Consider the following 142,628-nt stretch of genomic DNA (forward strand, 5'->3'; position numbering starts at 1 on the left):
CCCACCAGTGGCACTGGGAGAGTGGATGGAGGTTGATCATAGAATCATTGAATGGTTTGGGTTGGAAATGACCTTAAGATCATCCAGTTCCAGCCACCCTGCCATGGGCAGGGATGCCTCATACTAAACATGAGGATGCAGGATGCCTCATCCAATACAAGGACCAGAGGGCATCAAATGAAACCAGTGCGTGACAGGCTCAGAACAGGCAAAAAGAGGTGTTCCTCTGCACAGCACATAGCTGAGGTGTGGGAGTTGTTGGATAGGAGGTCATGGATGCTAAAAGTTGACATCGGCCAAAGGGGAAGCAGGACAGCTTCATGATATATTAGTCCTCAAAACCATCTTCAGAGGTAATTTGGGATCACAGGCTGCTGGAAGGAAAAACGGACATTGGGGAACTCTTACTGCGTGCTGCCTTGTTCTTATAACCCTGCTGAGGCACAGGTTGGCAGCTGTGAGACAAGGCATGTTGGATTACCTGGATGTTGATCCTGACCCATTCTTGTGCTGCACTCAGTAGTGATGCCCCGGAGATGAGGACTGAGCTGAGGGCACTGTGGAAGCAGAGCCCAATCACAGGAGATGTGGCAGCATTCAGATACAACAATTTGATATCTGGAAATATTTCTATAATATCCTTTTCCCCCAGTGTTTTGTCTTTGTGTTCGCATCAGCCACACCAGTGAACTGGGAACTGCTGGGATTGCAGGGCAGCATTCCCACCTTCCCAGGTAACAACAGTTGGGAAAAGTCTGGGAATTGAGCTGTGGACACAAGCACGTGGATTTCCTCAACTGAAAAGGCCCCTCAGTGTGGAGCTGGGAGCCCCTTCTCCCATCTGGGCACAGAAGGAGACAGGAGTCTGAAGGCACTGAGACTCAATTACTTGCTTACTTGTGTTAAGCTCTGCGTGTGGTTACGTTAAGCTCTGTGTATGGCAATTGAGACTGCAGGATGGAGTTGCCCACTATGGTAGTAAAAAGCTCTGAACTTCAGAGCCTAAGGAAGCACCAGGGCCATGCAGAGCAGACAATGTGCTGAACAATGGGGTTCTGAAATCATCCAGCCTGGGCAAGCAGCCCCACTTGGTCTGTGGGTGGCCAAGATGATGATGAGAGTGTCTAACCATAGGATGGTTTGGGTTGGGCAAGACTTTAAAGGTCATCTAGTTCCAACCCCATACTTTGTGGACATGGCCTGTTGGGATTTAGCAGAGCTGCTTTCATTTTGGATTCCAGTTGCTTACCTGTCCTCTTTCTGCTCTTAGGATGCTTCTTTTTGTACCCCACTTCACTGATGATGCATTTCCATTCACAGGCAGGCTTTTAACTGCCATGAAGGACCTCAGCCAGCACTGCACGTTTATCCTCACCTTCAGGATTTCAGACACTTGTACTGGACTGTACCATGGGACAGTGATGGCACAGACATAGCCATGGGTGTGTGGATTTGTCTTGAAGGAAATGAAGCATAAGCATTCTTTTTGTTCTTCCTTCCTTAGACCTACAAGTCACGTGCATCAAAGTCATTATTTATTGCTTTTTCTTCTTGCCTCTCTTTCAGATTCTAGCAGTGGGAAGATGCTGATGAACAGAAATGATTCTTGGCTTTCTAATTCCTCCTCTGCTGACTCCTCCTTTGTGGAAGGAGGTGGCAACTTGGCAGGGATTGGCCTGCAGGAGGTAGTCATTGGCCTGATATTAACCCTCATTGACTTGGTCACGCTCCTGGGAAACACAATAGTGTTCATCTGCCCGGTGGTGGAAAAGAGGCTGCGCACCGTCACCTATATGTTCATCATGTCCTTGGCCATGGCAGACTTCCTTGTAGCTTGTCTGGTCATGCCCTTTAGGTAAGAAGTGCTTGCAAGGTAGGATCAGATGGTGGAGTTTGTGTGCGTGCAATGGCATTTCCCCTTGCTTAGTAGCTGCTCTTTGGGTAGAGCTGGATAGGAGTTCATGTGCTGTGCTTAGGGCTGGGCTTTCCAAAGAGCTTAATGGTGGTTGGCGTCTATATGTGCTTCTATACCTTAGTTTCTCTGTGTTTTACACTGGGTCTACTTATGGAGAGACTTCCCAAAGGTGGTCCTCCTGTTGGCTACATAGGGATGCTGGGCTTTCCAAAGAGCTTAATGGTGGTTGGGGTCTATATGTGCTTCTATGCCTTAGTTTCTCTATGCTTTATACTGGGTCTACTTATGGAGAGACTTCCCAAAGGTGTTCCTCCTGTTGGCTACATAGGGATGCTGGCTGCTGACCTGTACTATATATCCAGCCTTTGATGTGACTCCAATGCAATGGGTCCCATCTTCCAGGACTAGCTCTGCACTGCACATAGGGTCAACAGGGTTGCTAGAGGATTTTACATGCTCTGAGTGTTTGGGGAACGGGAGAAGAGGACTGTGACTGGTGTGTCAGCATTAAGTACAATGTGTTGTTCCTTCTAGAGTTTGAAAGGCAGAGCAGCAAATCACAGCATGTTTTCCCCTCATTTTTCTTATTCAAGAATGACTATTGAAATCCGTGCAGTTCAATTCTCTGCTTTCCATTTCACACTTCTTTAATCTTACCTTTTATTTTCTGGTAGTGGAAGGGAGAAGTAAAAATGTTCCTTGCTAGCATAAGAAAAGGGACAATTTGATATTACTGACTGTGAAAGGCTATTGCAGAGATGTTGTTCTTCATATTCTTGGTGAAACATGGAATTCTGATTGAACCAGAAGGAACAATGTACAGCAGGGTTTGTGGGGAAGACTGCTGTTGCAAATCAAACTGACTAGAAGAACCACAGTCTGCAGGGGGATAACAAATGGGACTGCTGCATGGGTTCTGATGCATGTTAGTGCATGCCAAAGAGAAGGGAAAGAAATGATCATAGGAGCCAGTTTGACCCAGGAAAACGTGACAGAAAGGGAAAACAAGTTTGTCGCTTGGTGCCTTAATTTCATAAGAATAAGACTGTTTTGTTCTGGTTTGGCTCGTGTGCAGGAGTGGTTCAGCTGTGCTTGGCTCTTGTCTGGGTACTCCAGGCAGCCCAGCCATTTCCAGGCTGAGTATTTCCAGCTACTCTTTTCTTTTGTGAGCATAAGTGAACCACAGCAGTGACTCATGCCCATGCTGTGTGCTTCTTTGGGCTTTTGTTGTTCCTTTTTCACCAGCATCGTGTCCAAGCTACAGAGACCTTTTACATCAAAGAGAGAGCAGGTACCACATCCTGGTGCCACTGATACCACATCCACAGGTACCCTGCGCTGTAAGAACATCTGCCAGGTCAAGTGCATCCCACCAGATGTGTGCTGATGGGAGACAGGGATTTGTGTGCGGGGATGTTCATGACAGCAGCGTGGTCTACTTCTGGAAGGCCATGGTGCTCACACCACAGGCTTTGAAGCATCTCTGGGGATAAGAGGGCTTCTGAGGAGTGGGAACAAGGCACCCAAGTCTATTATGGGACCCGTGCTTTGACTTCTATGGGACTCATCTGTAAAAAGAGCAATGAAACCTTTCTATGTGTGTGCTGCCCATGTGCAGGCTGGGTATGCTCCAGTGTACCCAGCTCTCTCTTTGCATTATGTCAGGTTTTCTCACTAACCCTTTCTCTGGTTAAACCTCAAAATCCTGCCTGAGATACATGGCTATCACTCCAGAAAACATCCTGAGTTGAAGAGATGGTGACATGGGTTAGTGTGAAGTGTCCCTGCCTATGGCAGGGGGGTTGGAACTGGATGACCTTAAGGTCCTTTCCAACCCTAACTATTCTATGATTCTATTCTACGATTCTAAGAGAAGGAAGACAACTGCTTCACGCAGTAACTGAGTCTCAGTGACTTCAGACTCATGGCCCCTTCTGTGCCCAGTGGGGAGAAGATGCTCCCAACTCCACAATGGGGGACTTCTCAGCTGGGGAAATCCACATGCATATGTCCACAGATCAGTTCCCAGAGTGGTGGGAAGGTGGGAATGCTGCGCTGCAATCCCAGCAGTTCACAGTTCACTGGTGTGGCCAATGGGAACACAAAGACACACCAGCATCCGCGCAGGGACAGGTTCTGCCATAGGCTGATGTTGCCTTGGATTGTTGTGTAGCATCCTACACAACAAAAAGCTCCTGGGGTCCTTCATCACCACTGTACCCAGTGTTGTGCTCTAGAACGACCTTCACAAGTCACTTAAATGAATCACTGCTGATCAGATGCAGAGCAGGCACTGGTTTCTAACTCCTCTGACACCAAGCTGACTCCTTGTGCCCTGCCAAGGCCCACCTGAATGCACTGCAGGGCAGCAGCACCACCTCCTCTGTATTTGCCCAGCAAGCTGTGAAGTTCCAGGATAATTAAAGCTTTGCAGGACCAAGTCATCACTCAGCCTTTCACATTGAATTCACACGCAACGCTTGTTTCAGCAGCACCCCAGGAGCTGCGGAAAGCAGGGGAAAGAAGGAGGAAGAGAATGGCATCTAATTGAATGCTATAGAAACGTGCACCAGCCTTCCTACAGCTGCTGTATGTTCCTTCCTTCACTGCTCACTTCTTAAAGATCCTTCCTGGCCTTGTTAGAAACGATTTTGGTGTAACGTCTGCTTTGTGGTGGTGTGCTCACCTTGCTGAGTCTTCCTCGTAGGGTTTAATGTTTTAACCAGGAGTTAGCTTTGACGCATGAGACCAGATGAAAACTGAGTTTCTTGGAGGAGAGAGCATCTTCCATGGCCCAGGAATTGGGTAGAGATCATAAAAGCCTGTTCTACACAGGAAAAGCTGTGATAGACAAAGCTGTGCAGATGCAGATTTGGGGAGCTCTGGGGAGCAAAAGACCTCCCTCAAGGCATCTGCTTGCAACAGGGTGCAGGTAAGAAGCATGGATTTGATCTTCTTTAGCCATGCCTCACCAAGGTGCTTTGTGTTGCGCTTTGAGGGTGAATCCCTGCTCTCTGAGCTGCAAGCCCAACTTTAGTACCTCAGTGTTAAATCGTGGTGTTACCACCACGTAGCCTTGAAGACACGCATGCAATGAGTCCTTCCAGCTGTGATTCCTAGCCGTTTTCTCCCGCAGCATCATTTACGAGGTGACGGGGATGTGGCTGTTTGGGAAGCTCTTCTGCAAAGTCTGGATCTCCTTCGATGTCATGTTCTGCACCGCATCCATCGTCACCTTGTGCTTCATCAGCCTGGACAGGTACTGCTCCGTCGTGACCCCGTACCACTATTCAAGAAGGATGTCCCGTGGCAGGTGAGTGGTGCTGCTCATCACTTTGGGTCCCTCCCTATATATCTATATTGGCCTATACTGACTCAAGACCAAATGAACTATCAACAGTTGCTGCCCAAAAGCAGAGTGATGTGGCAAAAAGATCTTTACACTACTTAAAGCTTTGCAGAAGATCTTCATGGGGTGCAAGAGAAAAGGGGAAATGCAGCGGAGTTGCTTTGGTGGAGCTTGTGGGAATGGACTTTTTTGAGCCAAGGATGGGTTGCAAAATGGGGTAGAAACAAGTGATGTGGCCTGACTTGTACCTGCAACTTGCAGGCATTTAATGGGACTAGGGGAAATGACACCCAGAAGAATGCATGTAGCAGTACTCCTCTGCCTCTTCAACTCATGATGCTTTCTGAAGTGATAGCCAAATATCTCAGGTAGGATTTTGAGGTTTAACTAGAGAAAGGGTGAGATAGAGAACTTGGAAACAAGGAGAGAAAACCTGACACCATGCAAACAAGAGGGAGCTGGAGTAAAGAGACTGCAGGAATCACAGCGTGCAAAGTAAATCCTGAGACATGACAACACTTCCCCATCCCTGGCAGTGTTTAAGGCCAGGTTGGATGGGGCTTGGAGCAACCTGGTCTAGTGGAAGGGGGTTGGAATTACATGAGCTTTAGGGCCCCTTCCAACACAAACCACTCTGATTCATGGAGGGAAATGCAGAGAAAAGAGGATGAGTTTTTCTAAGCTCCTGTCAAGGTTTTATGTGAAACATTGAAATTGGGACTGAAGAGGGGGAAAGTTGTCTAAGGGAGGACACTGGATCTGGAGTGCTTTACCAGGTGGGTTCAGGTTCTTTTGGGGAAGATTTTCCCCACTGTAACTCTTGCTGCGTGCTGTTTGGGAGCATAGGTCCCTAAGATGAGGAGGGGGCTGCACATCATGCTGTGTTGCAGAGCATGCACTGCAGTGGTTCTGAGGATCTTGCTGCTCAGAGGATAATGGCTAGAAACCCAAGCTGAAACCAAACAGGAAAGTTTACATGCAGTTGTTTGAAATATAAGCAGAAATCCTCTGCAAAACCTTTTCTCCTCATTTTTTTCAGCCATCCCTTACACTGACCCCAGTTCTGTAAAGCACAGACCCAGTTACCCCATTGTTACAGATATTCATGTCTGGACCTGTTGTACCCCATCTTTTTCCCTTCTCCAAGCCCTGTGGTACTGCAGAGCAGTGATATCCCACATGGGTTACCATGGGGATTGACTCGTATTGTGTGTTCTCGACTCAAAATGGCTCATACCCTCCCTCCCCTCCCTGTCTCTTTCCTTGCACAGATGCATCGCAATGACCTGCATGGTCTGGGTATACTCCTCCCTTATTTCCTTCCTTCCTGTCATGCAAGGCTGGAACGAGATCCCAGGGGTGGACTTCGATGCAGGCAGAGAATGCATCTTTGTCACCAACTGGATTTTTGCCATCGTGGCTTCTGCTCTGGCGTTTTTTGTTCCCTTCATGGTCATGTGCAGCATGTACTTCTTCATCTACCGTGCTTCGCGGCTCAAGGCCACTCGGGTCATGTCTCAGACCCTGGAGATCCACTACCACCCCAACAGCAAGCGGCAGAACCACCTGCAGCTGGAGAACAAGGCCACACGGACCATCAGCATCATCATTTCAGTCTTTGTGCTCTGCTGGCTGCCCTACTTTGTCCTCAACGTCTGGCTCGCAGCAAGAGGCACTGACTCCACCAGCACAGTCTTGGTTGAGGCATTCAAGATCATCACTTGGTTGGGGTATTGCAACTCCACCATCAATCCGATGCTTTATGCTTTCCTGAACAGGGACTTCCAACGGGCCCTGAAGAAGCTGCTCATCTGCAGGCACAGGTCTCAAGTGGACATTGGAGAAGACATGGTTTCCATAGCCACATTTTCCAAGACTGCTCCAGACATGGAATATAGCATTACGGTGCCAATGCCCAATGGTGCCCTGAAAGATAAACCCAAGTAACAGGGATTCAGAAACAGTTGCTGGAGGTGGTGGTACAGAAAGTGCCAGAGCACATCCTAATGGAAAAATAATGGGTAGGAAAATAGGGGAAGGAGGGGCTGGAATATTACAGCTGGGGACATAGGGCAAAAGTGCATTTCTTCATCTTGCACAGTTTTATAAACAAGGAACTTTGATATTTTAGGGCCAACTTGTTATAACTAATGGAGCTAATTCCTTCCTGCCTAATTACTTTTTAATGAGCATTTCCTAAGACAAATTCAGCCTTCATGCAGGGGAAAACAACATCAGTATGATAATGTGGACTTGTCTCCGTGTACATCCTGGTGATCTGCACTGTAAGGTGGGACAGTGTTTCTCATTTCTCAAGCCACTGCAGCTCTCACCTTGCAGCTTATATTACAGATTTCATAGAACCATAGAATGGTTTGGGCTGAAGGAAGCTTAAAGCTCATCCAGTCCCAACCCCCTGCCATGGGCAGGGACACCTTCCATTAGAGCAGGTTGCTCAGATTTGACAGGTTTTAGTAATTCTCTGTGTGATCAGCCTGTGTATGGGCATTAGGAGGGATGTGGTCAAGGAGAAGAGGTCACGTCTTTACAGAGGCACCACTCTGCAGTCCGGGCTGTTGCTCAGGGTTCAGCCCCCTTCCAAGAGGTTCAGTGCTTTCAGTGGCTTTCTGTGAACTACCTGTGAGTGTCCTTATGAATTCTGGAAGGGAATATCCTATGTAGCAGGCCCCAGGGGATGAGTAAGACTTGCTGAGAGCACTGAGTGCCCGTGGGGTTTAAAGGGGGCTGCAGGTGACCGACAGCAGCCAAAGAGAGGACATGAAGAGGAATTACTGTGTGTTCTGCACTGTGAGGTCTATGCCTTACTGCCATGGTAATACTGTAGAGTACTGCTGGACTATACAGCCATAAGAAAAGGACGATGAACGGGAATGATTACTTTTACCACTCCCAAGCGCTTGTCCGGACTTCAAACAGCATTAAACAGCACTGGCTGCCTGTGGGAGGACCATGAATTGCCTTACCAAAGGGTGACCCTGAAAAGACAGGCCTGCTCCCAAATGTCTGTGCAGCATCATAGCAGTGAGTAAAAGCAGGAGTTGAGCCCACAGGATCACAGACCACTCATACAACAGCCACTGCTTCCCGTGGCATGGTACTGATGGGGTCTCACACTGGTTTACATGGGAGTCATTGCACTCAGAGGCTGCTCTTAGACTGATCTTCCATGGACACAAAACACTTGGAAGGATGGTTTCTAAAACAGCTTCTTCTGAGTGCTCGCTCACCTACTTGGACTTGGGACAGGCAAGGTTTCTGCAGCCTGAGAAGCACAGGAAACAGCAGAAAGATATCCAGGTTAACATTTAATGCTAAAACTAACAGACTGAGGCTCTCAGAGGGGTGAAGAACATCACTTTGTTAATAAATAAAGGGGGATGTTAGTAAAAGCCCTGAGTGCTTCTGCTCTTCCAGCTCAAAGGTAGCAGAGGACTGTCCTCAGAAGTGTAGCAACAAGCAGGTAGCTACTGCCTGGAGCAGCTCAGCTACCGAAGATCCTGGTACAAACATCAGAAGTTCTCTTTCTCAAGAGCCTGGTGGAAGAAACAGCTCTGACCTGGGGTTGCAGCACTGGTACTCCTGTTGAAGGACTTTTCTTGGAGTGGGTCTCCCAGTTCCTACAACTCCAGTAACAACATGGAAGTGGTAAGGAGAATAACTACACAATCCTGCCCTTACTCTGGGGGGAAGCACCTAAATCCAGCGGGCACAAAGGTAGACAGGGGTGGATTTTGCTTCTGTTACCCAGTTCATATTGATAAAAATGGACAAAAACTGTTTCAGCTCCAGGAGCTTGGAGGGAAGGGAGATGAGGGACGGGCAACAACCTCTGCAAGAACAGGCTGGGACCCCACGGCTGTAGAATGCTGCAGAGCCTGAGACCAGAGCTCCCTCCTGCAGGGCTTTAAGCTGGCAGCTCCATGTTCAGGTGTCCCTCCACAAAAAGCGTTGGCAAGAAGGTACTCACTGATTTCCATGGCCACAGGAAGACCTGAGCCACTCTGGTTGTTGGTTTCTACATGTTAATTAACAGAAAGAAGGAAAATAAACCTGTCCATGAGATATCAGGGCTGCTATGTAAAGATTGGGGTCTAGTAGACAAGGTAGAAAGCGGCTGCTGTCACCCATACAGAGCTGAGAGAAGCCTGTCTTCATGGCTTTCCTGTTGGGATGTGAGCATAGAGCAAACACACATTAGATCAAGGCCTTCAGTCATGACTGACCATTCAGTCTGAGTTGACTGAAGAACATCCAGCAGGACAGGGATGGAACATGGAAGTATAGTGTAATTAAAACCTGACTTAGAGAAGGAAAACAACATGAGAGGTGCATCCTCCAGATAGCCTGGTTCTGAAAAGCTGGCAAAATGGAGCTGGTGGGGGTATTGAAGCTGAGCTGGACGTGTCCCAGCACAGAGAAGCATCCTCTCTCCCACTGATGGGGCAGAGGAAGTGGAGTTGCCAAAGGTGGGGATATGGGTACTTGCAGGCAAGACTTGAAGGAAAACTCAGGTTTTCCTCTGAGCTCAGAGGAAAACCTCTCTGGGTAGGTAAAAGACTTTCTGGAGCATAAAGGAGGAAAGACAGGGACAACCCACTCCAGCATTCAGTGCTAAGAAAGGCAAAGCCTCACTGACATGGGCAGTGAAGAGCTGAGTATGGCCAGGTGCTTTTGTGGCTGGGTATGCACAGCCCAGCGTGGGATTTGTACATGCCTTTGAGGGTAAGTGTAACATCCCAGAATACGTAGACATACCTAGTGTGAGCATGTATGGCATTTGGATACTGAAATGCTGCAGGGTCCTTGGAATAGGCAGCTGCTTACATCCAGCGCACATACACAGGGAGTTAAAAATACCATATTCTTCATTTCCTGTGCTCCATCTGTAATCAGTGAACCGGCAGAGAAGCTTCAGAGGTTTCAAACATTGGCATTTAACTGTGCATTTATAGCTGATGCTAACAGGGAAATTCAAAGGAAGAAGACACACTTAAAACTGCCTTCTGTTTTAACCTAGCTAAACTCCATAAAGTCCTGGTTTTGATCAGATACTGCAGCATTCTGGCTTCAACTGGACAAGCCAGTATCTAGATCCAAGAGCCTTTGTAATCCACTTCTGCCATATCATAAAGCTGCAGAGTATCAGCTGGTTTAATTGCTAGTCATAGTGTCACACCACAGTAGTGATCCATTGAATCCAACATCTATTTAAGAAACTGATTTCAGAGACTACAACTTTCAGGAGATTTAAGCCTGTAAAGCAAGAAAATGCATTGATAGAAAACCAGTTCTAACAGTGTAAGAACTATCCCTTCTTACCATAGAAGCACAGAATGGTTTGGGTTGGAAAGGACCTGAAGATCACCCAGTTCCAACCCCCTGCCATGGGCAGAGACACCGCACACTAGACCATGTCACCCAAGGCTCTGTCCAACCTGGCCTTGAACACTGCCAGGGATGAAGCATTCACCACTTCTTCGGGCAACTTGTGCCAGTGCCTCACCACCCACCCTCACAGGAAAGAGCTTCTTCCTTACATCTAACCTGGACTTCCCCTGTTTCAGTTTGAACCTGTTACCTCTTGTCCTATCACTACAATCCCTCTGTAACAGCTGAGAGCTTGCCTCTGTAATCCACTCAGTTTAGAGAGATCAATTTTCTTCTTTCTTCAGGAAGTATCTCACTTCCAAGCAGCATATTCTTCTTTGCAGCATCACATGCACTGTGGCAATTATGAGACAGGAAAGCAAAGCAAGTTAAGAGAGATGCAGCTCCCTTCCTTGTGTTCCAGCTACACTCGGCTGCCATCTGCAGCCTGCACTGAGCTGGCTCTGAACAGAAGCGACTACTAAAGTGGTTTCCTTTATAAATAAAAAAGTTTATTAAATCATTTAGACTTGAAAGAAGTCACAATAATTAAATGCACTCAACACCTGCAGCGAGTGCGTTCTGTACACCACCAACCCAAATGGATTGATTCTGGATTTTATAAATAAAAATTACCATATTTACAGGGAGAAATAAAAAGCATGGCATTAGGCAGTTAAATCAGCAGGTTACACAAATAGCCTACCAGTTGATTCCTTAAAAAGTACAAAATCTACAAGGTTACATACGACACGTATGACTTCATTAGGTTTAAGTCTGCAGAATCACAACATTTTCATACATCAGTTTTACTATGGCTCTCTCAACCACTGCCTAAAACCCCTCCTTTTCCGAATGGCCAAAAAGCTCCTTTTCCTTCTCTACAGGTTTATCTGTATAAAATGCATTCCCTAAGTTCTACTATAGTGCAGAAGTATGAAATGATTTTTTCTAATGACTGGCTATGGAGAGTGACAGTATGTACAACTGTGGTACTTTTTTTGCTTTAAAAATAGTGCAGCTTCCCAGTTTAGCCACCAGGAACAAAGAGTGGAGTCATAGTTCATTTCAAAATCCTCTTCATTTCACCAAAGAGCAAGTGATCCGGAGAGATACTCACTAGGCTTAGAGACTGTAATTTGCTCTATAAAAATACAGGATTTTCATTCTATTTACATGTTACAGATCTCTCAACTTACCCAGCAAGCTGATATATACAAGCTTCAAAAAACAACCCCCAGTAAACCCCCAAAAAAGGATAATGGAGCACACCATTGGCAAGCACAGTAGCTGGACCCATCCACCTAGGACAGTTAAGGTAAGAAGAATGGAATGTGAAAAGTGTGGTTACTGGTTTTCGTTGGCTTGTCAAAGGAAACCATAAATCTGTCCAACACGTCTTATATGTTAAACATGGCAAAACTCGAAAGTTGAAGTAAACTATTTCCAAAGATACACATTCTGCATCATAGGATCCTTCTGCTGAACAATCCCTGGAAAACCTGCCGCGTGGAAGAAGTGATCCTGAGGATAGTTATTTGCTTGGTTGTCTGGAATGTTTGTTTCCTGATAAACTCATTGTCCGTGACCTCTGCCTAAGCACTGGTTTTGGTGGGAGTTCCAAGTCTTCAAATACAGGGTTTTCTATGATTGCTGCAGCCTCTGGTCTTTCAGTGGGACTTGGAGAGAGCATGTCCTTCACCATGGTGTACTGAAAGAAAACACAGCATAAATGTTACATGCACCAATTCATGCATTCTTTCTTATTTAATGTTCTGTATGAACAAGAGGAAGATGTTCCCAGTTGCTATCTTGAGTAATTTGGGTATTAGTGCTTTGGCACAGTAGCTAGAAGTGCATTAAATAGATGAAAATGGACCACTGAGCACCTGTTAAACTGTCTTTGTTGTCAAGGACAACAATCAATTTGGCAAATCAAATCTGAACGAAGATTCAAGTTATAAAACCTTTCCACTATTTGCCATCAAAAAAAAAAAAACATTTAAAACACATGTAATATAACTTGTGAGTAATTGTTTGCTTCATAGAATCACACAATGGTTTTGGTTGGAAGAGATCTTCAAAATTATATAGTTCCAACACCTTTGCCACAAGCAGGGACACCTTCAAGTTTAAACTATCATGTTTTAAGGCATGCAGTAATTCTTCACAGTGAATTAGAGGTATTCCTTTAAATATACAGGCAGTCTGAATGTTTCTCTCCAATTTAACTAGAATCAGTGTCCTGCTCATCACATTCCACTAGGCAGCCTATAGCTATAAACCAAGAAAGGCTAGTCTCATTTAGCTGCTGGTCTGTCTGAAGCTACCATGAACCCAGAAAGCATCTCAGCTTCTTACTGGAGAGGTTTTGTATATCACCTCCTCTTTATGCACAACTGCATCACTTTAAAAAACCCACTAATAAGAACACATCACAATTTGCTCACATGATTTCCCACTTGAGAGATAAGTTCCTGGAGTGAGATCTCACACAGCCATGGTGCTACCTACAGTCTCCCCTTTACCTGTCTGGAACTCAGCACTTTGTGTGAATGTGGACTTGTTGCAAGGAACCATGTCAGGATGTATGTGAAATGAATGACAAAGGGAAGTCAGGTATAGTTACTGGAGGTAAATTGTGTGACAAAAGTATCATCATCCACATTATTGTAATGTTATAGCTTCAAAAAGGAGAAAAGTACAGGGATAGAGAGAGGAATCTTAATAACACGAAAGCTACTTTTTCCCATCCTTTTTTACCTGCAAAGCAATTGAAAAGCAAAGAAGAAAGCAACACTTTTAAACAAAAAGTTACCATTAACAGCATCAGATGCACTTACCTCTTGTGCATATTTCTGAATGAACAATGGTGGGAACTTCAAATTTCTAACATCACTTAAGGTCTGCAAGAATATTAGGAAAAACATGTAACTTTTCCAAAATACCATTCTCCACTACTATTACTCTATAATTTTTAAAAGATATGTAGACTATTCAAACAAATCAGCCTGATGGAAAAAAAAACCTTGTTTAAATCATATAGCATCACAGACTGGTTTGTGTTGGAAGGGACCTTAAAGCTCATCCAGTTCCAACCCCCTGCCACAGGCATGGGCGCCTTCCACTAGACCAGGTCGCTCCAAGCCTTGTCCAACCTGGCCTGGTTTAAAGGCTCGCTGCAGTGGTTAAAAATCACAACATATTTAAAACAGGCAAGTTCCTGCTTCCCTGGGTATGCAGCATGCATTAGGAATAGTGTTACAAGAATTCTGATCTCTGCAGTTTTAAATCAGATACACAAACTTGTCCTTTCTTGGGCTCAACGAATCTGTGCACTATCCATAATCCTCAAGATCATCTACACCAGTATGAAGACACATGACCAGATCTGTCTCAACAACGTAAGCACTAGTCTTTAACCTTTATGGACTAACGAGTTGATTTATGAGCAGTTTTGAAAGCAGAGCACGTTGTATTTCTGTGTCCTTTACAAGGCAGCTGGTCTCCTTCTGTGTTTCTTTCATAACCAGCACATCAGCTCCACCTAGTGACAGTATTTTTCCCATGTTCGGCCACACCATTAGCTGCACCTTACTCAGTTCAGCATGTTTTTATCACAGTGTGGTTTGGGTTGAAGGGACCTTAAAGCTTTTCCAGTTCCAACCCCCTGCCATGGGCAGGGACACCTTCCGCTTGAGCAGGTTGCTCCAAGCCCTGTCCAACCTGGCCTATCGAGGATAGCTCTTTATGGGGTATGTGTTTTAGCAAAACTGATTTTAAGGACATTGAAATCGGTTTCAGTGCAAGGGGTTCAAATTCAGCACTGCTATTCCTTGAGTAGACTAGACTCTTTTGTACCATAAAACCCCAGAGCATTTTAAGCAAGAGAATGCAATGCCAGCGTAGGTGAAGCATTTGGTCAGGCTGCATTCATGGTGTGGTTCAAGTTGCTTCTTACGTCTCTGCTGAAAGCAATCCATCTTCACATGAAAATTTACCCCCCTCCCAGGCACATATAAATTCTAAATACAAGTTATAGCGACTCTTTCTTTCTTGCATAGGCCACTGGTCATCACATACAAGAGGATAAACATTCTTGGCTGCAGCCCCTGCTCTCTGTGAACTTGCTCCTGAGCAAGATGGATCTCGCATCCATTTTAACAGCAAGCAAGAGTTGTAATGCACCATCAAACATCCCAAATTCACGTTTCATGCAATGAAGGTAACCAGCTACTGGAAAGATTGTGCTTGAAGCTGGGAGAGACTCACAGCTAAGACTCACTATAGGAAAAGGAACAGCAGTTTTTCACTATATGCTCTGAGTGGAAAAGCACTGCAGATGCAAATGAAGGAAGAAATAAAAATGCACAGCATGGTTCCAATTCTTGAATGCAAATCAAGCTGGTAGGCTTAAAGTCACAAGCTATATTTGTTGCTTGAATTCTTGGCTATCCTAGTTCAATAGTTTCTCTTACTTGGCTTGACAACAGAAGAGCTTTGTAAAGAAATTAAGGCCTCAATTCAACTGCACACATTAGGAAGACGGCAATTTATTTTCAGTGATTCAGGGGTCTGTACGAGGCTGATAAAGAAGTTGTGCTCCTGATTGCAAGACTTGTCAAAAGTGAAAAGAACCTCTTGCAAGTGTTTCACCAAGCGAATAGCTGCTTTAAACAAATATACATACCCTGACCCTCTCCATCTGTGTGCTGAAAGGGTAAAGCAGCTCAAAAAGAATCAGTCCCAAAGAAAAGATATCCACCTTGTGTGAATAGGTGTTCCCACAGATCTGGAAATTCAAAATGAGGGTTAGGTCAGTCAAGTCACTCACTGTATGTGATTATGTACAACACAAACAACCCCTTACAAGTTAACATATGGAAGTGATTAGCCCTATGCAGAGCTGAAAACTAGAGGACAGGCACATGAGTGAGCAAGGTCCTGATCACCAGCTCCTCTTTACAGCTGCAAAGCAAGATGTTCCAACTTATCTTGCACAATAGCGTGCCCTTGCTCAATTAAATTCAGTGTTATACATTTATCTAGTACATGAAAAACAAGATAACTGAATGCGTCCAAGTACAAATCATTACTCACTTTTTTCCCCTATAATAAATGCATATATTAAAATATTAATTTTGGGATTCAATTTAGTTCAAAACTCTACTTTGATGATGAAGAATTTAATTAACTTGATTGCAACAATTTACTGGAAGGAATTCCTGATCTTTTGAGCTCCCAGGAATTCAGGTGACTTCCAGGCACTGCCAGATATAACTTTAGAGCACAGAGTACAAACCTGTTCTGGGCTCATGTAGAGTTTGGTCCCTACTTGTCCTGTGTGCCTGGCATAAGCTGGCATTGGGGTGAGCACTGATTCTTCCTCCTCATCTTGGTCCATAGCAGTTACCAGTCCAAAATCCCCAACCTTTACTATGTCATCCATTGTGAAAAATATATTGGAAGGCTACAAAAGCAAACAGGTAAAAGGAGAAAAGAAAAAGTAAGTATTAAACAAGTCTCAGTGTTTCAGAAGATACAGCACTTTGTTCTAATTCAGATAAACCACGCTGTCAAGGCTAAAACCACTCATTCAACATCAGGTTAGCAGCACCAACTGATGATCTTAGCTATTCACAAGAAAGGGACTACTTGTGCATTAAACAGTCTCCCTTCCCAAAACTCAGACTGCTCATTTGTTGTCATCCCATATTGGTTTACTGGCACTACATGGGTCTGCTGAGTAACATACACAGAAGTCAACAGCTGTTGGGAACAGCACAGATAAGTTATCCAACTCTCCATCACATGGCAAATTCACACCAGATGCTGGGGTTCTAACTCCAAGTCTTTTTTATTGTAGTCTCTGAGCGCTAAACTCATTTGCCAGCACATAGCACATCATCTTAAAGTTAAGTTGTAGATACAGTGGAAATCTGGGAACAAGGTCTGCTTGTCAGTTGGTGCCATGCAGTTTAACTGTGGGAATATCTGTTTGCATAACCATTACAAGTTTATTTTTGATGGAAGCTCAAGAACTGTGCAATTCGTAAGAGCAGCAACAGTAAAGATGCGGCTTAACAGTGATGATGTGGCTGGTGGTACCAGCTTGTTTGCCAGGTACCACTACCTTTGGTTTAAGCTACTGATAAGAGAGCCTGGAACTGAGATGCCGCCTTGCTAATGGTGAGTATCAGAGATGGTTTTCCAAGAGATTTGCATCCTGGCTTATAAAATAGCACACACCAAATGAATGACTATTGCTTTGAGACATGACTGCTCCACCTCAGTTACAAATAAAGCCAGGCACACAAAGTTCTGGGAGAACAGACCGATCCTGCAGGAAGAAGCAGCAAGATTATTGCAGTCCTGGTGTCTTCAACTCAAGAAGGACATGGGAGCTGTTGGAACGAGTCCAGAGGAGGCCACGAGGATGATCAGGGGACTGGAGCACCTCCCGTATAAAGACAGGCTGAGGAAGTTGGGGCTGTTCAGCCTGGAGAAGGCTGCGTGGAGACCTCAGAGTATCTGAAGGGGGCTACAAGGATGCTGGGGAGGGACTCTTCATTAGGAACTGTAGTGATAGGACAAGGGGTGATAAGTTTAAACTTAAACAGGGGAAGTTTAGATTGGATATAAGGAGGAAATTCTTTACTTTGAGGGTGGTGAGGCACTGGAATGGGTTGCCCAAGGAAGTTGTGAATGCTCCATCCCTGGCAGTGTTCAAGGCTGGGCTGGACAGAGCTTTGGGTGACATGGTTTAGTGTGAGGTGTCCCTGGCCATGGCAGGGGGTTGGAACTGGATGATCTTGAGGTCCTTTCCAACTCTAACCATTCTATCATTCTATGTACAGGGGAAGGGCTGAGGTGTGGTAAAGAGGCAGGTGGTGCTGAGCATACTTCTCTTGGGGCTCCTGGACCTTTGAGGCTTGGTGAATATGGTCCATGCTTTGTTGACATAAACCCTCGAACAGGAGGAGGCAGACAGATAGAGGGCAATATTTTTCCACAAGATTAAAGGACTACAAAGCTGACCTATTTCAAAGTCCACCTGACTTCCTCAGTTAAAGACAAACACACACTGTGCCAGAGAGAATGGCATTAAAAAGGCTTCTTGGTGGGTTTTCTTTTCAAGCAACGGCCAGCTCTGAGATAAGCACTACAGAAATAATTAGATAAAACTTGTTAGTTCCACAGTGCCCACATCCTGCCTCTCAAACTGCCTTCTGAGGCAGGTTTTATCTCCTGCTGTAGTTTCCTGTAACAAATACCATGCCCTTCAGAGTCACAGCTCAGTGCACAAAAGCTACTACTCTGTGAATCCATAGCATCTCCAGGCTGTCTCTGAAGCATTTATATAGCACCCACCCTCTGACTGCACACCCACGTTGTTAAAAATCTTTATATCATAATGTTAATGCTCAAGGCACAAACGTCTCCATTAGGGAATTGTATCCCATTGCCTTGATCTCCATTTGCCGCCTCCTCCAACAAACACATCAGGAGTCAACAAGATCTGTCTTGCTTCAGAGTGGAAACTCTTTAACAGGAAGGTTTAATTCTCAGGCTTTTCTGGCTGAAAACAGACCCTGAATAGGCTAGCATATAGTTTCTACAAATTAAGGAGAGTGGATTATAGAATCATCACAGAATGGTTTGTGTTGGAAGGGACCTTAAAACTCATCCAGTTCCAATCCCTGACACGGGCAGGGACACCTTCCACTAGAGCAGCTTGCTCCAAGCTCCTGTGTCCAGCCTGACCTTGAACACTGCCAGGGATGGGGCAGCCCCAGCTTCCCTGGGCACCCTGTGCCAGCGCCTCAGCACCCTCACAGGGAAGAGCTGCTTCTTCAGATTTAAACAGAAGAGATTTAGTTTCTCTGCTCTTGCAAAGTGCCAGCAAAAATAAGCCATCAAGATCACATTGGGAAAAGGAAGTCTAGGGCAGGTGCATGCAATTCTGATTTAAATCGAAAGAATACAACTACCCTCTAATTTAGTTATCTGCATAAAGTTAGTTATCTCCTGATTCTTCAGTCGGAATTCCCATTTTTCCACAGACAGATGTGAGTTACCCATACATTTGGAACACCACTATTTAATTCAATTAAGGCTGCAAAATACATCTAAGACAGTTCTTGCAGCTCTATGAACCTCCTAGTTTCTTTTGAGCTGTCAAGCATGACCAAGAGCTTATTCTTGATTCACTTGACAGACAAGACTTCTGTTTCTGTACTTCAAAAGAATCTGAACTGTGACCTATTCGCTTGCCTAAACTCTTGCCCCGTTGTTCTTAATGGTACCTCTGATAAGCAGGAGCCCAATTAATGCACCTCAATGTGCACTGTTCATTTCAATATTTAAAAGATATTCCTAAAGCTTTTTATATGCGTGCATACAGATTTATTTTCACACAGACCAAGCAGGCTTTGTTCATGCCAATGAGAGCAAGATGAGACCTCTTCTATCAGCCAGCTCTGCCTCTAGCAAAGATAAAACAGCTTTGCAGGGTATCTGCCTGTTAGCGCTGGATTGGATGGATGACCAATCTCTTGGGCATATTACAAAATTAGGTGAGATCTGTTCCAAGTGGCTTCTGAAAACTACAGAAAACCCCTAAATATACTGTTGGTTTGACCAAATTCATACACAATGGACACTTGGGATCCAAGAATAACACATATACACGTATGGCAAGCTTTCTGAAGCAGGAAGTTGTTCATTCAGGGAAAGGATTTCAGAGTTGTTTATACCAAGTAAACAAAATAAAATCTCTTGTTCAAACTGATGCCAGCATTAAACTTTTAAGTTGTTCCAACAAAAGGCTACACAAGTGCTGATTGTACCACCACAGTTTTAAGTGAAGATCTACATAAGCGTTACTGAACAGTGATCGGAGGCAAGACTCCAGAGTCACAGCTGACAGTATTGTTAAGAAAGGTTATTTATGAACATGCCAAACAACATATTAGTATGAGGATTTAATTACTTTTCTGGTCAGTTTCTTAAGCACTAAAGATTTGACAGATAACTGCTTCCAGGGAATTGCTTAATGCTGATGGAGAAGAAAATACTTGGATGGGTTAGTGAGTTGTTTTAACTTTGAAGTATCCTTTCAGTGATCTCACACCTAAGATGGCATTATCTTTCATCTCTACCAATACAAAACGATTACCATCTGAGAAGCAGCAACAGCGGTTATAATAATTTCAGTATTAACTCCACTGAGGGAGGTACTAATTCCTCCTCAAAGCAGGAAGGAGAAACAGGAACTACCTCTCCACCATTTGGCAAAAGCAACCCATTTCTTAGAGCTAAGACTAACTTTAGCTGTGCTCTTCAATTCAATTGTGGTATTTGGTAACACATACTGATGCTTCCAGTGCTGGAAGTTCAGCAAGATTAGGCACTAACACAAGATCAGAAGCAAAATGAAAGGTACAACGTTACTCCTGACTTTGGTTATGTTAAATGCCAGAGGTAAAAAACCAGCTTTCCCAGTCTTAACTGTCTGGATGTTATCAGACATTAAGATTATGAATCCTTCAGAAACCCACACTGTGATAGTTGGCACTGACTCAGAATTCAACCCTAAGACAGTTTACACTTCAATCCTACAGCAGTAATACTTTATTACTTTCTCTAACATGCTGCTCTTCAGCAGTACTGCTATAGAAAGAAGACAGAAAATACCAGAATTAGTATCATAGAATCATTTAGGTTGGAAAAGACCTTTAAAGATCATCGAATCCAACTGCACTCAACACTGCCAAGTATCTGCTCCACTTGAAATGGTCGAACAGGATCCAAAATAGTTTTGCCACAGAGCTCAGAGATGAACAATCCTGTATAAAGAACCTGAATTAAAAGTGCCATAAACCAAATGCAACCGATCCGTGCCAGGTACAAGAAGTCTTGCTGTAAGAAAGACTTTAATTGCAATAAGGAATGATTAATGTTTATTTCCTCGAGCACTGCACCTCCACATTATGGTACAGATGTTAACTCAGCTTTTGTAACACTCAAGCTGAGGTCACTGATAAGAGTCAACTATCTTAGCAGGATTTGTCTTCAGTGCCATGTTAATCCCACACCCCAAAATCATGTTACCTGTATCCACAGCCTCATGATCTCTCAGTTTAAAGCAGACCGCAACATTGAGCTGAACAGCCTGGCACGGCTGTATCAAGAGCAGCCAAACTTGGAACTGCTGATGCTCAAGTCTGTAACGCAGTGGAGGGACAGCTACCCTATGATGCCATGTGAGTCAATCCATGTGCTTTGGGGAATTTTACAGCACTAGAGACCTTTGTATGATACTCCAGGCACACTTAATTCAATGACAGCTCCAAAGATAATCTCAGAGTACTAAACCTGAGAACGTTTGCCTACAGGACACAGGCAGTGAGATAACCAGTGACAACCAGAATTTGGGAGTTCAAGCATTCAGTGATGATCAAGCCAATAAATAAGTAAAATCCAACCCATTTCCTACAGTAACCTATGAATACAAACCTTGAGATCCCTGTGCATTAATCCTTTGCTATGCAGAAAGTCAACCGCTTCAGCTATCTGCAGAAATATCTGCAGACACTCTGTCCTTTCCCTCTCCTCTATCATGCACCTTCTGCTCATCCAGTCTTTAAGGTTCTCTTTCCGGCAGAGCTGCATCTGGATGTAAAGATACACCTTTGGAGAGGTGGGTTTGACTTTTTCTGCAATATTTTTAGAAAGGTCCAGGCTTAAACTTGTTGGCCTTGGTGGAGAAACAGAGAGGGGACTTCCTGAAGCAGATTTCTTGCTATCAGATTCCTCTGTACTTTTGGCCTTCTCCTCAGAAAGACCCTCACCGCGTGAAACATCGACTTTATCTTCCTTACTAGAAGCGTTTCCACAACCAGAATCCTCAAACACGATAGAAGAGGAGGTCCCCTCCTTCAGGTGTACAACAGGAACAGCCGAGGAACATGTTTCCAAGGAGTCACAGAGCTCGTTATTGTTGATAGTGCTGTCTTCTACATCACAGCCAGTAAGGACACTGTCCTGAAGGTTCAAGAGTGGATCTTCTGACTGGTGTAAGTCCCTGTTGTTTGTCTCAGAAAATTCCAGAGGAGAAAACTGGCTTCCAGATGAATCAAACTGACCACAGGGTATTCCCACAGACCCTACCCTCTCCCATGAAGTGGCAATAACTTCAACTTGCTCCTTTGTAGAAAATGGCTCTGTTCTGATCTTAAATGATGGGACATCCATTGGACTGGGAGAACTGAGTGGCCAGTCAGTGCTGGAAGAACAAAATCAAGAGGTCAATACTACAGAACTTCATTCCACTAAAGATGCATGTTCAGAAGCCCAGGTTTTAACAACTGCTACCTCTGAGAACCATGTCACACCCTAATGGCAAATGACTCCCAAGGGTGGGAATCACTAATAACCAGGATTTAGCATGCATTTTTCTTAGGAGGATAATTCTTTCTCATTGAGTGTTGATAAAGGAAGATCTGGCAAGCTCTGCTGCCTGGATTCCCAATGTGCAATCAGGCTTATCTTCAGCTGGAAAAAATTTAGTCCTATAGAACATGCATTGCAATGACTATTTAAAGTGCCTTGGCAGAATTACAGCTGCAAAATGTTAATTTGATGCCTGAAATATAAAGGTCACTGTATTCTAAAATCATTAGGCGTGTAAAGATGTTATTATGAGACCACTATTATTTGTATTAGGCCTCATTCTTTAACAGCTAAAATACACCCACTTTTTCCTTTCTCTTAACATCCTCCAACTCCTTTATCCAGTTTTCCATTTTTAACCTACTCCTACCAAGCTTTAGAAATAGTCACTCTGATTATCCCTCCTATTTCTGCTAAAATAAATTCACTGCAGCACTGGAGTACTGAATCAGATCCATCTAAACCAAGCCAATAAAAAGGAAGAAAGCAGTGCAAAGGAACAAAGAGGACAGAGATGCAGAAGTTCAAAACTTAATCACAGTAGCAATGCTTCAACCTTCCAACCACCCGAAGATTCAATGACAGAATTTAAATTAGGAACAAGATGCTTCCTAAGCTGAAAGAAGGACCTTAACACAACAGAGGACCCAAAAAGGTCCAGAGAGGGTGGTGAGGAACAGGAACAAGTAGCCCAAAGAAGTAGTAAAAGCTCCATCCCTGGCAGTGCTCAAGGTCAGGCTGCATGACAGCCTTGCGCGACATGGTCTAGTGGGAAGCATCCTTGCCCATGCCAGGGGGTTGGAACTTGATGATCTTAAGGCCCTTTCCAACCCTAACTATTCTATGGTTCTATGATAAATCAAGAGACACTATGCACAAGAGTGAAATATTTGTACCTTTTTCAACTGAAAGGTTGACACAATAAGTTAATAACCAGCTCTTTCCTACACAGTCTTTCCATCTTCCTGGATCATCTACCAGTTCTGCAATTCTGTCAATGCACCACCTCAAACTCAGTTGTTAAAAACCCCCATGAGTTACCTTTCATCTTTTAACCACTGTTCATCCATCTTTTCTTGCCATCTCTCCGGTGGAGCTTCCAGCCACGCATTGAAGTACCGCACAATACCTGGATGCTCAAGCTTAGCCAAGGCCTTGACTTCTCGCATCACCTTTTCACGAGCCAGTTCCCTACAATGTGGGGTGAGGAGAAAAATAGAGACGTGGTCACATAAAGCAACAGAAGAGTACAGAAACTTCTGCAAAGGAATTTAATCAAAGCTATGTCTTAAATTCCCCAGAGTAACTCCTTTAGTTAGAAGCATGGAGGAGCAGTGTGTGCTCATAATGGCTAAGTATTTAGTCATCCCTTTTCAAATTACAGGCAGCAAAACTGAGAAGAAAAGGTTCATCTTGCTCTTAGCTGTTTACAGGATAGAAAAAACACCACTAAACAGCAATAGCATACAGGGATGTAGAAGACACTGACACAAAAGAAGACAGACAGCAATACCTTAGTATTTCTTTTGTACTTGGCATAACATAAGGAGACTGCATAAAGACTATCTCCATTCTATGCACAGGAAAGCAAGTAGCCTGCTATTTATTGAGGTAAATAATCTCTCTTCTTAAGACTGAAACTGGATCAAATGAAGTCAGATGGTTTTATTTAACGGATTTGCATATGCTTGGAAAAGAATAATTTAGGCTACCTTAAATTTCTGAACAAAACCTTTAATCTTAAATAGTCACACTTATTTAATGCATTCAAAAAAGTAGTCATTCTAGATTTGATAGCTTTACCCCCTCCCTCTACTGGCCTGCCTGTTGCTGTTCTAACTTGAGATATCCAGAAGCAGTGTCTCCCATCTCCCACTAAAAGGAACTGCTGCAAGCTCTGTGTAGGGTAATTCAGCAGCTTGGCTTGACCACCTATGACTGAAAGAAAAGGTAGGGGTTGTGGGACCAGAAAATGAAACAAACGGACAAATGGAGTCAGAAAAGCTGGTGAGGGAGAGAGAAAAGAAAGAGAAGGTGAAGTAGGAAAGGTAAGGAGAGGAAGGAGAGAAGCAAATTAACAGTGCTACAAATAACTGGTCCTGTTATCAAAGGCTCTATTCATCAAGGAAATCAAAGGAGTTCCCATGTAGCCGCAGCATCCTCACAAGTGTCCTGCTATGCAAGTATTTTAGCCAGGCAGGTCACCCTTCTGCTGTGATTGCACATGCCAAATTCTCGGTGCCAAAATTAAGCCAGCCCCCCCCTTAAAAAGTATGTCATTCATCCTAATGAAATATCTGGGACATCAGTTCGGGAACAGATGGTTCAGTGTAGGGTGGGATCCCACCATTCATTCATTGCTTCTGTATCTCAACAAACTCATTCATTACCTGTTAGGTAAACGGATCCTTTTGATAGCATAGTTGCAGTCATCCACTTTATTTCTGGCTTCGAAAACAACTCCAAAGCCTCCACGACCCAGACACTGAATTGGTTCAAAATCTGTTAGATATCTGGGAGAAGGGAGGTGTGAAGAAGGGAGGATAGACAAGAAAAATGCATTAGTACAGATAGAAAAATAACTTACGACTAAGAGCGAAGTATTTTTGTACAGGCAAAACATGTTAATCCACTTGAAGCATTTCTTATCTTTTTTCCTGTTCACCCACTGAGGCAACCAGATGGTTACCTACGTAAGAAATGGACTGAGATGCTGGGTTGTGATAGACAGTGAATAAAGGCATAATCAACAAGTTCCTTTACGCATACACATGACAAACTGAAGAAGTTTTTCAGAGTATTAGGGACACACTGGATCATGGATCACAAGTATGTAGCCTAAGTTTCTATACCCAAAAGAAGTGGTGTCAGCTAAGTACTTTTTAAGTCACAATAACCCCAAAATACCCCACCCAAAATATTTCCTATTTCTGCTACTAGTCTTCTAAGCATCCCTTCTGAAACATCACTGTTCTTGAATCTCATTTTCTTTCTTATTCTTCCTCATTTTCTATACTCCAATTCTTACTTGCAGTAAGTTGCAGATGTTCAGATGGTCACATTTTAACCAGAGTATCTTAACATTTCCCTATATACCCTTCAGTCTTAACCAACTCCTTCACAGCAGGAGCAAAGGTGTGTTCCAAATATAGTCTGCCTACTCTGCAGAGCATTGTGTTTCCATCTGTAATTGCCTTTTTCTACTTTAATCCATGAATACAGAAACAGAGGGAGTAAACACTACTCATAACCTTCAAGAATCAATCATCCATTTTACGTATCAGTACGAAATAGGAGAGCAATATTCCTGATCACAGGTATCCCGTAGACTCCCCGGGGTTGCTTAGACTAATTGTAACTGCAATCTCCCATCAATAATGGGTGACAGGGTTCTTTATGCCTGTTGCCAATCATCCTGAGAAGTTGGAGGACCAGAGTACAAAAGTGAACACCTACTCTTCTCTCCACATAGACTACAAGCCGTGTACATGTTGCGTTGAACTGTGCTCACCTTGACACATATCCAGAGTTCTTGACATCGCTCCAGCTGCTCTCTTTAACATCTCCACAAGTGGGCTCATATTTGCTATCAGTCTGACACTGTGTTTCAGATTCCTTCCGCAGCTAGCAAGGATGGCCAAAACAAGAACAAAAACCAAACACATTCAATTCCTTAAGTACTTGACACCACTTTGTACTCTTAGAGATGGCACAGTGTAAATATCTCCAAAGACATCAGGCATGGCTGAAGCAGTCTAATATGCTTGCTGAAGCAGTTAAACAAATTATACATAGCAGCTGACAGCCTTCATGGATAGATTAAACAATAAATTTAGGCTTTTGATTCTGTCATCTCAGTAGTTATTAACTTACTGCTACTCACTGCAGACTCAAAACTGAAAGGAAAGGCTGCAGTAACACCTTTTGTACTTAGGATTCAGAAGCAAGCACTTACTCTGCCGTAGGGATGGGGATGGAAAAGTTTGCGCACAATAAAAGTTGTGGCCACAATGCAAAAGATAATGGTGCCAACAATTTCTTTCCACCAGTGAAGCAGCAGAACAGGATCTTTTTTACGAATGTTCTTGTAATTTGCATCCTCAAAAAACCCAACAGTGATTTGGGTACTACGTTTGTTTCTCTCTCTCTTGTAGTAGGGTAAGTAGTAACCGTTATCTGTGGATAAAAGACACAAGGAGGGCATAGATTTTTACTTGTAGGTAACTACAAAACATTTTTGTGCTCTCATTAACAGGTTTTCTCAATAGACACAGTGTATTTTTGCTTCTGTGCCCCATAACTTTAAATGGCGCATAGTAAATTCAGTTAATCAAGGTTGTGGATTCCGTGGCAAGTAGGTCTCACATCAAAAGTTTACCACATTGGAAGGCCTGACCACTCATAGCTTTAAACCAGAATATCTTCCATACGGAAAACTTTGTATTGCCAGGATGAGTCTCTATAGACTGTTATCAAATTCAAAAGCTTCTTCCATTTGGACCAGCCACCAGTGGCAATGGCAGTACACACAGTACCTCTGCAACAGCAATTTCCAGCACTCTGAAGTGCTTTGTGTGGCACTAATTGTACACACACCATTTCGCTGTCCTAGTTTAGGCAGTAATTTCCTAGTTCATTAAATGATAAAAAAGATACACATATTAAGATCAAACAAATGGCCATTTATTGAATTTCACAGATAATAAATGGGCAAATTAGGCTATTTGAAACACTTCAGCATTTGGAACTTCCACCTACCATATGGATACTGCAGAACTGAAAGTGCTCCATTACTGTACTCTTCATGAGAATACTTGTCATTGCTGAGACACTTATCAAACTCATCAGACCCCACCAACACTGGAGTCCTGGAAGGAGAATCTAAGCATAGAAAAGACAGTTTTCTGAGCTGAATACTTATATTATTTGATATTATTTTAATGAGAATTCCAATGGCATAATCTTAGAAAACATCTCTTGGACCAGATTGTCAGAATCAAAGCAAGGAAACATTAAGAAAGGGATTTTCAGTTAACAGCTACTTATCACCACTCCCCCTTGCCAAAATACTATTTTTGGACAAGTAATTCAATCATATTCACATCACTGTAAAAAACTTCTTCCTCTTTTAGAAGGCCCAATTATTCATTATTAAAAAAGATCCTGTCAAATCCATAGTACAAGAAAAAAAGACATTAAATATTAGATTAGAACAGGATAAACAATTAATAAAGCACAGAGTTCCTGAACTGGTTTGCAGCTGGAAACACTGGACTAGTTTGAAACATGCTGGAAATCAGAACAATGTCCTGTCTTTTCAGAGTTAAGACAGCAAACAAAACTCTCAATTGTTACGTACGGATTAAAGGTTTCCATTTGATTTTGGGAAGTGGAGTAATTGCGTTATCATTCCTGGACTCCAGAGCCTTTGGGTTTGTGGGGAATTTCTCAGAAATTCTGACAGATGACTGGAGATACAACTGGCCCCTGTACATACCTGAGTAATAAACCAGAGAGCACATTAGTCTTAAGGTTAAGTTCTCTTCATGCCTGGAATAAAACTGTCCAGTTAAAATACATGGTTGAACATATTTCTTTATATTCTGAGAACCTGAGATACTGACTCTTAATAGGGTGGGTGAATTCAAGCAGTATGTTCCCTCTACTCTCAAAAAGCAAGAGATAGGAACATCTACTTTTCACTGTTGGAGAGCTGGTGCTACAGAAGAATTCCAGCAATTTTAAGAGCTATAAAGCAGCTTGGGCTTTGCATAGGTAAGACTTCTTTCAAACTTCCCTTGTTAATGCTGGTACAGATTACTCCTCACAAGCCATTCCCAAGAAGGTTTCCACCTGGCTTCTTTGTGTAACCACTAAGAGGAAGGCTACAAGGTGTAAAGAATTATAGGAAAAGGCTAAGGCAAACACAGTATTAGCAAACCAAGGCACGTTTACGTCCCAGAGACGAAGGAGGACCTGGGGCCACTCTATTTCAAATTATCACAAACCACATCAAATGAATTCTGACAGCTGGATGAAAACTTAGTCACACAAAACCTTAACTGAAATTTCTTCATGCTAAGTTACTGTAATCAGCATACAGGGAAAAAATCAATGTGACAAATTAGTGGGCTGGAGGGAGATATTGCTTATTGCTTAAGAAGCAGCTAGAGTGTTAGCTATAACCCTATATTTAAAAGTTGCAAGACTTTCTATCATCTCCAATGTACTGAAAGTACAAAGCAGTGAACATTTTGGAATCCAAATGGAAAAGATTCATGGTTTTGAAATGTTTTTATTTTTAAAAAGAGGGGAAAATGGGAAAAAAGAAATCAATCTTTTAACTATCACTGTTGAGGCTAAACACTCAGATAGATATTAATTCTGCCATAGCCAAAGGTATACTGTACCTTCTAAAATGGGTACACAGAACTCTTGCCTTTGAATGACAACAGCAAAGATGACCAGAGCAGACTAGGAAGAGATGAAAACACATCTCTACTCTGTCAAAGTCTCTATATCAAGTCAAGGTGCCTTTCAGGGATATATATGTTAAATCTGGGGGCCTTATAAAGCAATGTGGGTTAAGTTAAAGGGCCTTCATTATACAGAGTATCAAACTGCACATGTTGCAGCTCCTCTTAACTGTAATCTACCAGTACAGAAAGATCTGCTTTACTACAACCTCAACAGAGAAAAGAGTAACCTTTTACTACAGACAATGCTGCAGTCTATGTCTCACCCAAATAGACACTGGATTCTGTGGCTCCCCTGGCAGCTTCCACAAGATCTTCTTCATCTTCCAGTACTTCATTGTTCGCAGTGTAACTTGTGTCATCAAACAGACTGATTGGAATTACTTTGCCATCCTTAACCAGCCATGCAGAAGCAATTGGAGTGCAAAACTGAAGAAGAGAGAGGGAACTGGAACATTAATGTTGTAATAACTAGATATTATATATAACTAATGATAACCAATGTGCTTAATTCCTTTTTTTAGATATAGCAGCTCAAAGTCAGATTTTCAGTTAAAAAAAGTGCAAGCAGACGTGTGTTCTTTACAAAGCACCTGAAACCCAACATAAAACACAACATCTATGATGCTGCACAAGGTCTGCTTTTATAACATTTAATACTCCGTCTTTTTCCCTACCTGGTATTCCCATTCCAGATGTCCTCCTCGTTTGTTAAAAGCCATCACCTTCCAGTCAGCTACTGAGACCTTTATCACTGTGTCTTTCATCATAGCTTCCTGCTCATCCACCTCTGAAATGATTTTTGTTTCTTCTTTGTTCATATTCGATTTAAAATTGCTCTCAATGTATCCCGCTCTGGTTTCAATATCTGGGACATAGCGCAGCTCAAAGTGACCAACACTGAAGTTCCACCTTACAGAAAGAGAGAAAAACTTTGTAGAAACAACTTATATATTCCAAGGCAGCCCCAAATCCCCCATTCAGAAGACTCAAACTGAATTACCTGTCTTTTACCCATATTTTCACAGTTAACTCTCAGATTGTCAGATGAACACAACTGTACCAGGAGGGGGAGTACTAATCCCGAATACAAACCAAACAAACAGAGAAATCTTGTCCAGCATGAAGGGGGAGTTGAGAAAGAGCAAGTGAAGTAGGTCCAGTGGCATTAAAAGCTTTGTATATACAGAGGGCAGTTTAAATCATGAAGCAGTACAGTTGGGTTTGTTTAGCAGGAAAACATGTAGCAACAAGAAGACATCCCTTCCGATGACAGGGGGCTGGAACTGGATGATCTTAAAGTCCTTTCCAACCCAAACCATTCTATGATTTAAGAAGCAGCATTCTACACAAGACATATTTCTCTTCATTACTAAAGCATATTTAATTTGGCATGTAAGGTTTTTCACTATGAGGGAGAGACAATGCTTCTTCTCTTATTTTAATCCCACACACAGCCTAACATAGGAGCTCTTTGACAAGCACTTCATGAAACCAGGACCGCTCATGCCCCATAGGTTGACACCAAAAAAGGACAACGGTATAAGGAACAGTTGTCTTGTGTAGCCAAAAGCTCTATAATTTTTCTAAACCAACAAATTAGGGCAGAAACTGAACATTATTCTCAAGAAGAATAATTATTTTCTCTTTTTTCCCCATGATATAGCCCAGCATTTTAGAGAGGATAAAGGTGGGAAAGGATGGCAAGTTTGTGTCTTGAACAGCTAGCAGGGGTAAAATACTTCATGAATAGTACGCTTGGGCACTCAAAGTTTCTTAGTACCAGTCTGGCAGGCACCAGGAGTCCAAATTGTCTCCTTAAGGAATTTATTTTAGATTCAGTTGATTTATCAGAAGTTGTTCTTTCTTTGGATTAAACCCCCTGTAAATCCTATAGTAGCCATACTGTGTCCACCAGGAAAGCATCTCTGTTCTTGGTGCACAAGATGTGTTTTGAAAGAGATGCACCAAGGAAAAGCACATTTTCATGACATGCCTTTCCCTGCCGATTTAAGTCTCCAAGAACCGCAGGACCCAGGATTTCTCTTTCCACACATTCAATCTGCTAATCTATTTGAGCTCTGATTAGGTTCTCACTGATAGATTACAGATGCACAACCTGTCAAATCCTGCTGCAAACAGAAGAGGGAGCAGGGGAACAGGGAATGACTATTTTTCCACTAAATCGTTGGGCTGTGATTGTATCTCTGTATGACAACCAGACTTTTAAACCTGTATTTGATGAAGTGGGTTTTGCTGGGTTTTTTTAGTAAGATACATGTCTGTGTTTTTATAGAAATCTTGATGTATTCAGACTTCCAAGTGACAGCACTGGGGAAGTCACAGACTGAATCACAAGTCTCCACAGCTTGTAAAGAACAGACCACCTACGTTGTGAAATGAACAAAGTGGATTTAAGAATGGGGCTAAAAAAAGTAAGAAGACTGAATACATGTTAAAATATCAACTTAAAATGAAAGCTAAAGGCATCAAGTATAGAAAAGTGAGAGTTACCATGAGTAGGTGAAGAATTTACAATTGAATCAGTAGGTCATAAGAAGACTTTTAAACTGTCTCCTTTTGTACAAAGAGTTAGAACAAACCTTAGTGACATTTGCCCTGTGCAGCAGAGCAGTGACAAGCTGCTTTAAGGGGTGCAAAGACAAGGAAAGCAAATTTTGATTTAGAGAAATAAATGTGCACCCGTCTTTTCTATTTAATCAGATAGAACACTGAAGTTCAAGGCAATTTACAAAAGCACTGAGAGCAAAGGGGTGAGGTAGTAGCCAACCATCTCATGCATTCCTTTGGTTAACAACCTAAACTCCCTTGTGCAATCCTAGTCTAAGGAGAGTAAAAAGAAGGTCAAGTCCTTAAAACATTATGTATTAAGAACTACTGGATTGTCTCTGGACAACTCTCACACTTACTTTTCATTGCCACTGCGTGGCCCAACAGCACGGACTGTTTTCTGGGTTCGGTGTAATAGAAGGGTCTCTTCCTGCTCGGTTTCATCATCATCCCACCGGCGACAGCCCATAGCTGAGCAGATGTACTTCACCTAAGAGACAGGGCAAGAGACTCACACTTGCTTCCAAGTTCTGAAGAACTTCAAGACAACCCAATGTAATCAACAGCAATATTCAAAGCTAACAATCCTGACAAAATGTTTTTGGTTCACAGGCAATTTAGAACCCTGTGATGTTAAACGCTTGACTTAAGGGATGTTGAAAAGCCTGGCTTAAGAGATAAGGGCTTTTAAAAAATAGGCTTTTCAAAAGATTACAGCACGTCTAAAGTTTGGGCTATTTTGAGTACCTATGGACTATACTTTGCACATATTTCTACTTCTAATAGCAAAAATTTTAGATCTCTCTTTCCCACTGTTTCTATGAGCATCAAAAGAACATGTCTGCAAGACCTACAGCACAATTCTGCTTTTGTGCCATGGCTGTCTCAGCATAGCTCTATTAGCTTCAAATGAAGTACTACTGATTTCTACAAAACAGTGCAGAACCTTCCCCCCCCTTTGCCTTGACAGCTATTAAAGGGGAAAGAAGAACTCATTTAACACTCACAGTCAAACAGACTTTTAAACAGTCCCAATCTCAAACACAATTTGGATTATATGGGCAACGGTGTTTTGAAAAGGGAGCTGAACACATTTGCAGGAAGTCTGAATCAACGTCATACTGCCAAAGAGAAAATGAACATGAGCCGGCTTCAGTGTGCGCTTGCAGCCCAGAAAGCCAACCGTATCCTGGGCTGCATCAAAAGCAGCGTGACCAGCAGGTCGAAGGAGGTGATCCTGCCCCTCTACTCTGCTCTTGTGAGACCTCACCTGGAGCATTGTGTGCAGTTCTGGTGTCCTCAGCATAAAAAGGACATGGAACTGTTGGAACAAGTCCAGAGGAGGCCACGAGGATGATCAGGGGACTGGAGCACCTCCTGTATGAAGATAGGCTGAGGAAGTTGGGGCTGTTCAGGCTGGAGAAGAGAAGGCTGCATGGAGACCTCATAGCAGCCTTCCAGTATCTGAAGGGGGGCTATAAGGATGCTGGGGAGGGACTCTTCATTAGGGACCAAAGCAATAGGACATGGGGTGATGGGCTCAAACTGAAACAGGAAAAGTTCAGGTTAGATCTAAGGAAGAAGTTTTTCCCTGTAAGGATGGTGAGGCACTGGAACAGGTTGCCCAGGGAGGATGTGAATGCTCCATCCCTGGCAGTGTTCAAGGCCAGGTTGGACAGGGCCTTGGGTGACATGGTATAGAACCATAGAATCATAGAATAGTTTGGGTTGGAAAGGACCTCAAGATCATCTAGCTCCAACCCCCCTGCCATGGGCAGGGACATCTCACACTAAACCATCCCACACAAGGCTTCATCCAACCTGGCCTTGAACTCTGCCAGGGATGGAGCATTCACAACCTCCCTGGGCAACCCATTTCAGTGCCTCACCACCATAACAGGAAAGAATTTCTTTTGTATATCAAATCTAATCTTCCCCTGTTTAAGTTCTAACCTGTTACCTCTTGTCCTGTCACTACAGTCCCTAATGAAGAGTGCCTCTCCAGCATTCCCATAGGCCCCCTTCAGGTACTGGAAGGCTGCTCTGAGGTCTCCACGCAGCCTTCTCTTCTCCAGCCTGAACAGCCCCAACTTCCTCAGCCTATCTTCACACGGGAGGTGCTCCAGTCCCCTGATCATCCTCGTGGCCTCCTCTGGACTTGTTCCAGCAGTTCCATGTCCTTTTTATGCTGAGGACACCAGAACTGCACACAATGCTCCAGGTGAGGTCTCACAAGAGCAGAGTAGAGGGGCAGGATCAGCTCCTTCGACCTGCTGGTCACGCTCCTTTTGATGCAGCCCAGGATACGGTTGGCTTTCTGGGCTGCGAGCGCACACTGCAGACGGCTCATGTTCATTTTCTCATCGACCAGCACCCCCAAGTCCTTCTCTGCAGGGCTGCTCTGAATCTCTTCTTTGCCCAGTCTGTAGCTGTGCCTGGGATTGCTCCGACCCAGGTGTAGGACCTTGCACTTGTCGTGGTTGAACTTCATAAGGTTGGCATCAGCCCACCTCACAAGCGTGTTGAGGTCCCTCTGGATGGCATCTCTTCCCTCCAGCATATCAACCAGACCACACAGCTTGGTGTCATCAGCAAACTTGCTGAGGGCGCACTCAATCCCACTGTCAAGTGTGAGTGTCTAGTGTGAGGTGTCCCTGCTCGTGGCAGGGGGTTGGAACTGGATGATGCTAAGGTCCTTTCCGACCCAAACCATTCTATGATCTCCAACTCACGGACAACAGACCGCCCAAACTTTTAACAAGTGCCCTCTGCTAGCAATGAACAAATGAAAATGATTTCATGAACTCTTGTTATGGATCTGTACTCTTTTACCATGAGTTATCACTCCACACCATGCCAGAGAAGTGTTCAACATTAAAAAGTATGGTCAAAATGAACCCCCCCCCCCCCAACCTGAGTTTGTGGAAAGCAAATATTGGAAGTTTAACATTTTTAAAGTTAATTTTTTTTTTAACTTGTTTTAAACTGCACCCACCTTTCTGATTTAGCAAATGTATGGTTTTTCACTGCAAAAAGCATCTACAAACATTTTAATGACATCTGACCTTAAGGTGGAGGGGGATGTCAGTTCTAGGACTTCGAGTAATGAAATTTATTCCTGTGTGTTTTCTAGCCAGTTTTGATTCTACATTTCTTCAAAATACACGACTTTTAACCAATGGATTTCAGAAGAAAAGTACTTTCTGATCTAGTCAGACAGCAAGTAATTTATAACTTCTGTGTATGACTTTAAAACATAAGGAGAACTTCTCCCAAGAGATAGTAAACTCGCTGACAATAACTACAAGTATTAAACTCTTGCACATGACGAATGTTTTTCTTGTTTTCTCTATTTGTGGAGAAATCTGAAATCAGTTGTGAAAAAGCGTGTCACTTAAAGCCTTCTTTGATACGCTGAACAGCAAAGTCTACTTCAAGCAGAGCTATATGACAAAGCTGAACTCTTCTTGCGGCTTGGTAGAAAGGAGTCATCCTTATTTGTTTTCCCCTCATTCACCTCTACTTACAAAACCCCTGTCCCTCCCCTTGTGCTGGCTGTGGCACTGCCCAACCCCTGGCTAAGCTACAGCTAACCCAGCAGAAAACTAATCCAATCAAAACTGAAGTTTTCTGTTGGGTTAGCAAGCTGAATCAGCTTAGCAAAGAGTGAGATGTGCTCAAGGCAGCACAGGGGATACAGCAGGAACTTGCAGGTTCAAACACATCATCTAATTGCACTGTTAAACTTCCTCCATCCCACTGCATTTGTTGCACAAGAAGCTCAGATTCTGCTCTTTCGTGCCATGCTGGAGCTGTGCTGCAGTTTAAATCTCAAGAGCAACCTATTTGCAAGACAATGCTTAGAACACACATACACAAGGCAACTTTCAGGCTCTTACCTTCCCTGAGTATGAGCTCAGGCCATAGGTTGTCAAAGACTTTCCCCCGACTAAGACAACGTCCTCACCAAATTTGTAGGATGACTCAAGAAGAGATTCAACTGTGAAAGGAACTGCTTCCATGCTCTCTCGGTCCCGATCCCACTGGAATAGGTCCCCATCCAAGGAAGGGATTATCATCTTATTTCCAAATACCTAAAACAGTTGAATGGATGGTTAGCTACCATTTAACCACAATTTTATCAAAACACACAGATCACAAATGGAAACAGAAACACTGTATAAGGAAGCAGAGTGCATTATATCCCAGTCTCTTTTGAGTTCCCTTCTGGAGCAATGGATTCAGCATGGTGCCTCAAACACAAGACAGACATGGATCTGCTCGAGCAAGTCCAGAGGCGGCCACAGAGATGCTGCGAGGATGAAAGCAGCTCTCATATAGAGCTAGACTGAGAAAGCTGGGCTGGTTCAGCCTGGAGAAGAGAAGGCTCCTTAAGGGGAGACCTTAGAGCAGCTCCAGCACCTGAAGGGGCTCCAGGAAACCTGGAGAAGGGCTTTGGACAAGGGCCTGTAGGGACAGGCCAAGGGGAATGGCTTGAACCTGCCCGAGGGGAGACTGAGATAAGCTCTTAGGCAGAAGCTCTTCCCTGTGAGAGTGCTGAGGCGCTGGCACAGGGTGCCCAGAGAAGCTGGGGCTGCCCCATCCCTGGCAGTGCTCAAGGCCAGGTTGGACACAGGGGCTTGGAGCAAGCTGCTCTAGTGGAAGGTGCCCCTGCCCGTGGCAGGGGCTTGGAACTGGATGATCTTTAAGGTCCCTTCCAACACAAACCAGTCTGTGATGATTCTATGATTTTATTTTATGGTTTCATAACCCAGAGTATTGTATTTCAAAATTATACTGAAGACAGAAAAGTTTCAGGCATTCAAATCAAATCCATATTTCACTCTTCTTAGTTAAAAAAAAAACCACCACAAAACCAAACAGTTCAGTATGTGACACTTCTTCCACTTTAAACAAAACATTTTCAAACTCAATCAGATGACAGATTAGCATTCATCCAACTGCTGAAAATATGTTACAGGGAGAAAAGCATTCTTGAAGAGACAGTCACTGGTTAAAGTGCAAGTTTGCAGAGTCTCTGTGATAGTTTCAAGACAGTTGCATTGGAGGTAAAGTTCTACTTCGTTGCTGCTTTTTCCCCAGGCTAGTTTACTGCTAAGCACAGAATTAGTTACTCTTGTTAGATTAGGAGACCAAATTTAGTTTTAAATGAAGATCTGAGGCTGTTTGTGAACTCTTTTGCCATTAAAGACTACTCCAGAATATCCTCCTGTAAAGCAGAAAGTGCAGTTACCATTGGGACCAGAGCTCACATTTCACCTTTGCCTTTCCAGACAGTCCAACCTATCTTCTCCCCAGAATTCCTTATGTTTAAATACACTGTTTCTTTAAAACCTGCCTGGCTTTTTCTTAAACACATAAGTCAAAAATCATCTTCCCCAGCATACAGCATCTCATCCATTACGCTGAGATTTTCAAGGAGATCCTAGTTCGGAAGCATGAGTCATTGTCAATGAGTACTAAGGGACTTATTAAGAAACTCATTATCAGCATGATAGACCATAACTAATACTGTGGAGCCACAGTGGCTGTGCCCCTCAACAGCAGTGAGGAACTGTAATCCACATGATCTTAGCTTTTGAGGATATGGATTAACATGGAAGATTTTAATGCTTTTGCAGAACCCCTGTTCATTTGGGCACTATCCTACAATGTAATTACATTAAATTCAGAGACTTTACACATTGGGACTTAAAGGCTACTTCTGGTACATGCATATTAGTCACTTCAAACAAAATACTCCTGCTCAGACTGCAAGGCACAGATGTGCATTACAAAGCCCTACAAAAGATCCAGAAGGTTTCTGGTTATTATTTCTGAACCACTGTGAGGATCTGAAACCACATCTGCATGATTAAAACTCTCTCTAACATGAAACTTTTTATTTCTCTAACTGGGTCACAGATGAGCAAATAGCATTAAGCAAAGTTGGGATTCACCTGAACAGGGAGGGAAAGACAGCTCTTGTACATGTGTGCATGTTGTGACTAATACCTCTTCTTGCACCTCATTCAGAGAGAAAAATTAGGCAAGTTACCTGACAGTGTTGATGGCTGTATTGAATATCCCTGAAGGATCCAACCCTGGCTTTGAGGAGCCTCATGAAGACTGACAATAAAATCTCCTCTCAGGAGCACAAAGTATAATTGAATAGATGATCAAAATAAACCCCTGAGAGCAGCTGCAAAGCTCTTCTCAAAGCAAAATGAGGTATGCCCTTTCCCACCCAAGTATTTACTTTATGGCAAAAAAAAGGCCAAACAACCATTGCATGAGATCTGCGATGCACAAGAAAAGTTGCATTATGGTCTACTGTTGGGGAGGAAAAATACACACACAGAGCTCTATACATCCACTTACAGAAATAAACCAACGAAAAAGGCAAGAACTTGTGTGGGGAGGGGTCATTTGTAGAAATCACCTGATCAGTGGAAAAATAAAGCAAACAAGTAAGGTTTACACAAACATTCCTACTCAAGAGCAGCCTTGTGATCCTGAGACACAAAGGCACGCGGATTTTGGAAAACACCCTTTGAAAAACAAAAGATGCCAGTGCCAAAGTTGCAGCTGTAACCATGGTGGAGTGTCTCGGTAAAACTTTCAACACACAGCAGTAATACCATAAATCCGTTTTGTAATATATTCTTTCAGAAATGCATCATTTTGATGACAACTTTTAGCCTGTGCAGCTGTTACTTTGCATTAATAGGTTGAAGGAGGTGATCCTGCCCCTCTACTCTGCTCTCGTGAGACCCCACTTGCAGCACTGTGTGCAGTTCTGGTGTCCTCAACATACAAAGGACATGGAACTGTTGGAGCAAGTCCAGAGGAGGCCACGAGGATGATCAGGGACTGGAGCACCTCCTGTATGAAGACAGGCTGAGAAAGTTGGGGCTGTTCAGCCTGGAGAAGAGAAGGCTGCGTGGAGACCTCAGAGCAGCCTTCCAGTATCTGAAGGATGCTGGAGAGGAACTCTTCATTAGGGACTGTAGTGACAGGACAAGGGGTAATGGGTTCAAACTTAAACAGAAGTTTAGATTGGATATAAGGAGGAAATTCTTTCCTGTTAGGGTGGTGAGGCACTGGAATGGGTTGCCCAAGGAAGTTGTGAATGCTCCATCCCTGGTGGTGTTCAAGGCCAGGTTGGACACAGCTTTGGACGACATGGTTTAGTGTGAGGTTTTCCTGACCATGGCAGGGGGGTTGGAACTGGATGATCTTAAGGTCCTTTCCAACCCTAACTATTCTATGATTCTAAACCCTCTGTAAAGTTTCTTCCTGTATGTGGTCCACACACCTGGAAGTAGTTTGGAGGCCCATGCTCACCCCCAGCAATATGAGATGCTCCATATAGAAATAAGAATTAACAGCAAAGGTTATTTTCATAAGCAGCTTTCCAAACATACAAAAGCTAAACCAGTTCTTGTATCAGTGATCGAGCACACAGAGCCCAAGCCTGGCAATCACAGCCACCAACTGACTTTAAGTCAGATCCTGAATAAATTCTACTGGCCATCAATTCCTACAGTGTGGTCAAACCAGACATGTGCCAATGGCAGACGGACAGCCACCCGCAAGTTCAGACTTTCAGATACACTTGCTGGAAGCTACAACTGCAATGGATCTGTAATGTGGTACGCCAAAAGAGCTAGACGACCCCATCAGTTTGTGAAGACAGGAGGCGCAAACTGCCCAGGAATCCCCGTTGAGCAAGGGAGACTCAGTGGGTAACTCTGCAAGCTCTGGGGACAACATGACACACATCACCTTAAGCATTTCCCTTGTCCCAGAGCTCTTGCTCCATGGCCTGAGTATGAGATTATCCACTAGAAACAACAGACAACATATTGACCATTTCTGGGAATCACACCCCCAAATTCCCGACACACATGAAGCTCACTCAGCAAAACACACTGTGTACTCCCAAGATATGGATCAAATGAGGTCATGGCTTGTATGCCTTCAAATGTTTCCAGACACTGGGCACTGCCTGCTCATCTGTTAAACCCTTGGTCCCCACAAGCTGCATAGGACAGACGAGACTGTTTCAGTCAGCTCTGCTGATTACCTGCTTGTGTTCCCAACCTTGAGGGTGCCCAAGGGAGCAGCACGTCCTGCACGACATTGGGAAAGAAAGGCTGAGAAAAGACACAACTGGTGTCAGTGAACACATTAGGAAAGAGAACACGGGCAGCAGAACGAGCTATTGCACTGAAAAGCAATGCCAGAGTACAAGCAGATGGGATTAAACTGGTTGTAAGTGCAAACTAGATTTTTGGGTTACTAACCATCACAAAGGTGGTATTTCACAACAGAAACAGAACAGTTGGGTGGGAAATCACCTTTTCAGATGAATCTATCTATAAATGGGATTACGTGACACGGTACTGACAAGGGACTGCACCTGATTACCACAAAGGTCTTTTTTACTAAGACAGCTTCGTCTGAAGCATGGGGCAGGTATGCAAATGTGCATAGTTGTAGGTGCCCACATAACAAAAAGCATTTGTAGCCACGTTTTAAAGAGCAGTTTTTGCCAGAGGCTTGAGAAAGCCATTAATAATAACAACCCCTGTCTGAGTTATGCAGCTCATTCTCTAGTACATCAGAATCAGCAAAGGGACTTTCCTTGAAAGTACTAGGAACTAGCATCGGCATGCAGCTCAGGTAAAGGAATGACATCACCCTGTATCTGAAAAGCATTACCTCATCTCCTAATCCAAGGAGTGAGTCACCCAGGCAGTCAGCTGCAAATCTCTTGGCACAGAAAATGTAGGTTACCACGATGCACTTACACATTCCTCTGATCTGTCAATGTAAATAGCTATTTGTTCAGCTTCACTGGTCAGCAATATGGCACATAATTGTTAAGTGGCTTGTCTTTCAGAAGTAACACTTGAAAAAAAATAAAACCACACAAACCCAACCCCACATTAACTCTCGAGCCCTAAATGAGACGCTGCTCTTTTGCTGGTGAAGAGTTTGAAGCTGAAGTTCTCCATTGGCTCGGCGCGGGGTGCCGCAGCCCTATCAGCAGCGCTGGCTGCTCAATCTCCAGGCCGACGGGTGAGGTAATGCAGTTACTAAAAAGCCTTCACAAAAAAAAAAAAAGGCAAAGAGGCATAACGATCCGAAATGGCATATGCTACCAGGGAATTTGCTGTCTAGACTTTACTGGAAAGGAGGGCACTGTATATGATGAGGTTCCACGGCAGGTTGATGGGTGCAGGAAGAAAGCTGCTGGGTTAAAGCGGTGGGGAGAAAAGGAATAAAGGAAGGAAACAGTGTGTAAACAGAGATCAAAACAAGCTGAAGTATTAGAGCCTCCCTGAGCTGTTTAACAGTGTGACATTCATTTCCCATGCCTAACGCTCTTTATCATATGAATCAAAAATCAAGCCTGCTTGTAGGCAGACACATCTGACACAAGCCTGGTGCCAGACCAGTCAATATTAGCATCCTCAGAGGGCTGAACTTTCCAATAACTCCAGGGAAATAACTAAGCAGAGGTGAAACATTTTCCTTACAATAGGAAGTGTTATGTCTTTATGTTTTCCTAACATTTCAGCCTGTGGTTTTCAAACAGTAAACTGAGACCTTCATCCCCAGTTACCAATTATACTGACCTGTAAGATCTTAAATCATAAGGGTACCAATGTTTTTCTTCTGTGATTATCTCTACAATAGGATCACTGTAATGAACAGGATCAAAGCCAACATCAGACATGTTCTTAAGCAAGCTACTTCTTTTCAGTCAGAACTGTCTTTTAAACCCAAGCAACATATTAAAAGCCACATATGGCAGCTTCATTCTAAAGGGTAGAAACAAGAGTCTGCACAAACAAATCTGGGAAAGAGAAAGCAATCATTATATGTTCCACAGTTAAAAACAAAAAGCATAGGCATACAGTGATACAGGTAACCCTACTATAAATGCTTACAGACTTTTCAGGTTAGATAGATACATAGATATACACCCACTGGGCAGGGTTTTGAGATGTCCCTAGTTCAGGATGGTCTGGAACTGATTTATTGTCTGCTTTTTGTATGCATATAGGGAGGTATCTGCACAGATGCACTGGTTTATGACTTCCAATATAAGAGGTTATTTCTCCTCTTCAGCTTAGATTTCAGGATGTTGATTTATCTGTTTTCCCTTCAGCTACCTGCAGAAATCCTGAAGTACAGGGTACTACAAGGATGACTGTGTGCTATTACTAACAGGTAAGTCCTAACCACAGGAATACACTGGGGACATGAAGGGGACAACTCATGTCTAAGGAGATATTTGTCTCTAAACTTTCTCCAAGGCCCACAACATCACCATATCCTTAAGAAGAGAACAAAGACTCGGGCACTAGTACAACCTTTTGGAAAACAAAGGCTGTTAAGATATTCCACTGCCTAAAGCACTGTAAAAAAGCAAAGTGTTCTTCAGAGCATCCAGTGCTGTTTAACCAGCCAAGGAAGAAGAAAATAGACTACAAAGGGGAGTCCATGACTTATATCAGTAAAATGATCTCCTGAGACATGTTCAAGAGCAATGAGGAAAATGAAGCAGGAAATGCCAACAAGCAGGTGGCTGTTTTGTGCAGCAAAACTTTCCTTCTTGTGAATGCCATCACTTCTGATCTCAGCACTACACTTGTTTACAATGTGCATACTCGTTCCTTGCTTCCTCCTGTTTCTGTTAACCAGAAAATGTGCCCAAACCACCTTTAAGACCAGAACCGTGAGAAAGGCTGCACTTGGACATCTGATAAATCAGTATTTTATGGAGCAGATTATAGAGGCAGGATTAGGTGGCCTTCCTCCTCTGAAGTAAAAGCCAGCCTGTGCCAGAGCGGCACATCAGAGAAGCCAAGAAGTAGGTTTCATGTGAGCTGGGGTGTGACACACTGAAAGGGCACACAAACTCTGCATAGCAACAGTGAGCATAGATGTTTCTCACACCTCGGGATGATTTTACCACAGGCTGTACAGCTCACCCTCTAACACAGTTCAGGGGACCCATCAAGTGACCAAACCTGGTACCCTGCTCCTGCCCATGTTAAGGTCCTTATTCTCCTATTCTCCTTATTCTCTCTATTACAGTCTTCCTTCTCCTTTCACCATCCCCCATACTTTACAAGCTGGTAGTTTCTATTTCATTTTTCACTGCTTAGAGAAGACTGGGCTAAGGCTTAAACACAGCTTTCATGGCCCTGTATTGCGAGTATGATGAGCACATGAAGCGATGCTGCACTCCTGTGCCTGGATGAGTACTAGAAAACTTGTTTGAAAACCCCTTTTTTCTCTCCCCTCAGAGCAACACCTGCAAAGTCCTTCCAACAACTGTAATAAATTACTACAGTTCGCATCTCTGTCATGATTCTTTAACTTCAGATCTTAAGATCCGATCAGGTGTAAGCTACCAGGGTCCTGATAAAACTACATAAACAGTGTAAAGAGCAACAGATGACAGCAGCACAGCAGCTTCAGAATTATACTCTCCAGTGTCACAGGCACCGTATCTTGTTCAGCTTGAGTTTGCCATTAGCCCAACTCTGTCCTCTGCTCTCCCTTGAAGAGCCATGCAGGGAACTGGAGGAACCATAGTATGTTAACCAGACTACCCCAGCTTCAAATGAGATCAGGTCCTCAGTACTGTTTGCTATGCAATCACAGACCCTTCTTCTGAAGATTAGCAAACTAAAACACCACTGTTACTTTAATCATAGTCAAACAAGACTTGGGGTTTTGACTACAGAGATGCCAGCCTGCTCTGCTGCCATGGTAACAGACTTTTAAAAACTGTTCTTAATAATAATAAAAAAACCCCTGCACGGTGCTTTAAGAAAGACTTTATTTTGACATTATTCCATCCCCCCCCTTGAACGTGGCAAGTTTTATTAACAAGAGAAAACTGCAACAGTCTTCTGGAACTTAAGAGCGGTCCTTTCTGAGACAAACTGCTGCTGCTGAGCCCATCACCAGCCCCCTTAAAACCAACAGCACAAGGGAGATAAGCGAGGAAAATTAAACCTTGCCTCTACAGAAACAGGCCCTATACAGCAGCTTATTGGTCACCATGTCAAAATTGGTACTTGTATGGTAGAAGGGGGACACACTGGAGCAGTTTGTGAAGAGCTGCAGTCCATAGGCAGGACCCATGCTGGAGATGCCACTGTGTCCTGTGGGAGGGACCCCATGCTGGAGCAGGGGAGGGCATGAGGAGTCCTCCCCTGAGGAGGAAGAAGTAGCAGAGACAGCGTGTGATGAACTGACCACAACTCCCATTCCCTATCCCCCTGCACCACGGGGTGGGAAGAGGTGGAGAATTTGGGAGTGAAGCTGAGCCCAGGAGGAAGGAGGGAAGAGGGGAAGGGGTTTGAAGATCTGGGTTTATTTTTCATTATCCTATTCTGATTTGATTGGCAATAAATTAAACTAATTTCCCTGAGTCTGTTTTGCTCGTGATGGTAACTAGCAAGTGATCTCTCTCTGTCCTTACCCCAATCCATAAGCCTTTTCTTGTATTTTCTCTCCTCTGTGCAATACAACAGAGCAGCTTGGTGGGCACTTGGCATCTACTCAGGGTCAACCCACGCCAGTACTGTTCCAGTATTAGGATGTTTTAAACCAATGCTTTAACTCTACCATCACCTCCAGACAACCCCATCAAAGTTCTCTTGCAGATTACCTGGACTCTTACAGCACTAGCCAGGATGCTTCTCAGACAGATGCTTCTCTTCAAAGGCAGGAAGAACATGCACTAGTAGAAGCCCACATCACCTTGGGGGTCCAGGATTTAAGCTGATCTCTGCTGGACTTTGTGTGTTCCTTCCCATGCCCTGCCTGGACAGGGAGGGATTTTAGATATGGACACAAGAGTCCATGTCTCTTGAAAAATTAAAGTCACAGGGAAACTCTTATAGGAAAAGAGTCTGATACAGGAGGGGAATGGAACACGGCAAGTGCACAGTCTCCTCTTTCAAGGGTGCAAAGGAAGTAGAGTGCAGGAAACATGCAGTGACTCTGACAGAAAGATTAATAGTTACCTGCATATGGAGGACAAAGTCTAGAAGGATTCGGAAATGAGATGTCAGCGGCTGTGCTGCTTAGAGAGGAATGATTTGCTGAACTGCCCAAAATGCTTAGTGCTTGAAACAGGCATTTTCCTTTACAAAGATATAGACTAGAAGTCCAAAATGGCTTTAAGGCAATCACTTTGTTGTGTATTGGGCAGCTGAGCTCCAAATATCCAAGTTACCCATTGCCTGTGCTGAAACAGGTATTTGTCTAGCCATTACTTGAGCTGATCCATTTTAGTATCTGTAAACACTAGAATTGCTTAACACCCAATATAATAAACACACAGTGTACTGTATGTAATTAAATGACAAGCTCCATCCCTGTCCTTATCTTCACCCATGAGCTTTATATTGACCCATGAGGTGAAGGGTCTATAGCACAGGTCTGATGAGGATCAGCTGAAAGAACTGGAGCTGTTTAGCCTGGAAAAAAGGAGGCTCAGGGGCGACCTTATCTCTCCCTGCAACTACCTGAAAGGAGGCTGTAGTGAGCTGAGGGTTGGTCTCTTTTCCAAAGTAAAAAATGACAGGACTAGAGGAAACAGCCTCAAGCTGCACCAGTGGAGGTTTAGACTGGAGATCAGGAACAACTTCTTCACTGAGAGGGTGGTCAGGCATTGGAATAGGCTGCCCAGGGAAGCGGTGGAGTCACCATCCCTTGGGGTATTTTGAGAGATGTGTAGACAAGGCCCTCAGTGACATGGTTTAGTGGTGGACTTGGCAATGCTGGGTTAACGGTTGGACTTGATGATCTTAAAGGTCTTTTCCAACCTAAATGATCCTATGATTCTACTATAAAAATAACCAAATGACAGAGACTGAGTGGATGGTAAAAGTCCTTTCCAAGATTTGCAGCATTTGATCATGTCTGTGATTGTGACAGATGGAAGTTGCTCATAACCATTAGCCCAGAGTGACTCTGAGAAACTTGCCTGGCTGTGCTGAAGACAGAGAATCACTTGTGAGGTCTGGGGTTGAGAGCTCCGATATCACACAAGCCACAAGATCTTGTTCTGTTGCTTCCTGCATGTCTCTCACTGCAAGCTGTAATCCCCCCCAAACATCCCTGCAGTAGGAGCAAAAGGACACACCAGCACTAACTGCATCAGTGCTAACTGCATCAGCAACTAACTTCACCAGTGCTAACTGCATCAAGATGTGAAGAGTCAGCAAGAAAACCACCAAGCTGCAGTTGCAGGAAGTCTTTTGGGTTTTTAATTGAACAAGACATTGAACAAAGATGACTGGCTCTGAAGACATGCAATTCTGATAAATACATAAGACCACTTTGCCCTCCTTGTCACATCAAAAAAGATGATGCTACCTCATACTAACCACTAACTCAGCTCAGTTGCCCATGGGCAATTCCCCTTCTCCACAGGTTTACTACTTCACACTGAAAAGTTGAGTTGCATTTCCTAGAAAAGCACAGCTTCCAGCAATCCCAGTATTTTGAAACTCTCAGTCTTTTGCTGATGAATTTTTGTCCACTAAACATCATCAGAAGTTTTGTTTTTAGGGGAATTACAAATTACACTTTTTAGTTTCACCAAGAAAGCAGCAAAGATCTGTACTCGGAAATCCACAGGTCTCTCTAGGAGGTTTCCCAAGCCTGTCAGCTCTCCATGGCCATGCACACCATGCATGTTTCCAGCAACAGAAATGAAAAGAACTGCTTGTGCCATCAGGAATCATAATACATCTATGTAGTTAAAGAGCAGTCACATCTATTCTCTGCTTGCAAAACACAGTCTCCACTCTCCTTGATAGCCCTAATAAGGCTATTGCAATTAGAATTTATCTTCCTTTGAAGTACAATTCTGGACGCTCACTTCTTATTCATTATGAGCTTTTCCAGGACCATTTAAGACACTAATCTCTTTCTCTCTCTCTCCCCGCAGGCAGCACAGGATCACATTTCCTTGCCCTGCAGAGGAATTGAGATGGCAGCTGATAACCTGTCACTGGATCTTTTAGTACAGGGTATTCTCAGATTTAAACTGATCACCTCCCACCTTCAACAAAACTGTTATCAATCCCCACATCTTGTGTTTCATTTAGTACAGCTTAATTCTATATCTATCATAGAAAACCTGTATGATAGAGAACTGGATAATGCCCCAGTTTTTCTCCATGGGAAAGATACCTCCAGCTATCAGAGCATCTGGTGATGCTTAGTACATGAAAACAAGGATCAGCTACAGGACACAGGGAACTCTACCAGAATATACTCTTCCAGACAACTAAAATTATACCACCTTACCTGCAAGGAAATAGATTTTCACTATATTAGTCACTTCAATAACAAGTCCATTGATTTACACCCTGCCTGCTTGAACAGAGTGACAATTTGGGGCTGTACATCTGACCACAACCAGAAAGTTAGAAAGCAATTTCACAGCATTAATAGACATTGTTAAAAGTTTCATTCTTCACTCTGTTGAGTAAAACTTTGCTTTAGAAAGTCTTGTGCACACTCAAATGCTTAAAGAGAACTGATTTGTTATTCTGTGTATATGGAAGTCTGACCCCACTGCACACGACTTCTTCCTGCAAGCAGCCTGTACAGTGCACAAAGACCCTTCCAAGCACTAAAGATACAGGAAAGATTGCTTCCATTGTTGATGTGTCCTGTGTCAGATGTTTTAAAATGCACAAATACATTAAAAGTTAAGATGAATGCTTGTGAGCCAGACAGAGCCATTCATTTTTAAGCAGAATCCAGACAGAAAGCCACCTTATAATGGAATGGTTAGGGCTGGAAAGGACCTTAAGATGATCCAGTTCCAACCCCCCTGCCATGGTCAGGAACGCCTCACACTAGACCATGCCGCTCAAGGCTCAGTCCAGCCTGGCCTTGAACACTGCCATGGATGGAGCATTTACCACTTCTTTGGGTACCCTGTGCCAGTGCCTCATCACCCTCACAGTAAAGAACTTCTTCCTTATATCTAACCTGAATTTCCCCTGTTTCAGTTTAAACCCATTACCCCTTGTCCTATTGCTATAGTCCCTGATGAAGAGTCCCTCTCTGGCATCCTTGTAGGCCCCCTTCAGCTATTGGAAGGCTGCTCTGAGGTCCAATTTCTATTTTCTCAGGATGTTTATATAATTTGCAATGAATCTCCTCTTTGTCCTGTGACTGTTGGCAGAGTCAGAACAGATTTATAGAGATTTAACAGAAATCAATAATATTCAGCACTGTATTCAACAGCTGTTACAATAACCTTTTAAGTGAACATACTCCAACAAGTCTGACTGACAGGCTTAAGTACTCCCCACCCATGCTGAAAACAAACATATCTCAGCTTTCTGTTGGATGATATTTACAGGCAGTGACTTAACTGAAAACTAACTGAAGTAGAAAGGCACGGACCAAACAAACCCCTCGTTTTTATTGAGGTTCATAAAACGCTGCTGCAGAGGTGCCCTAAAGTGGTGGGCGAGACTCTCCTAAAACTGATGTCACAAGATTCCTCTTTCAAAGACACTGTTAAATTATTTACCCTCCCCTAACTATGCGAGGGCACATAAAAGAATCCAGAAATCACAACTGGAGCCCCTCAGTGGGCGTCTCAAGCTCTTTTCTTGGCCTGACCCACTTCAGTGTGGGTTTTGCAATTCCTCCTACACCAGAATGTAAGAGGCCAAAGGATGAGAGTTGCTGATGGTCTTCTCCATGCTCCCAAAGCAATCCAGGACAGCTTCTGGATCTTCTCTGGCTTGAGTGAGTACAGAGCTTGTCCTATCCAATGTGCAGGGAAGTGCAGGTAGTGGATACCTTACGTAGATTCCCAGGTGTTTGGACACCTCACAGCAAAATTTAGTATTTCTTTTGGAGAAGAAAAGCACTGAAAAATTGAGAATGTTTATGATGCTGAAAAAGGGTAACCAAAAAGAGATGAAAAATGGTAAAAAATAAAAGAGATATATTCACACTGTACATTAAATCTTGTCACTAGTTGAGCTTTGGAGATTTTAATATCCTTTCCCAACTCACTGCTCAAAGCACGAGCCTCTGCAAAGGGCAAGAAAAGGAATAATCTGCTAAAGATATCTATGAGTTCACTTTGCCTACAATGCAATTAGTTTCAGCTGACTTCAGTATAAAACTCCTTTGCATCTCCACATTTCTCTGGAGGAAAACAAATAATACGGGGCTAGTCCACAAAGACATGCCACCTATGTCCAAAAAAGATTATACAGATATTGAAGTTTGCAGAAAAGTTGATTTTATGTGGCCATCACAATAAAAATTAGAAAGAATTTAATATATATGAGTGAAATTTGAAGCTACTGAGAGCTTTTAGAGGGATAAGGATGTTGACAGGATTTGTGACATGACATAAGCCAATTATTTCATTTTTCCAGGATACAGTGGTATCTTCACTATGACTGCTTTAAATGTCAGCCTTGTGGACTGAAGCTCCTTTTGCCCCATGATCCCCAAACTCTCACATAAGTAAGATGCTTACTTAGGGATTAGTCTGTAACAGCCAAATCATGAGTCAATGTAGTTACTTCTACCAAGTACAAGCCAGTGTAGCCTCTGCCCAGAGCACTGAAACTGCTACAACTGAAGCAGCACCTTTGGGTTGAACTCCCTGCAGGGTTCCTGACGGTGCAGAGGGAATGTGTCAGCTGTGAATGTATTGTTAAGCTGTTACTCTCACACCATCACCACCAAGTATCCTGCTCACTCTCCTCTTCCCCAAAGATCAGCTACCAGCTTTTTCACAGGAGTTCTCTCTACCATTTATCCAGCCCACAGTAGGCTTTTCTCCTGTCTCCATCTCTTCTCCAGCCTCTCCCTGTCCCATCAGTCATGCTAGTCACTAGTGGCTGGTCATTTTAATACACAGGCAAGTTCACACTTTCATTTCTCTCATATAATAGATCCTCATAAAAGAAAGAGACAGAAGCCCATTAAGTAACTCAGTGTAAAGCTATGCAGGTAAGAGAATGCATCACACTCATGAGTAAACAACAGTCTCATAATGATGTGCTATGAACCATTTCCACTACTTGAGAGGCAGTTCTGCCTTTTCACTATGATTAAGCATCATTATTTAACAGGCTTATTCTCCCAGAAGTATTCTTGTCTGTCTAAGTACAATGTATTCATTACAAAGCTAAATTTAAGAGTAAATTAAAGTGGCTTCATTAAAAGTAAGCTCCCTTTTCTAAAAGTTGAGATTCAATGACTTTACCCTGAACTTCAATTGGCAATCTTTGAGTGCAAATAACAAGAAATCTCAGAGTTGTAAACATGCAGCTGTTATAGAGAAGGACCCAGTGGATAAGGAAACAGTTTATAAACTCTTATGAACAAGACTTAAATGCAGAGTCATAACTTTTCAGCACTGGTGCCCTGATCATGATTATTTATGTTGGAGCTTAGAGTTAAGGATTGAATTTTACCATTTTCGTAACCCAGACACACAATTCAGCAGCTTTTCCTTTCTAATTGATCTGCTCACATGACAAATAATGAACATCTCACTTGTCAGTGTCTTAAGCAGCAGTTTCAGAATCTGAAGTGTTTGACAGAGCTGCTGGAACAGTTGAAATTTTACTACCTCACTTTCTTAATTAACACATGAGCTCCAGACAACCAAGTTGACATTTTACAGTTAGGCAAAGGAAATAACTACAGGTCTATTCAACACTGCAAGTTTGAAGATCTCACGTCTTTTCTGAAAAGAGATTCAATTACCGCTTTTGCACTAGGACCTGGAACTACAGTTCACTGCACTCTCACCCAGGGTAGGTAAAAAAGCCCACATCAAAACAATTCAGACACAGCCGCATGTACTTCCCTCACTCTGAAAGAACACAAATCTTTAACACTGCAAGTGTAAAGCAAAAAGAGTTTCATCTGCTGTTTCTTGCAAGAAAATATAAGGCTGGCAGCTTACATAATGATACTGGTTTATGATGAAAATAATATTGTGGTTGCAAGCACACGGACTTTTTTTACCTCAAAAATGTTGGAAGAGGAAGAAAATGCCTCAAGTTAGTTTGAGAGGGTAAAATTTAACATGGCACATGCCCAAACCAGAGAGAAAATATGCTGAGTAGGGAGATGACAGACTCTGAGGCTTTAATTCATTTACTATTTTGACCCAAACCAGAACTGTCCCAAGAATTTTCACAAGGCCAATTTTAATGAGTGAGTGACATTACTCCAGATTCACTGCATGGAAGCTTTCAGCTGATATTGACAGCAGATTAAACTTAAATGTTTAAATTAAATATTTAAATGTTTAAGTGTAGCTTATTTGGAGTGTTCATCACTTGTTTCTTGTTAAATCCTGCCTTATCTTAACAGCATTTGTTTACATGACAGTAAGTCTAAAAAGGCCCACATTCATAACGCTCAACAGCTTCTAACAGGCCAGAACCAAGTTTTACTTCCAAAATTAGTTCTCTCATAGGCTCTGCATCTTAACTGCCAAAACCCATCAGTGCCTTTGGCCATGGCTGTAGAAATGAAACAGTTTGAAAGCGCATCTGAAAACGTCCTATATGCATAACAAACACTCTTTTAAACTGTAGCTTTATGACTCCCACAACCTACTAACTTACAGCCATCAAAAGGGAATTAAGTACGTCCTATATGCATAACAAACACTCTTTTAAACTGTAGCTTTATGACTCCCACAACCTACTAACTTACAGCCATCAAAAGGGAATTAAGTATTGCATAGACAGATGACAATTGTTGTCTAAGGACAGATCTGTTGTTTCTACAGTTATACCACACTAGAAAAGATCAAAATTCAACACACCAGTTAGTAGCCAGTGCCTGGATTCTCAAAATCTTCATAAATCTGCGCTTATGTCTTAATTCATAATAAAAAATAAGTTTATATTTGCACATATTTCAAATGTGTGGTTCTGCTTTCACTGTGGTTATCAGAAACTCTGTGCAGCATCAGATAAGAGACCAAAGACTTAAGCATCTGTATTGAAACAGCTCTGAAGGACTCTAGTTTATAGCTGACACCTTCCTCTTTACAGAGCTTTTTACAGTTCTCTTTACAGTTTTTGTTTTGTTTTCAGTTCTGCTCCGCAGCATATTTTTTAGGAGAAAATTCTTTCCTAAAGTAGTTTTCCTTAAACACAAAAATAAAACAGCACAAGTTCGACAGTTACATCTGTAACTAAAATTCTGTCTCAGATACAGAGAAACAGGAGTTAGTATTCACATTACTGTTGCAATCTGAGATACTTATTATTAGCTCTCATACATACACTACCACAGCAACAGACCAATCTTTCCTTAAACTACTTGATACCAAAACAGAGGTCTGTAAACAGACAGCAACAATGAACCACAAGCAAGAAGCTCACACAGTTTGAACACCCCTAAATTCAACTCTCATTTTTCGATGCTCACCCTGCAAAAAGCATGATATAGGGCTGGTCATCAAACCCAACCACCCATGACAGTGGAGGACCACACACTTTGCCATCACCATATTCTTCCTAACTCTAGGAGAGAATGACTCATGGAACTCACCTCTTCAGAACAGGAAAAAAAAAAAAAAAAAAAAAAAGAGGTAAAGAGACTTCCTTTTAATTTCTACTCTAAGTTTCATCAAACTAACGGTGGAAATAGCACCAAACAAGAAACTTATATCTCTACATTTCCTTCTTACAATTCATCAGCAAGATGTGATGCAACCCTTTACTACTCTATCCTTCAGGATGACCTTCAGCACTCCATTTCTTTGCTAACGCATTCTATTTCATAGGCTGCTTATCTAGTATATATACAAAAAACCCCAACCAAACAGACAAAACAATCCTTTGTTTATTTATGAAGTCACAAGGACTTTTCTTGAGGGAAAAGAAAAGAAGCCAGTACCTGCCAAAACATACTCTAGCAATACAAACTAGATGATCCTTTCATTTGCTTCAAATTGCAAGTAACTTATTTTCAATCAGGAAATACATACAATTCCCAAACTCGGTTACATCATCTAGTTTGGTAGTTATCACATACCATCAGTCACAAGACTAAAATGCTGACACACTCATGTTTGAAATGGCAACATGATGTAAGCACTCAAAACAAAGTTTGAGAATAGCTACCAAACTTGACCCAAACTAAGTCTGCTGCATTAGTGAACACCTATCACATATGGAGGAATTTGCTTTCATTTGATCACAGAAAGTTCTCTTTGTAAAGATTTAGTCAGAAGAGAGATTAAACCTTACCTCTGGTTTACTGAGACTGGATGATACAAGAGAACCTGATCCCACATCCAGATCCCACTGTTTTCTCCCACTGTTTTCTGGGTCCAGGGCAGCAATTCGTCCATCCAAAGTGCTGATAATTACTAGGGATCTGCAAGTTAGAAGCATTCACAGTCAAAACCACAGCCATAGGGAGTTTCTCTGTTAGCTGCCTTCTATATTTAAGAGAGTGCAACTCCAACTTGAAAGTTAAGTCTACATATTCTGCAAAACAGCAGTTTCACTGGTAGCTCCACCTAGATCAACAGGCAAGAGTACAAAAGTTGAAGTCTCCGGCTGGATGTCACAAGCTAATTCACATGATGTATGATGCTTTCAGAGTTCTGCTTCAGGGGAAAATAGTTGACTTTTTGCTCCCAAAATGCAGGTGTTACACCGAATGAGATCATCATCTTTTGAGATATTTATATGAACTGTGTAAATCCTATTTCTTCCAGTACCTTCTACACTGATCTTTATTACATCGTTTCAGAACAACCTAAACCTGAGAATATGAAACCCAGCAAATCAGTATGTAAGAAATACTAACTTGCAATTAAGTTTCCAACACTTCTGGATGAAACATGGAAATCCTGAAGATTTAACAAGTCTTAGAATAACACAAGTCTTGCCTAAGGCATACACAGGACACTTGAAACAACCTCCAACATCTGCAGACAAGAAAGCAAAAAAACTGCCTTATGCAGCTTAGCCTTTAGGTGGCCTATCTGTCTGGGGATACATGGCAATGGCAGACTAGCTGTTTATTTCTACAGTGCATGAAGTTCATCAGCTTTAGTGTATCTTGCTTCTTACACAGCCATACAGTCAGAATAAGCAGTTCTGGTTGGGCTACAATCCAGCCATTAAAGTAAAATTAAAACCAAATAAACAACACATCAGAGACAAAACACAGACAAGGCATTTTTGAAGGGCCTTTTATTTCTCCTGAAGATTGTTTTATTTCGACCTGGAAAAGCTGGGATATGTTGGCAGTTTTGGCTTGCAGCAGGCTCCCGATCTTCAAAGGCTGCGGAAGAAGAGCTTGATCACTTTTACAGACGGGTTGCATTGAGGGGGGCTGGATCTAGTGACCCAGAAGGACCTTTCTAGACATTGATTTCAATGAGAATAAGGAACTGTGCCAATAAACTTGATGAGGAGATTAACTGCTTTTGGGTGGGGGGAGGTAATGCACACAGAGACACGTATGAATCATTACTTTAAACAATAAGAAACACTAAATAATTGTGTGGAACTGAAGCCAAATATGTTCATTTGTCCACAGTTACCAGTGTAGAAGATGAAATTTAAAGAGGAAATGATGGGGGCTATCCTTCTTCTGTAAGGTGGGAAAAACCAAAATCATGATCTTAAAAACATGTTCAAAGATAGGGGCTTAAGACCTACAACAAAGGCCACATAAAACACTGGAGTTTTACATGTAAAAGTAACCCACATATTTTATAGGGCCTTATACTCTAGTGTAGCACTGTATTGCTAACAAATAGGAAATTAAATGCATCTTTAACCTGTACCAAAAGTAGCATAGAGGCTCCACTTCTGAAGGTGGCCAAGCATCACATTTCTCCAAAACCTTAGCTTAACAGTTAAAAAAATACCAATTGTGCAAATATTTGAACAGTAGAATACATCAGGTTTTATAAGCTGAGTACATACAATTACTCCAACTGTACAGAAACCAGGACCAGGTTAATAATAAACCCGATTGCAGGAGACTGTTCTCAAGCACTGTAAACAAGTGCTTGCACACTGAAGGCTTTGGACACACATTTAACAGAATCTGTTTGCTTTGTGGTAGAACAATTTCTCTGAAGCCTTTTAGCATTGCATAAAAATATTATTCCAAGTGGGTCTATTTAAATGTCGATCCAGCTGACAACTAGGTTATAAAAAGGGTAGAAATGTTGCTAGAACAGAGGGAATTTTGGCAGTAAAAATCCTAAAATCATACTGTGAAATGTTTCCTTCCCATCTATACCTATTTTTTCCTCATACTATTCTTATATATTTCTTCCTTATAATATATTCCTTATATTATAATATATTCTTATATGTTTCTTCCTTATAAGAAATATTCCTGTATTTCTTCCCACTTGACTTCTCTGTCAAGTAACAAATCTTTTATGCCTTCGTATCTTACCTTTCCATATTATCCTTTCCCACCACATGCAAATCTCAGCCTTCTCAAAGAGTTCTCTCATTATTAACCCTCCCCACTGCCACCCAAGATGGCAGCTGCTTGCATCGTGACCTCTGGTCACCCAAATTGTAGTGTAACTGCACTTATTTTTAAGTTTAGCTGATTAGGAAAGGGGGGAATCATCCTTTAGAGAGAACCTTTGTACCAGCAGTACACACTTTGAGAAACTGGTTTAACCCTCTGCTTCCACATCGCCTAAAAATCCTGACTTTTGAGTGCAGTGGTACTCTATTAGCCCCCTTGGCCACTTAGTTTCATGAACTCCACCTACTGAGCAAACACTGTGATGAGACAGACAGGAGCAGCTTGGCTATACATAGATCTTGCATGTTCCTTTAGAACTGGAACTAGGTGCAAGAAAAACACTCATTTCTCTCTGCTTTTCTAACGAGTGGTACATTTTGAACTAAACAGTCATACTTCTGGTCCCATCTTCATCTTAAGCTTCAAAAATAATCATGTATGTTAGAAAGGATCTGCTAAAAATCCTTAGTCTTGTAATAAAGAGTAAGGATTTGTTACTTACTCTATTTTTCTATGAAGTCTTAATATCTGTTCTCCCAATCTCTGTTTAATTCTAGCGAGTTAAAATCCTGTCACTTGACCTCTAATTGCTATAAGATCTGCAATTTGTCTACATGTGCCCTAGAAGCATGCTAGTGTTACACTTTCTCACTATGAGATTTTCCCTTTTCCAACGTTCTCCCCTTTTCCTGTGAGATTCCCCTGCCTGCAGCTTTGCATACTGACAGTATGAAGTGGTGACAAGAGATCTTCCCATCTTTCAAGTAGTCTAATCAAGCACTAAATTAACACATCCTGATAAAAGCAGTTTAGGCAACTACTTCAAGAAACTATTTTGGAGCTTAAGAACAGGCAGGCAACTTGCTTTTCGCCACCCCACAGTGCTACTGTAAGTTTACTGTAGCACATTATGCCTATTTCTTACAGCACCGGTAGAACAAAGAGCCACCCTTTCAGCCATCTCTTTGCAAGCCTTTGCTGGCCAAAGAGGTGCAGATTATACCTGCAATTCCCTTCCATTGAATTGAAGTGGCAATATTCTGGACGCAACTTTAGACACCTGATCAAAAAGTTGCAAGGAAAAGGTATTCCTGCATTAGTTTGGTTAAGCCTGTTAACACCTTGTTATTCTTTGCAAAGCTATAACTTATCATTGCTTTATGAACACCACCTCCTGACTGTAATAAAGCTTCATAGCAGCTTTCCAGTATCTGAAGGGGGCCTCTAAGGATGCTGGGGAAGAACTCTTCATTAGGAACTGTAGCGATAGGACAAGGGGTAACGGGTTAAAACTTAAACAGGGGAAGTTTAGATTGGATATAAGGAAGAAGTTCTTTACTGTCAGGCTGGTGAAGCACTGGAATGGGTTGCCCAGGGAAGTTGTGAATGCTCCATCCCTGGCGGTGTTCAAGTCCAGGTTGGACAGAGCCTTGGGTGACATGGTTTAGTGTGAGGTGTCCCTGCCCATGGCAGGGAGGTTGGAACTTGATGATCTTAAGGTCCTTCCCAACCCTAGCTATTCTATGATTCATAACTACCTTGACCAAAGAAGCCAACTTCCAACAATACAGAAGTATTCTAAGAACAATACCAAACTAAACCTCAATTTCAGATATCATCCCCCACAAAACATTACCCATTTTAACATCAAAGGTAAAAAGGTCAAAAGTCACAACTATAATGCCAAAGAATGGAGGAGGATAGAAACTGCATCAAATTCCTGAAATGGCAAGATATTTGTTAAAAGTACATCACAAACGGTGCTGGGGAGTGAATCACATCACACAGACACTACGGAAGGTAAAAAAAAACCCACCAACAAATCCCAAAACTGCAATAGTCTCCACAAGCCTGGACCACAACACCACAACAAAATAAAAAGACACAAAAAGGAAGCACTCCAGACTAGGCAGTTACTTAAATCCCTCAACCAGACACCTGAAAAATGAACACCAGTAAAATGATGAAGGCACATTTCACCTTGCCTCAAGCTGCTGCTCCAGAGCATACTATCGATCAAGTGTTGGAGAAGAAGAAAATCCCTTCTGGGCCCTTACAGATGGCCAGCAGAAGGGCTAAAGCAAAGGGCCAATAGAATATATGAAATATGAAGTTATCTGTAATCACAGCAGCTGGCAGAGACTAATTTGATCCTATACAGTCAGATTTTATTTGCTCTTTTTCAATATGAAAACACATCTGGACACACTTGCCTCACCCTAACCATCCACAAACAGCCTCTATGAAGTGTTTTCTTACCATTTCCTACCAGTCTCTTGCTCACAGACTTGAGCTTGTTATTAAAGTGCAGTTATATGAAACTATGAAAAACATCTACTACAAACTTTCACACCCATTGACAAAAGGCCAGTACAGGGCCTCAAAATCACTGTTTATATCCCATCATGAACACAGCCCACTCTTGGAGATCGGATGGCCTCAGGCTCTGTTCTACTTTACCGAAGTGAAGGTATCTGATTTACCTAGCAACAGAAGCACAGGGTTAAGACTGCAAGCAAAGAAGTAAACAGGATAGAGGAGGAGCACTTATTTAGCTTATTTACAGCCTTTCACTGCACAAAAAAAAATGTGTATTTATTCAAATCAGTTGGTTTTGTTAGAAAAAGCAGAACTCATCATCCTTTTGGTACAACATTTACCACTATTACTGTTTCAGTTTAATATAACCCTAAAACAACAGCAAAACAACCCTAATATTCTCAACAGCAATTTGGGACATCACAAATAGGGCTGTTTGTCAGACTTGAGCTCTAAACAGCTATTCCAGTTTCAACACCTGCGTGTTTGTACATAAACAGCACAACAGTTCACTAACCCTCACATTTTCTTCTAGGAAATTAAAGAAATCCTCAACCCCAAGATGATGACATTCATTTGCCTACAGCAAAAATAGTTGGGGTTTTGGTTTTGTTGGGTTTTTTCAGGTTATACTGACCTGTTCTATTACATGGATATTGTATTGCTGAAGAACAATTAACTGAGGTGAGTAGAGATCTCACAACTGAAATAATAAAAAACAGCAGGCTAATACTACGGCCAGGCAGCCATCCTATTTCTATTTGATGACAGCAAATCTATTTCTCTGCACTAATCAATTAGATAACAACCACATTTAATCTCAGGCTTAAATTACCACATTGAACATCTTTAGTGCGTTTTACTTAGCTCTAGTGGTCAAAGAGAAAATTCATCTTTAAATGTTTTCAAGGCTAAACAAATGAAGATCTCATTAAAAATTGAATACAGTAGAATTGTAATAAACCAGGTAGGAATTTGATGACCTGATACACAAAGGAATGATCCTGCTGCTAAAAGGCGAACAGATCTTCCTCAAAGAAAACAGGATGCCAAGTTATCAGCCAGTTTCTAACTGAATGCTTGGGCTTTCCTTCTTCAGAATAGCTTCTCAAATGTAGTAGGCATTTAGTCATGCTCTTCCTCCTTTAAACTCTGACTGTGGTTTATCACCTCATCTTTCTCAGCCAATTCAGAAACAGCCTGGGAACAGCTCAGTAACATTTCTGCACTTGAGTCATTCATTAAAATCTTCCTTGTGCCAGAGCTTCTTGCCACATGTGTTTATTAAGTATTTTATTTCCCCTTGTTATAGTCTGAAACTTGTTCAGCAATTTGTCTTGCATGCTTGGCTTCCCTTCAAGCACACACCAGCGTCTGTGTTTAACCACTACGCAAACAGGAGAACTGGATTTTCTTTACAAGAAAAAGAAAAGATGCCAAGAAGGGATACAACGTTCTGAACGACTGCGAGTTGCAGGTATCGGAAAGAGTTTAGACTACAGATGCAGTGCTTTACAGCACTGCCACCAGGTAACAAGTCGAGGAAGGGACTTGGCATTACCAGGTTAAGTAGACTATTACCAGGGTAAGCAGACTGGCCAGACGCCACAGAGCATGACATCCAGCAGCTTATCTGTCTAAGAATTAAGACACCTTTTCTACTTACTAACAAGCATTGAAAGGAACAAGTACCTCAGGCGAGGTCCTGCAGTACCCTCTCCCTACTGCTACATCCTCCTCCTTGCCTCCCTGTCCACCCTGCCCATCGCTGCAGCGCTACTCCCAGCCCCATCACAGGACTCATCTCTTCCACCCCTTGCCCTGCACCTCTTCTTCCACCTTCAGACACTTCCCCGCGTGTCCCCACCGCTCAGCCAGCTCGCAGCACCCTCGTTTCTCCACGCACCCCCTTCCCAACGCACTACTCCCATTACGAACAACCTACAGCCCAACTCCCCCACCTCTCTGCTCCCCCTCCGTGCTCACTCCTGCACACGACCCCCGGGGGCCGTGCAGCCCCTTTTCCATGTACACAACCCCAGCCCCATAGATGCTGGCAGACCCCCGAGCACCCCCAGACACTGACCCCGGACACTGCCCCACGCGTACCGGCCGCCAACCCCATGTGCAGCATCTCTACACACTGACCCCCCACCGGCCAACACAGCCCCGCTCCGCAGCCCCGGGCAAGGACGCTCACCCCAGTCACCGCCACCCACCTGCCGCCGGCCCGGGCCTCGCCGCTCTCCTCAGCCTCCTTCTCGCCGGGCGCCGCGGTGGCCACTCCGGCCTCATCGTCCTCCACCGTCACGTCAGCGGGACCGGCCGGCAACGCGGCGGGAGCGGCGGCCGCCCCCAGCCCGAAAGCGGCCTCCACAGCCGCGACATCGCTCGGCGGCGGCGGCGGCAGCGCCTCCGGGCCGCCCGCCGCTACCCCCAAGAGCACCAGCACCGTGAAGGCGGCCAGAGCGCTGCGGCACCGCGGCCCCCGCATGGAGGGGCCCCGCTTCGGCCGCCGTTAGGACATGAACGCTGCCGCCACAGAATGGGCGCGCACCGCAACCCCGCCCGCCCGCCCGCCACGTACCGGCACTCCGCGCGCAACCGCCCCTCACACCACCGCCCGCCCCTCGGCGGCGGAGAAGGAGCTCATTGGCCCGACGCCACGCCGCTCCGCCCGCTTCTTCCCTTTGATTGGCCAGAGAGGGAAGGAGCGGTGTTTGTCAACAGAGCCGCCGGGCCAATGAGAATCGCGCCGCTCGCTCTCCTCCCTCTACCGCTGTTGCTACCAATGGGAAGTGCATGATTCACCGAGCTGCTCTGCGATTGGCGGAGCGGGAGCGCCACACGTGCTGCTGACTGGCGCGCCTAGCGGCGCGGCCCCGCCCCTTCCCGGCCGGTCCTCGGCTGGAGACGTGGCTGCTCCCCCGCGCCGGCGGGGCGGGGCCGGGCGGGCGGCGCGTACCACCCTGCGCGCAGGGCGGGGAGGAGGCGGGAGGGGACGGGTGAGGTGCCCTCCCCCCCGTAGGGAATGAGCTCGTCGAGCGGGAGCAGCGTGAGGGCTGCCTGAGGGAAGCGGGGCCGGGACACGCGTGTGTGAGGCTGAACGGACGCGGGCGGGCTCCGCTGAGGTGCCCATGGGGCACCTTCTCCCGACCGCTGTGGTTTATGTTGCCTAAAGCACCTTCGGCAGCTGAGCCGCGTCCCCCTCAGGAAAGATTCCCCTCAGGAGCACGTTCCCCAGGTAATGGCTGCCCTGCCTGGTCTGGCTCCAGTGAGGAGCAGCGTGGCCAGGTCCGCTCACTACAAGAGAGGCACTGAGGTGCTGGAGCAGGGCCAGAGAAGGGCACGGAGCTGGTGCAGGGCCTGAAGCCCAAGTGTGATGGGGAACGGCTGAGGGACCTGGGGGGTTCAGATGGAGAAGAGAAGGCTCAGGGGGGGCCTGATGGCTCCCTACAAGTGCCTGACAGGAGGATGGAGCCAGGAGGGGCTGGGCTCTGCTCCCAAGGAACAAGGGATGGGACAAGAGGAACCGGCCTCAAGCTGCCCCAGGGCAGGTTTAGATTGGATATTGGGAACAATTCCTGCCCCAGAGGGTGCTCAGGCATTGGAACAGGCTGCCCAGGGCAGGGCTGCAGGCACCGGCCCTGCAAGTGTTCACACACGGTGGAGACGAGGCCTCAGTGCCATGGGTCAGTGGTGGCCTTGGCAGTGCTGGGCAGTGGTTGGACTGGATGAGCTTAAAGGGCTTTTCCAGCCTGGCTGATTCTGTGTGACACAGCATGGTGACTGGTAGGCCCAAGAACACCTTCCCCAACTTGTTGGCCAGATGTTGCAGCAACCTTGAAGTCTGTCTGTGGTATGTTCAACTCGTTCCCTCGATGTATTCACAGATTATGATTTCCTTTATCAAGCAGATCACACCTCTGCATCCTTCAGGAGGTATTCCTCCCTTTCGAGCAGTTACCCTTTGCTTTGGGGAGCAGGAGAGGCTGTTCCATCCCATCCCCAAGGCTGGCTGTTGCCCACATCAATAGCCTATAGCCTGCAATGGATCATGCTCTGACTTGCAGTGCTACCTTGAGCTTTCCTGTCAGTATTCACCCCTTAGAGGTTGTTTATCAAGCCATACCTTTATATTCTTTATAACCAAATAAGTTACAAACATTTCACTGCTTATTCTAAGGCGTCTCCTCCAGTGCTTAAATTACATCTTTATGTCCCTCCCCTTTTCCATTCTTTTCAGCACTGCATTTCAGAATGTGGAGATGAGGGTGCTGTGTTCATCTGTTTCCAGCAGTCAGGAAGGCTCCAGTATATCCCTGGGGATGCCTCCTCCCCTTTGCAGAGGGGCAAAGGTTGACTGTAGGCCATTAGAGAACACACAGCACGATGCTTTTCTTCCTCTGTGTACATGTGCATACCTAAGCTGTGTGGCTTTGCATCTGACTGCTTTATGTGGCAGTCCTATGTCAAAATCCTTTAAACACTTCATTACACCTTCCAGAGGAAATGGAATTCTTTGGTGTCTTCATGAAACATGAAATGAGATTTCTGTTAGACCTCTGACTGGCCTTACTAATTCTTTAACAAGTCATATATAATTTCTTCTGGTATTTAGCCAGGAAGTGGTGGCATACCATACAACTGAAGACAGGTATCAACCTGGCACCTTTTAGCCTTATAGAATTGCCCTGCTATATCAGAGTTTACTGAAGATGAATGTCAACAGACAAGGGCAGCTGTTTCGGAGCCACCTGGCCACAGTTATCCCTAGAAGAGCTTTACTGGTTACTAATGGACTGAAATTTATCACATCACTGTTAAGTAATCCTCCCACATATCCTCCTGCTTCTTTACAAACATAGATCATAAGTGTTCAGTGGACACTTCTGCATCTTTATTGACATTTTAATCATGTCCATCTAGTAATGTGTCTGTACTATTACTAAGGTTTTCTGGGATTTAGCCTTGCCAGCTATGGATTTCCTTTGATGTGCTTCACTTCCAATAACTACTCTGCTTCTCATAACTTCTCATTTATACCAGCGCTCTTTTATTTCCTGCTTTCTCCATTTTGGCTATTCATGTTTCATTGTGAATCACTCTCTCCAGTCCTCTCATAAACCAGGAACTGGCAATGTATTTGCTCTTTTGATTTTTAAATTGTGGCTCTTTGATTGCTCAGTGAACTCTTTTTAAAGAGCTTGTAATTGTAATTTTTGGACTTCTACCTACATTTTTCTTCCTGCTTTCTTTTCTGATGAGTTGGAAATAGAGCTTCTATTTAGCTAGGCAAACCAAGCCAAAGGCTTTTATTCTTCCCTTATACTGGCTCTCTGCTGCTCCCTCATTCATCTCACTGTCCCCAGCACTTGTTTCGATTTAAATTAGGCTTTCACAGAATCATGGAATTCCAGGTTGGAAGGGACCTCAAGGCTGAACAGCCGCAGCTCTCTCAGCCTTTCACACGGCTTCACAGTCCTTCGATAATCTTTGTGGCCCTTTTCTGCACCCTCTCATCTTTTTTGTACAGTGGGGACCAAAACTGAACACAGTATTCCAGCTGTGGCCTGATGAGCACTGAGTACAGTGGGATAATTACATCTTTATCCCTGCTGGTGATGCCCTTGTTGATGTTCCCCGGCGTCCCATTGGATTTCTCTGCAGCAGCTGCACACTTTACTCATACTGAGCTGCTGTCCACCAGGACCCAGAGTCCCTTTCCACAGAGCTGCTCCCAGGGCAGATCGCAGCCTTTGCTGCACTCCGGGATTGGGTTTACTCAGGTGCAAAACCTGGCACTTGTCCTTGTTGAACTCCGTAAGTTCTTGTTACCCCACTCTTCCAGCCTTTCCAGATCATCCTGCAGGGTGGTTTTCTCACATAGTGATGTTTTCAACAGTGATGTTGAAGGGTAACTAATACACTTAAAGTTTAAACTCCATTATACTTACAGGCCAGGCAGAAAAACTACTTCTGTGCCATGCTGTTAACATGAGATAAGAGTAACTTATCTCTTGTCCCACTAGTTATCCCAGGGGCTTGGAGACAGATGCACAGTAACCACAGACCCCAGCAAGTTCCAGAATATGGGAATACTTCACCAGTAGATTCTACCTTTGTGCTGGTTCATGGAGGTTTATTATGCTTAAGGCAAAACAACAGCCTTGTGCAAGTGTCCCCATCACACGCATGAGTATTACCTCACCTTCTTGCATTTTCCTCCCACTCCCCACCCCAGATCAGCAGTCTTCCAAGTGCAGCCTTTTATTTTAGGGTACTTTAGCAGTTTTTCATGACAGTACACATTTTCTGCTAGACTCCTCCTAGATTCCTTACCACTGAGGCATAAGGATTAACAGTTGTAACCTAAAAGCTCTTCCTTTTCTGTTTTGGAAACGTTTCTCTAAGGCATAGACAATGTTATTCACAAATCCTTAAGGCAAACACGGCACTAGAGCCGTATCATTTTCTCTCTCTATTAAAAATTGGTGCCAACAAAAACCAAACTTCCTGCTTTTTCAAAGCATGACTCACATTCTCCACTCTGTTTTGACTGACATAAGAGATCTATTTCAGTCATATGACAATAACTTGAAATCTGACCAGCCATTGATGTGGAAATCAACGCCTGTTCTTGCAGGATGGAAGGATGTTAATGGGAATGGTGTTTTATGTAACTCCACTAGAGATCTGCCTGCTTTTCCTGAATAACTTGCTCTCAGACAAAGCCCAGCGTGCCACCTCGTGGCTGCCCTGTGCCAAGGGCCACTCGGAGTTGCCTGGAAAATGATCACTTACAGGCTTGCTTTCCCGACAAGAATCCAGACCATCAAAAAGCCACATCAGTGTACCAGCACCCTTGCTGATGTCTTGTCACAAGCCGAATGAAACCAAGCAATTCATCCAACGGGTCAAACCCCAGACAACCAGTGAAGATCTGCTGGAGTGAATCCGGAGGAGGGCCGTGAAGATGGTCAGAGGACTGGAGCGGCTCTGTTTTGGAGACAGGCTGAGAGAGCTGGGCTTGTTCAGCCTGGAGAAGAGAAGGCTTCTTAAGGGGAGACCACAGAGCAGCTTCAGTGCCTAAATGGGACCAAAAAGAAAGCTGGAGGGGGGCTTGGGGAATGGCTTTAACTTGCCAGAGGGGAGACTGAGATTATATCTTAGGCAGAAGCTCTTCCCTGTGAGGATGCTGAGGCCCTGACATAGGGTGCCCAGAGAAGCTGTGGCTGACCCATCCCTGGCAGTGTTCAAGGCCAGGTTGGACACAGGGGCTTGGAGCAAGCTGCTCTAGTGGGAAGTGTCCCTGCCTGTGGCAGGGGTTGGAACTGGATGAGCTTTAAGGTCCCTTCTAACCCAAGCTGTTCTAGGATTCTATGGAGTGGGTATTACTCAGAAGAAATGTCACCAAACTGGAATGGGGTTTACTGGATAAAAAATTAGGTAGCAAGAATGTAATTGTTGGGACATGACAGGCTTGGAGAACTACTGCCAAGTAAAAAGAGAGGTTATCTGGAAAGATGAGTTAGAAATGCTCAACCTTCCAATTGTTTTCTCCAGCAGTGTGCTGGTGAAGTTTTGCCTTCATAGGTCTGGTTGGTTTTCAGCTGTTTCATGCCTTATCAAATAAGGGAGACATGCAGTTAACTGGATGAACACAGCTGACATCCAGGGGCTGCTGTGCCCATGGATTTCACTCAGTATTCACTTTTGCAGCAGGTATAAGCTGGGCTAAATCTACCACAGCAGATGGTCTTACAGCCTTCCCACTTCTCACTGACTGATCTTGCTGCCTTCCTCAGGAAAGGGCAAGGAAAACTAACCTTGATTTTGCTGGTTGCTTTACCTTTCGGAAAAAAACCAGCTCTCTCCCAGCACATGGAAGTAGCGGGAAAACCTGGTAAATGGTGGGAATGCTCCTTTTTATTGACAGCGCTGTCTTAGACCAGAGCAGCTCTGGAAGGGGAGTTACAAAACTCCCCTTCAGAGAGATGTTATGGGTGAGGTTTGGCTGAGCCAGTTCAACCTCATTCACCTGGCAAGAAGAAACTAGGGCTTTTTGTCTATGTGTCAAGATGAATCAGCACAGGGGTACAGGACTGCCAAACCCCATACCCAGGCTAAACGTGGCTGGCAGATGAAAGGAGTGAAGAGCAGGATTATTGCTGTCAACAACAAGCTGTTATCTCAGCTAGTGTGTAATTTCCTAACATGTATTTTCAGCTTCAGATGCAGAACTCAGCACCCAGAATCATGCAGCCACCCTCAGCAGCCCAATGGTCCAAGCTGCTCCATTCATCATTGGGTGGATTCATCCATCATTCACTGGGACTACCACCTCGCTGTTACCACCCTATTGGATAAGGAGAATGTCTGTTCAAACAGAGCAGGTTCAAACAACCCCTCTGTACAACAGCAGAGAGGATGAGAGGTGGCTCGTGGATGGTCTTTGATACAGGACTAACACTGGCTTGTACAAAAAGACTTTGAGCTGTTTGCAAACAGAGCTAGAAGAAAATCCATTTCTAAGTTGTCCAGCACCACATTTTTGTGCATAGGCAAGACTCAGCACACCATTAATGAATGATTTGCCTGCATTCACTGAAACTGCAGCTCACCAGCAGATTCAGATACATCTCTATCAGAACAACCCCTTCTCTAGCAGTGGAAATACCTGCGTTCCTCCGGGCAGACACACTGCAAGGTGTGTTTCAAGCCAAAGTCATCAGCCATTGCTGTGAGGGTACAAACGGGTTTCTCAGCCCTTATTTAACTTCTGAGATAAAGCTCCCTGCTCCGGTGGGATTCAAGAGATGTATGGATGGGCTTCTGGGATCTGTGTGGAATGCCAGTGACCAGTTTTTGTTTCAGGCAGAGGTCAAACATTGAGGATACTGCAGGAATAACCCCAAACCCCATCAGCTGCTCATTCAGTTTCACCGTTAATGCACCATGGAAGAACACAGTGCTTCGGTCTGATTCTTTCCAAACTATACATCCCACCAAATGTGTGTATTTACACTTTAAAGTGTGTAACTTCCGGGAAAGATCATTGCCAGCTGGCAGAAAGCACTGAATGACTCTATGGCCACCACGTGCTGCTCTTAATAGCAAGTCACCTGCTCTGTACAGAAAGGTAAGGCCTTGCTGGACCGAGATAACCTGGGTGGGTGACAATAACAGAGTCTTTGTTGAACTGCCAGCCCTTTGTTCACAGCCTGGAGTGAAAACAAAAGGAAACGTTTATAGCCGTTAAAAATCACAGCAGAATTGTTGAGGTTGGCAACAAAACAAGTCCGTCATGAACAGGATTAAAAATAAGCCAACAGCGGCTTTTCTGTGATGCAAAAGAATTATTATAAGAAAATATTATTCTCTGCACATTGGAGTGAGTAGTAAGGGGCAAATACCTGCAGCTCTGGGACTGCAGAACGAGAAGCTGAGATGACTGTTCAGTCACCCCAGGACTGAAAATGCAGAGGGACTCGAAAGGTGTGTTCAAGGCCAGGTTGGACAGAGTCTTGGGCAACAGGGTCTAAAGTGATGTGTGTCTGCCCATGGCAGGGGGTTGGAAGTGGATGATCTAAAGGTCCTTTCCAACCCAGACCATTCTGTGATTCCATGATCTGCCTCTCATGTTTTTCAGAAACATTTTAAGCAGATGCCAGCCCAGGATGGGGTGTGTGTGTGTGTGTGTGTGTGTGAGGAATCAAGGAATCATGTAGTCGTTGGAATTAGAAGGGAGCTTAAAGCTCATCCAGTTCCAGCCTATCATGGGCAGGGACACCTTCCACTAGAGCAGGTTGCTCCAAGCCCCTGTGTCCAGCCTGGCCTTGAACACTGCCAGGGATGGAGCAGCCACAGCTTCTCTGGGCACCCTGTGCCAGCGCCTCAGCACCCTCACTGGGAAGAAAATATGGGGGGCAGGAGGAGAAAGCTCTATGTACTCCAGGACAGAAAACCTCAACTGGGTTTTATCCTGACCCTCCTGTGGGGAGGGAGAAGGACTAGTGACTGATGGTCAGTAACGTGGTGCTTGGAGGATCAGCTCTTTTTATCACACCATGTTCCTATTTGTGTGACACGGTGCCTTTCCCAGCCAGGGCTGTCCTTGGCTCCCCACTCCTTAATCCCCAACGGACATAAAAAACCCCTTAGAGATCCAGATCATGCTACAGAGTTTGAGTACACATGCAAGGAAGGCTCTTCCTTACACCTCCGTAAGCCCAGAGGTCAGGTGAATCCCAGAGCTCCCTGTGCCGTGCAGGTCTCCCAGCCATCCTCTCTCTACCTCAGCACTTCCCGCAGGGACACTTCCCATTCCTCTGCGCGTTACGGGGAAGCCTCAGCCGCTCCATCCCAGCCCGGCCCGCTATAGGTGTGTACGTACGCATAGACATCACTAGGACACGTCGCCCCGGTGTTGCGGGGAGCCGGTCATGCATTGTGGGAGCTGTAGTTCGCAGCGCGCAGCACTACAAGTCCCAGCCTCCAGGAGGAGGAGGAGAAGGAGGAGGAGGAAGGGAGCCGGCTCGGCCCAGGCCTGCAGCCCGAGCGGGACCCCCCCGGGGGCGGGCCGTGGCGGCATGCGGCTCCTCGGCCGGCCCGGCCCGCTCCGCAGCACGGCGCTGGCCGCCCGGCCGCCGGGGAGGCTCCGAGCGGGGCCGTGGCGGCGCGGCTTCACCCGCGGGCGGCTCGGCGGCACCATGGCGGAGGAGGCCAAGCGGCTGGCTGCCTGCGCGGCCGTGGACAAGCACGTCCAGGTGAGACCGCACGGACCCCCGCGCTGCCCGGGGCATGGGGGGCAATGGGGGGCGCGGACCCCCGGTGCGCACGGAGCATCCCGGAGCACGGAGGGGCTCCGGGGAGCAGGGACAGGCTCTGGGGTGCATGCACCGACCAGTGCACGGAGCGGACACGGGGTGCACGGAGCCTCTAGGAGCACGGAGGGGCTCCGGGGAGCAGGGACAGGCTCTGGGGTGCATGCACCGACCAGTGCACGGAGCGGACACGGGGTGCACGGAGCCTCTCGGAGCACGGACGGGCTCCGGGGTGCAGGGACCCCCAAAGCACAGAGGAGACACGAAGTGCACGGAGCTTCCCGGAGCACGTTCGGAGCCCGGGGTGCAGGGGCAGGCTCTGGAGTGCAGGGACCCATCAAAGCACAGAGCTTGCCACGGGGTGCACGGAGCATTCCCGGAACACGGACGGGCTCCGGGTTGCAGGGACAAGCTCTGGGGTGCAGGGACCCCCAAAGCACGGAGCAGCGACGGGGTACACGGAGCCTCCCGGTGCACAGACGGGCTCCGGGGTGCATGGACAGACTCTTGGGTGCACGGACACCCAGTGCAAGGAGCGGCCACGGGGTGCACGGAGCCTCCCGGAGCGTGGGCAGATCCCAGGGTGCGCGGAGCTGCACCGGGATGCCGACACTCCCCCAGTGCATGCAGCGGACATGGGGTGCACAGAGCTTCCCAGTGCATGAACAGGCTCTGTGGTGCAGGGACCCCCCGCTGCATTGAGTGACCATAGGGAGCACGGAGTCTTCAGTGCATGGATGGACCCGGGTTGCAGGACCAGGCTCGGGGATGCAGGGACCTCCACAGTGCATGCAGTAACCATGGGGTGCACGGAGCTTGCCGGTACATGGTTGGACTTTGGGCTGCACGGATACCCTCCTGTGCACGGAGCAGCTCTGAGGTGCATGGGTTGCATGCACAACCCAACCTCCCCCTGTAGCATGGGCAGTCCTGGGATGCAAGGAGGGACTGTTGCATCCCGCTGAGCCTATTCCTCCTTTGCTTTGGACTGCGATCCTTTAGCCTGGAGAGAAGGGAGAAAACTGCTTTTCCCTTCCTATCAGTGTTCACCCAGTGTGCGGCTCCGTGCCTTGCTCAATGTCCTGCATCTCCAAGCATTCACCATGCACCCTCTTGCAAGCTGGGCTGTGGCAGGAGTTCAGGATAATGCCGTGTCCATCTCCTTTTCCCAAATCTGGGATGCTCAAGTGCTGCACCCTATTTCTGAGCACCCAAGCAAAGAGCAAGAGCCCCTTACCAGGGGGTCATGTCTTATCCTCTGCAGGGAGGGAAGTGCAGCAAGGGGCTTTAATGAAACCTTTGAAGCTCAGTAGGACCGGATCTGCTTGAGGTTTGTCACAGCCTGATTGTGAACACTTGGAAGATCAACGGTTAAAGTCACGCACTGGTTTATCGCAGTGTTTGCTGTGCAAGTCCTGTTGCAACAGCGATGATGAAACTGGCCTAGAGTCGGTGCCAAGAAGGTTGATTATAGCAGTGAGGGGGGGGAAGTTTCCTTTTCCTTCCTGCTTCCCCCTTCCAGGTTAGCATCCTGGTGACTTCCCTGATGTCCCGTAATGTTTCACTTGTACTGCAGCCTCTCCTTCCTCTGAGCACTCTGTACCTGCCTGCAGAGAGCACACCTACATATGTGAGACCTGCCCCCTGCCAGGCCAGCAAGCTCAAAGGCAGTCTGTGGGGTGAGGGAGCCTGGGGAGTGGACTGGTAGTTGCATTAAACCCCTCTTTTTTACTCAAAGCAAGCCCTAAAGTTGCACACTGAGGAAGCACTCGTGTCGCAAGGTGCAGAGCCAAGGCACGACCATACTGTGGATTGTCCGGTTTGATTTGGGACAAAAGGTGACTCTTCATTTTGGACTTTTCCTGGTGAAACACTGGCCTTTGTGCTGCTGTATGGTCAAGCAGGCTTGGGACAATGTTTCTGGCCATGTTGCAGCTGCTTAAAGTTCAATGCCCCTCTGAATAAGTCAGATAGGCAGCGTCTGGGGTAACACCGCAATGCTCGCTGCGCAGGCTGGCTCGAAGCAGTGGTGGAGAAGCCAGTTGGAGGCACCACCAAGGAGTTAGAGGGGCTCAGCTGCCAGAGAAAACCCATCTCCCTTCCAGTTTGCACTGCCAGGGTGCAGTTGCTGTTTGTAAGGGAGAGATTTGTGTGTGGTTGTTGGCTGTTAATGGTGGGAGCACTGTTATCTCCGAAAGCAAAGCTGCAGATTCACTTCCTTGCATGGCAGAGGTGTGGGAGACATCAGTGACTTAAGGGTTCGGTTGTGTTGGACAAGTCTCTTTGCTTAACGTAAAGGTTAAGGTGCTGTGAATCCATGGCACTGGAGTACTGGATGAGGGTCCTCACTTGGCATTCTCCTTCTCACCCATCCTTAGCTGTGCCTGCACTTCATGCAGCCTGCAGCAGATGTAAACCTGGGGAGGGGGGGGAATAGGAAAGAGCTTTTCTCTCTTTGTATTATTAAATAGAATAATAATAATAGTTATTATTAAAGCCAGATTGGTGTGTTTACCCACAGAGCTCCCCACTACTGGAGTGCACACTGAGTGACCAACCCCAACAGTCATGGGCTGTGAGGCTCTGACAGCTTGGAGGAGTGGGGCTGGCACAGGGCTTGGGGCTTTAGAGCCATAAGCTGCTTGGGCAGAGCTGGCTTTGCATTTATACATCAGCTCTGAAGGCAGGCCCTGGCCCTGTCATTGCCTTTGTTAGAAGTGAAAAGAGGGGTGGACTGAGCGTTTATAAGAGGAAACTTTGGGCTTTACACTGTATTTATCTCCTGTTCATTGCATAAACTTACATTGGACCCATCAATCCCTGTGGTGCTGCTGATACACACTCCATGTGCGTTGTCTTGTCCACATCTGTAGTGCTAAGCAGTGTCTCTACACCCTTTATTTAGCTGAGGAAGTGCTGTGGTTGCTGCTGACTCCACTCCTGGAGTCCATACATGGGTCCTCAGCTATGCTGTGGGTCAGTGCCTTGGTTTTGTTTGCTGGGGTTTTAGTAGAACAACCTGAAATGTCTTATTTCTTTGCATGGAGTGCTGCTCCTCAGTGCTGTGAGCTGGACCTGCCCCTTGCACGCTGACCCTGTGCTCTGCTTCTCCCCAGTGTTTGTCCTGCCCCTGTTTTAATGGTGGATGGTTTTTGGCTGGTTTTGCCCCTGGTCTGGCTGGGTTGGAGCTGAGGAGGGAGATGTGGGAGCTGCAGGAAGGCAGGGGCTGTGACAGCACCAGTTTAGACTGGCTTAAACTGTTCATCTGCGAAACCCACTTAGCCCGAGGTCTTGCCACCACCTAAGGAAGGACACTTCTCCCCTCATCACAACTGCCTGACAGGAGGATGGAGCCAGGAGGGGCTGGGCTCTGCTCCCGAGGAACAAGGGATGGGACAAGAGGAAACGGCCTCAAGCTGCACCAGGGCAGGTTTAGATGGAGCTGAGGAACAATTCCTTCCCCAAAGAGTGCTCAGGCATTGGAACAGGCATACACCGTGGAGACAAGGCCCTCAGTGCTATGGGTTGCTTAGGGGTGACTTTGGCAGTGCTGGGAATGGTTGGACTGGATGAGCTTAAAGGGCTTTTCCAACCTGGTTGTTTCTGTGATCACTGAATAAATACCTTCAAGTTTATTGCCAGCCATGGGCTGGGACCCTTGTGAGCTCTTCCCTTTTCATGACAATGGAGCGGCTGATCCTGAGGCTTTCGCCATCCCTTTGTCCATCCAGCTGCTCCAAGAAGTTGTCTTACCCTATAGAAATGAGGGCAAAGAGAAGAAATCGCCTCTTCCCAGCTCAAAACAAGTCTCTTAGGACATGCAGTACCGGTGTTCTCACCAGCCTCCGTGCAGCTTTGCTTCCCCGTCCTTGACTGGCCACACTTGGCTCGTCCATGGGGCAGGTGAAGCTGAGGAACCCCGGGAGCTATTGGGTTTCTGCTGGCACCATCGCAGGCATGCAGAAAGCCATCTCCTGCTTTCCCTGCCTTTTGCAGGGTCACAGTGGTTACTGAGGGCTGGGCTATGAGCCGAGTCCCTGGTTGTGTGCTGGGGTTTGGAGAACTTCTGTTTTCTTTGAGTTTTCAACCTGCAGAAGCGAGGGAAATCATTAATCCTATGGGATATGACCTGTCCTGAGCTCCACCTTGCCAGCTTGTGTGCTTGTGTAAGAGTTGAGCTGGCTGAAATGCTGCAGGTGTGGGTTTTTCCATAGCTCCTGAACTCTGGATCTGCTGCACGTGGAGAAAGAGCTCCAGACCCATCTAATGTCCAAGAGATAACGCATACCAGCTCTGTGCCTGCATCTCTGGCTGGCTTCAGGTCTTTCTTGTCTGGAGTCTCTGTAGTGATACTGGGCCTCCTTAAGTCAATTTAAGCTTTGGATCCCATCCAAAGAAGGGGAAGGACTTTGGAAACGGGAAGTGTACGGGAGGCTGCGGGTAGCTCTCAGTGAGACTGAGTTGATAATAAACAGATCTACATGGCAGGGCATCCTCTTGAGAGGTAACACAGTTGAACCCATCCACCATCAGCCTGCAGCCCCTTTTAGAGGCATGTCTGTGTTATGGATGAGATAGTAGTGATCCTTCATTAACCACACCATAAGCAGGGAAAGGCCAGGGCTGAGCTGTGGTTAAAATAGGATCCTCTTCATTATATACTGCCAGGCTCACCCATCTTTCAAGTGTGCAGCTGGACTCTCCTATAGGCAGTTTTATCCCTAGGAGCAGCTGCTGGTGCATGTGTACTGTTTACTAACAATACAGTTGGCTGCAAACCCATGCTTTTACTGTGTGGCTTCCTTGGGAGATGTTATCTTGAGGTTCTTTCAGCTTCTTCCTCTGTGGTATTGTCTGAAACTCCCAGCTTTCCGGCAGGAGAGGATGCATGGAGTGCCAGCAACCAGCAGTGAGCGTGCATTGAACGCCCTGAGATTCAGACCAGGGTGGTATTTAATAAGTGCCCTTTAATAAGGGGGTGAGTAGCTTAAAATCCCTTGGCCACAGACAGGGTTATGCCCTCACTGGCGCAGTGTGTTCCCTTCCTTGCCTGCAGCGTGCTAAGAGGATGTGTGTCAGTGTGCATCTCTGGGCAAGGTTTCACTGCATGTGTTTATAATGTCGAATCCGCCAGGAAAAGCGGGAAGCCCTTGTGCCGAGCCCCCAGTAACAGCTCTCCTATGTCTCTCTTTGATTTGCAGAACAATCAAGTTCTTGGGATTGGAAGTGGCTCTACGATAGTCCATGCGGTGCATCGATTAGGTAGGATGCTCCTCTTCCTATCCCTCCCCTTGCCCAGCTGCCCCAGCTACATCAAAACCATGCTAAATCATCTGGATGCTGACTTAGAGCTGATGTGTCAGCTCTGTTCACCGATTGCTGTCTCCTCCTTGAAGCTGAAGGCTAAAACTGGGTCTCGTTCTCCAAATATGTTGCATAGAGAGTCCAGAGGAGGTAATGATTTACCACTTGTTCTCCCATAGAGCCAGGCAAAGCGCTTTTCTGGCACCCACCACAAACTGGAGCTGAACTCCTGCATTTCATTCCAGCTCTGCCCCAGTCCTGACTTGCTTTGTGGCTTTGGGCCATGCAGCTGCTCTGCTTCCGTTAACCCATTTGTATGCAGCTCACGTTGTTTGCTCACATTCACGTTATTCACATTAAGGGTCCTGATGAGGTGTAACAAAAAGGAATGTGAAATCCCACTGCCTTTTTCATACCTCATAGCTAGGTTTACCTGCTTGCCCCAGGTGCAGGTTTGCTCCAGGTGTGATTCAGAACATTTCAGCAACATATTCAAGTGAAGCTAATGCATTTCTGCAAAGGGAATATGAGGGCAATTATCCTCATGCCTCATTACAGAGGTTTCAAGTTCCCTTCACAGGGCACTCTCAGCCCTCGGGCAGATCTGCCTGTGGAGTTGCTGTGCCTTGTCCTGCTTCGCCTGGATGCAAACCAGAGCATCAGTGGGTGCCGTGGTGGGTTGGGAGCGCAGGGTAAGGTCTGTTGTTCCTGAGGGTCCTGCTTGGATGCAGAGGGGGATTCTCGTTGGAAGCAGAGCTCCATGTGTCCCACATGGGTGGCTTTGTCCCCTTGTCACCTCCAGCTTCCTTGGGCAGTGTCACCCACAGAGGGCAGGTGGTGCTGAGGTCTGAGCATAGCACAGTGCTTTGCTTTGCAGGGAAACAGAAGGGGTGGTGCTGTGCCTGCCCCTGGCATCCACCTCACTCCTCACTGTCTGTAGTACACTCACTTGTCCGGGAGCTGTGGTTCAGCTTTCTGGGTTGGGCTCAGTATTGCCACCACTCCCAACTACATAGAATCAATCTCTGAATGGGTGCAGTATTTAAAGCGGAGTGCCTGTTCCAGGCTGCAAATTCTGACTTTCCATGTCAACTGAATGCATTAGCACTGGGATGGGGTTTGTAACAACACACGATTTCACGTATTGCATCTTCAGCCCTTCCACAGCAGCGTTACATGGAGCATGCAGCCCGTGTGCTTGCTGTGGTGTGAGAGCTGCCTCTGACGCCTGGGCTGCTGGCTTGTGCCCAAGTATTGTAATTACTAAATATCATTTTGTCCATAATGATATCTTAGTAATAGATTTTAGTCATTTGAGGTTAACCTGGGGGGAGGAAATATTTCCTTCCATTTAATGGAATACTGTATTTTATTAGTCCTTTCCCTGCCATGTATTTAAATGTTCTATAATAAATGAATGTGATGTTCCCCAAGGCAACAAGCCAGAAAACCTTTCAGACAGCTGCTGTTTACAAGGAGTGTAGCTAAAACCTGTCTAATGGAGTGAGAGGGGGAAATGGGGCTTATTTCCCAGGTGACATTTGCTGACAAGGCTCCTCTGCTGCTGGAGACACAAAGGTTAATGGCTCGTGGTGCCTTGGGCTGAGCCAGGGTGGGTGTTTAAACCCTTCTGACCCTGGAAACAGAGCCTCAGCCTAAGCAGGGTGGCACCTGTTTGCCTTTGGAGCCTGAGTTATTTGCAAGCCAAGCAAATAATTGCAGTGATTCATTCAAAGGGGCTGAGATTTCTTAAAGTGATAGTTGGTGTTGTTTTACCTTCTGCAACAAACTGAGACTTCTTCTCTTTCCTATAGCTGAGCGGGTTAAAGAGGAGAACTTGACAATTGTCTGCATCCCTACGTCTTTCCAGGTAAGAGCTTTCCTCCTTTGCACTCGTACAGGGGATCTTCCCTTTGGCTGTGGGAGGGAACCACACCGCTGTCTGGGCTGGCTGACAGTGGTGTGATTAACTGAAAGCACCAGTGAAAGCAGTTGATGCAGCCTGCAGATAGACCTGATGGTGATGGTGCTGTGTTACCCTGCCCTGAGCTGCAGGGACGCTGTAATGCTTTGAGGTGTGTTTCAAACCAGTGTGGTAACGCTGGTCATGTCAGTGTTGGTACGTGGCTTGCTCTGCATCCCGCGTGTGGAAGAGTGCTGTTTAGTGGTGAACCAGACTCATAATGCAGAACACATTGGAGACACTTAAGTCTGCTTTGATTCTGTATGAAGCCCTGAAAGCTGTAGAAAGCATGCTGCAAGCAATAATAGCAAGCTTGTGTTTTTCAGGAGGGTTTGAAATGCATCAACTGTGTTTTGTAAGCAATTGCAGAAGAGAAATAAGCTTCATCTTTCCTTTGCTGCACAGCTTTTGCAGGAATTGCTTCATGCCATGCCAGCTCTTGAGAGGTTTGCAGGGAGAACATGGTGAAGTGCAGAGCTGCTGGGGAAGCTTCTGAGCTGATTCCATGCCTCCAGGCAACTGGCTTTGGTTTCTCTGCCTCCATTCCCTGAGGTGGGAACACATTGCACAGGAGAAAGATGTTACCTTGGTCCCTTTGGGCAGGGAGAGGTGACACGGTGGGGACCATCCGTGGGGTTTTTGAGGCTGGGTGGCAATGCCCCACTCTAGGAATTGGGCATGTGTCCTTCTCACAGGTGTGGACTTTAGGATTGTACTTTTGTCCCAGCTTCTTCACCTCAAGGACAATCATGCAGTGGGGCAGGCTGGGCAGAGTCCATCGTTTGAGGTTTTCAGGACCTGAGTGGGTAAAGCCCTGAGCAACCTGGTAGCTGACCCTGCTTTGATGTGGAGGTTGGATAGAGACCAACCTGGGTTACCCTAAAATCTGATTGTTCTCCTCCACCCTTCCAGTTGCAGGGAATGATGAGGGAAGAAACAGGAAGAGCCCGCAGGTCAAATGCCTGGCTCCAAGCCTGGTGTCACCATGATTGTGGGTTAGTTTACTCAGCACCAGGCCTGCTGGTGACAGATGGGGTACACCAGATTCAAAGGGGGAAAAGGATCTTTGTGCAGGAGTAACCAGGGCTCCTTGAAGTCTCATTAAACTACATTTAAAGGGACAACGGGATCAAACCGTACTCACCAGAGATAAGCCTGGGGGCAGCACACCAGTGTTTGAGGGATAGTGTGTTTGTGAGGTCCTTCAGTCTTAGTGGAGGTAGGGGATGGAAATCCATGCAGCAGCAAATTCACCAGAGTTATTGATGTGTTAGAAACCACAGAAGCCCCTGAGAATGGTCATGTGGGAATTGGGTCTTTTCCCCAAAAAAAAGGGGATGGAATCAACAGCCCAACTGAAGTGCACGTAAGTCTATACTTACGTACACAGCATGGGCAACAAACAGAAGGAGCTGGAAGCCACTGCATAGCGGGAAAGCAATGACAGAGCTGCCATCCTGGAAACATGGTGGGATGATTGGCACAACTGGAGTGCTGCAATGGATAGCTATGAACTCTTTGGAAGGTACAGGCATGGAAGGAGAGGTGGTGGGGTAGCTCTGTATGTTAGGTGGGGAAGCTCTGTATGTTAGGGAGTGCTTTGACTGTCTAGAGCTTAATGATGCTGATGATAGGTTGGAGTGTGTATCGGTAAGAATCAGGAGGAAGGCCGGCAAGGCATGGCCATGGTGAGAGTCTTGGGCATAGCGATAACAACGTGATAAGAGTTTATAACTCCTGGAGAAGCAAGGAGCAGAATCAGCAGAACCAGGACTTCTGGAGGGCTGATTTTAGCCTGTTAAAGAGCATGGGTGATAGAATCCCTTGGAAGTCCTGAAAGCCAAAGGAGCCCAGAAGGCTGGACATTCTTCAAGAGGGGAATCTGAGAGGACACAGGAGCAGCCGTCCCCATATGCCGAAAGGTGATCCATCAGGGAAGAGACCAGCCTGGCTGAACAGGGAGCTTTGGCTGGAACTCGGGAAGAAAAGGAGAGTTTATGACCTCTGGAAGAAGGGGCAGGAACCTTAGGAGGACTACAAGGGTGTTGGGAGGTTATGCAGGGAGAAATTAGAAAAGCTAAAGCCCAACTACTATGGCTGCTGCCATAAAAGACAATAAATAATGTATCTATAAATTAGCAACGCAGGGAGGGCTAAGGATAATCTCCATCCTTTATGGGATATGGTAGGGAAAACAGTGACAAAGGATGAGGAAAAGGCTAAAGTAGTTAATGCCTTCTTTGCCTTAGTCTTGAATAGCAAGACCAATTGTTCTTGGGGTACCCAGCCCCCTGAGCTGGAAGACAAGGATGGGGAGCAGAATGAAGCCCTATAATAAGGGGAAATGATCAGTGACCTGCTATACCACTTGGACACACACACATCTATGGGGCTGGATGGGACCCACCCAAGGGTGCTGCAGGAACTGGTGGAAGTGCTCACTGAGCCACTTCCCATCATTTACCAGCAGTCCTGGCTCAATGGGAAGGTCCCAGTTGGCTGGACTTAGCAAGTGTGATGCCCATCGACAAGAAGGGCCAGGGGAGGTTTAGACTGCATAGTATGAAAAATGGCCTCACTGAAAGGGTTGTGAAGCATTGGAACAGGCTGCCCAGGGCAGTGGTGGGGTCCCCATCCCTGGGGGTATGTAGATGTGTAAAAGTGGCTCTTAGTGCCATGGGTTAGGGATGGCCTTGGCAGTGCTGGGGTAACGATTGGACTCAATGATCTTAAAGGTCTATGATTATATGAACAGTTAAAATCCTCTTACCCTGCAGATGTTCTTTAAGTGAGAGTATGGGCTGATGGGAGCTGCTCTTTTCCTGGCTGTTGCAAATAACCAGTGGCCCACTGGGGTACAACGCAAACTGCTGCAAAAGACAAAACCAGTAAAAACTACTTTTCTCTTTCCTTTTTTTTAACCTTTATCAGTCCTTCTGTTGCATCTACAGACTGCGGTGAGAGTCTGTCTTTGACATGTCTAAAGTGATCTCCATCCTGACATAATGTGTCCCAGAAAGCCAACCGTATCCTGGGCTGCATCAAAAGGAGCGTGACCAACAGGTCAAAGGAGGTGATCCTGCCCCTCTACTCTGCTCTTGTGAGACCTCACCTGGAGCATTGTGTGCAGTTCTGGTGTCCTCAACATAAAAAGGACATGGAACTGCTGGAACAAGTCCAGAGGAGGGCCACGAGGATGATCAGGGACTGGAGCACCTCCCGTATGAAGACAGGCTGAGAAAGTTGGGGCTTTTCAGCCTGGAGAAGAGAAGGCTGCGTGGGGACCTCAGAGCAGCCTTCCAGTACCTGAAGGGGGCCTATAGGGATGCTGGGGAGGGACTCTTTGTCAGGGACTGTAGTGACAGGACAAGAGGTAACGGGTTAGAACTTAAACAGGGGAAGATTAGATTTGATATACAAAAGAAATTCTTTCCTGTGAGGGTGGTGAGACACTGGAATGGGTTGCCCAGGGAGGTTGTGAGTGCTCCATCCCTGGCAGTGTTCAAGGCCAGGTTGGATGAAGCCTTGTGTGGGATGGTTTAGTGAGAGGTGTCCCTGTCCATGGCAGGGGGGTTGGAGCTAGATGATCTTGAGGTCCTTTCCAACCCTAACTATTCTATGATTCTATGATTGGAAGCTGGGGCTCTAAGATCAGTTATTAGGTCTTACAGAAAATACCGATAAAGCTCTTGCAGTGATTGCGGGCTGGAGCCTGTCCTGCCCTGAAATGTTGGGGTAGCATGTGTAATGCTACGCTAAAACTGTAAATGCTGTAAAAGGGAAAAGGTAGATCATATACTTGTAGGACCCAATATCCTCCAGACACGGGGCTGCCTCCTATCTTTTGCCATCTCTTAGACCCAAACCAATCCCGATTGAAGCACTCCCAGGTCAGCAAAACAGCATCCTATTTTTGCTATGTACAGGTGTAAATGGCTGCCTGAGGTTGGTGGCAAGGAAGAATTGGTTTCAGTGGGTTTTTATTCTTCCCCCTTCCTTGTTGTCAGGTTGGTTTATTCCATCACCACCAGTAAAGCTAGAGCCAGGGTAAGTATCTGTCCCTTGGCTTTTGTGTTTCTCCTTTTCACCTGGATGTGTGCCGAGAGCACGGGGTGAGACCATTCTTGGCAAGTGCTGGGCAGTTATCACCTTTCCCCTGCTGTGGCAGCTCTGCTGTGGTTCCTGCTGCTCTGCTCCGTTGCTTTCCAAGCAGAGAGCCTGAAGAAAGCCACCTTGTTCCCACACTGCTGACTCCAAGCCTGTTCAGGATGGGGCCTGCATGTGCAGCGCAGTGATTTGTCAGTGCTTTCAGTTCCTGAAATCCCTCTTCGTGGATGCCATGTGATGAATGGAAACCCACTGGTTTTTATTCTTGTTATATTGTGAGTCCTTAGGGCATACATAGGGCACAGTCAAGAGTCCACAGCCCATGGGTGTTAACACTGCATGCTATGAAATGCCACCACAAGTGATTCAAATCATAGCTCATTGCCAGCAGTACCACTTGCTAACTTGTCTTAATGTTTCTGGGATGCCAGTACATGCAACTGAATGCACTGTGTTAGTGGGTAAAATACAGGGGAATTGGTTGATCCAGGCTATTGCACTGGGGTTTCTTGGTCAAGCTACAGCATGGTGTGGAGTTCGGACTTGAGCAGAGTCCATACAAGCAGGGAGTCTCATTCAGGTGATGATTTGTAATGCAGAAAACCAGTTCAAGGTTCTGTAAGCTGGAACTCCTGATGGAGAGGGGTAAGTGTACCCTCAGTCAGTTTGCAGGCGACACTAAGCAGGGAGGGAGTGTTGATCTGAGTGTAGGAAGGCTCTGCAAAGGGATCTGGACGGGCTGGATTGATGGCTCAAGGCCAATTGTATGAGGTTCAACAAGGCTCAATGCTGGGTTCTGCACTTGGGGCACAACAACCCCATGCAATGCTCCAGGCTTGGGGAAGAGTGGCTGGAAAGCTGATCAGTGGAAAAGGACCTGGGGGTGCTGATTGATGGAGCTGAACATGAGCAGCTTGTGCCCAGGCAGCCAAGATAACAACAGCATCATGGCCTGTATCAGCAATGGTGCAGCAGCAGGACCAGGGCTGTGATTGTTCCCCTGCACTGGGCACTGGTGAGGCCACACCTCGAATCCTGTGTTCAGCTCTGGGCCCCTCGCTACAAGAGACATTGAGGTGCTGGAGCGGGGCCAGAGAAGGGCACGGAGCTGGTGCAGGGCCTGGAGCCCAAGTGTGATGGGGAACGGCTGAGGGACCTGGGGGGTTCAGATGGAGAAGAGAAGGCTCAGGGGGGACCTGATGGCTCCCTACAAGTGCCTGACAGGAGGATGGAGCCAGGAGGGGCTGGGCTCTGCTCCCAAGGAACAAGGGGTGGGACAAGAGGAACCGGCCTCAAGCTGCCCCAGGGCAGGTTTAGATTGGATATTGGGAACAATTCCTGCCCCAAAGGGTGGTCAAGTATTGGAACAAGTTCTCAGGGCAGTGCTGGAGTCTCCATCCCTGGAGGTATTTAAGACACGTAGATGTGACACATGGGGACATGGTTTAGTGGTCAACTTGTTTGTGCTAGATTAATGGTTGGACTCGATCTTAAACGTCTTCCCCAACCTAAATAATCCCATGTTTAGGGAACCTCACACTAAACATGGGTCTCTGTTTAAACTGATGGACTGAGTGGAGGGTCACTGTGGGTGCTCTGCGTTGTATTGCCACTAGAGGGAAATACACGGCCACTTCAGTAAAGGAGGCTGGAGCTGCCAAGTACCTGTTTCAGAAGCTTCCCAGTCTTCTTCCACGGGTTGGATGTTTCTTTATAACCTTGCTTGTCTGTTTCCAATATGAAAAGTATTTTCACTGTTAGCTCCGCATCACTGTGTGTAAATACTTAATCTTCTTGCTCCCATTTTTCAGCTGACGGGAATCAGAGGGGCTGGATGTGTGTGAAGGAGAATGATGTCCCAGCTGACACAACACAGGACTCAAAACCCCCATATCTGCTGTAATGCGTAGATACAAGCCATTCCCACCAAGCTGATGGGACCTCCTGCTATTTAGTACAGAGAGATCCAAACCTTCCTGTTGCACCATCTGAGCCTTTTAGTTCAAATCAGCAGCAGGGTTTTCCTTTGATTAAGTTAATCTGGTGTGGGAGCATCATTTTCTCCTTGCCATGCATTCCCATTGCTGGCCGCAGCCTCTCCAGATTCAGGGAGGAGCAGTGGAGCTCTTCTAAGGAGAATCTATCCTTGCTGCAGCTGAAGGATTGACACCACGAGTCTGTTTTCCTTTTCTGTCACTGGTAAATGGTGTTTGCCACCAGTTAATGGTGTTTGCCACTGGTAAATGGTGTTTGCCGTCTTCTTGGTGCACAGGCCCGTCAGCTGATCCTGCAGAACGGCTTAACCCTAAGTGACTTGGACCGACATCCAGAGGTAAGGACCACGGAGGTGAGACCTCACCCAACCTGCCTCTAACCTGGTCCTTCATAAGGCACCAGGCTCCTTTGTGCTCCCCTGAGGACATGAGTTTAGGCAGCCATGCTGCAGGACGTAGCTTAGTTTATGTTCTTCCCCAGCCTGTGTCTTACTGCTTGATGCTTTACATAGTGAATAGGCTGCTGAGTTGGGTTCCCTACAGGCGGAATCTCTTCCAGGTTGAGACAGGGATGTTGTGTTGCTGAACTGTCACCAAGATTTGCCCCGTGAGCTTCCTGCTTGCATGCTGGTCCCTAAATGACACTAGAAGCTGAAGTGATGTCCTTGCAGGCCAGCAATTAGGCTTTGGCTTTTCTTTCCCCTGCTCTCACATGCCTGTGGTTTAGTGGGGGCTGGTACCCTTGGGATGCTGCTCTATAGTCAGGCTGGCATCAAGGTGGTCCCAGCTCTAGTGTCATTTCTGGCTGCTGCTTGGATCCTGAGCTGCACAAAGAGCAGTGCCTTGGTGCTGCACAAGAGAGGTTTCCACACCAAGTTCCTCCTCTCCCTACAGCTCGATGTTGCCATCGATGGAGCAGATGAAGTGGACTCTGACCTCAACCTTATCAAAGGTGGCGGGTGAGCCTTGCTGTTCTGTGCGCGGTGCTGGTGGCGGGTGGCCTCTGAGCATCCCTTTCTGGCTACCAATGGTCTGGGGTGGGCTGGAGAGGCTGAGGGGATGCTGTGCATGCATCTGCAATGGGACATGGCTCCTGACCAAGTGTGTGTGAGGGACAAAGAGGATAAAGTGATGGGGCAGGGGAAGGGGCACTGGTGTGGGGCAATGGCAGCACCAAAATGGATAAGAACGTGATAGAGGGGACTGGATTTCAGAGCCGTTGAGCACATTGAGGAGCAATCTGATGTTTTCTGATTATTTCTGTTTTCTTCCCCTTGCAGTGGCTGCTTGACACAGGAGAAGATAGTTGCAGGATATGCAAAATGCTTCATCGTTATTGCTGATTACAGGTAAGAATATTGCTATTCATTACACCTCTGTCCTATAGGAGGATTCAGATAGTCCTGTGTTAGGCCACTGTTTTCCTTCCAGTGGGTCAAAGGAGCAGGAATAGGTGGAAATGAGCCTGACTCCCAGTGCTTTAGCAATTCAATTTAGCTTTTCTTCTTAATTTTCAGCTCAGCAGGGCCTGCTTAGGAAATGTGGGGAAATGGCTGCTCTGCTCTTTGAGCTCAGTGACTGCCAGCACAGAATAGATTTCCCTTTCTGTACATACTGCTGCAGGGCTGTAATAAAAACAGCGTGTCCCACTTGTCCAAAACATGTCAAAACAGGGTTTATGAGTGAATAAATCATGCATTGAACTGGTTCTTCCTACACATTAATCAGTGTGAACTGATTGCTGTGCCCTTGGGGCGTTATGCCTGAGGGGTCTGCAAGAGGTGATGCAATAATGGTGTTAACAATGTAATGCCTGACTCTGATCCCACCTCAAACTATGTCCTCAGGAAAAAGTCAGAGAGCCTCGGGGAGCAATGGAAGAAGGGAATTCCCATTGAAGTCATCCCCATGGCTTATGTCCCTGTCACCAGAGCCCTGACCAAAAACTTCGGAGGTGCTGTGGAGCTGCGGATGGCTGTTAGCAAAGCAGTAAGTGTCCCTCATCAGCCCAGCTTCCCCAAAGGAGCCGTATGAATGTGGGCAAATGGAGGACCACAGGTCTGGCCTTTCATCTAATTAAATCTGGGCTTTCAGTCCCACGAGTGGGATGTGTAATTCCCCTAATTATACTTTGGTTAATGAAGTTTATGTTCAGGTGTTCAGGCTGCTCACTGAAAGCCTCTCTGGCTTATGTCTACTGAAGCAAGCATCTCTGAGCAGGGAGAGGAGGGATTGACAGGCCGGGTCTGACCCACTGCTCTGTGGGGATGTTGGGGGCTGGAGGGCAGTCTGTGCTGCCAAAGAGGGCCTTGAGTTAGGGGGCAGCTCATGCTCCATCCCAATACCACATAGAACCAGACTAAATTAAAACTGAAGGTGCTTTGTCTCTGCTGTCACTGCCCCATCACTTGGGCAGCAGGGTTTCACCAGCCACATTGCATGGTGAGGGAAACAGAGAGCTGTCTGCAGTAAGGCTGGAGATATCACCTGAAGGCTTGTTTTTAATGCTCCTAATCCTGAGAGGCTCTAGGGATTGCATTTAGGTGCCTCAGAAGAGCAAACTCAAGTTCATTCTCTGAACGGGAGACCAGCCTTGCTTGGGGAATGCACATCAGTGTTGCTGTGTCCTTGGAGGATGCTGGTCCCTCTTGGTTGTACATCCTGCTCAGCACTGCTGAAACACCTTGTCCTCAGCCGCAGTCTGTTGAAAAGACCCGATGTTCCCTTCTGTTTGGCTTGAGAGAGTGCTGGGCACATCTGGAACACTGAAATCCAGAAGTTCTTCAACTCCAAAACTTCCCCATGGCATCACGCTGTTATCACTGAGGCAGAGGGGTCCTACTTTGGGTTCGGTTGCCTGTGACAGTCTTTTTAAGACGTTCATCTAACTTTACTCTTGGGAAAAGGATTCCCTGTTGCAGTGATGAAATTCCATCATTGTTTCCAGCCTCTGCATGATTATCTGTATGAAGGAGAATAAGGAACAAGCAGTTGCCTTGGATGATGGTTTTATTTACAGGCTTATTGTGAACTGCCCTGATTTACTTCACTGATGACTCTAAATGGTTGTGGTAGTGATGGTGGTCTCGGTGAGGGCTGTGACAGTCCCTGGCTGGGCTCAGTAGACAAGGAGCTCATGGTGTGACATGTGGGTTTGCTTCCCAGGGCCCCGTGGTGACAGACAATGGGAACTTCATCCTGGACTGGAAGTTTGACAAGGTTCATGAATGGGGTGAAGTGAACACTGCCATAAAAATGATACCAGGTAATGTCATACCAAAGAAATTGTGAAACCAAAGAAAAAGAAAAACCCAAAAGCTGGCAAAGGCTTGGTCCATGCTGGATAACGCTGACCATGGGAACCCTACCCTGGATAAGAGGAATTACATGTGTCTGTGTATTTACTGCCCTCTTACTGGTCCCTACATCTGCTTCTACTTGAGAAATCAAGTTGCATTAGTACAACAGTACCCATGTGGCATTTCCGTGTGGTGGTGGAAATCTGGGGTGATGCTGGATGACTTAGGACATTGTTCCCCATTAGGCACACCAGTCTTGTGCTCCTCCTTGCTCTCCTTGTGCCCATTTAGAGAGGGACTTTTAATGTACACACTGGTGGATGCTGGAGGGAGGCTTCACACTCAGTTTTAGTATTTTCTAGGACCTGCATATAGTTTTGCATCCCATTGCCATTGTGTACTCCTATGCTGTAAGGGTGCAATGTATCCTAGCTAGTGCTGTGCAAGAGAGAAGCAGTGGCTGATTGCACTGTTTGCAAGCGAAACAGTCTCTCTGCAAGGACTCCTGGCTGGCCTGAGACGTGCTGCCCAGGCCAGAGCTGCTTCTGGATAATCCAAGTCTCTGGAACTCTCTGAACCTCAGTGGAACAGCAGATAGACTGGCTCAGCCACACCTGAGTATCTCGGCCAAGTCTGCTCAGCTTTTGAATACATATTCTTGTATCTTTTGAGTTTATCCCAGGTACCTGTTTGCCCTGAAAGCCATAACACAACTGCCATCACTGGCTGCGTCTTGTCAGGGCAAGCTGGAACAGGCTGGGATCCTGTTGCACAAACCTCAACATCCCCACAAAGCAGCAATATACTGTGTTATAAGGACTTCTTCCTTTCATCTCTTTTGATAGAGAGATGAAAGGTAAATGATGGGACCTGTTCCATCACACTGGTGTGGAGATATGGACCTGCTAAGATATGCTGCTCAGATATGGACCTGCTAAGGGGAGAAGAGCATCTTCCCTACCCAGAAGTGGAGGAGCAGAACTGTTACAGCCTAAATACAGTGGTGATAGCAGGGCTTTGGCCACCTAACCCTTGTCCTTCATTTCTTCCCACCTTCTTGGCTGTGGCTCAGTGATCACTGTGAAGTTAGGAGCACCCCATGATTAAATGCAACCAGAAGGACATTTTGCAAATTGAAGCAGTAGCATTAGATCTGCTGAGTCCTGACATTTGAATAAGTGTGATCCAGGTGTTCTCTGAGAGGTTAGGATTTTACATGTGTTTAAAGGAAAAGCAGATAAGTCTGTGGCTGCTGTAGCTTCCTCTTGCTCACCTGGATCATCAGGTGGCTGAAAATCATGGAATCCCAGACTGGTTTTGTGTTGGAAGGGACCTTAAAGCTCATCCAGTTTCAAGCCCCTGCCATGGGCAGGGACACCTCACACTAGACCATGTCACCCAAGGCTCTGTCCAACCTGGCCTTGAACACTGCCAGGGATGGAGCATTCACAACCTCCCTGGGCAACCCATTCCAGTGCCTCACCACCCTCACAGTAAAGAACTTCCTCCTTACATCCAATCTAAACTTCCCCTGTTTCAGTTTAAACCCGTCACCCCTTGTCCTATAGCTACAGTCCCTGATGAAGAGTCCCTCCCCAGCATCCTTGTACCCCCCTTCAGATACTGGAAGCTGCTCTGAGATCTTACAGTTCTTCTGGGGATGGCCTCATGGAAAAGGCTTCCCAGGGGCTTCCTGCACAGCATCGCCCAGGTTGGGCACCTCTCTCCAAACCTCAGATGGAGTCATTGGTCTCTTTTAGCAAACAAAACTATGGTGAGAGCAGAGGAATCCATGTGCTGGGGTGTCTGTGGCATTAACCACTGTGTGAACCTTCATTTCCCAGGCGTGGTGGAGACGGGGCTCTTCATCGACATGGCAGAGGTGGTGTACTTCGGCATGGAGGACGGCTCGGTCAGCGTGCGGGAGAAGCAGCCTCGCTGAGGCCCCTCTGCTTCACCTCCAGCCACTTTGATTCCCCTGCTGTAACGGTGCCAACCTGACGTCTTGCCTTAAATGAGCAGCGGTTGTTGCAGAGGACGGATGATGGGAAGTGGGTCAGAATCCGCTGACGTGATGCTGAATGTCTTCTTGTGTTTTTTAAAGACCAACAACAGAAAATCTATTCTATTTCTATATCTATATTTTTACTTTATAGGAGATGTTGTCCTTTTTTTAAAGAATCGTTTTGACAAATTGCTTTAACGTTTTTATTTGATTTTCTAAGGAATACTTAACCAAAAAGAATACTCCTTGTTTTGTTTGTGATTTGTGTGGTTTTATTTCCTTGCATTCAAAGAGAACTTGAACCCTTCTGGTTGCTCATAGTGCTTTAGTGACTGAGGTCAGGAATACAATCCTAATGCATCGTTCCTAACCACCCTGGCTTAGAATGCGATGCACTAACATCACGTTAGTATGTCAGTACATACTAACATATGGGTGATGTACGTAACAGGAGCACATCCAGTCGGGACCTGCTGATGCCTTATTTGGAACCTTTTTGGTTCGGTATTTTATGCCTTTTATTTTTCTATACCACTGGTTTTTAATAGTTAGGATGTCTGGTTGTCCTCTGTGCACGTGACAATTCTCTGAGCCTAGGGTGGTCTCTATCTCCCTCTGTCTGGGACATTATAAGGGCCTTTTCCAGGCCTCTGTATGGAGGAGACATTCACCCTTTGAGCCAAAATCCGCTCTCCATTCATTCAGTACCTCTGATGAAAGCCTGTTCCTGTACCTGGAGATATTTGGGACTTGGTCCTTGTAAACCGAGAGCAGGACTGGGTCCTTGATGAAGTTTACAGAAGCATATTTAAGCAGGGCAATGTGGAACACTGTTCAGTGGCAAGCAGTGTGGTTTGGAATGAAGGTTTACTGCCACCCCTCGCAGCTGGTTGATCTGTGGAAGGCTAGAGCAGAACGCACAGGAAAACTGAAGTCTTCCTGCCTAAATTTTCCACATGTAGCAGGAGAGAGACGCTCGTTCAGTATCTTGTTCTCAGTGTGTAGGTGCTTCGCATGGTTCCGAGGTCAAAATGCAAGCCCTCTCTTTGTGTTGTAGACGTTGAAATAAAGAGCTGTTACACCAGACATGGTGGTAATTTGGTCCTTAAAGTAACTGGTTTGTGGTCAAGGGGGGAGATCATCCTCAGACTAACTTCTGCTGTAGTTTCCTCCTTTAAAGGCCTTCACCCAGGCCAGATTCACCCTTCTGCACTTGATTTCATCATACTTAAGGTAAATAAGTTAAATTAATCAACACTTGGAAGCTGCCTCAAGACTGTCTTAAATTTGCATGTCTAAAACCTGTGCATCTAACTATAGCCCCTTTTTTTACCAAAATGGAGCTATTTTTATGTCTTTAGATCTTCCCCTTCCTGCACATCTCTTCTGGTAGTTCTGAAGCACTTGTTGGCTGGATGGCAGCCAGTGTGCTCGGTACAACTTTGCTGGAAACACTGGAATATCTCTTCCCGCAAACCTGATGCTGCAGAAGCCATTTGCTGGTTCTTGCCATGGGCTGTTTTCAGATGCATCTTGGGTTCCTAATGTAGAATCACAGAGTGGTTTAGGTTGGAAGGGACCTCAAAGCTCGTCCAGTTCCAACCCTTTGCCATGGGCAGGGACCCCTTCCACTAGAGCAGCTTGCTCCAAGCCCCTGTGTCCAACCTGGCTTTGAACACTGCCAGGGATGGAGCAGCCACAGCTTCCCTGGGCACCCTGTGCCAGCGCCTCAGCACCCTCACAGGGAAGAATTTCTCCCTTGTATCAGACCTAAATCGCCCCTCTTTCAGCAGGGTCATGGTGAGTTTCTCATCAACAGCACCCCCAAGTCTTTCTCCTCAGGACTGCTCTCAAAATGTAATCCTGGATAAGCAGAGAGCAATCAAGCACAGCTTTGTTCCCAGGCGCCTTCTCACTCATCGTGCTTCTGGAAATGAGATTAGCAGGAGCAAACGTTGCTGTTGACTTACCTTTCTCTCTCTGAAATCAAACACCTCCTTCTCAAAAAGCCAATAAAACCATGACCACACCATTACTCTCTGGCCCTGGACCAGATATGATCTCATTCAGCTTTGTGCTTAGTAGGGGTTTGTTAAATCTAAGCCTGAAGTTGGCAGGTCTGATTCTTGAGCTTCTCCATGTGCCTGGGATGCAGGTAGCAGTGATGGGTGCTTTCGCAACAGATGCCCCTGCTGGGGTGGGACTTTGGGCTATGGGTGCAGAGTTCACTGTGCTACAGTGATTTAAAATCTCTGGATGGAATTAGAATCCCTGAAGTGCTGGAGAAAACTCAGTGTCTGAACCAGTTCTGGAGGCTGTGCAGATCCCCCTGGTGCGAAGACCCCCAGCTCACATATGCAGACTCAGATGGATTTCTGAGTTAAGGGGCTCTTCAGAATGGTCTGGTCCTTTCCCTTGGAGGCTGCCAGGCTCCATCATGTCCATCATGTCATGACCACCCACATCTTCATCTGCCGGTATACATGGGGCACATTTAGATGTGGTGCAGGGAGTCCATCCCTTTCTGGGTGGCTTTGGTGAGCCATGGCTCTGCCCTGTCACACATCGTGCTTATGCTGATGTTAGCTGCTGAGCTATGACCATGATGATGAAAATGTGGAGCACAGGCAGCAGAGGTGTTTCTAGTTCCTGGTCCTTGCTTTTCTAGACTGTCACCATTAGCATTATGTATGTATTTGGAGAGGTGATGGTTCATAGGTGAACATGCTATGGTAGACCTTCAGGTAAGGGTGGGCACTGCAAGTACCCATGACTTCCTTGGGTAGTGGCAGTTCAGCTTTGCCCACACCATTGTGCTGCTCCAACAGCTTTTGGGCTTGAGTCTGTTGATTTGATTTTACCGCGTTGGCTGTTTTGCACTGTGACGTTTGCTTTAGACTTCGATTTTTCATGATGCTCTTCAAAAGAGCCTTAAAAAGCCTTTAGAAACAGGCTTTATGCCTCCTCTATCCCACCCGGCTCCCTTGCAGCTTGGGAAGAAGAGCTGGGATGTATTTTTAGAAGATGGCATTGGAAAAACATACACCTAAAGCAGTGGGAAGGAGGTGTCCTTTTAAAGCCCCAGGCAGGACGGCTGTGGCTATTTAGGGTGCATTCCTGCAGTGGGTCCTGTTACCCATTGCTAACCACAGTGAGACGATGCGCTCCAGCCCCTGCATACAAACCCTGGCATCACCTTTTGGACCTTGCACAGTGGGTAATGCACAACTGATTTACCATTAGCACTGAATTATGGATTAACTTGGCCCTGGAGAAAACAAACATTTCAAGAAAGAGCAACAGCAGCATTAAAATTAATGGGCAAGAGAGGTAATGAATCACTAGTCCCGTACCCCCAAAATAAGGAATATAAATATAGTAAGAGAGTGCTTCAGATTCAATTTAATTAACCTTTGGTTAATAGGTTAAATAATGAAGCTGAATTAATTAAACTAAGTAGAAAGGAGTTAAGTGTTTAGCTAAACTGGATCATCTTGTTCCACAATACAGCAAGTATTACTGTCAGGTTTTTATTGTCACTGTAGGATGGGATTTATCATCTGACTTTATTATTGTTCTGGGTAATGTGACATAAAAAGAGATGAAAACAATTAATCAGGCAGCACAGAGGATGTGTGCTCTGTGTATTAAACCGACCGCTAATAGCTAAAGTGATGAGAAAGTAAACATATTATAACCAGTGACAAAAAGTAGCCATAATGAACATTGGTAAGCTGTAGTGAGTATTAATATCTTTTTAGCATAAAGCCAGATCCATTTTGTAACCAGAGGGATTTGACCAGGAATTGTGTAGTGACCTTGACTTTGGTCCAGCTGCACCAGGAAAGGAGGGAAAGGGAAAAAGTCCTCATTTGCAAAGTGATTTTTCAAGTTCCTCCAGCCTCGTGAATCCTCCAGTTTTATTTTTCTTAGTACATCAGCAACAAGGTGACATATTTCAGCTTGGAGATGAACCTGAAGACTATAAATTGCCATTTTTTTTTGTACCTAAAACACCTAAAGTTTATTCATTTGCCTTTCCAGTAACTTTAATGGGAGTTTTATCATCCTGGATACAGAAGAGTTAAAAAGCCCATATACAGAATCATAGAATCATAGAACGGTTTGGGTTGGAAAGGACCTTAAGATCATCCAGTTCCAACCCCCCTGCCCTGGGCAGGGAAACCTCACACTAGACCATGTCACTCAAGGCTCTGTCCAACCTGGCCTTGAACACTGCGAGGGATGGAGCATTCACAGCCTCCCTGGGCAACCCATTCCAGTGCCTCACCACCCTCACAGTAAAGAACTTCCTCCTTATATCCAATCTAAACTTCCCCTGTTTACAGAACTTATCTAAATACCTTGAATCTCATGTGGGATTTATCTCCTGACAGGACACTATAAATTACTACGAAATCCCCTAATGAAGGTTGTTCTGTAGAAGAGTCTTTGTAACATCATCTCTGTAGGAAGAGTGATACCAGATGCGTATTGTTTTCAGTCCAATAGACTTTCCTGTTTGTATTTTGTAGCTACTGACACAAACACCTTTGAAAACAATGTTGGATCATTGAGGCAAGTGTAATGAGTAAAGGATCAGTGACTTGGGTTGGACTGTAAGAAATTACATAAGCTACTTTTTTTAAGTGAACAAAGAAAAGCCTTTGTACAAGAATGTCTCAGTGCAAGGTAAGTTTTCTAACATAAATCATCATCCATGTTGGAAAGTTGAATTCCGCAACTGATTTATGTTGTGTCTGGAAATCAGTAGCAGAAAGATGAAATTCAGTGGAATTAGAAAGCAACTACTACGGTTGGACTTGATGATCTTAAAGGTCTTTTCCAACCTAATTGATTCTATGATTCTATGATTCTGCTAAGCCAACCATAAACCTCCCTACGCTTTAATATCCAAGTTCATTTGTGATGTTTTATTAGGAATATTCTTAATCACATTGAATTCAAAGTTCATTTCATGAATGATATGGGCACATAAATCTGATTAGGCAAAACACATCACCAAGGCCTAAATGCCTACTCATTGTAACGTTCCTTTTCTAGTGCACCAAACTCTAAATTCCCTCGTGGTACTCTTGCAATGCAGGATTAATTAAAGCAAATACTAACATCAAGTATCTACTTACAACTGTCTCACAGGTTTGTGTCATCTCTTACCGAGGCTATTACTGGAATGCCTTATAGATCAAATCATTAATTAAACATTAATTCCCTTAAAACATTTCCAAAGCCTTAATTTCGGTAACTCGTGAGTTATTTGCCTGCTACAGCACACCATCTTCTTGTAATCACTGTTTAATAACCTGCACAGATTAATCCCAATGTAATGTGTTTGGCAATGACAAATTAAATTGATAAGCCCCGCTGTAAATCTAGGGGGTGCACTGTGATGCTTTTACTATCTTAATTGCTTGCTGGAAGAAAGACAGCCTTGCCTTCCCCTAGTGCTTACATGAGTGTTGGTTTTGAAAGGGTTTATCATATTTCTTTAGTTTTATGTACAGCTTAAAGAGGGCTGGAGCAGATCAGTGAAGAATCAAATCCAAGAGCTCGTAACTAATGTAATGTATATATTAATGTATAGTTGAAGAGCAGCTCATGGGACATGTTGGGTTGATGTGTTGGTACCTCAATGTCAATAGGTTTGGGCTTCAGTCCCAGTTTCTTGGATGCTCTGTCCAACCAAAACCATCCCTGCAGCAGCTGGTGGGCTATCCAAGGGCTGTCATAGAATCATGGAATAGTGAGGGTTGGAAAGGACCTCAAGATCATCCAGTTCCAACCCCCCTGCCATGGACAGGGACACCTCACACTAAACCATCCCACACAAGGCTTCATCCAACCTGGCCTTGAACACTGCCAGGGATGGAGCACTCACAACCTCCCTGGGCAACCGATTCCAGTTCCTCACCACCCTAACAGGAAAGAATTTCCTCCTTAGATCCAATCTAAACTTCCCCTGTTTAAGTTTTAACCCGTTACCCCTTGTCCTGTCACTACAGTCCCTGATGAAGAGTCCCTCCCCAGCATCCCTATAGGCCCCCTTCAGGTACTGGAAGGCTGCTCTGAGGTCCCCACGCAGCCTTCTCTTCTCCAGGCTGAACAGCCCCAACTTCCTCAGCCTGTCTTCATACGGGAGGTGCTCCAGCCCCTGATCATCCTCGTGGCCTCCTCTGGACTTGTTCCAACAGTTCCATGTCCTTTTTATGTTGAGGACACCAGAACTGCACACAATGCTCCAGGTGAGGTCTCACAAGAGCAGAGTAGAGGGGCAGGATCACCTCCTTCAACCTGCTGGTCACGCTTCTTCTGATGCAGCCCAGGATACGGTTGGCTTTCTGGGCTGCGAGCGCACACTGCAGCCAGCTCATGTTCATTTTCTCATCGACCAGCACCCCCAAGTCCTTCTCTGCAGGGCCGCTCTGAATCTCTTCTTTGCCCAGTCTGTAGCTGTGCCTGGGATTGCTCCGACCCAGGTGTAGGACCTTGCACTTGTCGTGGTTGAACTTCATAAGGTTGGCATCAGCCCACCTCACAAGCGTGTCAAGATCCCTCTGGATGGCATCCCTTCCCTCCAGTGTATCAACCGGACCACACAGCTTGGTGTCATCGGCAAACTTGCTGAGGGCGCACTCAATCCCACTGTCCGTGTCAGCGATGAAGACGTTAAACAAGACCGGTCCCAACATCGATCCCTGAGGGACACCACTCATTACTGGTCTCCAGCCGGACATCGAGCCATTGACCACAACTCTTTGTGTGCGGCCATCCAGCCAGTTCTTTATCCATATTGCTTCTAAAGCAAATGAGCAAGAAGGTTTTAGAGATTGGACACCCTCACTTGTAGAGGAATCATTGGAAGAATATTCTCTGCTCATAGAATGGTAAAGCTGGAGATGCCAGCAATGTTTTGCTACGTGTGTGAGTCAAAAACACACCAAAACGTTATTCCCAGGTTTGGTATTTTTCAGTCTATCCCTCCTGGAAAATGTCTTCCCTTCACTGTTTTACAACTAAATTAGCTGTGGGTCCTGTAAATAGGATATAAAAGTTACGATGTATATGTTCTGGATGTCAAACTGACATGTTTTTAAGCTCCCAGCTAGGCAGCATTTCACATGGGGAATCATTGGCCATTTCTGTATAGGGTTCATGTTTTAACACAGCTCTTACACTCAGCTTCATGACAGTGGGGCAGTCACTAAGTGCTTAATGTGAGTACTTATGGCTTGTTTCAGTCATCTAGACTGAGAACATCTTGGTTATAAAGGAACAAATCAGCTTTGTTCAATCAGCAATCACTTAGAAAACCTGAACATTTCTGGATTAGAGATGAGCTTCAGAGCGGCCCTGCGGAGAAGGACTTGGGGGTGCTGGTCGATGAGAAAATGAACATGAGCCGGCTGCAGTGTGTGCTCGCAGCCCAGAAAGCCAACCATATCCTGGGCTGCATCAAAAGGAGCGTGACCAGCAGGTCGAAGGAGGTGATCCTGCCCCTCTACTCTGCTCTTGGGAGACCTCACCTGGAGCATTGTGTGCAGTTCTGGTGTCCTCAACATAAAAAGGACATGGAACTGTTGGAACAAGTCCAGAGGAGGCCACGAGGATGATCAGGGGCTGGAGCACCTCCCGTATGAAGACAGGCTGAGGAAGTTGGGGCTGTTCAGCCTGGAGAGGAGAAGGCTGCATGGGGACCTCAGAGCAGCCTTCCAGTACCTGAAGGGGGCCTATAGGGATGCTGGGGAGGGACTCTCTATTAGGGACTGTAAGCTATAGGACAAGGGTAACGGGTTCAAACTTAAACAGGGGAAGTTTAGATTGGATATAAGGAGGAAATTCTTTCCTGTTAGGGTGGTGAGGCACTGGAATGAGTTGCCGAGGGAGGTTGTGAGTGCTCCATCCCTGGCTGTGTTCAAGGCCAGGTTGGACAGAGCCTTGTGTGGGATGGTTTAGTGTGAGGTGTCCCTGCCTATGGCAGGGGGGTTGGAACTGGATGGTCTTAAGGTCCTTTCCAACCCTAACTATTCTATGATTCTATGATTAAATATACTGACTATTCAGTAAATGAGAGGGAAAAGAAACATGATACCTTCATAGTCTTTGTGTAACTAATTTAAGAGAAACATATAAGATACAACTAGTGTGAGAGAAAGTCCATATTATGCAGTTGCTTTGTGGTTGATGGCTCCCTTTCCCAAAAACTCAGTGGAGAAATCCATGCCCTAACACCTGTATTTACTGCTTGAGGAGTAAGCAAGGTCTTTGAGGGATGTCATTATTTACAGGATCAATATTGCCATTTAGCCAGATGACTGGCCAAGCATGGACAAATATTGTCTACTATAATACATTTATTGGTCTATCGATCTCTCTCGGCACCCATTCTGCTGATCAAACAGCTACAGCAGCACCAGGAGCACTTATTCCCAGTTTTACCACATCAGTAATAGGATTTGTCTCACATAAATTCCCACTCCAGAGCTACGTGAGCAGTTAGCTTGAGCAAATGTGGAGCCCTATGGAAAGAGCCAAATGAGTTCACCCCATCTATTTTAGGCAGGACCCATCACCTCCTGGGAATGCCTCCCCCAAATAAATGCAACCTGTATCTCCTCCCACCTCCCAGTCTCTATCAGAGAGCCAAGATAACACTTTCGCAAAGTACTGCATTACTTCAATGTGATTTTAGTAGAGATGGGTCAAAATGAAAAGGATGGATACAAAGATTTCCCAGATTTGGAATATTAAATGGAGGATGCAGAGAGATTTTTTTAGATCTACTGCAGAAAATAAGCAGGATTCTTCGTGTCAGTCCGAGCTGTGGCTTACTTGCTATGAAAGTGTGCTCCGAGGGAGGACATGGAGATTCATGCTTTTAAAGAAGGATGCTCAGGATATAAATGAATTTAGCTGAAGGCACAGAAAAATTCATTTAGCTTTGAGACAAAAAGTTTCTGGATGTTTCCATTTCATCTCCATTCTAGGGATGAAGTTAAATGAGGTTTTTCCTTGGTTTAATCCTTGCTTTGGATGCAGTGTACGAGTAGGCAAATGAGTCAAGCCTGAAAGGCCATCCTGGTGTGTACAGTAGGCTGGATCATAGAATCACAGAATGCTTTGGGATGGACAGGGCTGTAAAGCTCACCCAGTTCCAACCCCCTGCCACGGGCAGGGACCCCTTCCACTGGAGCAGCTTGCTCCAAGCCCCTGTGTCCAACCTGGCCTTGAGCACTGCCAGGGATGGGGCAGCCACAGCTTCTCTGGGCACCCTGTGCCAGCGCCTCAGCACCCTCACAGGGAAGAGCTTCTGCCTAAGAGCTCATCTCAGTCTCCCCTCGGGCAGGTTAAAGCCATTCCCCTTGGCCTGTCCCTACAGGCCCTTGTCCAAAGCTCCTCTCCAGGTTTCCTGGAGCCCCTTTAGGCACTGGAGCTGCTCTAAGTTCTCCCCTTAAAGAGCCTTCTCTTGTCCAGGCTGAACCAGCCCAGCTCTCTAAGCCTGGCTCCAGAGCAGAGCTGCTCCAGCCCTCACAGCGGCTCTGTGGCCTCCTCTGGCCTTGCTCCCTCTTGTGCTGTTGCCCCAAGGCTGGATCAGGACTGCAGGGGGGGGTGTGTGTCTCCCCAGAACACAACAGAGGGGCATGATCCCCTCACCAAGCTGCTGCTCACACGCTGGGGGTGCAGCCCAGCACATGGGGCGGGGGGGGGGGTGTGCGGTTCTGGGCTCAAGTACACGCTGAAGCCGGGTCATGGGGAGCTTCTCATCGACCAACACCCCAATTCCTTCTCCTTGGAGCTGTTCTCCATCCATTCTCTGCCCAGCCTGTAGCTGTGCTTGGATGTTGATAAGACGGTGTGTGAGAAGTGATGTGCAACACTTACAGCAGCTCTATATGGGTGGCAGTGTGCACAGTGTCAGCTCTGGTCATCGCAATGGGCTGGAGAGGAGCTGCTGGCAAGTTATCCCAGTGGATACAGGGAACTTCCCTGTTCTGTGTGCAAACAGCAATGGGAATTTATGCTCCTCAGCCCAGGCTCTTAAAAATGAGCTCACTAAGAAGCAGCCGGTCGCTGTGTGAAGCACCCAGATTCAGCCCAGTAAGAACAGCCCCACTGAACATGTCCACTGCAGTTTGTGGGGTGCAGTTCTAATGATCACTTTTCCCCTATTTTTTTGCCTTCTTTTTCTCTTAACTTTTTTCATTGGTTTTAGACTTTCATTTTTTTCCTTCAGGGAATGTTTTAATGGCGATTTCACAGGAATTCAGTTTTGGTTTTGCTTGTAATTACTGTTGCCACTGGAGTGAAAGTCACAGGAGCAATTACTGGTCATGACAGAGTGAATAAATGAATTAGGATCTTCAGCCTTGTTATTATTTTCATGGTTGGAACTAGATGATCTTCAGGTCCTTTCCAACCCTGACTGTTCTATGATTCTATGATGACACAGGCTGGTCTACACAGGCATTGACTACAGCATGTTTAGGAGGAGGAAGAAAAACCCTTTCAAAGCCTGTCAGAGAGAGTTAGTTTGAATCTCTATTTGAAAAACATGTAGTTTTCTTTTGTGGTAACCTCAGTGCTAAGTCCTGAACAGGTTCCTCTGGATGACACCAAAGGAGACAGAAATCCCTGGGAAAGGAGGAAGAATATTCTTCCCCTGACCTTCACATGGCCTAAAGCAACTGCACTTGCTCCTTTGCATTGCAATCGCTCACCTCTCTGCCACAGTTTGCTAATATAGGGCGGAGATACAGACAACCTCTGTAGCACTATAATTAGCCCCCTTGAACAGAAAATGCCCTGAATTTGGCCTAATTATGTTCAGTATTGTTATTTCTTAACTATTTAAACAGGAGGAGATGGCAGTTTGTGGAGACCAGGACCAACAAGCATCAATAACTACAGCAATGCAAATGCCATACACTAGCTCTAGAGAAAACTACAGGAAAGTTACTTCCAACACTGAAATAATCAGAATAAAGGAGGAAATAACATCCTTGTGGTCACTTTGCTTTCCTGCCTTCAGCAAAGTTTGTGTGTCCCTCTTCAAACCTCTTCTCCTCCCTGAGTTTCAGGTGTAGCTTCAAAGAGCCAGGGAGGTCCTTAGGTTTCTTTCAGACTGAACAAGCTGCAGAGTCTTTTTGTGCCTGAAAACAGAGGATTTCAGAAGAATCCTTTGCTCAAGAAGGGTCTGTCCTAAAGCATCTTGCGCTTCCTGAGGACAAAACCTGGGTTTCACTTAGTTATGTGGTCCCTGGCTTTAGCTCTTCAGCTTAACCTGATTAAGGTCCTTTCCCAGCCAAGCCTGTAGTGAAACAGCCCTGGGAGAGAAGTCGAACAGTGAAGCAGTTGTGACATCTAGTGGTGCTTGTGGCTATTTCAGTACAGAGAAAAGTACTATAAATATGACCATGTATACATATATCTGACCACCCTGTGACCAAAAGGAGAAGCCTTCATGACCAGCCTGCTCTTCCCTCTAAAATGGGGCTGCAGGAAAAAAAAGCCCTCATCATTTTAGTCATGTGGTGGCTATACTCCCCAAGGAGGAGTAGGGATGCTCAGCAATTCCCCATTTTCCTCCACCGCAACTGAGTTGGAAAGGTTACCCAAAATATAGGGGTTGGAAGTGGATTATCTTTAAGGTCCTTTCCAACCCAAACCATTCTATGATAATATAAGAACAGCAGAAATTACTTTCAAAGAGAGATTTGAAAGTCATTAATTCTCTGGGGTGTTACCAGTACCAAGGCACCTTTAGAATACTAAATAATAGAATATAAATAGAATAGAAAAATGTATACTAAACAATGTTAAGAATGTAAAAAATAGGTATATTCAGTGGAAGCTGATTTTGTGTGTGTGTTTTCCTGTGTGATACATAGATGAAGATGTGTCTGCAGCTTTTAAGATTATATAGCCAGCAGGATCTATTTCACTGAGACCACAAGGTCTGAAGTGCTGCAGTTGGAATGCCTTCACTGTTGGTGCTCAGATTTAACTGCAAGTATGTGAGACAAGGATTGGCCCCTGTGTATTTAATTTAGGCATTTGCCTACAGTTTGTAGACGTTCAATTTTAAGAGCTAACCCTGAAGCAAAGAATTTCAGTAGAAGATTAACTCGGTCCTGCAGAGCTTTGCACAGGGCCACTGCTGAGACAGCAGATTTCAGCAGGAGAAAAAGCCTCGAAGAAAAATCTCCACTTTACAAAGAAGTTGGGTACTTTTTATGTTGTTGGTTTTGCTAGGACATGAAGAAAGGCTTTGCTGGCATACACATTTCAAGGAACCTATATCCCATTTTGTTCCCACTTCTTCCTGGATGGCTGAGTCTCTGCAGGATCCTGTATCCTGCGCAAACACGAGGAAAACCCCATGCAGGGCTGTTGGGAGTACAATTTGCCCTGAACCCCTCCCACATTCAGCTCTGCTCCATTGCTCATGAGCACCAGGACAACCTGACCATCTGGAAGAGCAGGTCTCATACACATGAACATTTCCCAGCACCATGGGGCAGCCCCAGGTCTGACTCCTTTGTTTTCTATAAACCAGATCATTGTGCTTGGCTGCCCTGTCTCCAGGAGGGAGGAGGCAGTGGGACGTGTACAGCAGCTCAACGGAGCTGCTACAGAACCCCATCACATGTCAATCTTTTCCTTAAGACCTGGAGTTGCTGAAGCAGTTCTGCCAATATCTATTGAATACAATGAGTAAGCTCCGGTAAGCTCCTGATATATGGCAGAGCTGGACTTGGACTTGCTTCAGATCACACAGCAAAGGGGCAAAAAGTATTTAAAGGAAGATGACCTCATCTATGCTGTTCCAGTTCTCCTTGAGCCAATGGAAACCTCATTCATACAGTCAGCAGAGACAAGGAGCAGTTCCCATGCTGTCTATAGGTGTCTGCTGCAAGGAAAGGGTTGAATTCCTCTCTTGGAGCCCTCACAGCAATGGACAGTCTTCACTGGTTGCAACAAGAGCATAGAACCACAGAAGCAGCCCGTGGTGGGTATGTCTGGAGGATCCTTCTTGTAACCATTAAGGCCTCATGGGGAGACACTGTGTTGGTGCAGGTGTCTACTTTATCTTGCTGTTTCCAAGTGCCAGTGCCTAGAGCACAGTCCGGTTTTATTCTACTTATCAAACCTGGACTCTGGGGTGTAAACAGGACACCGTGAAAACCCTGCATGTCTGAAGTGGTTTTTGCTACTCTTAGCACTAGTAAATCCAGACATTTCAGGGGCTGGTGATTTGTCTACATTACACTTTTTGGCTGATAAGGAACCAATGCTTTATAGAGAAGAATCCAGATGGAGTGATTTCAGTGCTGAGGAAGCATGCAGCCCGCTGAGCACCACACCCAGGTCCCTCCGCTGCCCAGCCACTATCTAGAACAAGGAAGGTTTTACCATTAGTTTTAAGGGAGTACCAACAGCAGCTGCATTTTGTGCATGCACTGAATCTCTCTTTCATCTAAACACGGAAAAATGTTAGCAGACAGAGTGGGTTTGTCTCATGATGTGGCTGAAGCTTACATCAACATGATACTCCTTTTGGCTAGTTACTAGCAGAAGGTTGTGTCCTCTGTGGAGGGATACTGAGCAGAAAGCCCAGTGTTTAGTATGAGGAAGAACTGCTTTCAACTACGAGTAAGAAAGCAAGCTAAATGTTCTCCCTAGAGTTCAGTTTGCCCCTGGGTGCATGATTGTTGAGCTCCAGGATCTGTGTTGCTCTTAAGTTGCTTGCTTAAAAATGCACTAGGGAAGGACCCTACCCCTGATCTGGCCTTTGGGCTTTCTGAGGTGGTTGGAAATTATTGTTCTTAGATTAAATACCCAAATCTTTCTTAATCCTTTGGGCACCCCACTAGAACTGAGTCTGCTCTGAACTTTGGAAGGCAGCCTGTTACTGCTACCTGAGTGTTGCTAATTGCTGTATTGTTTCTTCCTGGGCCAAATGGTTTCTTTCTAGGCAGTTGGTTATATCAGTTAATGTTGGTGAGACAGAGTGTTCTCTGACAGGAACCAAACCACTGCATTAAATCATACAATCACATAGAATCATAGAATGGTTTGGGTTGGAAGAGACCTTAAAGATCATTCAGTTCCAACCCCCCAAAGGTTGGACACCTTCCAAAATCCTGAAACAACTGAAGAGAAGTTTATTTTTTCTCAATTCCATGGATGCTTGGCCAATTACATATAGTACAGCTGGTTTCCATACCCTGAAATTTTACTGTTTGAGTGATAATGACTTACATCAATATTAAGATGAAAAAGCCTCAATATGCATTCAGATTTTCAATGCAAATAACTGAAGAGATATTTCTGCTCCTGAGATTTAAAAATCCTCAACAAACTCAAACAAAGCAACAACCCAAACCCTCATCTTACATGATCCTACTAAAACCACTAAGGAATGCAGCTGTCTGTCTTTTGTCATGTTTGAACTCATGCCTAAATTATTTGAAGTGTATTTGATATCCAGCAGATGGACTTCTGACACTATACAGCTCAATATAAAAAGAAGAGGAATAACCCACTGTGTAATTTAGCTGGGGTCAAAAGCTCCAGATCTCCCTGTTGATAGGGAGTGGGACTCAGTCTGACCCATGCAGTGGGACAGTCCTGCTTGTCACTGCCACCTATGAACAGAGGTGAGGGGGGTCACTTAGAAATGGTTGGAGTTGTTATCGTTCCCTTTGGTTTTCTGTTACCCAGTCTCACTCATTCCTGTTGTGTGTTATTTTCTACATCAGCTTCTTTCTCTTCCCCTCCTAAAAACAGAGTTTTGCTGAGAAACTGCTAAAACCAAAACCTTCTCATACACAGAATAATAGAATGGTGTCCAGTTCTCTAATCCCCACAGGTGTCTTAGTGAGTACCTCAAGGCAAGGAAAAAATGATTTGGAACTGGATCCAGGTATAAACCCTTAAGCAGTGTGTGTTTTCCTTATAAAATCAGTGTATTTGTCCTTCTTTACCTATCTATACCTCAAAAGAAGCTGAACATTTGGATGCTTCATTTATTACTGCCTCATCCTGGACTCTGTTTTATGCCATAAAGCAAAATCAGGATGAAATCAGAGCATGACTTTGCAAGTTCAGTTTTGTCCTGAAGGAATGCTTTTGACTGTTCCTGCCCCCCTGCCCCATCTGTGCTCACAGGTACATGTTGTTTACACAGGTGATGAACTGACCTCTGTATGAAGCTCATGTAAGTTAAAGCATCTTAAAACCCCTTGTGGCAAGCCTCATTGAGTGGTTTCTTGTGACACCGATCTGAAGTCAATCTACTCATGGCTGAAATAACTTTATTTTTCAATAAATTAGCTGATTTCACATCTCTCCCTGATTCTTTCTACCTTTCTTGCAAGTCTCAGGTACACACATACCCTCTGTTTGCTCTGGAGAGGCCTCTCTTGTAATCATTGTCCCTGACACATGCTCTTCTTGTGAATGTTTGTTTAAACTCCTTGTCTTGTGGTTCATTAACCACATTCTCTTCCAGAATATGTGTCCCCTGATGTTTAGGAGACAGAAAACGCTGCTGTTAAGAACCTGTGTAGGGAGGAAAGAAAACACTAATTATTGTTTCAGAACTGTGCTGCTTGATTTACTAAAATACACTCCTTTTCCTGCCCCAGGTAAGTAAACTGCCCATGCTGAATGAGAAAGAGGATTATCAGTTCTCTTTCATTTTTTAAATGCAATTTAATCTCAAACCATCCAACCCCAATGAAGTCGTGGGTGCTTAGGGCTTTCTCTTATGAGGCTGCCCATTACACCTGTGTGGCTCTTCCCAGCACCACTGCTGTATCCTCATGTCTTGCAGCGCTTGCTCAGCATGGTCAGAGGGTTTTTGCACTCTTTCTACAGTGCTTCAAGCAAATCACTATCAAAGAGGTCAGTCAGCACAGAATCATAGAACGGCTTGGGTTAGAAGGGACATTAAAGCTCATCCAGACCCAACCCCCTGCCACGGGCTCCAAACCCTGTCCAACCTGGCCTTGAGCACTGCCAGGGATGGGGCAGCCACAGCTTCTCTGGGCACCCTGTGCCAGCGCCTCAGCACCCTCACAGGGAAGCATTTCTTCCTTATTGTCTGGCCTATATCTACCCTCTTTGGGGCAACATATTTCACTTGGATCGCTCAATTAACTTGTATGTGGGTTTATGTATCACTCAATTAGAAGACACCAAAACCTATTTGTGACATCCGCATGAAGCCTCCCGAGCTGTAACCCCTTTGGCTTGTTTGGAACGCTTCTCCTCACCTTTACAGCTAATCTATCCACGTACAAAGGCGACTTTCAACAGGCAGGCACAGCACAGCCATCAAAGCAGCTGCTGGCCCGCGTTTAACCCATCAGGGCCGGCCGTCACCATGTCCCCTCCCGGCACCACCCCCGCCACCACCTCACGGCTCGGACTACAACACCCACAAAGCACCGCGCACCGCCCCCATTGCCTCACCTCTGATTGGTTCTACCAACGGAGGGGCCTCTGCGATGAGCCAATCCGCGCGGAGGGCTGCCCCGCGCCACGCCGGGGTGGGCAGTGCTCAGGCGCCGCTCAGGGTCGCCCGCCGCGCTGCGCCGGGCCGGTGTCATTGCCGAAGGGGACGATGTCTCGCTGCAGCCGCGCCGCCGCCCGCCTGCTGGGCCGCTTCCTCCGCCGTGAGTACCGACCCGCCGGCACCACCCCCGAGCGCCGGGCCGCGGGCGCTGCGGGGCCCTCCCCGCTGCCTGGCAACCGCGCTCCGCCGCGGCCTGCTTCCCCCCTGCCGCCGTCCCCGGGCCGTGCCTCCGCTGTAGGCCGCGGGGTATGAGGGGCGGGCGGTGCGCGGCCGGGGCCTGGAGGCGAAGGGAAGGGGCCGGGCCTACGGCGGGGCAAGGTCACCCGGGGAGGGGAGCGCTCCGCCGTGCCCCCGCGGTATGGGCGGGCAAACGCCGCGCCTGGGCCTCGGTGAGCGGCGAGCCGGTGGGGCTGTGTCCCCGCAGGCCGTGGGGCTATGGGTGCTGTTACCCGGAGCCGGCCGCCGCTCCTCGGGGCGGGGGTGAGGCGGGGGTAGGCTCCTCTAGGGTCAGGGGAGGGGAAAACTGCGTTTAAGAGTTAGGAAGAGTTCCTGCGTTGAGGGTGGTCACCGTAGGGATGGGCACCCGGAAGAGTTGTCCCCGCTGTTGTATCTCCGGAGCTCCTGAACACTCGACGAGGGCCAGAGGAAGCTCATAGAGTTGGATCTAGGCACTGTGGTTTTGATGAGAGACCTCTTGAGGGCCCTGAGTTGTGCTGTGATTGCAGTACACGTTGGTAGAGTTGGTTTTGCTGTCAAGAATAAGGTTCTTTGCCTTTAGTTGTGAGCAGGGGCAGTCTGAGGCTCCTGTGTCAGCTTGGAAGTTTTTATATGTGCCGTTCTATAGATCACAATAAAAAATAAAATGCCTTTTTATTTGTTTTCCCTTTTCAGTGTGCTTTTTTGTGCAGTTAAAGCTGCATCCACTACTGAAACCAATATGGGCATGCCTAGGCACAAGAGCAGTTTCTTGGGGTCTAAACTGAGGGATTGGTGCATTAATCGTGGTTCTTGCAGCTAAGAATGTATGGGCAAACTTAAACCTACCTCATTTTGCTGCACCCGTTGTGTTTTGTCCAGGTGTGATGGTATCTTACAGGTCAGGGTCTAGTAATGTGATCCCACAGCGTTGTAAGGTGAGTTGTTCCTGTGGCACACGTACCATCCTATGAGGTATCAATTCCTACCTCTTCTCCTCCATGGGCAGAAAGCTGTGTTTTCTTACCGTACTGTTAATTTCTGCTCTTTGAATTGGCTCCTTGAGTCCGATAAGAATTGGTTCTGATGGAGGGGAACAGATGGGAATGTAGCATTACAGTCTAGCTTAATTGTACTCCTAGCAAAGCTACTCTTGGATGCAGTTTCATGTGTTTAAAACCTCACATTGTTCCTTTTAGAAGTAGCAGTATTCAGGGAAGAGTGCTTAAAATGATTTGGGGGGTGTAAAGGAGAAGTAGTGTAAGTGGTTCAAGAAGTGTTCTGTTTGCAACAGTTCATGTCTTAAAGAAACTCCTGCAAGATGAAATAGTCCTTCATTGGAAACCTTTGTTAGCTTGCTACTCTTTACAAAGAGATAAAAAGCTGCTGAAACCTTACATTTGGACTTTGTACATAGGTTTTCAGTAGCAAATACTTAACATCTGCTTCTTTTGGTGATTTAAAAGCATGAGTTTCTAGAGCGTTCTGTTGCAAGAGATGCAATATCTGGTTTTGTTGATTCTGAAGGAAACATGCAGGACGTTTATCCCTAAGGTTCAGTTCAGGAAGTTGTGAAAACATGGTATGAAATATGTCAGTGCTTGCTCAAAGGTCTGTTCAGAGCACTGATTGTATATGGACAGAGTCAAGCAAGACCTGTGCTGGTCTATACCACACTTCGAAGAGTCTGTATGGGCACCTTAGCTGTGATTGGAAGAGTCAGGATTAAGGATTTTATGTTCTGAGCATGTTAGAAAGCTTTGGAGAGCTTGCAGATTAAAAGATTACAGTAAATTATGTGAATAACCCTGGCAAAGAATTGCTGCAGAAATAACAATCCAACCTGAAGGATTCATTGATTGTTTCTATGTCAGCACTGTGGAAAGAGGGAAGCTCACAGACCTCTAGCTGCATGTGTTCTTAGTGGGGTAGGTATGGGGAAAACTAGTCTGCTGGTTACAAGAAATAGTTGATTTGTGCTGTAAAGACCATATTTATTTCCTCAAGGACCTGCAGTTTCACTGAGGTACTTCACTTCGTTTAAGCTTCAGAGATCTGGAAGAAAGCTGTTCTTTAAAATGCCGTTGTGTCTTCTGTGGATCCTGTAGCTGGTGATGACCATTGCAATAGAATCATAGGATGGTTTGAGGCAGAATGAACCTTAAAGCTCATCCAGTTCCAACCCCCTGCAACAGACAGGGACACTTTCCACTAGAGCAGGTTGCTCCAAGCCCCATCCAGCCTGACCAGTTCGCACTGCCAGGGATGGGGCAGCCACAACTTCTCTGGGCACCCTGTGCCAGGGACTCAGCATCCTCACATGGTAAAACATTGCTTCCTAATATCTAATCTGACTCTTCCCTCTGTTATGGGAATGCCATTTCCCATTGTTCTGCCACTACACACCCTTGTAAAAAGCTGCTCTCCAGCTTTCTTGTTAGATCCCTTTTAGGCACTGGAAGACTGTTGTAAGTTCTCCTCAGAGCCTTCTCTTCTGGCTGAACAAGACCAGCTCTCGGCCTGTCTCCAGAGCAAAGGTGCAAGGAGTAGAGATTTTTGATTAGGAAAGAGAGGAGCGTTGAAAGGGCTGTTCTTCTCTGAATGTCATTTCCTATTAGTCCCAGTTTTGTTTCAGTGTGGTAGGTGTAGCATAGTCATTGCATCTGTCCTTTCCAGCCTGATTAATTAAATTACTTGGTTCTTACCACGTTCATAGATAGGGGTTTCCATAATTAACAGGAATTTGGCAAGAGAAAGATGAGAAGAGAGAGGCCAGGGAGTGATACCTGGAAATCCTCTGAGCACATAATCCTCTTAATCCAAAGAGTAAAATATTCTGAGCAATCCTTCAATAGCATGAAAACCTCTGTGAATAAGAATCAGCTTCTCCTAAACTGGTATCTTTAAGGCTGAATTCTGTAGAATGGTTTGGGGAGGGGAGAGAGTTATTCAGACATAACTGTGTGTGTGAACATACGGCCTGATGATGACAGCTAAAACCTAATAAAGAACTAGGGTGGGAAACTCCTTGTGGAATGTTCTTGTTAATATCAAGCTTCTTGTCATTAAACTCTGACATTTCCTGCAGCGCTTTGGTCTTTGCCACACTTGAAGTGTCTCTACTCTTCTGTAATGTCAGAAGCTGTCCAGAACTGTTTCTGTTCTGTCCTCTTCAGGCAGTGATTTTGTAGGTGGAGGAAGAAGAAAGGAAATGGTCAGAATAATGCAAATTGAACATGTACAAAATATTGACAGGATTTCTCAGAAATAAACGGAAGGTCTGTAACTGGTGGAAAATAAGGGAAGGGGGGAAATCTGTGTGTGAAAAAAAGACTTGGCATTTTAAGTAGAGCTTTTTAGACCTCAATCCTTCCTTGGGTTTCCCCAGAGCCTCCAGTTTCCGCATTTGTATTGGAGCCTGTATGATTTCTAAGGCATCTTTCCTGACATAGATAGCAGAAATGAAAAATATTTCCCTTCATCTTCAGGTTCCCTGCTTATTTCAGGGAGTAATCGAGGAAGAGTTTCACTTGCTATTTTGAAAAGTAGCAACATAAGAAAGGAATCTTTGCTGTTTCCCCTTGCTTTTATATTGAGCACCCTCAAATGCTAGCTCAGCTTCCAAACACTACTTGTTTTTCGGGGTGGGCTGGTATAAATGTGGGTAAGAGGGAGGCACTTTGTTGGGTTCTTGTCCATAGCTCTAGGAAAGCTTGCAAGAAGTCCTGAAAATAACAGGTAATTTCAGTGAGGAAGAGATTTAGCCCTGAATATCTATACTGTCATGTGGCTTGCACAACCCAAATAAGCTGGAGGTTGGACTAGATGACCTTTAAAGGTCCTTTTCAACCTGAACTTTTCTGTATTTCTGTAAAATATAGCTTGGGTTGTATGTTTTAAATGAGATTTGTGCTTGGGAAGTGCTGCTGCTCAAGGGTTGCCTGAAAGCTTGGTGTAAACAGTATTTACATTCAATGAGTGCTTGAAATTAGCTTATGGATGGGTCAGATTTCTTAGTAACATGTAAATTCATGTTCGGACTTCATTATAAATAATAGGGTGGTTTGCAGGCTACTTAATTGTAATGCACAAGTTAAAGCCATTCTCAAAGCTACAGATTGTGGGGTTTCTCTTAGAAGCAAACGTAGGTGCATTTTCCTCCTGTATTGCAGTGAGCTCTGAGCTGTGCTGGGGCCTTTATTCCCTGGAAATGCCAGAGCAACTACCATCCGCCTCTCTGTCCCTTAGTTTCTTCCAAGGTTTCTTTGCTGTAAAACAACTTATGTTTGATATACAGTCTCATACCCCTTTGCTAAATTTAGCTTTTCCATTTCAAGTCTGTCTTGGGACAACAGGGTTTTGGTATTTGAGCACTTTTCGTAACTATTTGGTTGTCCTGTACAATAAATGAAAATAGGTTCTTGCCACAGTGCATTTGCTTGTAGCTACGTGGAAGCTAAAGTACTGGAAAGCCAAGATGAATGCATCTTGTTATTTGTAGAACTACTTTAAAACCACAAAGCATGCAAAACGGAACAGGGATGGAGCAGAAGTGAAAAGATTGCCTGGGAAAGATTATCCAGCTTTGTATTTAATACTCTTTACTAAAAGTCTGTAACAGGCCTTTGTTGGACACGGCAATGTTATGTCAGAGCTCTGATTTAACAAAATAAAGCATTTTCACTCTGATTTGGGGTTGATAAGCGTTGTCCTTATGCTCTAGGACTTCATCTGGAGCCTGCACCTTTGTAATTTGGCCTGTAATGTAGACGTGTGCATTAAAATAGCATCAGCAGTGAGTTTGGCTTTTACTGGTTCATGGCTAAAGAGCAACAACTTTTTTTCCTTCTTCTGTATTTTTTCTTTTTTTCCTCCTGTCTTGTTCTAGCAACATGCTTTTACACTTGGGCACCCAGATTTAGCCTAGGAAAAGCAATTGCGTGAACGGGTGTTGGACGCTGTAAAGCGGTACGAGCTGGTGAATGAAAGTCCTGGCTGGAAACTGAAACTTGGGTTCTATTTCTAACTCTTTATCTGCTGTGAACTTAGGCATGCCATTTCCATTTCCCACCTGTTTCTTTCTCATCTTGTATCCCTCTTAATATTTAAATAGCCAGGTGTTTGTACCTAGGACTTGCCGTTTGTGCCATGGAGAGCAGAACTTCTTGACCGATGCCCCTGCTGTGCTGATAACTGGGCAAACCTTTCTGCTTCAGACAGAGCTATGAACAGAAACACAGAGCTGTGTCATGTCAGTTTAATACCACCCCAAACTCACTCATCCAGCCCAGTAAATGCAAGCTGATATGCATATGTATGTATTTTAAATATATTGCTTCCTAGATGCGTGTCCGTGCTAAACTGCCTCTCTCAAGACCTTAAACAGCTCCGGCCTATAGCCAATCTTTTTTGAACCAGCCCTATTTTCTCTGAACCAGGACTCTTCAGTAACACAAGAGGTACATACAATTTTCAAGAGTAAATCCATACAAAGCTCTGTAGAATTTAATCTGTCTTTTAGTTACCAGTGCCTTTTCTTTCCCCTTCTTTTTGGTACTTTGATAGCATGGAAAATGCTCAAGAGCTTCTTATCCTTGAAAAATGTATTTCTATAGTCTTTTCAAAACTGAGAATTGACAGACTTGAGCTTTCAGAAACATATTTGTGCAAGGTTATAAATACCTGAAAATAGATGTGGAATGGACAGCTGAACTGGGCCTGTAGAATTGCTTTTATGGTAAAGGTGTAGCACAGACACTACGTGTAAAATACAGATTTGAATTAGTGTTGCCTGTCCTTTACCTTTGTAGGCACATCAGAGGGCTTTCAAAACATGCACTTCTGGAAGCCCATTGGGTGCCCTGCGAAGCATTACTGTTGGTAGGTCATTGCTGTAGCACCTTCTCTAGGTGATCATCCTCTACTTTCGTCAGGGTTGGGTTTCACGTTGTCACATCTCCTTCTCTACAAAGGGGATCATCACCTGCTTTCCTCAAGGTTGGGTTTCACTTGGTCACATCTCATGCCCAGGAGAGATTGCCTGGATGGCTGGGGTCAGGTAGACTGATGCCCTGCTCTCCTAACCAGCAGCCCAGATGTTTCTCTGCTTCTTTTGTGTCTCCTTTGCTGGAGGCAGGCTGCTGTTTGCCAGTAGTGCGTTTGAATGGCTTGATGTTGCAGCACAGGGCAGCCTAGGAAGGCTGAGGTGTTGGTCAAGTACAAAGACCATACTGTGCTGTCTTGTGTAGCTGTAGCAAGACTTTTCTCTACCATTGCACAGCCAGCCTCATCACCCTGTTCATTATCTTACCTTCAGACGTGTTTTATCTATTACTGCTTTGTATTTCTTCTTGGATGAATATGTGATTTGGGTTAAAACCCTGCATACCCTTTCACTACTTGTGTTACAAGTTTACTGCATGCTTGTCCATACATTTCTCTTTAAAATCTAGCTGAGTTTCCCTTTATGCTGGTCTGAAGATGAGGTGCTGCTACAGCTCCTCAAAGAACAGCAGGAGGTGGTTGGAGTTGAAGCTCTGTGCTGTCAGTGTTTTCTAAGAACAGAGTAAGGACTTTAGATTCAGCGATATCACTATTGTCTGTAGGCTTCTTCTGGCATGGTTTTGTTTCCTTCTCACTCTTTTGGAATAGAATTAAAGCATAAGAGCAACATATCACTAAAATTTACTTGGCAAAAGTACTTGCGGAAGAGTGCTGTGTAGCTCTGTGGTAGAAATGTGCATACATGGATCTTAAATGTTCTGCACTTTTTTAATACCCCACTGAAATTATGGTATTACAAAATGTTTATAAACAGAAAAAATACCTCCCTTGTACATAGAACAGTCCAGGGAGCAGGATTCAGAATCTTTTTGTTTCAACTTCACTTTTTACTTCCTTAAATCTGAAGTGGTAATGTTTTAAAGGAGCCGAAGAGGTATAAAGCAGTGCTCTGGTATCAGTTTCTGTATTAGGATTGGACCCTCCTGTATTCACTCTAAGCACAAAACATGGTTTTTATCTAAAACGCTTACAGAGAGTAAATCAGTTCTGATCCCCTCAAAACTCTGGTATTTGAAAAAGCATATGGCCATGAATATAGGCAGTGTGTGCATCCTTTTTATACCAGAAGACCTCTTTTTCCTCCTCATCTCAAGCTTTGGTGACATTCTCTGCATTACTTTTTTAATCATTTGATGTCAACACATCTTTCCCTTCAGCAGAGACGCAGTCATTCTCCTTGTCTCTCTGATACCAGCGTGCATTGTGCTCTTTTTCTGTAGTTGTATTGTTATGTTTTGTATTTCAGTATCAGAGTTGTAAGAATTACATTGAAAATCATTCTATAGAAGCATTCTGGTGAGCTCTTTTCTCACAAGCTCAAGTGATGCTCAGGCTCCTGTGGCTAGGCATCCACTGGAAAAAGGTCTCCTGGATGTCTTGCTTGGCGTTAGGTTTCACCTGGGCTGAGGGATCTTCAGCCTCTTCAGTATCCTCTCACTGCCACACTTGTGGGAATTATAACACGGTACCGATGTAGTAACAGCCTCTGGAATATAGGGATTTTAGTTCTGCATTGTCACTTTGTGCAGAGTTTCTTAGAGGATGGAGAATGGTCATTTGTAAATGAAAATAATGGTTAAGAAGTTTCTGTCGTTTGTTGTGATGAATTCTGATATTAAGTACTCAATATGAGAAATACCTAGCCTGATTAGGAAAGAAATTCATCACTGTGAGGGTGCTGAGGCACTGGCACAAGGTGCCCAGAGAAGCTGTGGCTGCTCCATCCCTGACAGTGTTCAAGGCCAGGTTGGATGGGGCTTGGAGCAACCTGCTCTAGTGGCAGGTGTCCCTGCCTGTGCAGGGGTTGGACCTGGATGAGCTTTAAGGTCCCTTCCAACCCAAACCATTCTACGATTCCTAGCAAACTGTTATATCACACTGATAGAATGAACTGCAGGTGTTTAATGACAAGCATTGCATGCAGCTTTAAGAGCTGCTTTTTAGAATATGACCTTCTGGATCAATTCATCTTTTGATATAAGCATTAATATATATTCAGTTACTGCATAGGATGGTTTTGACTAACAGAGCAGTGGATTAATGGTTTGCACCCTCATTTTTTTTCTCTCCAGTGCAACAGAATGGCGTACGACACTGCTCCTACACGGCATCAAGGAAAAACTTGTATGTTAACAAAAATACAAAGGTTATCTGTCAGGGTTTTACAGGCAAACAGGTATGTATTTAAAGGATTTTTTCTGTCACCCTTTCAGGTCAGAAAGTTAGTTGGCTGAAAAATGTAATAACATAAAATGGATTATATGCTGACTTTGACTGCGTTGATGGGGAGCTGAACATCATGATCAGGAAGGTCCCTTCAGCAGTGTAGTTTCCTTCCTCTGGTCCAAATGGACACTCATATTCAGCCATACTAGGTATTTTTTCACTTGTGTACAAGCTTAAAACTTGGTTTTGAGTCACCTCTATTGTATTACTTTTGTTTCTTGTTCTTCCTGCTGGTCTTCAGCCTTTGAATTGTATCCACCTGAAAGGGTTTCTTTGTAAAAGGAGTTTTGCAGGAACCTACTAAAACTATCATTTTAGAAGTGCCTCTTTCAGAAATGCCTTTGAATGTCAATGCCTATTAGTTAAGTTTCTGTTTTTATTTCAAGATACTTAATAGTTTTCTCACATCCCCTCTTTTACACCTTCACAAGGGGAGAAGGCTGCTTTTACTACAACTGTCAGCTAGTCATGGATGAGAGTGCAAATTTCTTCTATTTCGTTACAGTGTTCATCTGCCAGGCTTGATATGGGAAATAAAATGTGGCTGTTAAGTCTGCAGGCGTATTAGGAACACACAACAAAATACACTTTAGTGTGCAACCACAGTGCTCTGATTTAAAAGAAAAAGCATAGCATATTCTGGAGGCATTTAAAACATGATGCACTCTTTAAAATAAGTGATGGTATATATGTAGTGAAAGCTTCCCTTCTTGTTGTAAATTTAAGTGCCTTCAGAGTTACAGGTAACATCAACTGCTTTTGGTTCATTTTGTTTGCTATTACATGCCTTTTAACTTTACTTATTTTCTCTCTCATAGGGCACCTTTCACAGCCAGCAGGCATTGGACTATGGCACCAATCTAGTTGGAGGAATTTCTCCAGGGAAAGGGGGGAAAACTCATCTCGGTCTGCCTGTGTTTAATTCTGTGAAGGAGGTAATTTGCAGCAGTGACTGGAGGGCAAACAGTTTAATGCTGCTGAAGGGCTCCTTATGTCGTTGCTTACACTGAAGAGACATTTAGGCCATAGATGTCACTGTGCATGGAGTGAAGTAGAAGCCTTGTAAAAGCGGGAGCATTCAGTGTGGTCAGCCATGAGTTTGGCTTCCACTGTGAAGTTGATACACTTACTTTATGCATACAACTAGTTCCTCATTGATCTTGGTGTGTATGATGAATTTTTAGCTAACTGTTACCTAAGGCTCTGAAGACAGGCTGAGAGAGCTGGGCTTTTTCAGTCTGGAGGGAGACCTTGGAGCAGCTTCCAGTAGCTAAAGGAGCCAACAAGAAATCTGGAGAGTGACTTTTTACAAGGCATGTGGGGGTAGGACAGGGAGAAATGGCTTTATACTGAAAGAAGCTAGGTTTAGATTAGGTGTTAGGCAGAAGCTCTTCCCTGTGAGGGTGCTGAGGCGCTGGCACAGGTTGCCCAGAGAAGCTGTGGCTGCCCCATCCCTGGCAGTGTTCAAGGCCAGGTTGGACACAGGGGCTTGGAGCAGCCTGCTCTAGTGGAAGGTGTCCCTGCCTGTGGCAGGGGGTTGGAACTGGATGAGGTTTAAGGTCCCTTCCAATCCAAACCATTCTATGAGTCTGTGATTCTATGATGGTGTTCAAGGGGCAGATCCTATCTAGCCAGTGGTTAGTTCTCAGTTCCTTAGTTGCACAGTTTATATCCCATTTTCACTGGATTTAACACTTGCCTGGATTATAGTAGGTTAATCCATAACAATTTACTTAATTTATACTTGTGAATGGATGTATTTTAATAACTAGTTATCACATGTTCTCTTCAGCCCCACTAAATACCCAATACCTTTTTTATTATGTCCATTGTAGGCCAAAGAACAAACCGGTGCTTCTGCCACTGTTATATATGTACCTCCTCCATTTGCTGCTGCTGCGATCAATGAAGCAATCGATGCAGAAATGCCCTTAGTTGTTTGCATTACTGAAGGTATTCCCCAGCAGGATATGGTTCGGGTTAAACACAGACTGCTTCGGCAGAGTAAGACTCGACTAGTGGGTCCCAACTGCCCTGGAGTCATCAATGTAAGTGACTTCTGGATTTGCTCCAAGGCTGAACCATTCTTAGTGATGGTTTGAGTGTTCCATCTGACTTCTCCCACTCTTTCCTTAGCCTGGAGAATGTAAAATTGGTATCATGCCTGGTCACATTCACAAGAAGGGAAGAATTGGTGAGTTTTTGAATATTTATGCATCATCTAAAGCTAAAGTATGGTGCTCTGGTGTTCTTACTCATGAGGCTAGTTACATCCTGCCCTGAAGACAATTAACACGTTGTATAACAGCTTGTCTGTCCTTCAGTTTGAGACCGAACTTCGCCATTATCAATCCTGAAAGCCTAAATATCAGTCAGTCAGCCATAGCAAGCATTGAGTACTGGTGATAGAGGCAAAGCAATTGGAAGTTTCCTTAGGTAATGTCATTGACTTAATTTTCTTAACACTCTGCTTTGAGGATACTTCCATTTATCCTTGGGATTTGAGAGCACTAAGCTCTCCAGTGCTGTTTGTTCCAAAAGCCTGGCTCGTGAGGACTAAGATCCTACGCCTATAGTGAGCTCAGTATTGTAGCAGAAAGAAGAGATTATAGGCAAGTTTATAACATAATTTGGATAATTACACCATGATGGATGGGAGTGACAAATGCACCCACTTCTGAGACAGTGGTGTTAAGGTCAGAAAGGCAGTGACTTGTTCATAATCATATGTTAGTTACACACCCTGTTGCATGCACTGACTTCTGTTGGTTCCTTGTTCTAAACTATGGAAATAACAACTTGATTATTTTAGAAATAATGATGTTCAGGAGCTATAAAGAAAATTCTTCCAAAATAGGTTTTTGTACTTAAATAGAGCTTCAGAAACATTGTTGTTGACATCCCGCACTGCTGCTGTCTGTCAGTGAAGTAACCAGGTTAACTCAAGCACAGTACCCTTTCCACTATTACCATTTTCTTGATGAAGAGTGTGTTTCCTGTGGGGAAAACCTGTTCAGTGCTCTTGAACTATGTGGACTCAGTGCAGTTTTTCTAACACAACAATCTGTCTCTGCTACTTAACCACTTCCTACATGAGAATAATCTGTACCTGGCGAATGCTGGAGGATGCATTAACATTGGTGATACATCTCTAGCTTTCAGAAGTACCCATAAACCTGGAACTGGAAAACCAGGAGACTGCAGTTACCTTTACAGATACCATGAAGGCATTGCTCTATGACTCTAAAAGGCAACATTAACTGATGTTGCCCTGGGCTCCCTTCTGAATCAAAGTCCTCTTTAGATTTTCCAGATATCTACAAGAGATGCTTTGTAATCACAGGATACTGCAATCTGAATGTGAAGCACACCAAGTGTGAAAGAAAACGTGAAATCCTAAATCTAGGTGCTCCCACCTATGCTGGAAATGTTTTCACGGTGATCAAGGGCCAGGGAATAAATATGTAACTTTGCCATCCTCCCAGCCTCGTCTAACGCTATGACCTTTGGTGATGTGCTCCCCAGCTTTCTATTACTGGAGGTGTCCAGGAATCATTTGTTAATTTTGGGATGCAAGCTATAAATATAGTCTTTGGGCCTTTATCTGTAGCTTCTCTGAGGCAATCTGATCTTGATAGTAAACAGGAAGCTCTTTGCAAACATAGCAAGGAAAAAACCTTTGCTAGTAGACATCTGAGCTGTCCAGCAGTATAAGCCTTTGATAAAACCAGAGTTACTTGTCTAGTGGTATATTTTTTTCTTCTGTTCATCCAATATGCTTATTATGTTCCTTTTTAGATGGCTTGAAGTAGATGGAAGGTGATGACCTTTTCTGTTTTCCCTTTTGTATTATTAACAGAAATCTTTACTTGGAAAAATGACCAAAACCCCATGCAAATATTTTTGCCCCTGATCTAGGCTGTGTATTACCTTCCATCCTGAATTTAAAACTGGGGTTGTGGTCTCTTGTAATACTGTGATGGAGATGCTGAATGTGTATTGTAGAACAGTGAGCTGCAGCAACATACACCGTAATAGTGGTGACTTTCATTGTGCAGTGTATTTCTGTTCTGGAGGATCTCTCATGTGCCTGGCTATGCTGGAGATGGGATTAATATAGGATTCTTTTGTTGGGCTGTTTCGAGTTCAGTGCGTCAGCTACTTGCATACAAGACAAGATGTATATTCTTCTACTTTGTTTGCAGGTTTAGTCTGTTGACAATTAACTGTCCAAAATGCCAAACAAGAAATAGTATAGACAGAATCTGATATAGAATTTTCATATTCTAGAAAACCTGGCATCTCATGTTCAGTTTATTAAAGTGATTTTCATAAACATAAGACCAACTGCCTCTAATCATGCACTTTACTATATTAGTGTTGAGTTTATCACCTTTTCTTTCCTCAAGGTATTGTGTCAAGATCTGGAACCCTGACATATGAAGCTGTTCATCAGACAACGCAAGTTGGATTAGGGCAGTCCTTCTGCGTTGGTAGGTTTCCTCAGCCTGTTGTACCTACACTAATCTGCTTCTTTACAAGAAGAAATCCAAAGTAATATCTTTTTGCAAGCATAGAAATGGCTGAATGGCACTTATCTTGAGAACTCAGATCCCTGTGTGCTGTGAAGAGTATAAGCCTTCTCTATTACCATTTCTGCATCAGATTAATAGAAGCCTAAAACAAGAGATTTGAACAGAACTGCCAGCAAACATGATGTCAATTTGGAAACAGGTTTTCCAAAGAGGTTTGATATTATAAAGGGATAAGGCATTCTGAGGCATTTAGTTGGGTATGTTAAGTGAATTCACTTTTCTTACAGCAAGATTCTAGAGCTGGGCTGTTGGTCCTGCTGTGTCTTATACAGAGCCTCTGTATAAGGCATCATATTTTGCATATGGTCAGAAGGGTGATTACTCAGATATCACAGCTTTTTGTAAATTGGGTGGATGTTTGGAGCAGGAATTTAGCATATTCTGACTTGAAAAGCCATCAGAGCTGCCCCTTTTGTGTGCCTTTGGGAATACTGTTCATACTGAAACTTACTTTGAAGCTTTTATTGTAAATGCAGCATCATTATCTTCAGTCAGTCTTTTTTTTTTTTTTTTTGTGATTTTAATTCTTTTTCAGGGATTGGAGGTGATCCCTTCAATGGAACTAATTTTATCGACTGCCTTGATGTCTTCCTGAAGGATCCTCACACTGAGGGGATCATATTGATTGGGGAAATTGGAGGAAATGCTGAAGAAGATGCAGCAGCATTTCTGAAAGAAAATAACTCTGTAAGTCTTAAGCAACTTGCTTCCAGACACCTTGGTAGTTAGACAATGTCTTTGCCATGTCAGAGAAAACTCAGTTCAATCTCTCCTTTCTACTTGCAAAGAAATCAAAGTCATACTCATATTAAAGAAAAATGGTTGAAAATAGGAGCTTTGTCCAAATGAAATCTATCTGGAGAGTAATGTCATCTTTAGATTTTTAGTTCTGTAATGATATTAGTAGGAACATTCTGTTTCTTACAATATATATGGCTCTGTAAGAAACATAGAATCATAGAATAGAATACTTGTGGTTGGAAAGGACCTTAAGATCATCCAGTTCCATTCCCCTTGCCATGTGCAGGGATGCCTCATGCTAGACCATGTCACCCAAGGCTCTGTCCAGCCTGGCCTTGAACACTGCCAGGGATGGAGCATTCACAGCTTCCTTGGGCAACTCATTTGAGTGCCTCACCACCCTCACAGTAAAGAACTTCTTGCTTATACCTAACCTGAACTGCCCTCGTTTCAGTTTGAACCCATTACCCCATGTCTTATCGCTACATTCCCTAATGAAGGGTCCCTCTCCAGCATCTCTGTAGCCCCCTTCAGGTACTGGAAGGCTGCTCTGAGGTCTCCACGCAGCCTTCTCTTCTCCAGGCTGAACAGCCCCAATTTTCTCAGCCTATCTTCATACAGGAGGTGCTCCAGTCCCCTGATCATCCTCGTGGCTTACTTCTGGTTTATGATAAGAAGTAAAAGCATTCCATACTCCTCAGACTCTAGGTTCTGTGTTGTCTGAAGTTTCTACCTGTTTGATATCTTTGCCTGGCTAGTTTATATTGAAAATAAATACATAAACCTGCTATCTGGAATTGCTCCCCCATGTAACAGGATCTTTGCTTTCTTCACAGGGTCCTAATGCCAAGCCTGTGGTGTCATTCATAGCTGGTCTGACTGCTCCTCCAGGCAGACGGATGGGTCATGCTGGAGCAATCATTGCTGGAGGAAAGGGTGGAGCTAAAGAGAAGATAGCAGCTCTTCAGAGTGCTGGTGTTGTTGTCAGCATGTCTCCTGCTCAGCTAGGTAGCACCATCTACAAGGTTCGTTGCTTGGGAGTTGATATATGTGCTTATCCAGCTGCTTTTGAGGGAATACAAGTTGGGAGTGGATCTCTTACCTAGATATTCTGCAGCTCTGAACTTAAACATAAGAACTCTATTGACTGAACAAGCTGCAGTTATTACTTAGATAATATACCCACTTAGTGTTGCCTTTATAGAAAAGTCAACAGCAAAATAGGGATTACATTTTGCTTTAAAGTGTCAGAATTGTTGAATTCTGTTTTCTGGATGTAAAGAACCTAAATTAATTTAACTTATGAAAACACTCTTTGAAAGCAGAGCATTTGAGGTCAGAGGGCCTTGACATGGAAGTCTCTTTATTTTAGGTACTAAGTCAGAATTATGTCTGAATACATACAGCTGAAAAAGTTATGTATGGAATAGGATTACTTGCTTTTATCTTAATGCGTATCAGAAAAAAGGGCATTGCTTCACACTTAGAGAAGATGTATAATTCAGCCGTGCTAGGTACTTCTTTTTTCCCTGTGCCAACTGTACAGTACAGCATCCTCACAGGCTGCAGTGGGATTGTTCCCTTCTGTTGTTTTTCCTTTACTACAGTGAAAATCTTTACTTAGATGCCTCCCTGGCTTGAGTCCTTTACTGTTAGGATGCTATTGCAGTTCTTACACAGAATTAGTGTTTCTCAAGCCTGTTATGCTATGCCTGAGAGCAAATGGTTCCTTGACAGCAGTGCAATCGCTGACTGGAGACTAACACTACTAGTTTTTCATAGCTGGTTTGTTAATGTGAAGTGGGAGAATGCTTATTCTCCTTTCCCCAGTATGCATTTTATATTTTAGTGTTTAATACTTAAAATCAGATTTGCTAAGATAAATACAAAGTAATTTAAAATGAAATAGTGATAGAAGTGTTTTCTAACACCCCCCCCCCCCCGGTTATGTCTGTGTGCTGTTTGCAGGAGTTTGAGAAAAGGAAATTGCTGTAAGAGAAGACACTCTGGAATTCTCTCTCCAAGACATCAGTGCAGCACCTGGCTTCCGCTTATCTTTTGTCTGCTAATCTTCAGTTGCCCAAAGGACTGACACTGGTCTATGAATTTGACTTGGAAGCCATAAACCTCCTGGCTAAACCTGTTTTGATGTCTCCTTGGTTTCAGACATTATCACCTCATTGTAAATCCCAGCAAATTAATAAATCTACTAGTAAATCAGATTCATCTGTTTGAATTCCTGAAGCAGAGCCATTTCTTCCATCAGCATAAATAGTCTTTTGTAACCTAAGCACTGCCTGTTTTTAAGGTAAAGTCACTTCTAGCGATGCTTTTAAGGAGCAAGGCACTGACTTTATGCAAGTATCACACTTGGCTTTATTTTTACAAAATCCAGTCTTACCTGTTTGTTGCTGGCAATTATGTTTGTTTGAACACTAGGCCAAAGTTTCCGTCCATCAAACCAAAGCTGCTGGATCTGAAGGGGTTGCTTGTTGATCCACGTAGCTGGATATGCCTGAAGTCCAGACTTTCGAGGCTGATAAGCCATGCACAGTGTAGTCCTCTACTGGCAAGGAATTCTGTTTGTTGTGTGGAGAGATGGAATTTTTATTCCCCCAAATGAATCTCATTTCCCTTGCAAATATATATTTACAATTGTCTGTAATGATGAAGATGATACGGTCTTTAGATTACATTACTTACAGTTCCTCTTTAACTAGGGTTGCACTACTTGTGTGTTCTGAAATCTCAATAACATTGGGACATGATAGAAGAGAGTTACTATTATCTGGAAAAGAATGTAATAAGGTAACTTTCTTGTTAACAACTGCCAGCACTGTAATGGAAAGCCCTTTTTTTTACTGTGGAAATAGCCCAAGCACTGTGTCTGTGTATGAGTGTTCCAAGTTTTATCGAGGTGGACTAAAGCTGGGATGGCTTTCTTTATATAGAGGACTGAAAGTTCATGTAACCTGGCACTTGTCTAAAGCAAACCTTGTGTTCCATAAAGGTGCTGTTATAAAAACCTGTGTCTTTGTTTGTTTAAAACTGGTCTTAGTTTTCTTACACTAATGCCTGTGGAATTTCTCTTCCTAATGCAAGCAGTAGGCAGGTACATTAATACTGTCATTTACTATTCCTAGAGCTAAGCCCTGACAAAATGCATAGGACATAGCTACTGCTCTGAATGTGTGTTAATGCACTTCATATACAGTCAGGCATCAGTCAGATGGTATGGGCCTTAGGACACAGAGACCAGATGCTGTATTAGATTGGATTTAAGGAGGAAGTTCTTTAAGGGTGATGAGGCACTGGAATGGGTTGCCCAGGGAAGCTGTGAATGCTCCATCCCTGGCAGTGTTCAAGGCCAGGTTGGACAGAGCCTTGTGTGGGATGGTTTAGTGTGAGGAGTCCCTGCCTATGGCAGGGGGGTTGGAACTGGATGATCTTAAGGTCCTTTCCAACCGTAACTATTCTATGATTCTATTATCCACCTTGGTATGATTTACTGAAATGAACCCGACATCCTGTGGCTGGATGGCTAAAATCAGTATTGAATGGTAAATCATTTCATAAAGCCTGTGATAACAGGAATTTTCTTGCTGGGTCTGCCCAGTTTTCTTTTGGTGCCTGATTTAAGCTCGAGTAAAAGGGCCGAATGGTGCTCTGTAACTAGAGAAACAGCAGTGCTGACACTCTCAGTCTGTGTGAGAGGGCAATTCTTCACCAGTGAATGCTGGGATGTTGCAGCCTGACTTCTTATGAGCCTGCTGATCAAAGTTAACTCATCATAGTCTGGGTTGGACAGGGCTTGGATCAACCTGGCCTAGTGGAAGGTGTCCCTGCCCATGAAACTACACGAGCTTTACGGTCTCTTACAGCCCGAACCACTCTGTGATTCTGTATAGTGGCGGGCATCTTTAAAGCACTTCTTTTTGAGATGGGTGATGCTTCTTGTTGAACTGCCTGAATGTTGGCATTGCCACCAGTGTTGTAACAGGTGACTTTCCAGGACAGTTGGGGTGTAGTAAGTTTCCTGCTTAGGGATTGCTCCACAGAGCCTCTTGCAGAGGCACCAGCAGTCTTACCAGCCAGCCATAAACCCTAATGACCATTGCCTTTTGAAATCTGAGGGTGGGTTTGCAAATGTGACCTTGATTCCAATGCTTGTAGTGGTCATCTGGTCTGCATCATGGCAGCTGCTTGGTTCTGTTTGCGCCTGGAGAAGCAGTCTGTGCTAGCCTGGAACTGAGCATTCCCTAAGGATGGGGAAGAAGCCTGACCACCTCTGATAGAAAGGCTTAGTTTCCACAGTTTCCTCTTTGCTGCCTAGAGCTGTGCACTTGACAGATATCATCCGAGCCTCTTGCGTTGCTACTGACAGTGTCTGTTGGAAAACATTCACAGCTGTTTAATACCATATGTACTTGTAAATAATATTTTGAGTAATCCAATCTGGAAAATTGTTCATTCCTTTATGTTTTTAAAAGCAAAAGTTAAGTTTGTGTTGAGCCTTCAACCTGCTGCTGCTTCACCTCCTAAGTCATTTTTATGTGCAAGAGAAACATTGCCAGTGTTACTGTTTGAGTTCTCATAGAAGCACAGAACGGTTTGGGTTGGAAAAGACCTGAAGATCATCCAGTTCCACCCCCCTGCCATGGACAGGGGCATCTCGCACTAGAAAAGGAATCAGGTTTTATGGAACAGCCCTTTTTATCTTGATCTAGACTTGGCAATGGTGTCTGTGCATCAGTGCTCTTTTGAGGGATACATTCTAGATGTTCATTTTGGTCGGGGAGAATTCATTGACACACTGATGCTATTGAACAAAAAGAAGAGGCTGTAAGTCCACTTCATGCTCTTTTCCTCTTCCTGAGCAATATTTGTCCTTGAATGATACCTACTACTGTTACTAGTAGGTGCTCCTTGAGTTTGGTGATACTAGTAACTCTTTTTGAGGCTGACTAGGAAGGCCTGTCACACCTCATGAATACTGTGCCTTTTGTGTGTTTAGAATGTATTCGTACCTGGTTTTTTTCTTCTGTGTTGATGCTGTTTTGCAGGATGAATGTTTCGTTATGGAATATATTAGGGGAAGACAATGATAAGTTATTCTATGTACCTTTGTACTTAAAATGATGAATCACTGCCCATTGTAGGGGGGCTGGAACTGGGTGATCTTAAGGTCCTTTCCAACCCAAACCATTCTATGATTCTATGCTCTGTCATGAGATCTGAGTCAGGATCTCACATCCATTGTGAACTTAGAATCATAGAATAGTTAGGGTTGGTTTGGAAAGGACCCCAAGGTCACCTAGTTCCAACCCCCTGAAGCTCAACAATGGAAACAATAGAAAATATGGATGCCAACTCATCTGATCAAATAAGGTCTCCTTATTGCACTGGATCTGAAGAGGGAAGGAGAAACTGCCAAAAGATGCTCATCTCTACATTCCAGTGTCAAGATGTTCCTGTATGGGATTATGGAAGTGAATAGTGGTGGATTCTTTGATCATCGTTGTCATAGTGTCTGAAGTCCATCACAGTTCTTCCACTGGTCCCATTTTTTGGATGTGCTGCTTTTTGTAAGCTCTTAATAGTGTAGAAACCATGGAATTCAGCATCACCTGCATTAATAATTTACTCACCTTTTCCCTTCCGTCCCAGCTGTGTGTCGCTGGTCAGGGTTAGATTAAAGCTTTCCCTAGAGCAGCAACGTGCAGGTCTGATGATACGGAGCCTGCTGGTAACTTCTGAAGGCAGCAATAGGAGGAGTTGTGCTGCTGTGGATTCAGGGGGCTGCCCCTCCTGGAGCCTCTGTACAGGGCTGGGAGTGCTGAGGCAGCCCCTGGCTTTGTAAATCATCACAGGATGGTTTGGGTTGGAAAGGACCTTAAAGCTCCTCCAGCTCCAGCCCCCTGCCATGGGCAGGGACACCTCACACCAAACTTTTAGTTAGTGAGGGGTTAAACTGTATTTCTGCAGGCCTCAGACCCAGATAGTTCACTGCCGTTCGAAGCACCCAAACCTCCTCATTAAAACCAGACTTACCTTCTGCAGCAGCTATGTGATCTCAAAGGAGAAGGAAGAGCTCGCTCTCTTGTTTACACCAACCACATAAATTGATAGACCTGGGAGAAGAGATGTTTTTCTGTCCTGTAATCACTAACCCGCACGCAGCAGCTTGTTTGTGCTGTGAGTAGGTGCAATAGCCTGTAACGATGCCTGTGCTGTGCAGATATGTAATTAAGGGTCCCTTAAAACCTGTTTTGTGGCTGTAAAAGACAGCACACCAGATTTATAGTTCTCAGCACATCTGTAATGTGACAAGGTAACGTTAAAAATACCCCAGCAAACCCAGCAGCCTACGAACCTGGTTCTTTCCATGCACGGTTTTGCTCTCTAGGTGGCAGCTTTTGACACTAAAACGGGTTTGGTTCCTGCTCACAACCCATAAGGCTCAAAATGTGCTGGAGAAATAGCAGATGAAAACAAACCACTGTTACTTTATTCTTTCTGGATGTGATATTGATTTATTATCGTACCCCTTTAGGTGAGTTGGAGTAAGGTGATGAAGAACGCACCTGGTTTTCCTCCCTGTGTTCTCAGTGTGTCCATGATGTTGAAATGTCTTGTTTTCCAAGCTGGCATGAGTAATGTCTGAACTATGTGGCTTTGGCAGTCAAATGAGACCTGCCTTAGAGCAATGCCCGTCCTCGTTTAGAAATGAACAAGAAATGGCTGTTTCTTTGAAGGCTTAGCAATTCTGACTTCTCTTCTCTTGATTTGCTTGCAGCCCAGAAAGCCAACCGTATCCTGGGCTGCATCAAAAGGAGCGTGACCAGCAGGTCGAAGGAGGTGATCCTGCCCCTCTACTCTGCTCTTGTGAGACCTCACCTGGAGCATTGTGTGCAGTTCTGGTGTCCTCAACATAAAAAGGACATGGAACTGCTGGAACAAGTCCAGAGGAGGCCACGAGGATGATCAGGGGACTGGAGCACCTCCCGTATGAAGACAGGCTGAGAAAGTTGGGGCTGTTCAGGCTGGAGAAGAGAAGGCTGCGTGGAGACCTCAGAGCAGCCTTCCAGTATCTGAAGGGGGGCTATAAGGATGCTGGGGAGGGACTCTTCATTAGGGACTGTAGTGACAGGACAAGGGGTAACGGGTTCAAACTGAAACAGGGGAAGTTTAGATTGGATCTAAGGAGGAAATTCTTTCCTGTGAGGGTGGTGAGACACTGGAATGGGTTGCCCAGGGAGGCTGTGACTGCTCCATCCCTGGCAGTGTTCAAGGCCAGGTTGGACAAAGCCTTGTGTGGGATGGTTTAGTGTGAGGTGTCCCTGCCCATGGCAGTGGGGTTGGAACAGGATGATCTTGAGGTCCTTTCCAACCCCAAGTATTCTATGATTCAATTCTATAATTCTACTGTTTTACTCAGTTGCCCGAGGCTGGAGAGCAGAAGAAGGGGAGCAGAGCTTGGGCTGTTAGAGAGAAGAGAAAGGAACTGTCAGTACTAAAAGGTATTTTATTCACAACAGACAAAACCCCAAAACAGCTCAAACCCAACCAATGTGCAATAAAACATCCCTATGAAATACTCACCAACTGCTGACAGCAGCAGGAGGTCGAGCTCCTTGAAGAAAAGCATCTCCCACACCGCTGTGTCCACCAGGCTCTGTCTGCTGAAGGTACCCAGGGCGAGGGGTGAGCAGTGCCATAAGGAACTGGAGCTCTCCTGCTTCTCTAGAGTCAGACTGATTTGGTTCTAGGATTCACAGCCTGGAGGACTGGGTCTTGCTCAAGGTCATCCCCTCCTTCCTTGTTCTGCTTTCAGAGCTCAAGTCTCACTGTTAGCTGTACTCTGGCTGCAAAGAGAAGCAATAGGCAGGAGATTCAGTCTCCAATCACTTCAGGCATTTAACTGGATGTATTTTATTTACCTTTCTGTAGGTAAATGTTATGTTTGTTCAAGATGGGCACTACATAGAGCCATAGAATCATAGAAGAGTTTGGGCTGGAAAGGACCTTAAGACCATCCAGTTCCAACCCCCCTGCCATGGGCAGGGACACCTCACACTAGACCGTGTCACCCAAGGCTCTATCCAACCTGGCCTTCTTTCCCATAGTATAGACAATTTGGGAGTAAATCCAGCAGAAGCTTCCTAGATGCCTAGACTGGTTCCTAGATGTGTTCCTGAAACATGGAATCTGGGGCAAGATCCATATCCATCTCCGGAAGTTTAGACACATGGCGGAATTGAATGCTTGGGGAACTACATGAGAAACCAGGCAAGGACAAGAGAACCTCTGAAATGGTTTGATCATTGATCTACATCTGATCATCGGCATCTCCTGATTATAACAGAAACTTGGACATTCAAAGCACACATGCTCACACCTCCATCCCTTCAAGGCCAGGTTGGATGGGGCTTGGAGCAAGCTGCTCTAGTGGAAGGTGTCCCTGCCCATGGCAGGGGGTTGGAACTGGGTGAGCTTTAAGGTCCCTTCCAACCCAAACCAGTCTATGAGTCTGTGATACATGGAGACAGCTCCATCAGCAGGACAATACAGTTGCTCTGTCTGGAGCTGAGGTCCTTGTCCTCTTGGCCAAGTGACTTCCCCAAGTCATGTTGAAAGTTTTTACCAGACCACATTTTAAGAGCCACCTGAGTTTTCCTTCCAATGTTAAATTATACCATTTCACTCAGTATGTGCTGGGTTTTCCTTGTTCCTGATGCACTGAAACACAGCAGCAAACCCGTACTTTCCAATTTGTCCTGTTTATGGTTCAGCCCATTTCTGCTGCAGAAACATTGCTAATGGTTGATTTAATGTGTCTTTTATAAATCATTTGAGACCACTGGAAACTGATTCCTGTACGGGGAATGAAATCATACAGCATTAATCCGCTCGCTCTTGCCATGGTGGAAAACAATAGGATGAGAAGCCATTGTTTCAGCCTGGAAATTGTAATTGGATTGTGAATTTTATAGCAGCAGCCTTCAAAAAATGAACAAGAATTAGTCAACTAAAGAATTCATGCTCATGTGGATCAGGTTTACAGTGAGATTTGGTGGAGAAGCCGGTGTACTCTGAATAGGGATCATAGAGCAATGTGAGAAATGAAAGAGAAAACCTCAAACCCTCATGAAATGGGGGTGTTGGAGAGCTTCAGAGGAAGAAGAGGGACAGCAACAGGAAGAAGTTCTTTACTGTAAGGGTGGTGAGGAACTGGAATGAGCTGCCCAAGGAAATGGTGACTGCTCTATCCCTGGCAGTGTTCAAGGCCAGGTTGGACAGAGCCTTGGGTGAGATGGTTTAGTGTGAGGCGTCCCTGCCCATGGCAGGGGGTTGGGACTGGATGATCTTAAGGTCCTTTCCAACCCAAACCATTCTATGACTCTATAATTCTATGAATGGTGTAGGGAAAGGGGGTTGTCTCTATTTACTGCTCACCTACTTAATGCAGCCTAGGTCGAAGCACAGAACAAGATGCTTGTTCAGTTATTTATTAACTCTGCTTATGATAAATAGGTAGAAATTGTTTTGTGTGAGGCACTTAATGAAGGTAGAAAACAGGTTTCTTATCCACTGGGAGCTTCCTTATAACCCTGCCAGCCCAAGACTGAAGGTGGTGGGTGGATCTGCACAGCTATGTGAGTATCTCAGGGCATCCGAGACATCAGGACGCTGTTAAGGTTCAGCTGGACAGGGTGCTGGGACATCTGGTCTGGGTCATGCTTTGCCTAGAATGGCTGGACGAGATGATCCTTGAGGATGCTTCCAACCTGGGATTGTGTTCTATGATCTCCTGCACCACGTTGTGTGTCTTGTCAGCCTTCCTTAAGGCACTTAAAGAGCTCTACCCTTCTCTCCTTAACCTTGACCTCAGCGTTCCCAGAGGGAAAGCATTCCCAGATACCTCCAGACACCTAACTACCACATTGCCAGTGAAAAGTGAGGTTGGGTCAACACTGCATATTCTTAAGGACACTTTAACATAAACCTTTGGTTTATGCTCAAAATCAACTCAGTAACAAGAAGTCAATTGAAAATGCTCGTATCATAGAATCACAGAATGGTTTGGGTTGGAAAGGACCTCAAGATCATCCAGTTCCAACCCCCCTGCCATGGGCAGGGACACCTCACACTAGATCATGTTGCCCAAGGCTCTGTCCAACCTGGCCTTGAACACCGCCAGGGATGGAGCATTCACAACCTCCCTGGGCAACCCATTCCAGTGCCTCACCACCCTCCCAGTAAAGAATTTCCTCCTTATATCCAATCTAAACTTCCCCTGTTTAAGTTTTAACCCATTACCCCTTGTCCTGTCACTACAGTCCCTGATGAAGAGTCCCTCCCCAGCATCCCTATAGGCCCCCTTCAGATACTGGAAGGCTGCTCTGAGGTCCCCACGCAGCCTTCTCTTCTCCAGGCTGAACAGCACCAACTTCCTCAGCCTGTCTTCATACGGGAGGTGCTCCAGCCCCTGATCATCCTCGTGGCCTCCTCTGGACTTGTTCCAGCAGTTCCATGTCCTTTTTATGTTGAGGACACCAGAACTGCACACAATGCTCCAGGTGAGGTCTCACAAGAGCAGAGTAGAGGGGCAGGATCACCTCCTTCGACCTGCTGGTCACACTCCTTTTGATGCAGCCCAGGATACGGTTGGCTTTCTGGGCTGCGAGCGCACACTGCAGCCGGCTCATGTTCATTTTCTCATCGACCAGCACCCCCAAGTCCTTCTCTGCAGGGCTACTCTGAATCTCTTCTTTGCCCAACCTGTAGCTGTGCCATATATCCATGTATTTGGGGTGCTCCTCTTTTGCCCCCAGCCCATGGGGTTCTGCAATCCTCCTCACTGCATCACTGTCCTGCAGGCAGGGCTGAAGACCCTCCACTGACAGCTTCATGGCTGATGGCTGGAGAAGGAACTGTTACTCCTTGCAAATTGTGTTCTAGATTGCCACACAAATATACATCATTGTGTCACGGGATGGGCAGGGTAGTAAATCCTGTCAGATAGTTAGAGTGGGTTGCTGTCGTAAATCAGCCGCCACCTGCCTTGTGGTGGGAATAGGATTAATGGTTGTGGCAACAGTTTCTATAGTTAAAAACATTTCCTTTTGCAAAACAAATCCTTAATACTTTGCTGATTCATTAACATCCTGCCTATTTAGTGCTTTTTAAGAAGCCAAACACATCGTCCCCTTGGAAACCTGCATTGTCGCATCAGTAATGCATCAGAACAAACATTTGGAGGTTGTTAAAAAGGGGAATTATTTCATCGTGGTGAAAAAACGGAAGAATGAGAACAGCTCAGCTGAAAAGATTGCTTTGTCAGGTCTGACTTAATGTGTGAATAATGCTAGCGGGATGGGGAGAGCATCTTCTCCCGGATACATTGTTTTTGTGCTGTTAGAGTCTGTGTGCTGGGATTTACAGCTTGAAACTATACATATTTTTTTCAGAGGATGGTTGTAATGAACTGGGGTTTGGTTCATTTCTCTTGGATCCGTACAGGATCACCTGAAATCGGTCATGCAGAAGCTGGACGATGGTTTGAATTAGAGGAAGTCAGCCTAAAGTTTAAACCAGAAGTGATGCTGCCGTCTCTCAAGTTCTTGTAGCTTGCCTTGTCAGCTAATTCTTTTCATTAGGGACCATAGCAATAGGACAAGGGGTGATGGGTTCAAGCTTAAACAGGGGAAGTTCAGGTCAGGTATAAGGAGGAAGTTCTTTACTGTGAGGGTGGTGAGGCACTGGAATGGGTTGCCCAAGGAAGTGGTGACTGCTCCATCCCTGGCAGTGTCCAAGGCCGGGTTGGACAGAGCCTGGGGTGACATGGTTTAGTGTGAGGTGTCCCTGCCCATGGCAGGGGGTTGGAACTGGATGATCTTAAAGTCCTTTCCAACCCAAACCATTCTATGATTTTATGATTCTATAAAGTGAAATCAGAGAGACTACGCTGAGTGCTCTGGAGATAGAGCCTTAGCATTCTGCTGGAGTGTTCCTTTCTGCAAAGGCGTAAGAAAGGAAACACTTTTTGGAGGGTTAAAGAGCTGAAGATTTGAGGACCCTTCTGCCCCTTGCAGCAGTTTCCAGTCTCTGAATCCATCAAGCAACCTGGACAGAATTCGCAGAGAGGATCTGAACATGGGAGAAAGAGAAAAGTTACTTTCCTGACCAGACCTCTTCTGTCAGTGCAAAGCTATCCCAGGTCTGTGGGGTTATGTGATGGGAGGAGATGTTTTCCACGTGGTCCAGAGGAGGACAAGGAGAGCTGCACTTTCTAACCTGCTTCTGTGCCCATGCTGTAACAGGGGAAAGCAATATCCTGCACACATCCTTCTGTGCAAAGCACTGCAAGTTTAAAAGGTTTTCTCCTCACCCATTAATTCCCCCACATCAATCTATCCAAGAGGATATTTAGCTGGAAGTTACCTAAGGAGGGAAAGCTGACGTGGGGCCATGTGCCCATAAGCACACTCAAGTATCTCTCTCTTTTCAGGCCTATAACACACCCTGTTCCTATATGGATGCAGAAGTACCCAACACCATGTACCCTGGGAGCTGGGGTTTGTGGAGATATAGCAAAGACTGGATTCTTTCCAAAGACAACATTGTTTGACTTAGCTAAATGAACCAGGTGATCAAAGAGAGGGTGAGATTAGCAGCTTGCTGGCATTCCATTTGTGAATGGTTTTATCCTGTTCACTTGTTTGCTTTATGTGTGTTGTTTTCTGAGCAGAGAAATAAATCCAGCCTTAGGATTTGAAAACGATGCTCTCCACAGATGCAGCTCTAAAGAACAGCTAATAAATGCTAATTATGCTGCATAGCAGAAGGTCCCTCAAGGGCAGAAGGCTACTATGTCTGATGACCCATTTGAGCCATTGATGACCTCAGGTTTACCTGCTGTTTGCGTCAAAACATTCCTGCTCTCTTTCTTTTGGCCTGGTGAAGGCCTTATATGCAAAATATTAAAGAAGCAGGCCTAGATTTGGACCACTACTTGACAGATGGGACAGGTTAAATCCTGCTCGTCAGGAATAAAGATGTTGGTATCCTGGTTATTAATGACTTACCTAGTGATTGATTTTTCCCCCACACACTAAAGAGCCTGAAAGCTCTTTGGAAGCATAACTAGCAGATGATTCCTTAGGTGGGGTTTTAGGAGACAGTAAAGTGGTGCAGGAGGGGAAGAGACATAGAATCATAGAATAGTTTGGGTTGGAAAGGACCTTAAGATCATCCAGTTCCAATCCACCTTCCATGGGCAGGCATGCCACCTGAAGGTGTGAACAGTTGACACAGAAAAGGTAGAAAATGGTTTTGCTCAGGTCCTAAATCTAGCTTTTGCCAAACGTAGGAATGGGATTCAACTTTCCACATGGCCAAGCAGCCAAAACTTCCAGATGGGGCTTGTGAACATGATACAGCATCTATGGAATACTCATGGGCTAAAGGAGAGCAGATGGAAGACAGGGAGGGCAGCCTGGGACATCCAAACCGACATTAGCCACTTGCTAACTTGACCCTTAGATCTCCATGGAGACTTAGCTTAGACAACCAGCTAATTTCTGTATCTGGATGACAGAATGTGGGTGTCTCTGGAGCTGAATCCATTTTAACTGTTACTGAAGGAAAAAGGTGTGTATGTGAATATTGACATAGAGCAGGCTACGTTCATTAACCAACTTCCTCCTCTAGTGAGTCTATCAAGCTCTGTGACCAAAGTGACCAGCATCTGCATTTCTGTGCTCTACCACTGTTGAGGACTTGCTGGTGCTACCAGACCAGTGTGATCAGTCTCTTGTGAGATGAATGTTTGTTAACATACCTACTGAATTGGCAGAAGTGTTTTCAAGTTCCTCCAGAGCCTGTGACATAAAGTGTATGTTGTGTCCCTTTTCCTCACAAAGAGATTTAAGAAGCTGTTTGAGCCTGGGTCACTCTTACAGCCTCTTTTGGTTTGATGTCAATTCCACACCTGACCTTAATCACAGGTTGCGAACCCTATGGAGAGAACAGGGATAGCTGGAGAAGAAAAGGCTTTTCTCTGAGGTCCTGACTTGTAGTTGAGGCTTCCTTTATCCTTTTGTGGTTAATAAGCAAGCACTGGATGTGCAGAAGGTATTACAGTGTATACTTTCCTACACTGGCATCCTTGTAAGGGGTTAAGATCTTAAGGTATGTCAACTTCTGAGGATGTTTGCAATGCTTCAGCATCTATGAACAAAGCAATCATTGCAAGGAAGTGTTTGCTGCAGATCATTGGCTAAAATGCTTTGGCCCATGTGTTCAGGAGGTCACTCTCAATGCCATGATGATTCTTTTCTGCCTTTAAACACCCTCACACCTCTTGAATCATTTCTGTTCTGCAGACTTCAATATAACACCCTAGGGCTCACCCCTAATGCATGCTTTGTGTTGTCTGGATTTGTACCATGGATAACTGGCAAATGCTCTGACTGCACCACCCAGGTCTTAGAAGGTAGATGCAGGGACTGTGAGAATGAAGACCTTGGGCCCACTGTAGGAGAGGATCTGGTTCGAGACCATCTTCAAAATCTGAACGCGCACAAGTCCGTGGGACCTGATGGAATCCATCCGCGGGTCCTGAAGGAGCTGGCGAATGAAGTTGCTAAGCCACTGGCCATCATATTTGAAAAATCATGGCAGTCAGGTGAAGTTCCTGACGACTGGAAAAAGGGAAATATAACCCCCATTTTCAAGAAGGGGAAAATGGAAGACCCGGGGAATTACAGACCAGTCAGTCTCACCTCTGTGCCTGGTAAAATCTTGGAGCACATTCTCCTGGACAGCATGCTAAGGCACATGAAAAACAACAAGGTCCTTGGTGACAGCCAGCATGGCTTCACTAAGAGGAAATCCTGCCTGACCAATTTGGTGGCCTTCTATGATGGGGTTATGGAACAGACGGACAGGGGTAGAGCAGTTGATGTCATCTACCTGGACTTGTGCAAAGCGTTTGACACTGTCCAGCACAATATCCTTGTCTCTTGGAGAGATATCAATTTGATGGATGGACCACTCGGTGGATAAAGAACTGGCTGGATGGCCGCACACAAAGAGTTGTGGTAAATGGCTCGATGTCTGGCTGGAGACCGGTAACGAGTGGTGTCCCTCAGGGATCGGTGTTGGGACCGGTCTTGTTTAACATCTTTGTCACTGACATGGACAGTGGGATTGAGTGCGCCCTCAGCGAGTTTGATGAGGACACCAAGCTGTGTGGTCCGGTTGATACGCTGGACGGAAGGGATGCCGTCCAGAGGGACCTTGACACGCTTGGGAGGTGGGCTGATGCCAACCTGAAGAAGTTCAACCATGACAAGTGCAAGGTCCTACACCTGGGTCAGAGCAATCCCAGGCACAGCTACAGATTGGGCAAAGAAGAGATTCAGAGCGGCCCTGCAGAGAAGGACTTGGGGGTGCTGGTCGATGAGAAAATGAACATGAGCCGGCTTCAGTGTGCGCTCGCAGCCCAGAAAGCCAACCGTATCCTGGGCTGCATCAAAAGGAGCGGGACCAACAGGTCGAAGGAGGTGATCCTGCCCCTCTACTCTGCTCTTGGGTGACCTCACCTGGAGCATTGTGTGCAGTTCTGGTGTCCTCAACATAAAAAGGACATGGAACTGTTGGAACAAGTCCAGAGGAGGCCACGAGGATGATCAGGGGACTGGAGCACCTCCCGTATGAAGACAGGCTGAGGAAGTTGGGGCTGTTCAGGCTGGAGAAGAGAAGGCTGCATGGAGACCTCAGAGCAGCCTTCCAGTACCTGAAGGGGGCCTATAGGGATGCTGGGGAGGGACTCTTCGTCAGGGACTGTAGTGACAGGACAAGGGGTAACAGGTTAAAACTTAAACAGGGGAAGTTTAGATTGGATATAAGGAGGAAATTCTTCACTGTGAGGGTGGTGAGGCACTGGAATAGGTTGCCGATGGAGGTTGTGAGTGCTCCATCCCTGGCAGTGTTTGGGGTCAGGTTGGACGTAGCCTTGCGTGACATGGTTTAGTGTGAGGTGTCCCTGCCCATGGCAGGGGGGTTGGAACTGGATGATCTTAAGGTCCTTTCCAACCCTAACTGTTCTATGATTCTATGAACTGTTCTTGGAGGGCTTTAACCAAAGTCTACTAATACTTTACCCCAGACCAAAGTCTACTAGCACTATGATCCCCCAGTGGCTGGGGCATCACAGCATAATACAGGTTGGGAAGGGATGTCAGGAATCCTCTGGCTCAGTCTCCTGCTCAAAGCAGGGTCTGATATGAGGTCACTGCAGCAAACCCAGGCTCGGTTTGTTTCAGAAAGCTGCTATTTCGAAGCCTAACTGTTCTTCTCTGCTCTATATCCCCATGATTATCCTGCCCTCCAGTTTCCTCCTTGCAGCCTGATTCTGCAGCACCCCCAGTAGAATTCAGGTATTTTAAGCTCTTTGTCTATATGGAATCTTGAATTGTGTCTTTTGGTAGAGCCTCATTGCTTTTCAGTACTCATTGCCTTGTCTAGAAGCGGAGTTACTCATCTTCAAGCTGTGTTAAAAGAAAATGATCCTATTGCTCTTGCCCGTCACAGTTAATAGGAAAGTCGTATTGCTGCCTCACAATGACCTTTACTCCCTGGATACATCCTCTCCAAAGCTAGCACTTGCAAAAATATGTCAGTGAATTTCTTGACCTTTCCTTCATTTGGTTAACTTCACACCTCAGGAATACATAAATAAGGTATTAAAAGCCAAGCTTTTTAGAGAGGATGTGATGTTGGAGTGCTGTCATCTAGGAAGAAGCTTTCAAGATGCTGGTACACACAGCATGGTCAGCCTGGTGGTGCAGAACACAGAACATACAGAACCATTGACACAGCAACATCCACAGTGTTTTCTGCTCCAGGTGCAAGGAAGGAGGTGAGAAGAGCCCTGATCTTGGCTATGGACCATTGGTGCAGTTTGTTTGGAGGCCATGTTTGGATATCTGTGGCTGCACCAAAAGGAGCGTGACCAGCAGGTCCAAGGAGGTGATCCTGCCCCTCTGCTCTGCTCTTGGGAGACCTCACCTGGAGCATTGTGTGCAGTTCTGGTGTCCTCAACATAAAAAGGACATGGAACTGCTGGAACAAGTCCAGAGGAGGCCACGAGGATGATCAGGGGCTGGAGCACCTCCCGTATGAAGACAGGCTGAGGAAGTTGGTGCTGTTCAGGCTGGAGAAGAGAAGGCTGCGTGGGGACCTCATAGCAGCCTTCCAGTATCTGAAGGGGGCCTGTAGGGATGCTGGGGAGGGACTGTAGTGACAGGACAAGGGGTAATGGGTTAAAACTTAAACAGGGGAAGTTTAGATTGGATATAAGGAGGAAATTCTTTCCTGTTAGGGTGGTGAGGCACTGGAATGGGTTGCCCAGGGAGGTTGTGAATGCTCCATCCCTGGTGGTGTTCAAGTCCAGGTTGGACAGAGCCTTGAGTGACATGGTTTAGTGTGAGGTGTCCCTGCCCATGGCAGGGGGGGTGGAACTGGATGATCTTAAGGTCCTTTCCAACCCAAACCATTCTGTGATTCTATGATTCTATCATTGCCAAGGTTGGAAAAGGAAGGAAAAGAGGTTCTGAAGTGATGGTAGTGACACAGGGACAAGTGCTAGACGCTGGACATGGGTACACTAAACTAGAAATATGAAGAAATCATTCATGTTCCGGCTCACTCTGCAGTGGGAAATGAGAAAGGAGAGGCAAGAAGCCAAAACAGAGTGATGTGGAATGTAGCATGACCCACAGCTTGGTGGCCTTGAAGGGTCCCTTAGTCCTATGCTCCACATTTGTGGGACCCATTCGTCACTTCTGCTGTTGCAAACTATTTCAGCATTTTCTGTAAACAACCTGCATGTTTTGGGCCATATTTATAATCCAGAGAGGAAAGGTGAGGGATGTGGGGAGAAAAAGGAGACAGTGCAGAAGTTCCATAGTATTCTCTTTCCTTTCAGTTACCTCTTTTTTCTTTTATCGCTCCTTTTTTTCCCCTCCTTTGACATGTTCCTGGCAGTCCCTGCACAACATTAATCATTTCAATGGGAGAAATGGCACTCTGAGGTGATTGTGAAGGATTATAGCCATGATCATTGGAAAAGAGCTGAGGTGTTACATCTAAAAATGCTGCATTTGCAGAGCTGGGTGCTGATCTGCTGGGCTCTCTGTTCAGAGAGAGCTATTCCTGCTACCCATATGGAGCGATGGGCTTCACAAGCAGCAGCCACCATGCAGGGGAAAAGCCTCTATCATCATTTTTGGCAGCTCTGTATAAAGTAGTTCTGCTTAGCAGTCAGCAAAGATCCTGAAACAAAGAAGATGGTAGATTATCATGGAATCATAGAAGGATTTGGGTTGGAAGGGACCTTAAAGTTCATCTTGTTCCAAGCCCCTGCCATGGGCAGGGACACCTCACACCAGACCAGGTTGCTCCAAGCCCCATTATTATATTAAGAACAGATTTGCAAATATCACAGCATTGTGTCATTTGTGTCATTGTGTCTTTGAGACCCGTAGCTTGAAGCCAGTGTAACTGTGAGCACCTTGTTGGAGAAAGCAAAGTGTAGCAATAAGAAGCGCTTAGAGAATAATCAGCCCTATGAAAAAACCTCTGTTGAAAGAAATGAATACAAGTTGATGCCGTAAAAGTGTGTCTGTCACTCAGGCTTTCCTGGTCTAAAGCAAAGACCCTCCTAATGAAACACATTTTAAAGTGATGAAAGCAAGGACTTCTGGACGGATACAGAAGTACCCAGGGAAACTGGAGCTAGGACATTTCCTTGAGAAATGCACAGTGACTTAAAAGAACTGATACTTCAAAGAACAAGAAGATATCAGTGGTTCCTCTGTCCTCAAATATAAGTAGGGAGCATGTTTGCAAAGATACAGTCATCACATGGGATGGGGACAGCAGGACAGATGGGTTAGGGACAGCTAGAGGGTTAGGAGCCAGCAGTGAAGCTGGACACAATGGAGACCTCCTCTTTGAGGTGAGGAAGGTTTTAGTGAGCCCAAGAATATAAAGAGCAGCCAGTGGTGGTTGTAACACCTTGTTATTCTAAATCAGACTGAGGAGCAGACGAACCTTTGTGCTCCAACTTCTAAGTCAGAAAGCTCTGGTCTGTCCTGGAAAGCAGTCATTCCTTCTGTGAGCAACTGCATGTGACTGCAGCTGTGAAGGCTTTCTGCCTTCATCCTTGATGCTCTTAGGGCTGGGTATTAGATAGATGGTTGCCTGGCTCTGATTTGGTAACCCCTGTGGAACATTTACTCCCATGACTGTTCAGCCTGGAGAAGAGAAGGCTGCGTGGAGACCTCAGAGCAGCCTTCCAGTACCTGAAGGGGGCCTACAGGGATGCTGGGGAGGACTCTTCTTCAGGGACTGTAGTGACAGGACAAGGGGTAACGGGTTCAAACTTAAACAGGGGAAGTTTAGATTGGATCTAAGGAGGAAATTCTTTCCTGTGAGGGTGGTGAGGCACTGGAATGGGTTGCCCAGGGAGGCTGTGAATGCTCCATCCCTGGCAGTGTTCAAGGCCAGGTTGGACAGAACCTTTTGTGAGATAGTTTAGTGTGAGGTGTCCCTGCCCATGGCAGGGGGGTTGGAACTGAATGATCTTAAGGTCCTTTCCAACCCTAACTATTCTATGATTCTATGATTCTATGACTGCTTAAACACTGATGTAGCTTAGCTCAGATTTAGCTCACACAAAGGCAAGGCCACTTTCTACTTTCCTAACCAAGCATCAGACAGGAGTTCTAGTTGGTTTAGGAAAGGCTGACATTGCCCAATGCAAGAGTAATTTTTGTCCTTAAGGATTAAAACCTTGTTATGGACAGTACAGGGGGAAAGTAAAGATATTTCTGACTCTTTTTCCCTTACCTTGAATTGTTCCTACCTGGATCCCTGTTCTGTCCTTGGAGAACAACTTCATCTGAGGCTCTTTCCACCTGTGTATTTTGCTCTCTCTGTTTCCCTTAAGATTTCGTTGTGTTTCCATTTCCTTAATCCTATTTCTTCTTTCTCTCATCTGCACCATGTGCAGTCAACTTGCTGACATGGTAAGTTTTTTGTTCTCCACTGAGAAATGACTCATTTATTACAGTGGGGGTTCCAGTTTTTCACTAGCTGCTTTCAGATGCCCTTTGAATGGAGCTTTGAATGGGCTTCATGAATAATAATACAAAAATAACCCAGTGATGTGATTTGACTTTGGCTCTTGGGAACCTATAAATCATCTTAAGCACCATCAGTTAAAGAAGTCCACTGTGGAGAAGAGCATGCATTTGCCAAGCCAGAAACAAGCTATGTGCAATCTGTTTATAAGACTTTTAAACCCAGACAAGTAGGGAAAGTAGGTCATTTTGGTCACATGTAGAGACTTGGATGGGACATCCATTGCTTTGGGAGTTCAGAGACATCCATATCAACACCGTGAAGATGTCACAGTCCAGATGGCTCATGCCCAGCGGGGAATGGCACAGCTCAGAGGCAGAGGGTATTGATGGATACTAAGCAGTGTGGGTTCAAGCTGAAGACATCTTCTTGCCCAGCATGGAAGAGGGTCAGTGCAGGCTCACATGAGAAGGAAATGTCTGGATCACTGTGCCATATACCAGGATAAATGGCTTGGCTTCAATATCTCCATCCCTGGCTCCATCCCTGGCATCATGAGGCCCTCGGTGACGTGGGTTAGTGTTGGACTTGGCAGTGCTGGGGTAATGGTTGGACTGGATGATCTTAAAGGTCTTTTACAACCCAGCTGATTCTATGATTCTAATATGTTCTGGGTTGCTTTTATTCCTCTTCGATGACTTAAAATGCATATGGAGATGGTGGTGATGGTGAATAAAGCCAGGGAGGTGATTGGGAGGGGAGTTTCATGCCTTGGCCAGCTGTGAGGTGCAATTAGAAGGACTCAGGAGGAGCAGGTAGCTCAGAGATGAAGACCCCCTTACATGTGTTAATGGAGACAGGCACAGTTGCAGGAACATGCATCTCAATAGGCAATTTTAGCCCTATCTGCTTCACCTGTGCCAGTCTTCCAGCTGCACCTGAAGCTGACCTGGAAAGAGCTTTGATTTGCTGGTGGTCAGATTTAAGATTCTGAGCACTCAGCTGTTGTTGTATGTTGCCCATGCTCTCTCTACAGCTCCTCTGTGAAGTGCTATGCTGGTCTTGCAGGGACAGAGGTGAAGAAAGCAAGCTTCCTGACAGTTAAAGGTCATTTTTCCTCTTTCTTTTTTTGTGTTCAGTGGCTGTTTGCTCTGTTAGTGGTGTAAGCAGCAGAGCACTGTTTTGCTTGTCAGCTGTAGATGAGACCTCCCTTGCTCTGGAGCTGGTTGCTATAGCTTTGGCAGTATCTTTGGGAGCTGAATGTGCAGCTGGTCTGGCACTATTGGAACCTGTTAGAGCAAAACTTGATCTTTTGGGCCATAAAGCACTTATTCTCAGGAACTTCACTTACTATCCATATGAGAAACAGGACAGTAAAACTTGTTAGGCCAACTAGGTTTGAGCTATCATCACTTCACATTCACGGGTCGCTTATAGCCCTTTCTTTCATGGCCTGGTAAACATAGAAGTGTTTGATGAAGACTAGATAAATCATGATGGATACAGCTGTACGATAATGGGCCAGTTGCATCTCTGCCAATGCCATAGATCAAACTTGGTTCAGCATTTTGATGTTTTGACTAAACTGAGATCCTGAAGTGTTGTGTCTGCTAATTGTGACTTAAATGCTTGAACTCAGTGGAAACTTGGCTGCTGACTGTTACTAATGGACATATTTTAGTACCATTGATGCTATGGACCATAAAGTTCCTTTCAACAAAATGCCATCTAAAGGGAAAGTTGAATGCATTAAAAGGCAGGGATGGTAAAATTGTCTGGGCAGAGCACCAGGCTTGGGACTGGCATTTCTTTTCCTTTTGCTCTGCAGCTGAGTAACTACAATAAATAACCTGGGTCTGCCTTTGCGTGCTCCATCTATACCCAGCTCAGGAAAGGGACTGTGGCTTCGAACCCATCTGTATGGTGTCTTGAGATACGGGACTGTAAACACTGCAGTGTGTCTGTGTGCTCTTGTGGGGGTAGTGGTAATTCAGTCCCCCACAAACATGTCTGAAATATGGTTATAAAGCACATGCCAGATAGGGGGAGAGGAAAGCAAGTGAGGAAGCCCATGGATGAGACAGGGAGAGATAAGGGGGAATTTCCACAGTGATCTGGGAGCCAAGCAAGATGGTGAGGGTTGTGGGTCTGGTTGCTGTCTGAGACAACGGAAGAGAGGCACTGGCATAGTGGCACCTCTCCTATATGCTGAAGTGGTGACCAGTGGTTTTCTTGTATGTGAAAACGCATTGAAACATGGCTATTCCATGGTGAGCTTGCTGCAGCCTTTTGGGACCCAGGTCCTGCCCTTAACTTCTGTTATTCTAATTTGATTGCCCAACCTGATGTCCTGGAAGCCAGTCGGATACAATTCCTTCTGCTGCTTCATGTATTAAGCTCAAAATCACTTCCTTGTGACCCATGTTACCTATTTTAAAGCTATGGTTTTCTTGACAGTGAGACCATCTGCTCCAAGTGTTTGATCACCAGTGCTGCTGCAGCTCCTTGACTGATAAGTGAGATGGATAAGGTGAAAACAACCCTATTTCCATAGTGCCATTAGGGAAACAAAGGGTTTAATTGCTCCTTTTGTTAAGAGGAGAGTATTTGGAGACCCTACTGGCTTTACCTAATTTTGGGACTGTCTGTGAACTCCAGCCGGTCCCAAAGCCACCTCTTGGCATAGTGTTTTTAAAGAGATTATTTCTAGCTGATATCACTTGTGTTTGTGTAGTGATGGAGAACAACAGGGTCAAATACAAGAGGTGGCTTGACCCCTATTAGCTTTCTGTGCTGTGTTATTTACTTGTGCTGAGCACAGGGATAAAAGAAGCTGACCTTGTCCAACTAAAGAGTTAGGTCAAAATCTGTAGAAACTAATTAGTCAACAGGCCTCAGTATCAACATGAAGTAACACTGAAGGCTGAATTACAGTTTATAGGGGAAAATAAGGTGAGCTGTGAGGAAGGTGTTGCTGAAAACTGTCAAATTTACTAACTTGGTATCCTTTAAACACTTTCAGTTTTGGTGTAAGAGAGAGCATGGGTAGCTCTGCACAGCTGAGGGCAAGGTGGGTCAGATTAATGTATGATGGTCCAGCTTCAGGAGACATTAGGTTACCAACAAGAGCTCAAGTAGGGCCTATGGCTGGGACAACCAAGTGATCAGGCCCAGTCAGCATGGGCTTATGAAAGGCAAATCCTGCTTAACCAACCTGATCAACTTCTATGGCAAGGAGACCCTCTTAGTTGATGAGGGACAGACTGTGGATGTTGTCTACCTAGACTTCAGTGAAGTCTCTGATAATGCTTCCTGCTGTGTTCTCCTGGACAAGCTGGCTGCTTATGGCTTGGGCAGATATGCTGTTTGTTGGGTGATGGCCAAACCCAAAGAGTGGTGGTGAATGGAGTTAAATCCAGCTGGTGGCCAGTCATAAGTGGTGTTCCCCAGAGCTTCATACTGGGTCCGGTTCTTTTTGATGTCTTTATTAATGATCTGGACAATGATCAGCGTATGCTGCTTTGTCTTCTGTACCTCAGATGGGGTACAGAAGCTGCTTCCTATTAAACAGATTGGGAGCTGGATAGACCCTCCAAAATCTGTCCAGTGCCCATGAAATCAGCCTGTTTCATTACACCCAAGTCCTCTCTTCCCATCTATGGCAATCTGAAGAGGTATTCAAGGCAATTGAGACAGGCCCTCTCCATGTGCCTTTTAAAGAGACACAAGTTTCTAATCTGAATGTAATCTCATCACTTCAGTGCTGAGTAGAATGCCATTAAGTGTGTCAAAGACTTATTTTGGCTGTAATAAGTCATTATCACAAGATTTCGGGCAGTGTGACCGCTTAAGCGCTTTCCAAATGCCCTTTATATCTTTCTATTGTTCTGGTATCTTCTGATTGCTTTTAGAGAAGATTTTTTTTTAGGAGGAAACTGGCAAGTAATTGCAATAACCATGATGATTATTAGCTGTAGTAAGAACAACGGCAGAATGGAGTTTACCATCCACATAAAATGCCACCAAGTCCAGATGAATGAAATCGCTACAGAAGATATGTAGGTATTAAATTCAAAGTAATTTCCATCAATGTTCTTATTGTATCTTCTAGTGTAATCCAAGAAAATAGATGCTCACGATGCAGCTATAAATATTCATCTGTGTAACAAGCTTTGTCTCTCATCTCCTGCAGTTGGTTTTTCGTTGTCAGTAATGATGTTATGTGATTTCCTTCAAATCCAAGAGTGAGAAGGCGTTAGGTGCACAATAGCAAAGTTGGATAATGCTTACTGAAATTTAATTCACTCCTGTTGAATCCTGAAAAAACACTTCTTATCTCCAGAGCTTTTCCTATGAAGAAATGCTTTTATAATCTATTTGGCTATTAAGAGAAATAAAAGGGCTCTTGGGCTTGTTTTATCCTGGAATAAAGGATGTGGATATGCACGATACCATGAGATGCCCAGATCCTGCCTACCTGCTCCTAGCTCCTGAGTTAATACAAACAATATTATGTTCCCTAAAGGAGTTTATAGTTAGGAAGAGTTATATGGTAATAAGAGTTATATAGATGCAATACACCTGGGGTATATAAAAATGCTCAAACTGCAACCCTTTCAAAGAAATTATCATCCTTGGAAGCAGCTATAAACATGTGAGAACAGGAACTGAGGACTGAAAGGGGAAGAACAAGTCAGCTGAAGTTTTCTGTTTGCATCTCTCCTGCCCCCTGCTATGAAATTCAAAGTTATATCAAAATCTCTTGAAGTAACTTGGAGCCCTGTATGATGGAGCAATACCATCTTATGAGAAACCATAATCCTGGTAAGAAGCCATAACCATACAAATAACCCTCCTCTCTCTCAGAATAAATGACTGTAACAAGAAAAATCTATAAATGCAGCTCAATATGCACAACTGTATTTCATTTTTCTTTAAGAAATATGTCAGGAATCCTACTGATTTAATTAATTTTATTATACAGGTATTTCCTTTTTAACCCTCTGAGGGAAATGCAAACATAATCCAGGGCGTACCTATGCTTTAAAATAAAAACCTGTTTTGTTTCTGCTCCTCTCCTGCTTTCACTCTGCATTTTGTTCTTTGGAAAGCAAAATAGACTCAAATATTTGCTTTATTTGGAAATTTCGTGCTAGAAGAGGATTTAAAGCTTCCTCCAAAAAGATTTCATTGTAGAATAGAAATTATTCTTGACAAAACCCCGTTTCCCAGCAGAAACTGATGCGTAATCTAGTAGCACTCTAAACGCTGCAATTGAGTTGCAGAATCTTCCCTGTAAAGTTGATTTCAGAGATGAATTTCTCTCAGCTATTCCAGAAGAATTAATACAGTAAAAACCCTCACAAACCCAAAGCAAGGTTTTCATTGCAACTATCGGGCAAGCACAAAACCATGTCTTTTTCTAACCTCCAGGTGCATACAAAGCCCATTGATCTACACAAACAGGAGCTGGAAAATCTCTCAAAAGGCACAGAGAT

At 45.1% G+C, this 142,628-nt stretch overlaps 4 protein-coding genes and 2 long non-coding RNA genes across 7 annotated transcripts; 4 read left to right on the top strand and 2 right to left on the bottom strand.

The window, feature by feature from the left end:
* Positions 1-1,583: 1,583 nt before the first annotated feature.
* On the top strand, positions 1,584-7,211 carry LOC136007438 (octopamine receptor-like). The gene is made up of 3 exons (XM_065665320.1): positions 1,584-1,855; positions 5,052-5,228; positions 6,536-7,211. The coding sequence occupies exons 1-3, from the start codon at positions 1,584-1,586 to the stop codon at positions 7,209-7,211; spliced, it is 1,125 nt and encodes a 374-aa protein (XP_065521392.1).
* Positions 7,212-8,692: 1,481 nt separating this feature from the next.
* Positions 8,693-16,442, top strand: LOC136004854 (uncharacterized). The gene is made up of 3 exons (XR_010608604.1): positions 8,693-8,930; positions 11,838-11,970; positions 14,717-16,442. It is a non-coding gene; the product is annotated as an uncharacterized LOC136004854 (long non-coding RNA).
* Positions 11,143-59,629, bottom strand: EIF2AK3 (eukaryotic translation initiation factor 2 alpha kinase 3). 2 transcript variants are annotated; one of them, XM_065661750.1, is made up of 17 exons: positions 59,278-59,629; positions 52,474-52,603; positions 35,053-35,247; positions 31,513-31,643; positions 29,260-29,494; positions 28,849-29,011; positions 27,466-27,603; positions 26,865-26,987; positions 26,062-26,282; positions 25,618-25,730; positions 24,497-24,619; positions 23,148-23,297; positions 21,171-21,939; positions 15,955-16,122; positions 15,343-15,444; positions 13,496-13,558; positions 11,143-12,363 (listed from the first exon to the last, which is right to left on the bottom strand). In XM_065661750.1, the coding sequence occupies exons 1-17, from the start codon at positions 59,550-59,552 to the stop codon at positions 12,187-12,189; spliced, it is 3,276 nt and encodes a 1,091-aa protein (XP_065517822.1). In that variant the 5' UTR covers positions 59,553-59,629; the 3' UTR covers positions 11,143-12,186. The 2 variants fall into 2 exon arrangements, with proteins under 2 accessions (XP_065517822.1, XP_065517832.1); XM_065661760.1 differs by lacking the exons at positions 35,053-35,247; positions 52,474-52,603; positions 59,278-59,629 and adding an exon at positions 32,161-32,274.
* Positions 59,630-67,571: 7,942 nt separating this feature from the next.
* RPIA (ribose 5-phosphate isomerase A) lies at positions 67,572-87,642 on the top strand. Its single transcript, XM_065661779.1, has 9 exons — positions 67,572-67,827; positions 73,086-73,146; positions 75,003-75,058; positions 81,531-81,590; positions 82,147-82,211; positions 82,533-82,601; positions 83,100-83,241; positions 84,418-84,517; positions 86,396-87,642. Exons 1-9 carry the CDS (start codon positions 67,651-67,653, stop codon positions 86,491-86,493), a joined length of 828 nt encoding a protein of 275 aa, XP_065517851.1. The 5' UTR covers positions 67,572-67,650; the 3' UTR covers positions 86,494-87,642.
* Positions 87,643-101,871: 14,229 nt separating this feature from the next.
* Positions 101,872-103,785, bottom strand: LOC136004870 (uncharacterized). The gene is made up of 2 exons (XR_010608606.1): positions 103,054-103,785; positions 101,872-102,138 (listed from the first exon to the last, which is right to left on the bottom strand). It is a non-coding gene; the product is annotated as an uncharacterized LOC136004870 (long non-coding RNA).
* On the top strand, positions 102,950-120,001 carry SUCLG1 (succinate-CoA ligase GDP/ADP-forming subunit alpha). The gene is made up of 9 exons (XM_065661794.1): positions 102,950-103,256; positions 111,487-111,590; positions 112,459-112,575; positions 113,476-113,688; positions 113,777-113,834; positions 116,050-116,133; positions 116,771-116,922; positions 117,813-118,001; positions 118,945-120,001. The coding sequence occupies exons 1-9, from the start codon at positions 102,965-102,967 to the stop codon at positions 118,969-118,971; spliced, it is 1,236 nt and encodes a 411-aa protein (XP_065517866.1). The 5' UTR covers positions 102,950-102,964; the 3' UTR covers positions 118,972-120,001.
* Positions 120,002-142,628: the final 22,627 nt, after the last annotated feature.

Source organism: Lathamus discolor, chromosome 1, assembly GCF_037157495.1.
Source record: "Lathamus discolor isolate bLatDis1 chromosome 1, bLatDis1.hap1, whole genome shotgun sequence".
Lineage (NCBI taxonomy): Eukaryota > Metazoa > Chordata > Aves > Psittaciformes > Psittacidae > Lathamus > Lathamus discolor.

Excerpts from the sequence above, each read along its gene's own strand:
- RPIA (XM_065661779.1), top strand. The coding sequence starts at position 67,651 with ATGCGGCTCCTCGGCCGGCCCGGCCCGCTCCGCAGCACGGCGCTGGCC. Across the intron at positions 67,828-73,085 it reads CCGTGGACAAGCACGTCCAG|AACAATCAAGTTCTTGGGAT; the intron begins GTGAGACCGCAC and ends TTTGATTTGCAG. Across the intron at positions 73,147-75,002 it reads CCATGCGGTGCATCGATTAG|CTGAGCGGGTTAAAGAGGAG; the intron begins GTAGGATGCTCC and ends TCTTTCCTATAG.
- LOC136007438 (XM_065665320.1), top strand. The coding sequence starts at position 1,584 with ATGCTGATGAACAGAAATGATTCTTGGCTTTCTAATTCCTCCTCTGCT. Across the intron at positions 1,856-5,051 it reads TGTCTGGTCATGCCCTTTAG|CATCATTTACGAGGTGACGG; the intron begins GTAAGAAGTGCT and ends TTTCTCCCGCAG. Across the intron at positions 5,229-6,535 it reads AGAAGGATGTCCCGTGGCAG|ATGCATCGCAATGACCTGCA; the intron begins GTGAGTGGTGCT and ends TTCCTTGCACAG.
- EIF2AK3 (XM_065661750.1), bottom strand. The coding sequence starts at position 59,552 with ATGCGGGGGCCGCGGTGCCGCAGCGCTCTGGCCGCCTTCACGGTGCTG. Across the intron at positions 27,604-28,848 it reads AGAATCCAGTGTCTATTTGG|GTATGTACAGGGGCCAGTTG; the intron begins GTGAGACATAGA and ends TTTATTACTCAG. Across the intron at positions 13,559-15,342 it reads CACAGATGGAGAGGGTCAGG|ACCTTAAGTGATGTTAGAAA; the intron begins GTATGTATATTT and ends ATATTCTTGCAG.
- SUCLG1 (XM_065661794.1), top strand. The coding sequence starts at position 102,965 with ATGTCCCCTCCCGGCACCACCCCCGCCACCACCTCACGGCTCGGACTA. Across the intron at positions 112,576-113,475 it reads TGTTTAATTCTGTGAAGGAG|GCCAAAGAACAAACCGGTGC; the intron begins GTAATTTGCAGC and ends TGTCCATTGTAG. Across the intron at positions 113,835-116,049 it reads TCACAAGAAGGGAAGAATTG|GTATTGTGTCAAGATCTGGA; the intron begins GTGAGTTTTTGA and ends TCTTTCCTCAAG.